This window comes from Megalops cyprinoides, chromosome 8 (assembly GCF_013368585.1).
Source record: "Megalops cyprinoides isolate fMegCyp1 chromosome 8, fMegCyp1.pri, whole genome shotgun sequence".
Taxonomy (NCBI): Eukaryota; Metazoa; Chordata; class Actinopteri; order Elopiformes; family Megalopidae; genus Megalops; species Megalops cyprinoides.
Window position 1 is genome coordinate 9,727,379 of NC_050590.1, and position 143,253 is coordinate 9,870,631.

The 143,253-nt window shown below is 41.5% G+C and overlaps 7 protein-coding genes across 9 annotated transcripts; 4 read left to right on the plus strand and 3 right to left on the minus strand.

Annotated features, from left to right (window-relative positions):
- Positions 1-1,150: 1,150 nt before the first annotated feature.
- Positions 1,151-26,891, plus strand: LOC118782367 (myotubularin-related protein 10-like). Its single transcript, XM_036535688.1, has 16 exons — positions 1,151-1,871; positions 2,452-2,509; positions 12,548-12,684; positions 13,593-13,665; positions 15,467-15,609; positions 20,323-20,416; positions 20,783-20,930; positions 21,294-21,381; positions 21,596-21,684; positions 22,147-22,277; positions 22,564-22,633; positions 22,948-23,018; positions 23,113-23,285; positions 23,395-23,565; positions 23,885-24,067; positions 24,506-26,891. The coding sequence occupies exons 1-16, from the start codon at positions 1,815-1,817 to the stop codon at positions 25,124-25,126; spliced, it is 2,307 nt and encodes a 768-aa protein (XP_036391581.1). The 5' UTR covers positions 1,151-1,814; the 3' UTR covers positions 25,127-26,891.
- Positions 26,892-27,164: 273 nt separating this feature from the next.
- On the minus strand, positions 27,165-34,584 carry fan1 (FANCD2 and FANCI associated nuclease 1). Its single transcript, XM_036535400.1, has 14 exons — positions 34,503-34,584; positions 32,768-34,169; positions 32,256-32,396; positions 31,676-31,877; positions 31,365-31,598; positions 30,864-30,995; positions 29,948-30,056; positions 29,528-29,647; positions 29,143-29,307; positions 28,826-29,000; positions 28,427-28,530; positions 28,144-28,338; positions 27,674-27,802; positions 27,165-27,446 (listed from the first exon to the last, which is right to left on the minus strand). Exons 2-14 carry the CDS (start codon positions 34,059-34,061, stop codon positions 27,309-27,311), a joined length of 3,138 nt encoding a protein of 1,045 aa, XP_036391293.1. The 5' UTR covers positions 34,062-34,169; positions 34,503-34,584; the 3' UTR covers positions 27,165-27,308.
- A 1,127-nt stretch (positions 34,585-35,711) lies between these two features.
- mphosph10 (M-phase phosphoprotein 10 (U3 small nucleolar ribonucleoprotein)) lies at positions 35,712-43,727 on the minus strand. The gene is made up of 12 exons (XM_036535061.1): positions 43,378-43,727; positions 42,024-42,155; positions 40,845-41,508; positions 40,539-40,720; positions 40,220-40,394; positions 39,669-39,810; positions 39,466-39,533; positions 39,059-39,196; positions 38,472-38,582; positions 37,708-37,815; positions 37,063-37,293; positions 35,712-35,961 (listed from the first exon to the last, which is right to left on the minus strand). Exons 2-12 carry the CDS (start codon positions 42,110-42,112, stop codon positions 35,812-35,814), a joined length of 2,058 nt encoding a protein of 685 aa, XP_036390954.1. The 5' UTR covers positions 42,113-42,155; positions 43,378-43,727; the 3' UTR covers positions 35,712-35,811.
- mcee (methylmalonyl CoA epimerase) lies at positions 42,575-44,746 on the plus strand. The gene is made up of 3 exons (XM_036535062.1): positions 42,575-42,602; positions 43,928-44,274; positions 44,593-44,746. Exons 1-3 carry the CDS (start codon positions 42,575-42,577, stop codon positions 44,743-44,745), a joined length of 528 nt encoding a protein of 175 aa, XP_036390955.1. The 3' UTR covers position 44,746.
- Positions 44,747-49,405: 4,659 nt separating this feature from the next.
- Positions 49,406-113,998, plus strand: LOC118782151 (amyloid-beta A4 precursor protein-binding family A member 2-like). 3 transcript variants are annotated; one of them, XM_036535431.1, is made up of 14 exons: positions 49,406-49,530; positions 66,581-66,624; positions 91,103-92,227; positions 95,405-95,485; positions 96,567-96,606; positions 98,184-98,329; positions 102,518-102,550; positions 103,980-104,066; positions 109,056-109,241; positions 110,709-110,888; positions 111,376-111,588; positions 111,883-112,002; positions 112,882-113,022; positions 113,605-113,998. In XM_036535431.1, exons 3-14 carry the CDS (start codon positions 91,124-91,126, stop codon positions 113,674-113,676), a joined length of 2,403 nt encoding a protein of 800 aa, XP_036391324.1. In that variant the 5' UTR covers positions 49,406-49,530; positions 66,581-66,624; positions 91,103-91,123; the 3' UTR covers positions 113,677-113,998. The 3 variants fall into 3 exon arrangements, with proteins under 3 accessions (XP_036391324.1, XP_036391325.1, XP_036391327.1); XM_036535432.1 differs by lacking the exon at positions 102,518-102,550 and having other exon boundaries at positions 113,605-113,997; XM_036535434.1 differs by lacking the exon at positions 102,518-102,550 and having other exon boundaries at positions 98,184-98,314; positions 113,605-113,997.
- A 4,767-nt stretch (positions 113,999-118,765) lies between these two features.
- LOC118782268 (dual oxidase maturation factor 1-like) lies at positions 118,766-121,661 on the minus strand. Its single transcript, XM_036535576.1, has 6 exons — positions 121,515-121,661; positions 121,252-121,309; positions 120,550-120,684; positions 119,862-120,069; positions 119,485-119,699; positions 118,766-118,989 (listed from the first exon to the last, which is right to left on the minus strand). Exons 1-6 carry the CDS (start codon positions 121,659-121,661, stop codon positions 118,766-118,768), a joined length of 987 nt encoding a protein of 328 aa, XP_036391469.1.
- A 1,263-nt stretch (positions 121,662-122,924) lies between these two features.
- Positions 122,925-141,537, plus strand: duox (dual oxidase). The gene is given in 33 exon segments (XM_036535577.1): positions 122,925-122,934; positions 123,189-123,272; positions 123,483-123,647; positions 124,957-125,144; positions 125,543-125,744; positions 126,881-127,047; positions 127,391-127,454; positions 127,720-127,816; positions 129,552-129,642; positions 130,086-130,188; positions 130,483-130,649; positions 130,815-130,990; positions 131,405-131,523; positions 132,106-132,243; positions 132,637-132,750; positions 133,214-133,416; positions 133,776-133,961; positions 134,100-134,325; positions 134,474-134,567; positions 134,756-134,931; positions 135,190-135,282; positions 135,430-135,481; positions 136,884-137,062; positions 137,436-137,666; positions 137,991-138,090; positions 138,283-138,332; positions 138,750-138,877; positions 138,975-139,128; positions 139,653-139,885; positions 140,396-140,554; positions 140,764-140,919; positions 141,121-141,249; positions 141,415-141,537. Coding segments are annotated over 33 exon segments (4,557 nt in total).
- The last annotated feature ends 1,716 nt before the right edge of the window (positions 141,538-143,253 follow it).

Here is a 143,253-nt window from a genome sequence, read left to right on the forward strand (position 1 = left end):
CTATTGGGTCCTTACATATGTCATTTCATTTTTACTATCTAATTCACTCTGTAGGTGGCAGTTTGACAAGCATAAGAGCACATACTGGCTGGTGATACAGGAAGTCAGTATTCAGATGTAGGCAGAGGGTTCTAACACTTTGTATCAGGCAAGAAGGCAGGTAGGCAGGCAGTGTAGTAATTTGAATTTCAATGTAATTTATGCTTGGAGTATATGATGGAATGTAACCTGGCTATTCTTTAAATAAATCCTAAAAAACCAAAGGTGACATACATTACATTCATTTAGTTGACACTGGTATCCAGAGTGACTTCTGGCAAAACTGACAAAACATATTGGATATACTGGACATTAGATTCCATTTCCCTTGCGTACCAACTGCACCAACCTGTGTGCCATTGGCTTTGAACTTCTGAAATTTAAAAGCTGAAAACAGATACTACACTTACAGTTGGCTGCTATGGACAGTTGTTACTATAGGCTGAATAGGATTAAATATAGGCTATCCACACAGGACAGGTTCAATGAGTACTATTAGGGGTACAGAGTAGCAGAATGGACAGATTTACGGTATTGAAATTAAGATGGAAAGGAGAAGAATCAGAGGAAGAGGAAGAGATTGCAAAATGTTCCAAATCTGACAATTTATTCTGTGGCTGTACAAATCTCCATCATAATTCTGCGTTCCGTTGGGGCGGAAAGGAAGAAAATTCATATGATTTCAGACATCAGGGTTAGTGTGGCTACTTCTATAGGATACCATAATTAAATTACATTATATTACATCCATATAGGCAGATGATCCTATGCAGCGCGACTACCACCACAAGATAACAGAATTAAAATAAATAGTAAAAATGTAGTGTCACTTGACACTAGATGGCGCCTGATACCTAGTCCTTTGAGAAATTATTGACAATTATGTACAAGTGTACATAATTATATTTAACAGATTGTCATGTGTATGTACGAGTGTTTATAACTGTAAAGAAGGGAGAAAAAACCCGAAATGATGTCAGTGTTAAATGAAAAATCAACTCAAATACTGCGGAAATCCTGTAATACTGTGCGCAGCCTGGTTAGGAATTGGAATTCTATTTGTCTTCGCTGCGTTTCCGTAGGTCCTCCCATTTAAACATGGCCGCCACGAGTCAAGTGTTTGTGTCGCAGAACTTGATCAAGATTTGAACTCCTCTCTAACCTGGAATGTCAGAAATGGGGGAAAGTGGGACAGGGACGAGTTTTTCCGCACCACCCGGTCTTATCCTTGAAGATGTATAGCTCCGAGTGCTTCGGAGAGGTTGAAGGTCGGAGTCAAACAAGAAGGAAAGGCTGGACTGCACAGTATAGCTCGATTAGCTAAATAAGTTAGTCCACAGACAGTGATCAAGCTAGCTAGAGGTAGCTAGTCAGTGAGGCAAAGTAACGTCAAGCAAGGCTAGCTGCAGTCATCGTCGCTGGTCCGCAGCTGAGAAAAAATTGCAGGCGTCTTTCCCGAGTGGCAAGGAGTAACGTTAGCTACCCACTGCATACAATGGACCAAACTTTAAACTTTATTAGTACTGGGTAGCCTGAAGCAACGCTCAGTCTCTGCTGAGCTAGCTAATTTGTTATTCTCGGGGTTTTATTTTAGTCTCAGCTATAACCGTAGTTACAAGCTAACTAGCTGGTTTGCTGTTTTCAGTCAATATACCTGCTCAACTGTCGTTATCTGTCAGTAGATACTGAGCTAGCTAACGTTAGCTTTGCTGACTTTCGTTTCAACTTGAACAGCAAAATACAGAGCGAACTCGCTAGCTTTCTCGGACTGCAAAATGTTTTCTGTCAAACCTGTGAAACCAACGTTTAAGTCCTACCTTCCTCCTCTACAGGTAACTATTTGAAACATTTCAAATGGTTTACAGCTTGTTAGCTACGTTATGCTGAAATAGTATGGTTTTTTGATTTGCGTTTTAATCGGGTAAATTAAGGTTACGTTACTTAGCTAGATAACCTGTAGATTAATAGTAAACACACAGGAATGCTGTTTAACTTAGTTTTGAAATGCCAACATTAGCCACCGTATTGTAAGTCAATGAATCTGGTTCTTTTATGTTGCCTAGTTAGCGATAGACAGGCTAGACAACTGTAAGTTATGGCATATCAGCGATATGGAGAATACCTTTTGGAAGCATCCCTGAACCACATAAAGTACACTATAAGTTTAAATGTCATTTGCCAAGTAATCTCACGTTCGTAGTTTAACTACCTTGTCAAAATACCTTAATGGTCTGAATTGGGTTGCATATTTTGCGCCATAATAATAATTTAAACTAGTGTTAGGTGGACTAGCTACGCGAGTCACAAATGTGAATGTAACGATCCAGGTAACTAGCTAAATTGTTTAGACTGGTCAAATAGCATGGCTTTGTGCAGCTAGTATGTAGTTAACGTCATGATATTTTATCACAGACTGATTTGAGGAAGAGTCCCCAGCCTATAAAGAAATTAGAAGCGAAGTTACTTCCAGGTAAGATGAACTACTGACGTTTTTAAAATGTGACAATCTGATTGTTGCTGTGTTTCCGCAGGTAGTGAGCCTGTTAAAACCGACTACACTGTACAGCGTACGCTTATTTTGAAAGTTAAACACACTGCCAAACATACATTAGTACCACAGTTCATTGGGTCCTTTTGTAGGTACATTAAAATAGGTGTTGGGCATGTAGTGGTGTAGTGTTCGTAATGGTTATGCTAGAACCCAAAACTTGTAGGGTCAATTCTTGAGTGGAGGAGGGCTTTTGCATGCTTGAATAAGGTGCTTCGGCTAACAGCAGGCTGCATAAATGGGTAAAATGTATGCATTATAAGTTGTTCGACAAGAGGAAATGATACAAATTGGTATTTGTTAATATATGATACAATGGGAGAGTCTGTTAGCCACAACTGTGTGTATATGGTGCATTAGCCATTTTTGTTCTTTGTGGAGTCATCACTGTTTCTGTTGTAGGGTCAGACTGTTCCAGTTCCTTTTCAAATGTGCTGACTTTAGCTTACTTGTGAAAGTGTAAGTCATAACCATTTCAGATGTCAAAAGAGCAATATTTCGTGTGGAAATACAGATCATGTATTGGGTATTGTAAACAGGCTACGGTAATGTGGATCCATTTCTGTACTCCTGCACTGCCAGTCTTTTCCTACTGAATTCTCTCATTGCAGCTTAACCTTGCTGAAAAGCACAGGCCCTCTGTCTGTGAAGCCTTTGAAGGGTCCTGAGTTCCTGTCAGTCACCATGGTTATGCAGTCCTGGGCCCCCTTTTCATCACCATTCCTAACTGTGCATAATAGACTTAACAATGCCTCGTTGCAAGAAAGAAACTTTTTTTTTAGACCCCTTCTGCTTCTTCCTTCCCAAGATCTCATTTGTGTGGGGGGAGAAATGAGGATGTATGATTGATGAGAGGAATATGCCATTTTAGGAAAATAAATGGAAAATGAGATTTTATGCACATGCTTCTTATTAATGAATGGTGGTATGTAGAAGTGTTGTGCTTTTGCACTAAGTCTAATATTGCAGAAAATCTTGTGTTAGACAAATGTTTTTTCTTGGCTTCCCATGCTCTTATGACAAGATAAAATCTGGACTTTCAGAAAGAGATGAGTTGCACATGCTGTTGTGAAACCAGACAGAAGACAAGTGTCAGATCTTGATTTTGGTGAGAGTACATTTGCTTCGTCTGTGACAAATGTCGGAGGTTGGTAGTCCATCTGTATGGATGTATTGGATGAAACAGCAGGTCATCTTCTGGTGTGGACTGAAAACATATGTTCAGACTGCATTGTGTCTAGCGCTGACAGTCTTTATGACTCAAATTATATACTAAATAAATAGCTATAACTAAAGGTAAATGTATCAGTAAGTATATCAGGCCAAAACCGAGGATGCTGCTGTGGTTCTGTTGTCCAACTCCCCCCCCCCCCCCCCCCCCAAAAAAAAAAATAAAAATCTATGTGCACTCTGCTGCTTCCCTTTAGGTCTGCTGATTTGCTTTAAAATACGAGAGAAGGGAGAAGGAAGAAGGAAGATGCATGTGCACATTCTCAAGGGTATAAAAAGTGTCAAGGGTTTTCCTGCACTTTTTGGCCATTAAGCAGTTGTTTCAAGATAACATAACTTTGGACAAGGAAGTTTAATGTCTTGCCAAACCAGTTTTCAATAGCTGTAGAATGGCAGAGAAGTCCCAAACCTACAGAAATTGCGTCACCATTTTAGTCAGTGGGCTGCTGTTTCTGATTGCTAGGGGAAACATTGGCTTTGTCAGAGTGCCTCTCAAAAACAAAGTCTCTGTTGTATCAAGAAAGCTTTTGTTTTCACACAACAGGCTTATGACATAATGAGGAGTCATGATGTACATTACGTACATTAATTTATGGAGAAAATACATTTTAGTCCAGTTTGTTGCAGCAGTGTTAATCCTTTGTAATGTGTAAATGTTGTTACCCAAAGGGGCACTAAAGTTCAGAATTTTCATGTGGTTCCTTACTTTTTGCTTTATATACCATGCTTGTATAAAATGTGCTTTGTTGTGGCTTTGTGGCAGTGCAGATGCTGTGTAAATAGGGGCCAAAGTGTTTCTGTGTGTTTAATTGAATGTCTGAAAGTTCCCACCCATTTATCTAATCTTTTGTACAAAGTATGTATTAATCTTTAAAAACTGATACAGCATTACCTGTGGAGTTTGATCATATGATACAATTATAGAAATGCTGTTAGTGTGTATTTTGTTGTAGTGAAGTGCTTAGTAATTTAACAAATGCAATTGCGTGGAAAAGATTTCACCTCCCTAGCTTTCAAAACAGGGTTGGCACATTGTTGCATTCCAGTTTCCTAAAAATGGCCTTGGATGAGGACAAACGATGGATTCACAGCTTGGGTATAGGGAGCTGTGGAACAGTTCACAATTGTGGTGTTTCAGTTGTTGTAATTTACCAAGCACAAGTTGGTCCTTCTCTGTTTCCAAAACAGAAGTGCCTTGCATAGTTTCACTCAAGCTGCCAAAGCAAAAACAGTTTGCTGAAAACACCTATTTGCTGCTGCTGACTCTGCTGTGATGAACAGTAAAGGACACTGCCTAGAGGTACCTTTAGGCTAGCTTTAGAACAAAGTTGTAGGTTGCAATGATGACTGTCCCTCCAGGATTTTACAGACTGTGGAATTGTTGGCTAGTGATTGGACCCCTTTCATTACAGTCCTGGATGCAGGATGACTGCCAGAGTGTAGTGCCATTTATAAAATCCTGCAAAGAAACATGGGAAAGCTGTGTGTGTTTGAGTGAAAGCAAATGGTGCCCTTGAAAATCTATTCAGGCACTAGTTGTTTGTTGGGGTTGCATTATCCCGTATACAGTGCAAGTGTCAGTGTTGTCCAGGGATCTGTGGGTGTGGTCATAGATGGTGTGGTGTATATGCTAAGGAGAGACACATTTTGCTGTCTTCTGATTTCTGAAATAATGAACACTATATGCATTTTCCCAATACAACTGTAATGGGTCATGGGTATTTCTTTTGGCAAGGTTGGCTGGGTCACTGGTGTTATTATAGATCCTCTGCTCATTAGTGTGATGAGTTTATATGGTTTGATATTGTAATTAAGGTTGTAATTAAGGTCAGCCTGGTGGTTGTGACCGATTGGGTTTGATGTGTATGTTCTAAACAACAATGGCACAACTGTGGGAGTCTGTTTACTCTTTTGCAGTTAAAGAATGTTTTTTCCCTCCCTTAGCTGTTACACTTTTTCCTCAAAACACAAACTGCTACTTAAAATGTTTCTTGGGCAGAGAGAATTACTGGCTAGCTAATAGCTACATAGGATAAGACTATGCTTAGCCTTCTGTGTTCCCTTGCTGATCTCTAAAACCAAGACATGTTGCTCATTTAGGCTAAACGAGTCATTGAGGTGACTGTCTTGTGAAAACATGAACATTACATTTCATCTCACCGAACAATGTTCTTACTCAAGAGACTTCATTGTAAAGCTAGTTATTCCATAGATAATGTTACCTTGCATATTTATTGGATTGTTTTTCCTTTTCATTTAGTGAGTTCACTTTGAATCTGTTGTCAGTAGCTAGCTAACGTTTCCTCTGATTTTAGATATATCAGCTTGCTAGCTAGCTGGGTTGTGAACTGTGTCAATAACTATGCTAACTTGTAACATAGCATCAAATATTTTTTTAGCTGTTTAAATGTCTCTTGCAAATTTCAAGTGCCAATTACTAACTCTTAGGAAGCAAGCTAAGACAGTCACACATGCAAGTGCACATGAATGCATACACCTAGATAAGTTACATGTTTACATTTTCCCTTTGAATAGCACTTGAAGGCTCAGCCCTCCTGAACTGCTGGTCAGCAGCCCACTATTGGAATATAACAGACAACGGAAACTGCAAGCTTCCTGGCATTATATCCACAGATGAGTAGATCATCACATGTGTAGATCAGATGTAGCTCATGTTCAGTGTCCCAAGCACATGAGTTTGCTGGTGACAAGGGAAATCTGCGTTCGGTGTCAGATTGCCATTTGAACTTAGGACTGTAGAAGAAATGTGATCAATAATGCCAGACATAGTTTTCATGCCTAAGGATAGTGTGACTAGTGTCAATCATGCGCACAGCATCCTTTTGTTAAGTCCAGGGGCATGCAGCAGGAAGATGAAGTGGTGCCCTCCACAATAGGCAGTACTGCTGTTTTGGCATACCCGTGCCCTCATGTTTCACATCTTCCTTTTGTTGAGCTCAAGGACAAAGCCTTTACCACCGCAATTGCTATGTAGATTGCCTCAAGTAGTCAAGTGTTTATTGTTGTTGAAATTGTGTTAGACATGCCTCCAGTCAAATAGTGTAAAGATCCACAAGTGTAGCCAGATGGGTGGCATGAACAGGCCTGATTAATATGCTGATTACCCAGTTTATTGGATATATATGTATTGGCTGTCTTTATTGACAGCCTTGCTTGTAATAAATTTGTTAGCAAAATACAGTACTAGACAATGGCCTGTCAGCTGGGGAATATGTAAGCATTTTACACTATCTGTCTGATGTGCTGTGTGTTATATTGCACAGTGCAGGTCTTCATTTCATTGTCTTCCAGTGAATTTCCGCATAAAAATAAACATGTTTTTCCCACCATGAGGAAGTTTCCACTTACAGTAATTTCCCAGCTCCGCTTCCCTGACCCTGCTTTGTTGCACGTCATCAGAAAGCCAGTCATTTTAGCAGAATTTTGATGGGTCGGAGTTTAAAGGTTTAAAAAAGGGGCCAGTGTGCATATGTGTGAGGGGAGAATATTACATTGTTCTCTTCCTATGATGCTTTTGGCTTTTTTTTGTAATGTTTTTATTTTTTTTATTCCAAAAATGCACCTCAAGAAATCCAATTTAAAATCAGATAAACCTCTGTCTCCTGTCTTTACTGACCTGAAGAGACCAGCAGTTTAAAGTGTTTACAGTGTAGTGGAGCTCAGAAGAACATGGTGTCAGCTGATTCCTTGAATGTGGAGGAGTATGACTTGTTCCCCTGGGTCTTCATCCAATTTTGCATCTTGTCAAAGTTGTATCCTTTGTGGTTTCCAGGGCTGGGGTTCAGTGCCCTGTTCGGACCATTCTGGTCAAGTTTAAAATGTTGATACTGTAAAGGGATATCTCTTGCTAAACAATGGCTGAGTATGATGGCAGCTTGAATGGAGTGAATGTCATTTAAATTTTTTGGCTCGTCCTGCTCCGCCCTCGTTGGAATGTGAGTTGAATGTGTTCCATTCAGTGCAGCCTCTCACTAAACAGTCCGCTCTAGCCCACACCACACTGCACAGAGAGTGGACCTCAGTACGGCTCAGGTCGTAGCTATCTGAACCTTCGGATCAGTCGTCCTTCAATCTCAGTCACTCTCCCCGGCCCCTGCCCCTGCCCCTGGCTCTCTCAAGCTCTCAGTGTGCCTCTGTAGTTCCTAGTTTTCACTCTCTATTTCATTGATTCACACGCTCATTTTCTCTGTCCTCCTCTCCTGTCTGCGTTGGTTTCACACAGTGTCCATCTTTTAAGCAACTTAAATGAATGGAAAAGAACTTTGCGCAGGAGACAGCTCAAGGTTTGCCATGTCGTTTATAAATCGCTGTGTTCTGCATTCTGCAATGTACAGTGGAACGAGGAAGCACTGGCAAACATTAATATTATTTTTTTTAAGAAAACATGTACATGCACTCATAGTGTCCGGTATGTGTGTACACGTTTGTTTAAGATCAGCTGGAACTTGCAGCATTCAGCATGCCTTGGTGTGGAAGAAGTTTGCGCATTTTTCCACATATCTGCCATCTGACTACCTTCTCTGAATAAGAATGTGTTCAGCAAAGTCTGATCAGGTTTTTGAGTGTACGGAAAAATACACCCCTGACACACGAGTGACCCAGCTCAGTCTTTCTGTGATGCCCCTCTCTGAGTGTGTTGTGGTGTTGGCTGGTGCAAGCTGAGGCTTATTGCCATTTCACATTGATTCTGAAGATCACAAACCACTCTCTAATTGGCGTTGTGATTGTTGTTGTATCCAATTTATAGGTTATGTGTTATGGTCTGGCAAAAGGTGTGATGGTCTGATTTTAAAGGTGTGATTTGACAGGTCGGAGGTAGGGAGAGTGCCAGGTTGAGTGAGCATGCTTGTAAGTTGTATGCAGTGACACTTATTATAGCTTCAGGCCTCTCATGCAGTTTATTTTTCATGAAACATATGACTGTCAATATCTTTTTGTCCTGTGCCTAGTGGGTAATGATCATGATCAGAGTATTTTCCATCTTGGTGTTACTAAAATGATTGCAATAATGTCTATCCAGCCACTGTTATACTAATATACTTCTGCTGTCAGCTGTGCAGACCGGGCTTAGGGTGCAAGGTACTGTAGGCATTTAGACAGGTTCCCTTTTGAAACAGAAAGAAATATGCAGTGAACATCATCACGTTCTGGCTAGGCAACTTCAGAACAATTGTGCTTCTGTTCCTTCCTGGTTTTTTGCACCATTTTATACTTTGGTAACCCCTCTGCGTAGCGTTGTTTTTCAAGGGAAGTGTGACTACCACTCAAGCATTCCTTTTTTCAAGGAGGTGGAGCTGAGTTTGGAGGTTGTTTTCCAAGCGAATAGAGGCTGTGTTAATGGCCTGGTCCCCACTCCTGCCCTGCCCAGATGGGCTGGCGGTCCCCCCTTCCCTCCCAGTTTTCTCAGATGAAGAGCCCCTCTCTTTAACCACTGGTTCCAGTTCCCACCCCCCAGGATGTTTATTACATAATGTTATGGTAGAAAAAATCCACCCCACGCGCTGCAAAGTAAACTGCAAGAAATTTCATTTAATGCCTTTTTCCAGGTGATGTTGCACTCCATTTAAAAGGGACAGGTCTCTGAAAGCCCCAGCAATATATGTTAAAACTGGCTGGTTTTTGATAATGGGAGTAGGAATGGAGAAGTAGGACTATGCAACACGAGGAACTACAACCTGTGTGTGTGTGTGTGTGTGCACGTGCATACATGTGTACATACATGTGTGCATGCTTGCTGCTGATCAGGCTGGTAAGTGCAGTTTGCCAAAATGGTCAAACACAGTGTTTGAGGTCAGAGACACGATACCTTGTAGGATCAAGTAGCATTTCAGACCATATGAAAATGTATCGTCAGTTCTTTGTACTTTAAATGATCATTTTGCAAATTTGGCAGCCTAACAGTCTTGTAAAAAATTAGTTGGGACTCAATTTTGGCCTCTTTCCCTCACCCACAGAGCAGTCTGTTCCAATTACCATCCCTGCTAATGTTTTCTCATGGGGACAGCTACATTCTGCTCCTCATTTCTGTTTCGTTCGAAAGTAAACTAAGGGGGGGAAAAAAGCCCAAAGCAAATCAGTTTCACTGTTAAAAGAGTTCAGCGTGTTTCTCCAGTCCTGGTAGAACTGCTCAGATGGGCTACAGGTCTGTGTCTGTGTGCTGTGGCTGACGCTCCCGGGGGAATGGAAGGTCAAGCCCATGCTTCCTGCTGGTATTCCCTGGCATAACTGTCTACTTTGGCAGAGTTGTTCATTCATCAGGTGGACTCTCTAATCCTTGTTGTGGAAGGAAAGCAGCAGTGATCAGTCAGTGACTGCCCAGGGGAGCCCAGCCATTAACCCAGTGCATGTTCCGCTCCAGGCTGAGATGTGGGACTAATGAACTTCATATGCAGAGGCAGTAAAGGGAAATGCTTTCTCCCTTTGGGCCGCTCCACTTGGGTTTTACTTCCTCTGATTGGAGGCTTTTCCCTGTTCTGTGTCTGTCAGGTTTCTCTACCAGCACCATCTTAAGCAGCATTAGACAACTGTGGTGTTGAGTATGAGTATGAGTTTTTTTAAACCAACAACTACCCGTACTTCTAGGGTTTTCTTTTTTGTTCATGTATTTTAAAAATGAATTGATGCCCTTATCAGAGGGTTTCAGTGATGTTAAGTTCTTCTGTACATTCACATACACGGGTGGCGCTTATAGCTCACCTATAAGCCTGGAGACACGGTTTAAACCACCTCCCTTGGGCCTCAAGGTCGAATGATTTGTTGTCAAGACATTGTTTCCCAGGAAAAGCTGTCTTTATCCCTGCTGTAAAGCAGTAGCTCACATGGAACATGGTCAGTGCAAGCTGAAGACCTGTGAACTCTGGTTGGAGAAAAGCTGGAGCAGAAACAAGTGACTCATCCGCTCTCCTATTGAAATACCAGTCAATCCTTTGGCAGCAAAGCCACGCTGCTAATTTCAAAATTTTAAACCTACTGTTTGTAGGGGGAGGACAGACCCATAAATGGTTAGGAAACAGTTGTCCAATGTTTGAAAAGAATTCCATTTATATTTCAGATGGTTCCATGTTTGGTATTGAGTCTCCTCTCAGATCAAAGAGGGTGTCACACCTTTCTCAAACCAGGGTTTGCCTGCAACAGTTCATTTATGATAGCCAAGCTTCCCATAGTGGTCAGAAAAGCAGAAATTCTGGCCGTTATCTGTCACAGATTGAAGACCCACCTCTTCAGACTGCATCTTTGCTCGCCTTCCCAAGCCTTATTTGTGTAATCTTACTGTAGCATTTGCTTTACTGCATGTACATGTCTCACTTGTGGATTTATCCAAGCACTCTAGTTATCACAACACTGTATATGGTGCTGACGCATGCTCTGACATGGTCAGTTGTGTCTCGTATGTACTGCCTGGCATTTTGTTCCTCTATTTCTTTGTAAGTTGGTCTGAGTGGAGTGCCTGTTAAGTGAAAGCAAGTTGCACTAAGTTGGGCAAAGGGTAGGTGGTAACAGTGGTAGTGGTATAGAAAACACTATCAAGCATGACTGGACTATTGCATGCTAGTTTGGTAGGAATGTTGATTGAGGGAAAGTAAGAAGAGTGAATAATGTAGGTGTCCTAACTATGAGGCATGTCACAACTTTCAATTGCATACCAGCCTTAGTTCAGTCAGGTACTTCAAGGAAAACCCTTCAAGGAAGGGAGGAATGCATGTATCATGTATTTCAGCTCCCCATCTGGATCAGGGCTGTTAAAAATTGCTGTGTGTTTTTTGTGTGTTTTATTATTTTTTTTTTTTTCCGCCTTTACTCTGGCACTCATTGCACTGTTTTGAAGTTAGATCTTGCTAGTTGCCCATTACCCTGTAGTTGTATAAATTAGCTAGTACTGTGTCCTCAAACAGACTTTCCTCTCAGCTAAGAACTACTGTCTCATTGTGGAACTGTACACATCCTGTCCCCGTACTGGCGCTATACTTGCAGTATGCACTTTTGTAAGTCGCTTTGGATAAAAGCGCCTGCTAAATAAATAAATGTAAATGTGAATGTATGAGTGTCTGTCAGGGGGAAACTGGATGCCTCTGGCTACATGAGGGAGACCTGAGCAAGACTACATTGCCTTACAGATAGTGATATCCCATGAAAGACTAGTTTATAAAAGAAGGTAACTGTTTCTGCTCTTAGTCCCTAAGATATTGCCCTCCAGTGTTAAAGGTTTGTTGTAATTTTTTAATGTCTCCTCTAGCGTGTTATTGGTTATTGCTGAAGTCACTGCTGTGTGCTTTGGAAATGTGGTCACATGGTTTGTGCATCACATCACCTGATAGGTTCACTCTGTTGAAAACAGCTTGACTCAGCTAGGTAGTTTTATGCCTTGCCTGACTTTGTCCTGAACTTCTGAACCTCTGTACTGCTAAGTGTGATGATGTAGCTAAATTTGTTGTTTCAGATGGGGGCGGTTTGTTTTTTTTTGTTAGTCGGCATCATTATCCCGCATCAGATATGACTAAATGGAAAAAAAAATACAGGAATAAACCTAACGCCACATACCGGGGATAACTGTTATTGCGCTAAAAATAGCTATTCGATATATCGTGACGGCTATATCGCTCAGCCCTGCTCTGATTGATAGTCCAATAGTTCTGTTACATCCCTCACCCAGATCTGTCTGTTCTGTTCATGTGATCATACATCATGAGATTCCCCTTTTTGGTTTTGCAGGGGAGATTGTGGTGAACGAGGTGAACTTTGTGAGGAAATGCATCGGTGCAGAGAGCGGCCGGGATGATCTGTGGGGGAAGCTGATCTGCACCAACTTCAAGATCTCCTTCATCACCCACGATACGCTGCCCCTGCAGGTATAAGCAGTGAGGTCTCTGACACACAGAGCTTTACTCATAAAAGAAGAACGTTCAGATTTTGAGTTCAAGCTTTACCTCTCGCATCCTGAAAACATTTGTTATACTTGTCCACAAGTTGAAAAAAATGTATCCTTTCAAAGAAAAAAATGGTCACGTCACTTGTTTTTGATGATTTTTATGGCACTGAGAAGATCCTGCTATACAGTTTGTTGAGGTTAAGAGATGTATGGTGAAAGACATTTGTGATTGGGCTTTTTCAGTGTATTGTATTCATCGCATGTCCAGCAACCTCACTATCTTTTTTTTTTTTTTTTTTGGAAAGGACAATGTTCACTTAGATGACTATCCCTCCCTGATTACTCAGCTCTTCCTCATGTTTGACCTTAGCCAGAATTTTTCAGCTTTGTAGTTGAATGTAGCTGTCCTTTCCTGTTTGAAGCCAACTGAACCTTTTGACTCATTTAAACCTGTGAGCCTGTGTGTATGTAACCATCCTCAGACCTGACTGCTGTATGTGAGGCTTGGATGTTACTCAGCAGGTGGTGGCACTGCCCCTGGAAAACTAGCTCCTGTATTCGTTTCTACTCATGACGGCCAAAACTGTGATTCACGGTTATTCCAGAGAAGCGCTTCCTCTCTGTCATATAGTGCTTCATGTGGATACACTGTTACTGCTCTTTCAAGTCACCTGGAAGGAAAATGACTATTTCAGTACAGATAGAAATGGGAGAAAGACCAACAATGCTTTTATTTTGTGGTTGTGAAAATAATGAGCGCTCTAAACACTCAAATTGGGACTGTAGTTGTGTATATATATGCAAACTGTTGCAGTTGTGGTTTCTTGGTTGCACCTCTGTTCCCACTCTCCTGCCACCATTTAAGTGAGTCTGTTTTATCCTCCTCAGAAGTTCCAGTACAGGAGCCGACTGCTTGGAGAACATGATATTCCCCTGGCTTGTGTGGAGCAGGTGGTCACAGGTAAAAAAGCCCCCGTTTCTGCATGTCGTCATGGTGCCCTGTCCCAACTGAAGAGTGAAGACTCTGGGGGCATGCTGAGCAGTTATGCTTTAGTGCACAAAAGTTATGGTACAGCAACACCTCAGAGCTGAGTGGGTAGGTGAAAGCGGACATGCAGTACAAATGATTAGCTGCTCCAGATCTCCCTGACAGTCCTCTTACTCTCCAGTGACATAGATGTTCTTGTCTAATTGTAGCACATTGTGTGTTCCTGATAGGGTGGAGGGGGATGGATTTCACTGTTTTTAATAGACTGTGCAATGTAGTTAACCTGTCAAATGCACCACTCACCATTTGACTCTGTCAAACTGTGTGGTGTTTAGGCCAGCCGTGTTTGTTGTAAATTTTCCACCCCTGCCAGGGAACCCAACCTGACAGATATCAAGGATGGTTTGTTTCTTCAGAGCCACAATGGTTTTTACACCTCCTCCCTCTATGGGCTTGACTGTGTACATTCCAACATTCCAGCAATGCAAGGGGTAGCTTTTTTCAGTCGGTCTGTTTCAAACCCTGTGGAGGGTGAGGTCATAACACAGACAATTGCCCATGATTGAAAAGCCTGGTTGGGATGAATTTTCTTTATATTAGGTCATTACCTTTCTTTTTTCCCCGATACAGCCCAAGGCAAGGGATGTTGCAGTGGACCAATGGAGTGCAGAGCCAGTTTGTGTATGTCTCTATGGCCTGAACAGAGCTGCTTTGCAGTGGCTTAACAGGGCACAGTGCAGGCAGAACTCATTCTAATTCCGTCTTGGTGCATCCCTGTTCCTCGTTGGGAGAAATGCATCTCTAGATTTGGCAGGTGGAAACAGGGCTTGTACGTACAGCACGTATACTTTGTGTTTCCTGGTTTGTCCCAATGCTGTCCCAGCCCCATGCACTGGAGAGGTGTGTTAGAGCACACGCTCAGTCTAGTGGCCTTTTGGCAGAATTGCAACCCATCGCCCCATGCCTTGCGGAAAAGGCACAATGGCATTTTTCCAAAACACATTTTACTGCGGCTTGTTTGGCTTAAAGTCATTTTGAAATTTAAAGGCAGTCCCCATGAAAACCGAGAAAAATGTGATCAACGGGATGGTTGTGTTTCAGGAATTTATAGTTCCCTAAACGAGAAGGGGATTCCTGTGGGTCCATGTTTACAGCTATGGAATCAAGAATTTTAGAATTGCAGAAGTGCATCATGTGAGGGACGCAATGGTGCATTCCACGATTAGAAAGTAAAACCATGGTGTTACTTCAGTGCATCCAGACCCAAGAGGATGCCCCCCGAGTCTTTCACTTCCATATAGTTGTTATGTTATGTTAGCCACATCTCGGAAAGTACTTATTTTTAGCCCTTGTGGTCCGCATCGTAAACGGCGAGTGACTTGGAGAAAGAGGTTTCTGTTCTCAGTTACAGAAAAATTGTGATTTTTTGAAAGTTCTCCATTCACAGAGAGCGCTGGCCCTTCGGTCTTCCATATAAACATGTATTTATTACCTTAGGAGGGGGTGCGATCCAGGACTACTTTACATACTTCCTGAGTCCCCATGTAAAACAGCTGGGGGTAAAGGATATTACTGAAAAGTTCTGCTTCACCTTGGATTCAGACACTTAGCTCTCAGGTCCAGGGTCCAGTACCATAAGCTTTGCCTCAGACCAGTGATCTCCCCTGCTGTCTGGATCTTATTACTTGCTAGAATGCATTAAGCCTAATTAATTAATCCTGTGACTGATTAGCTTCCTTGCCTGTGCCTGTGTATCGGCATGCCTCTCTTCCAGTGAACGATGCAAAGGGGAAACAGAAGGTGCTGGGATCCAACCAGAAACTCAAGTTCAACCCTACCGAGCTCATTGTCTACTGCAAGGACTTCCGCATTGTCAGGTTCCGCTTTGACGAGGCTGGGCCTGAGAGCGCCAAGAAGGTATGTGATGTCAGGGGCAGGAAGTTGGGCGTAGAAGTTGGACTTCGCTGAGATCTTGGTATATGGCCACCTTGGTATATGGCCACCTTAGTAAAAATTCCAGCTTTATGTGAAGGAAGATTCAGTTAAAAGATTATTCCTATTCAACACTGGACTTTCTCCTGCAATATTGCTTATGCAGTTGTTGCCATACAACGTTTTATTTCAATATAGGTTGTTTTTTAGTACATGTCCATAGAATGATTGAATAAGAAAATTACATTCTTGTTACAAGCAGGCCATCCTGATTCCTCTGAATTTTCAGAGTTAATCATTCCTTAAGATTTCCTCTTACTCTGTTACTCGTTTCTGTTTCATGCTTTGTGGTAGTCATACATTAATCTCCAAACATCATTATGACATGCCTCTCCCTGAGACGTCAAGCATGAATGCCAAACTGCTAGTCTTCCTGATTGTCATAAATGGAGCGTTCAGACATGACACAAATAAAATCTCATAGCCTGTCCTGGACCTTGTGAATATTTTTTCGGGGTGAATTAGGGAATTGAATAGTGGCCATAGCCATAGCCTCCTATGTCCCTATGGGTACTGCAGTGTGTCATGGTTTGCATTCCTCTCCTGCCTCCCTACTGAGTAGCTCTCACATGACAGGATTGGAGTTTATTTGGCTGAGTCTCCCTTTCCATCTGGCAGACAGCGTGTAGAAGATAATGCCAGAATTACCAGTGTGTGTGTGAGGTAGGGCCAAATGAATTCTGCAAAGTGGAGAAAGTGAAGGATTTAACGGGATCAGGGGTTTATCAAGGAATTTTGTAAATCGAGGAATCACTGCGAAAATTCCATCTGGGAAATGCCACAAAACATGTTGTAAATCCCAAATGCACTGACGGAGAATCCCTGCCCACAATTAGAGAAACGAGGTGTGTGTGCATGAGCAAGTGCTCAGTCACTTAGCAGTGGCATTGCATCATGCCATGATGTAGACACATTAAGTTGATGTGTACAGCTAGTGCAGAAGCAGTAAGCTAGCTAGTACATTTACATTTATTCATTTAGCATACGCTGTTATCCAAAGCGACGTACAAAAGTGCATATAGTGGGCAAACGGGCACAAGGGCAAGATGTGTACAGGTCATACAAAGCAGATAGTGCTGAAGCTGAGCACTAAGGTTGGTGTAGCGAGCCAGAGCTAAGGTTACATATATTGAATACAGTCACTGGGACAATAAAATGCCGCTATACTACCTAGGCAAAAACGTGCTACAAATACAAGCTAGTAACTTCAGTCATGTCTAATGGAAGCTCCAGAGAAAGCAGTAAAGAAATTCTGACATATTGCCCTGTCTGCAATATTCCCCCAGTGATTTTTATGAATGGGGGCTTTACTGTTCTGCAAGTTTTGCAAAGAAACATCATTAAATTTTCATCATTAAAAACTGAAGGAATAAAAGTATGCGGTTTGTTACAATACAGAACAATGTTATTTCATTTATAATATCAGTTGTCCTATTCTTAATTTAAACACGTTAATAAAAAAAAATCTAAGTGAAAATGTCGTGTTCTTTCTGCCACTTTTCAAAAAGATGTGTTTCCTGGCGTTTTTACAATGAAAACAGAAAGTGTGATTTAAGACCAAGAAGATGGAAATTAAGAAAACATAAAGTGGGAAATTGAAAATAATAAACTGGGTTTCATTTGGCCCTACTGTGTGTACCTTGGTGAGGTTGAGATCTGTGTACCTGATCCACACTGCAATTTCCTAATAGGTGGCACAACTGGGGATTTCTCTCTCTCCTGCTCTTTGCTGCTATTTCTGTCTCATTTAATAGAGCATGTCACTAATTTAATGTGGCTCCATCAGTGTTTTCTGTTTCATAACTGCACAGTGTTTTCGTCTCATTTAAGTTAAGTGAAAAAATAATGAAACACTTTAGAATGTATGTTTCATAAAAGAATTGAGATCCAAGGTCAATTGGACACATCAAGGCATGCTGTCACTACTCTTCTTGCATCAAATTGAACTCCTAGGAAACCATTTTCCCCGATACTTGTCCTGGAGTGCCCTTGTATGCTGGTTTTGCCAGCTGAGCTCTAAATTTGGTTTGATTGCAAGCAGTGTGGATAACTCTGGAGAGATGTCAAATACAGATCAATATTCAACGGCTCATCAAATCTAATCAATGTGGCGCTCAGCTGGAACAAACATTAGCGTACGGAACACAGGGGAACTCCAGGATAGGGATCGGGAAACTGCTGTGAATTAATTAAGCTTTCCTGGTGTGTTAATATAGGATTCAATGAAAAGGAAACCACAGATACTCCTGAAAGTGGAGACCTGTGAGTTAAGATTAATGGATCACAGCATGGTCATTGCGTTACAGAACAGTTTATAGCTGTCGTTGCTAAGGGATATTGTTGCTTGTGTAAACCTGACATTCCATTTGTTGATCCTAAGTCATATATATATTTTTTGCAATACATCATTTGGTGTCCAAAGGATATTATCCATGAATCACGTTTTATTGAAAAATAAACAAGGAGGTGGGACTTCTTACTTGTAATCTTAATGAATAATGGTAGGCAACAGAAGGATTGTAGCAAAGACCCCATCAAACAGGAACTGTCGAGCTTGTGCTGGAAAATGGGAAATGGTGACCTTGCACCAGACTAGTCAAGTGCCAGAATTAAACCCCAAGTGGATCCTGCCAGATTCTGTGGTCTTGTGGAGCTCAGAAATGGGGAGGTGGGGAGAGGGGAGGTTATAAAAACAGGAGAACAAAACCGTACTCAAACATTACTTCCTGATCCTTCAGTAAACACAGATGAGTTTATACTTGGGGTTCTGTTGTTAACATTACAAAAACCTAGGGTTTGTGTTGCAGCTGAACTGTGTTCTCTGACCAAACTATGAGTGTTCCTATCACAGCATGTGTGTTGACACATTTAGCTGAGGTCCCCAGACAGGTGTGTGGTGCACACCATATGTGTGGAGGAGCTGTGCAGGTCTTGAGTAGCAACCAAACTTTGGCCAGTAGGTCTGTGTCTGTTACGTCTCCCAAGCAACAGCAACCATCTGAACTGGCTCATACCATATTTCAAGCCTGAGATTCAAAGTATGCAGCTTTATTGTTTTATTGTGTTAGTCAAGGAGTGGATTAGGTGCATTTTTATTAGGTCAGTAGCTTTGTAGATGGCCCTTGTCTCCGTGTGTTGTGTGCTGTGGTGTATGGGTGGTGCTGGTAGAAGGGACATGCTCCTTCTCCCTCTGTCTCCTGCTCTCTCTCTCTCTCTCTCTCTCTCTCTCTCTCTCTCTCTCTCTCTCACACACATACTCACACATACTCACACACACTCACACACACACACACACACTCAAATGCTACATGTTGTAAGTAGGGAACTAGGACTCAGGTGTTTTTGTTTTTCTTTGTCACAGATGGAATGAAGCAGGTCTATAATATCTCACTATATAGAAGGAAATTATAGAGCTGGGAGCTGCCATGGTGTGCACACAGGATACCCCTACATCTCTGCGTTCCTCCCATGAATGGACAGCATTGTGCTTTCAAAAAGCTCCTCGTGTCAGGCTCAGAACGCACGTCCCAAGAGCAATATGGATTTTAGCAAGGTTTGGCTTTTTTAGGGGCATGTCAATCATCACTTGCCATACTGAAAGTTTTCCGGCTATAAATATTGCACTGTTCATTTTCATACCTAGTGACTCGGAATGGTCAAACTAGCCTGTATTACCAGGGTGAATTGCCAAAAATTTTGTCAGTTATAATTACCATGATTGTGAATGGTATAGATAGACAAATCGTCTATCCATGCATGGGGATTCAGATGCGTGCCTCCGATGCCAAAAAGGAGTGGAAAAAGGATATATCGCCTCTGAGTGCTCGTGGTAATCCTTTTTGATGGACAAATTCTGCTTTGACAGTTGGAAGACCAATTCACTTTTTACCTGCCTTTGGAGTGTCTACACACGGGGGGAAAACATCTGTGATTTAGCAGCACAGCTGTTCCGCATATCACCACAAAATAAATTCTCTTCCCTAAACGTGGGATTTTGTAGCAAAAGGTTGTGGGCCCCTCCAACCAGAGGCCCAGCTTGAAGTGTTATTGAATGTTTCCAAGGTGGGCCCTTTGCCAAGAACAATTCAGCTGGTCCTAAGAAATAAGCACACGGGCCCAGAAGCAGGTGAGAAGAAAAGGCTGGGCGCTGCAAAGGCAGCAGTTTGCAGGACCCCTGCTTTTAAATCCCATGTAAGGAGTGCATCTCCAGCCCTCTGAATGGAAGGAAAGAAACTGTTACTTTGGTAATCATATTTTTTGTGTATATTGTCTCAGTGCTGTAGCTCATGGTTTTCACTGGCTTTCTCATTAGAACACACCGAACAAGAAGTAACAACAAAAAAAAAAAAATTGGTGTTGGATTGTGTTGATTGAATTTTTTTTTTTGATTTCAACTCCTTGTTACGGTGGTAGTGTTTATTGGTGGTAAGGAACAGGAATTGTAATCGAAAGGTTGCCGGGTTGATTCCCTGCTGGGGCACTGCTACTGTACCCTTGGGCAGGGTAGTTAACCCGCAGTTGCCTCAGTAAATATCCAGCTGTATAAATGGATAAAATTGTAACCTGTGTAAGTTGCTCTGGATAAGATTGTCTGCAAAATGACAATAATATAATGCTGTGTTTCACTCTCCTCTAAAGGTTTGCCTCGCCATCGCTCACTACTGCCAGCCAGCCGATCCTCAGCTGCTCTTCGGGTTTGAGTATGTTGGGAAGCAATACTACGGCTCCTCAGGTACTCTCATAGTGTCAGCATTTGACACACCTTGCTTCAGGTGGCATGAGTAACCAAAGTGTTCATACACTCAGCACTGTCTCTTAGTTGATGGAAGGTGATAGAAGAGTATTTGGCATTACAGTAAAAATGGATGTTAATGCCCTTCCCTTAATCCTGAGTCTAATATTGCTACATGTTATGCTACATGCCATGCTTGGTTGTGCAAAAACTGCAGTAGAATTGAACTAACTTACTTGATGTTAAATGACAAATGCCAGTGCATGTTGTCTGCACTGAGATTCCTCTCACACTGTGGTGATCATACAAGATGCAGGCGGCAGCTGGTCCTGACTGCACTCTCAGATCTCTGCATTGTGCCTCTAGGTGACCGGGTCAATGGCGTGGACCATGGAGGAGGCCTGCAGACCCCCCTGTTTGACCGTCCCTCTGAATGGGACCGGGAGATCAAGCGCACTGGGGCATCGGAGTGGAGGGTTTGCTCTGTCAATGAAGGCTATGCCATCTCCCCAAGGTATGGGTGGTCAGGGAAACGGCATTCCCCCTCGGCACCCCATAAAAATCCACAATCCTTAATCCATAATCAAACACAGTTGCGCTACTTTATGTAATGGGCTTGTGTAACAGCAAGTAGTAGCTGCCACAGCCACAAGATAAACAGCCACTCTGATTGTACCTACAGATCTGTCACATTAATTACAGCAACACCATACATCTGAAGGCACACCCATGTCCAACCCCAGTCAAAATAAATCCTGCTTTACTCACTTATGTAAATGGTGGTAGCAATACTGAGAGCCAGCACGGTCAATTCTGTAGCATGCATTTATGCTATAGTTGACCTTGAGTTGACCATTTGTCCCTTGTTCTTCTGCAGTCTTCCTGAGTACTTTGTGGTCCCAGTGTCCCTGGCAGACCAGGACCTGAAGCAGTACTCTGGTTTCTTCGCCACACAGCGCCTTCCTGTGAGTGTTCTAACGTTGTCCGGCCTCCAGTGCCAGTAAAAACAAAAACATGTTCAGTCAACAGATCTGATATGAATTAAAACAGCTTTCACCACTTTCATCTGTGCGTCCACACATGGCTGTGTTGATGCCGTACTCCCGTACTCCGTGATGTCCTGTGGTTTGAGGCGGTTCCGTGTCACCTAACGTGGATCCGGCTTGTCTTCCCTTACAGCTGTGGTGCTGGAACCACCCCAACGGGAGCGCTCTAGTCCGAATGGCCAGTATCAGAGACCCGGCCCAACAGAGGAAGCTAGACCAGAGGTGAGGAAGGGAATGGAGACTTCAGTTCCTGAAGGAGCCCCATGTTTTAGATGCCAAAGGAAAACATGTACAGCTTATACTGTTTATTATCATTGTTTTTTTTTTTTTCATTTGATTTACTGCTGAATTCTGTTTAGTCAACTTTTCATTTTTTGACCTCAGGTTATTTAATGAGAGACTTAATGTGTTCAAGTCTCTCGTTCATTTGTTTTTAATCTAGGTTTGAAATATGTGATTAGATTGTTTATTAAAGATGATTTGTTTTCTTGGCTTGTCAGATGAGCTGCATTGCCAGCTCTGTTGCACATCACAAGCTCTTCCAGCTAAAGCAAAACCAAGTTACAAAGAACTGGACACAGTTTAAGAAAAATAAATTTGTTCTGGGGTTAGCAATAGCAAAAATACCATATTCCAGTAACAACGACCCTTCTTTCTTTGAATTTTGACTCTCTGTTATGGTAGGATCTGCAATGCCATCACCAAGAGCCACCCAAAGCGCAGTGATGTTACCAAGTCCGACTTGGACAAGACCCTTCCAAATATCCAAGACATCCAGGCTGCCTTCGTCAGACTCCGGCAAATCTGTGTAATAGGTGCGTCTTCAGCCGTGAGGAAATGCCGTGGTGCACACGCCCTGTTATATGTTGCTGTTCCTTTCCATAATTATCTGTTTGCAGACTATTTGCAGACTACAAATGACGTCATTGCAGACATTTCTGTGGTGTCAATAGAAACGTTTAAATTCACTTCTGAAAACGGAGTCTGTTGCTGACTCATTGTTTTGTCTGCATGCATGTTTTGTCTTCATATGATTGTGTTTGGTTTTTCATGCTTTTGCGATTAGAACCACACACTGACCATGTGCTTGTTTGATTGCAGAGCCCTTTGAGGAGTCTGAGGAGAAATGGCTGTCATCCATAGAGAGCTCGCGATGGCTGGAGTATGTCAGGTATGCAAAAATATTTACAAACCCCAGCCCAGGTGGCTGTGCCCTCCTGTTTCTGCTGGCGTGGATCCTGTGGTCTCCTTGAAGGTGAATTTTTCAGAAGTAGCTCTGAGAAAGTGTTTAGTTGGGCAGTTTGTCAGATACCTGGAGTGCAGTCTCAGCCGTGGGCGTCCACATTTTAAGCGGTGAACACGGACAGAGTAGGAGTGATGTTGTCTTTGCACTGTTGAGCACACACAGAGCATGATGAACACTATCCGATTCTAGCGTTGCACCACCGGCACGTGACTCATCTCAGGAAACGTGATCTCTTCCAGGGCCTTCCTGAAGCATTCTGCGGAGACGGTGTACATTCTTGAGGGGAAACGTTCGTCCGTCATCCTGCAAGGTAGGGCTCGCGGTCAGCTCTGTTGTTTTGGGGGGGGGGGGTTGGTGATCGGTCCTGTGCTGCGTGTCTGACCAGCCCTCTGGTTCATGTGCAGAGGAGGAGGACCGGGACCTGAGCTGCGTGGTGTCCTCGCTGGTGCAGCTCATGCTGGACCCCCACTTCCGCAGTCTGCAGGGCTTCCAGAGCCTGGTCCAGAAGGAGTGGGTGATGGCCGGCCATCGCTTCCTCGACCGCTGTAACCACTTGAAGAAAAATGACAAAGAGGAGGTAGGATTTGTCCGGAGGCTGACAGTTTGGTGATGAAGTGTTTGAGTTGATGGTGTTTCTTTAGACTGCGGGTGCCTTTACAGAGCTGGTATTTTATGCCCTCTTGCAGTGTCCCCTCTTCCTGCTGTTCCTGGACTGCGTGTCGCAGCTGATGAACCAGTATCCGGCTGCTTTTGAGTTCACAGAGACCTACCTGACGGTGCTGAGCGACAGCATGTGGGTGCCGGTCTTCAGCACCTTCCTCTTCAACTGTCCCCTGCAGCACGCCGAGCACAGCAAGGTGAGGCTCCTTCCCTTCCTGCCTACCAGTGAGGGACTCCCTGGCTGATTTTCAGACATCACATTACATTATTAGTGCCGTTTTGATTATTGTCATTTTAGCAGATGCTGTTTTCCAGAGCGACTTACTAGAGTTGTAGTTATTTTTATTTATTTATTTATTTTTACACAATACAGCTGGATATTTACTGAGGCAATTGTGGGTTAAGTACCTTGCCCAAGGGTACAACAGCAGTGCCCCAGCAGGGAATCGAACCAGCAACTGCCGGGCTTGTGAGTCTCTCGAGCACACTGTGAGCGACCATGTCTCTCCTCCCCAGGAATTTGCCCAGAGTAAGAACATCCCTCTGGGGGAGGACAAGGCACTGCGTTTCCCCCCAGTGTGGGACTGGTCCCAGCAGTTCACTCTGAAGGACCAGGCCCTGTTCAACAGCCCCCTCTATGTGGGAAAGGGTGCTACGTGTGTGCAGAATGGAGCAGTGAAGTCATTCAGACGCACAAAGGTAGGTCTTTCACTCTCTAAGTATGCGTTCCCTCATGCTTGAACATGGAGTTCAGTGTTTTAGTAGGTTGTACATATTGGTGGTCATTTGGTGGGGGAAAGTGACCCTTGCTTTACTGTAAAGGGCTGTGAGATCCTTGAAAGGAATGAAAGGTACTATATAAATGTAACTCATTGTCACCATAATCATTCTAAAACATGAATGGACAACCCCAATAATGGAGAAATGCTGGGTTTTGTTCCACCCTAGCTCTTAATCTTTTAATTGAATTGGAACTGACTTTGTGCTCTACAGCTAAATCAGTTATTTGAAAGTAAACATGCAGAACGTGGCCAGGAAACACCCATCTTTGGCATGTAACGATCATTTTATTCACTAGATGTGCATTTTTCTGTGAAGTTAAACGCTCCCTCTCTGCTCTTGTCGTGCCCCCTTCAGAAGAGCTACAGCTCCACCCTGCGGGGAATGCCCTCCTTCCAGAACGGAATGGCGGGGGAGCACACCCTCGACTCCCTCCCTCGACGGAACTCCCTGGTTCTCCGGCTCAGGCCCGAGTTCTCCCAGATGCGGGATGCGCCAGAGAACCCTTCGGAGCGCTTCTTCAGGGACTGGTTCTCACGGCCGCCGGACCTGCAGGGCCTGCTCCTGCCCCAGCTGCTGCCCTCGCACCTTAAGCTGTGGCGGCTCTACTTCCTGCGCTGGGTCCCAGAGGCGCAGATCTCGCGGGGCGGCCCCATCACGGCCTTCCACAAGCTGTCGCTGCTGGCGGACGAGATCGAGATTCTGCAGAGCCAGCTGCGGCAGTACAAAGGCAGCACCCCGGCCTCCACCCCTGCCTTTACCCCTGGCACCCCCCAGCCTGAACACCGCAGGATGTACTTCAAGGCCAGCTCTCCCCAGGACGACGCCTCGCCCCCCGAATACCTCAGCTCCTCCTTCCCCTTCTCCCCCGTGGGTAACCTGTGCCGGCGCAACATCCTGGGAACACCCTTCAGCAAGTTCCTCAGCGGGGCCAAGATCTGGCTGTCTACTGAAACCTTAGCCAATGAGACTGTCTGAACCTGCTTGGCTGGAGGCTTCAAAGTCAATCCCAGAATGCAATGGCAATGGGACAGGTCTGACGCCAAGGCCGGGAGCAGGACATGGGGACTGTGAACGACTTATTTAGGGATCTTCATTCCTGCACAATATAAATCTACATGGCTCAAATCGCACATCTTTTAGGGTATGCTGATGTTCTGCTGTGGTTGCTGTGGTTTCATTCTTTATTGGTGGCAAATGTTCTTGCGATCAGTGTCTGAAGAAAAAATATATTTGAGCTGATAAGGGTATATGGAAATTGAATGCATAGATTCTGTGGTAGCCAACACTTTCTGATCTTTTTATTTTAAAATAGAGTAGCTTTATTTTTTGATACCTTCTGGTAAGGTATACCATGTATTGTATTCAGATCTCTACAATCTGAGCATCTTCCAAGGGTATGTTACAGCATATGTAATTTTGATCCTTTTTAATTCCTCCATTAGAGGCTATGAGATGCCAATCAAAAAAAAATAATAATGTACCAATGAAATACCTGGGAGACACATGGCATCCATCATATTGGGATGCAGTCCCTCCTTTTGGTTGCTTAATTAGAGTTCAAATGTGGTATACAAACTTGATGGTTCATAACTATGAAGCAGCATGTGGCTGCATTTATACATTGGTTGCACACCCATTAGAGGTCAGTAGTAAAAGTGTACTGTACTTGATGTGTTTAAGGACCTTGAGGCAGGCTGGTTACCTGCCTGATCAAAAAAAAAACTGCCTGCTTTCTCTGGCTTAGAGTGGCAGAGAAAACGCTGCTAGAAAACCTCAGGGGCCCGCTGCTGGGTGGTCAGGTCTCTGAGGTCCTGTAGCAAATGTTGGGTCTTGTAGCAGTTTTCTGGTTAATGTTGGTGATGTTCAACTGGTGAGGAGGTTCAGAATGATCTGGAAGCACCAGGCATGCTGTGCAGGGAAGGCCACTGTATCTTGTTAGTTACAGCCTTATCGTATTCTTTCCTGGGTCTTCACATGCTTGATCCACACGTGAGTCCAAAAGATAAGACCCAGTTACTAATGAACCAAATCCACACAGTCCGTACTGGTAGCTGTTATGATTAACCCATGATATAAATTTAGCTAACAAAATGTTTCCCAGCTTAACATTTTGAAAATGTTCACATTGTAGTTTGCTCAGAATTTGGTACTTAACATTTTTCAGTGATATTTGAATAACAAGTGATGTACAGTGATTTAGAATGAAATTTGTTAGTTTACCACTAATTCTTACTGATGATGCACTCTGTTGTTAATGTATGAAATTTGTGCCGTTAATTTGGCACAATTTGATGTTGGGCGACAGCACTAATATTTATTTATTCAGTTATGCAATACAGGTAAACCTGGAACATTTTGAACTCCACTGTGCCTTTAAAGGGGAATCTGGGCTTGAGCTATACTGTATATTCAAAGTACCTGTTTTCTTCCCTCTTTATGTGCTTTTCAGGGCATAAGTTTTCAACTGTCACACTGTGGAGTCCACATTGAAAGCTCCACTGATTCCAAAGCTGTACCACCAGAAGCCATATTGGAACTGGTGCTCCATCAGTTCCCCTTTAATGCAAAAATGGAAGAATAATTTCATTACCCATGATCTGTGGCCTCTGTGTAAATGGTGTTGAGGTGTGCCTGTGTTCTGGTGACCTAGAATGCCCCAAGCTAGAAGTGCAGAACCATTTTTTATGGGGCCAAATAGGTAATAGTTCAGAACACAGGCACTTCCAGTACCCTTTGCAAAATTGTCAATACATAATATTACAGATTTAGTACAAATAAAAAATGCTTTTAACAGTTTTGGCATCTGTATGTATTTTATCAAAGTGGTATGTGTACATTAAATGTCAATGGAACTTTAATGGGGATCCCAACAATTTTTGGTTTTGGTTAAATTTTATTTCACAAAAAAAGAGCTTACATTTGATTCTGCAGCTTTCAGATGACAATGACTGAACAAGTAAAGTGCATTATGGTTTTCCTCCAGATGTTTAGTTTAGTAGTGCAACTGCTGTAGTGTTTCATCTTGGTTCAGCTAAGCACACGGTACTTCTCCACTCCACTCCCCGGTACTGGGAGGAACTGGGAGGAGGGAGTTTGTAGTGCATGTTGAGTATGTGGAGGCTCTGTCCAGCGAAGTGATGGCATTGCTGCATCTTAGTCAGTCAGGACGAGCCCCCCGGGCGCCAACGTCAGTCACGTGACACACCTCCACATCCGCGCCCAGCTTCCGCAGCACGTCCAGCCAGATCTGCTGCTTCTGGGAGAGGCGGTCGTTGGGGCCCTTTACTTCCACCAGCTGAAATGGGAGCAGTGCTGGTGAGAACCAGTCTCCAGGAAATAGGAAAGCACAAGTCTCCTTGTCAAACTGGAGCTAAACAAAAAGCAGGGCATCAGACCAGGGGGTGGTAACTGATTTGCTCCACTGGTAAGACTTACTGCTGAGACATTCTCCTCAGAGACAGCTCCCCCACCCCAACAGACTTTTTTTTCCAGTGGAAAGTTTTTCTTAACATGTGACCTGACCTTGTAGGTGTTGTTGCTAGTACTCCACACCACCAGGTCAGGGAGACCTCCACGGCAGTGTCTGTAGTCCTCAGCCATCCGCCTCACCATGCCCCCCAGGAAAGGACCTCCGAGACATGATACCAGGCTCTACACAGAGAAATGAGGAAGACCACAAGCTTTACAGCTAGTAACCATGCATTTATGCATGAACCTCTTCCATCTGACACCATCACATTCACTTCACAAAACTCACCATCCACGCACGCTATACACACACTGAATATACAGAGGCCTGGAGTTCAATATGACCCTGAGCAATAATCTTGGTTCAGTAAACACCTTTCAAAATGTGTGGATTTATGATTTGAAGTGGGTACACTGATACTTGATCAGTTGTTACAGCAGAAACTCCAGAACCACAAGTTCTTGCAAGTTTATTGACTGGATCTGTGTGCATAGTTCCTTCGGGATAGATTTGGGTCAAATACCTGTGCCTGCTGCAGTGAGGAGAATCGTTCCCAGTTGACCAAGACACACACTCTCCCTTCCTGCGAGCTCCAGGTCTCAGCCAACAGGGCGTGCAGTGTCTCCACCGAGGCCTCGCACAGCAACTGCACCCGAGTCTCTATGGCCTCTAGCCGGTTCTCGTAAAAACAGTCGGTGTGCAGGTCCAGTGGGCAGGTCTGCCGATTAACAAAAGGAGCGATTACAAAGTGCTTGCCACACCAGCCTAGCTTCTAAAAGTGCAGTTGTCGTCATAAATATTTGTACCTGGTATGGATTTCGGAAGACATCTGGAATACCATCCATGAAAATAACATCCCATAGGAGGAGCCCAAAGAGTGTTGAAAAGGTGGAGCCTTCACCATGAATTCCTAAGGACAACAGGTTTGTATTTTATTAAATATATATCCTTTATATTCACACATTTTCTCACTGCAACATCAAAAGTGTGCCCCCATGTTTTCTGTACATACATAATAGGGATAAGGGGAGTCTTGTTTGTGATATAACACCACTTTGAACAGGAAGAGCATTCAGTTAATTAAATACCGCCACGTGATCCAGATCGACAAGCCTGTATGCAAACATGACCAGAACAACAGGATATATGCTACATGAGAGCTGCAACTGAAGGCACATCTCTGAAATTATGGCGAGTGATCGCACCCTGGTCAAACCCGAGCCGGCGGTAGTGTGCCAGGGCCAGCTCCTCCACAGAACACAGCACAGTGGCTTGGTTGTCGTCAATGCCAGCAACTCCTCCCTCCTCATCTGCTGCCATCATAAATACCGACTTCCCCATCCCTCCTGCATGTGGGAACAGCTGGCCACGGATGGTCACCTGATCAGGGACAGACACAGAACCACACAGCCTGGCTCACACATCGATGTCAGGCACAATGAACTACAGCCAGTTTGTTTGAACTTTAACCCTTGAGACACACAGATGCTTGCAAATGTAATGCAATCCCCTCCAGACTCACGTGGGTGACATCCTGCACCTCTACAGTGGGCAGGCCCCTCAGGAGCAGTCTGTACTTCTTGCAGCTGGGGGACTCCTTCATTCTGATGGCACGCTGGTATAGAGAAAGACGATGGCCTGTTCTTACAAGGGGATCCGACAGGCCCTCTCGGATGGCAACGATGGCCTTCACAAACAGGTGAGAAGAGAAGAGAGCATTAACTTTCTCAATTTATAAAAGACAGGTAAGGCCTCCACAGTGCTAAGCCACAGCAGAGGGTTACAGTCTTACAGGCTGAGACATCCCAGAATGAGCTCTGGCTGTCTGTCAGTGTTCACTGGCGTAACGTAAACTGCGCTCATTTATTTGTGCGATTTTTAAAATCGGAGTGTACTGCTCCTGCTACCTGCTCAGTGCGTTTGAGGTGTTGGTGCAAGTTGAGTGCCAGCCTGTCCCACCAGCGCCCCCTACTGTCTGGACAGAACACAGACTGGGCAAGTAGCGACTGCAGCTCCTCCACTGCTTCCTGCAAAAGATAACCGCTCCCCTAAGTAATGTGGGATATTTCAATTACAACACCACAGTTAGAGGAAAACGACCACACACATCTCACTCACAGCTACAGTAACCTGAACAGATGTGCTGTGGTTTTCAACCACTCAGTCAAGAGCAATTCTGTGCTATTCAGGCTTCGGAGAAAGGGTACATGCTCTTGGTGTGTGTGTGATCTGGCTGCCCTTACACTGCTGTCGCATGTACATGAGGCCGTATGAGGCCGTCTCTGTATGTTCCCGCACACCCTGGTGGTGAGAATGGGCCAGCCCACCTCATAGCGGCGCAGTCTCTGCAGGATCTCCACCCCCCGGGACAGGATGCGGCTGTACGCCCAGCCCGCCGTGAAACAACGCAGGAACACGGGCAGCTCCTCCTGGTGCCTGTGGAGAACAACACACAATGCTTCAATGGTGCAGAGTCGAATACGACGATGAGAGACACAGACAAAACCTGCCCGATTACCATTTTAAAGGTACACTCGGTCACTGTTTCACAACAATCCAGTTTACAATCTGCAGTTAAACAGCATTAAGAAATATGCTTGCTTTGTCGCACAGTCACCACTGTTTCACAACCCATAATCTTGAAAGAGAGAAAATCTGGGTGCTGCCACAGAGAGCCTGTAAGCAAAGGTGGCAAATTCTAAAAAAAGGTCTGAAAAGGTAAAAGTTTTTTCCCCGTGTGGGTTATCTGTTCTATTATTTTATTTTGATGTTTTCACTCAGTGAACTCCTTAGGAAGAGCCCAAGATGATATATTTTAACTGGTGACGATGATGTAGGGATTATGCTAATAGTCCAGTTAAATGGCTAAACGTTTTGAAATTCTGTTTTGTCTCTACTTCTCCTGCTTTCTCTCCAGTTCTGCTCTCAAATGATGCTACTAATGGTGATAGTAACCAACTGTTTTAAGCATGATTTTAAATTTAAGTGGAAGGTCTGTCAAAAAAAATGAAACAGGACTCATTTGGAATGGGCAGGTTAGATTTATGGCAGAGCACAGATCTGATACACATTATGTCAGATTAAGACACTGAGACCTCCCTCAAAAAAGTCTTCCACCTATTATGGAAATGGAGGGGTGTCACCTGACACCTACATTGTTAATATATACAAGAAGCATGTATCATAAACCATTGGTGCTTCATCATATCACCATATTCTGTATTACACAATCCGCCTCCTCACCTGAGGCTGTAGAGGTGTTTCTGCTCCATCCAGACCGCCTTTGCTGTGGTGTAGAGCTCCAGGGCCTCCTCCCAGTTGCCTGCCTGCATTGCCATGGTCACCTCGTGCAGGGCATGCATGGCAGCCTCATACCTGAGAGGAACACACAGCCAGCACACCTCCAAACTGTTTACATTGCCTATGATTTTAGGAGATGCAGACCTTTGTGGTGGAAAAAAATTGTTTTTTTTCTGCAAAACAAAAAAGAGCTGCATTTAAGTATAACTGAAAAAAAAAGCTTTCAGGTTCCTGTGGCTGCCTATTTTTGCAAGATGAAACTGACAACAGAAAATTATACCAGCAGGGGGCAATGTTGTACAGAAAAATCCAGACATCTGAATTTGACTGTCATGGAAAACCAAGGATGTGTATACGATACAAAAAAAGAGCTGAAATGTCACAGACAAAATGTACGAAAGTGTATGTGCATGTGTTCCCCCATCTTTGGACCTCAGCTCTCACCTAATGAGGTCGTCCCTGTCCTGGAACACCATTGCCCTGCGCAGGACATTGTAGCTGGGAAAAGCCAGGCGGCCAGAGTTGACGAGCAAGATGGTGTAGAGCTGGTTTTGCCCTCCTGCCCCAGCCTCCTCCTCCTCCAGAGTGTCCGTGAGAGAGAAGAGGAGGAGCATGCGGGAGAAGACGGCGCGAGGCCCTCGGCATACTCGCACACACGCCCCTGCCAGCTGCTTGGCCCTGCCAGAACAAGCACAGGGAATTACTGCTAGCACTACATGGCAGTCTGCATCTCTCCGCCTCCTTCTCCTCCGTACCTCTTGAGGATGGCGGCACCAGCACCAGTCTGCCCTGGAATCTGGGTAAAGATGGACCGCTGCCGGCCTAGGCGGAGAAGGCCTGCCACCAGCTGCTGCTTCTGGGCCCCAGGGTTCCCCACATGGAAGGTCTTGGCCAGGCCCCTCAGCTCTGGAGCAGGCAGCAGATCCAGGACCTCCCCCAGGTCCTGCAGGTCACTCTCTGAGTCAGATAAACATAGGAGAAAAGAGTGAGATTAGAATATTTAAGGTTGTACTTAGTGTGTGTGCATGTACGCATGTGTATGTGCGATTCTGTGGTGCTTGTAGTGACAGTCCAGTTTCCACATACACTATGTGGACTTTTATAGTCTTGATCTAATGCTGTATACTACAGTAAGTGAACTCTAGATTTTGCAGTTGTATATGTAGCTTCTTTCCTGTAGACTAGTACCATTTGCTTTTCCTTTACTACGCAAGACCACTAAGTCACTAAAAAATCATTAGTGTAAATATACAAAAAGAGTAATTTAATTTACATAATTCACATAATTTAACACATGTTCTGCTCCTTGTTGAAGTTCTCCTGTTCTCCACTCACCTCTCTGCAACAAGCCACAGCTGGTCAGCTCCTGGACCACCGGGGTGAGGTCCGAGCCAATTTCAGCGTACTCCAGCTTGCTCACTCGAAGCCAGTGCAGCTTCCTCTGGAAAAGCCTTACATACAGCATCTGCCCAGCAGCTGGGAGGACACAACCAAGGAGGCAGGAGCATCACAAGAAATTCACTAAATTGGGTATAGCTATTGTGTCCCATCAATGGCTCACCAATTGAACCAATCAGTGACCGATTAGTTGGTATGAATCAATGACAGTTCAAGTCATTGTGGGGCTAATGAAGCCCATCACTACTATCCAGTCTATTTGAGTTCCAACAAGTTATCAGAACTTTTACTTCAGCTCTCTCTCACACACCTTTATGACTTCACAGTACACCTACTTATGTATTCTGCTGTACACCAGAGCCTAAAACTATGTATCATAACAGCAACTTCCTAGATGGACGTTTCTCGCACAATTGAAAGAGGGGTTGTGCGAGTTTGGAAATGTGTACCTGACAACTGCTGGAATGTGTGGATGGCTGCCAGGTCCTCTTCGTTGAACAGCAGCCTGTCGTCCTGGTTCTCCAGCACTGCCTCCAGCACAGTCAGGAAATTGCGGAGGTAGTAGGGCAGCCGTGGTGGCTCCAGGCTCCTCTCTCTCTCTACGCCCGTATCAGCACCAGCCTCTGTGAACTCAGTACAGTTCACAGCGCCAGCACCTGTCTGTGAGGATGAGCAAGGAGCTACCTCAGCTTCTGAGGCCCTGCTTTGCCAAGAGCCATCACAGGGGTCAGTCTTCAAACTCACCATTGGGGTTTCTTTAGGTAGCTTTGCACCTGAGCTTATCATGCTGTCCTGAGGTACTTGGGGGCATTCAGAGGGTAATGAGACATTATCCAGTGCTGTGTTACTGTCTGAATGTCTCATTCTCTTAGTCTTATTGCTGGCAGTGAGAACTGGAGCGACTGTGTCTGTCCTGGAAGACCCCTGTTTCTTCCTCTTGCTAAGTCTGGATGAAACAGCAGACTGCACTGACACAGGTATCCCTGGAGAAGGCAACTTGGATGCAGGCCCACATTTTTTCTCCTCTGATGACCCTCCGCTCTCCGTTTTATGTCTGTCTGCAGAACAACTTCTATGAGCTGTGGCATTCCCAGCCAAATCAGTGTCAACCGGAGAACACCTGAACCTGTCGTCAGTCAACTTGTCACAGTAATTCTCCTTCTGTGAGCTGCTAAGCTCCCCACTGCCACTCCCACTCCCTGTCTCTGGTGATGGGCTTCTGTTCTGCAGGGGGGCTGTCTCCACACCCCCAGTGAACTTCAGCCGCTTTCTGGATAGCTTTGAGGCCAGGCTCCCAAGATCAATACTCTGCACAACTTTGGCTCCACTGTTTGGCTCAACTTCTTGTGAGTCCTCCTGCAACAACCCTTGTTTTTTGAAATAGGGGCTGGTAGTGGTCGGTTTCTTCTCCTCAGGACTCGATCGTCTCGGCGAAACTGGGATGCTTCTGGAGTTATGAGGCGGTGAAGAGGCGGAAAGATTCTCGTCTTTCCTGCCATCGTTGTGGTTATCGCCAAGAAACGTCTTGCACTGCGAGTCGATGTGCTCGTTAATTCTGAACCGAGACACCATCTGACCGCACAAAGGGCAGGCCAGCTTAGCTGGAGGCGCATTGTTGAAGAACAACGCAATGGAGCCGCTATTTGCTCCAGCATTCGCTCTGCTATCTCCCCTTCTCTTCGTCACTGATAAACTCCGACGCGGTTTCTTCCCATTGCCTGGAGAGGAGCGTTTCTCGGCCATATGACAGACCTTCGTGGCTCAGCGTGTTTTGCAGTCCGTGTAAAATTGCAACCGTTATCCCATACCGCAACCTGGTTGAGTTTGCTAGTTAGGTCTAGGTACAGCCACCTATACGAGAGCAGACATACACAGCAAATAAATATAAAGGTAGCGTCACTATCACACTGACACACATTCGGCTATGTGTCGGGATAAAACACGAATTAATAGATTTTATGTTTAATAAGCAAGTAATGAAGGGCCCAGACAATTTTTGGCAGAGGACTACGATTACAGCTATTTGCTAGTTTGCTAGCAAGTAAGTCCACGTAGCTAGCTAGCTCGCTTACCACCGAAATTCCATGCGATTTATGCAAATTTAATTGAAACGCTACAGATAGCAGGGGTTTCACAACTTTCATTGCCCACAACGAGAAGGACAATGCCATACATTAGTCTTACCCGAGTGACTCCTGAATAGCGTGTATCATTTGATCCCCAGTACTGCGCTTGCACGATTGAGAGCATTTGCCCGCTTGAAAAGACAGCAATAATCAACCTAGGAGACTCTGCTGTCGAGACTAAGGCAATCGATTTCGTAGTTGAACTCTGTTAAGGTCAATCCATCATTGACTATCCACACAAGGCGATTTTCCTCAAATGGAATGTCATCTTCAATACACATGTGTTATCAGTTGTTATGTTAGTCTTACTCTGAACAAGAGATTAAACCTGGACATTATAATAATGTATGCAATCATTAATGGCTCAAGGCATTTTAATTAAAAGGGAGAAATACGACTGGGATATTATAGTATACTAAACACCTTCACCTAAAATACCGTTTGTAAATTGAAAAGAAATGCAATTTATAGAAATTTTGGTAGTCCAGAATGCAACTACCTCAAGCCAGCAAATATATTGTTTCCAATTAAATTAAAATTCTCTTTTCCTCTAAAGGTCATTCAAGGCTTTATTGGCAGTTAAGTGACTGAACTGTGCATTGACTGAATTGATGTTTTATTTTCCAGATAGATTGCTTCAAAGTGTATCTTAACTGTTTTTCATGCATATAGATTGAGTGTACTTTAATAACCAGTCCTGTTGTTTTACATAACTGTTCATCTGCTGGAACAAATATTTTCAGAATAATGGGCAATACTCATTTTTTTCCTCTATCTAACACACAGGTGTTTGTTCACATCTCAGCTTACCTAAACATCAGCCTGGCTAAGAATGACAGGCTCTACATCCCTAAGTCCTCCCCGTTTTAAGACCTCACCCTCAGCCTGGAGGTCACTGGCTATCTTTCAATGCTTTCTCACCCCTAGCACCTGCTACCTGTAGTACTTTTTGCTATTGCCACGAGTTATGGATATTATGTGATCTAGTGACATACGGTAGTGTACGTGCTTAACAAATTCCCAGTTTATAAACTGTCTTGATTTCAGATTAGCACAAGTTGCGGTACTGCTTGAATGGAATTGTGCACATACTTGCTGGTTTGAGAATGCTCTTAACCTGGTCTGTCACCGTTGTTGATATAACTTGGATGGAGACACTTCTGTTCTCTTGTGCTGAAACTCATTCTGGATAAGAGCATCTGCTAAAGGCACGTAATGTAATGTAATGCAATACAACTTATCAAGCAACAATGTGAAAGCATGGTTTTATTGCAAATGACAATGGAATACTGCAACTACAGGTACGCACAGATAAACAGACCATTTTAAAAGGAAGACTGTACAAATACTATAACACCATTGCAATGTTACAATTTCAATTTGCTGCTGGAGATTTCTTTCTGTTTCTTCTTCTTGGCACTCTGGTCCTTGGCTCCTTTGATCTGACTCTTCACTTGGTCCTGCAGCTGGGAAAAGAAGGCCTGGGAGGAGCGAAGGGCCTTGTCCTTCCCCTCATCCTGTTTCAGACGACAGACACAAATGAGCCACATGCCTGGAAGCGCAAACCTCTCCGCTTTTAAACTGAGCCTGTCCCCTGTCAGAACTGTCTTTTACATGGTGCAGAACTGCTCGGGCGGTGAATGTTCAAGGCATTAGCAGTGCTTGCTTAGACTGTGCAAAAACAGAATGGCTATAGTCACAATAACAGACCCAACTGCAACAGGTGGAGCTGGAATATTTGTACCCCCCCCTAGTCATTGTCACCAGGGATAACGCTACTGTTAACAATGACGTCATTTTCTACTTTAGGGGCAAACAAAATAGGAGCAACTAATAAATCTAACAACCTTACACATGGCAACTGAACAGTTTCAAAAGAAAAAGGGGGAAGGGAAAAAGGGAAAAAAAACAAATGGAACATGATGTTGTGACTAATGACAGTCTATACTGGAACTATGCGGGGAGATACTGCATTGTGCAGTGTTATGATTCTTCAGTGCTGCTCAGCAGGGACAGAATGGATGTCCCTCATGGAGAGACACAAAATGCTGGCTGGGCCAACAGAAGTCAATGGGTACATTACTGCCCTGCTAAGTAAAACCTCTGGGATCTCTGCAGTTGATAGAGGAGCCCGTGTGAATCATCACATCTAGACTTTCTGCAGTGTTGTTTCAGCTGTATGATATCGACATCAATTCAATCTCCCTTACTCCAATTCACATTAACAATACAAATTCTCTCAGCAGGATTCAATCTTGAGCCCAGTGGCACAATTCCCAGCTGATGTTAGGATTTATGTGCATCTTTTTATTACACATAAACAAATATGAAGTATGCTACATCTTCCAGCAGTTTCCCTGAAAATATGAGCACCACACTTCGAATTAATTAATTTGCTACTTGAAAGCGGAGGAGGACTGTTTACACTGCATGCTATCTGCAATAAATGGTAGCCATCGAAAATTCCTTATGATACTTAAAACAAATATCTTGCTTTCAAAAACACTTGAAATTCATTTTCTTAAAATAAATTTAACACTTTATATTTTGTCGTCTTGGATACCATGCCTGTTAACTATCCAAACATAAATGAACAACATTGACAGCAAAACACCCACCTTCAGCACCGTGGCTTTTCCCCCTTTGGTGAGTTTCTTCAGGTTTTCTGCCACTTCAGCCTTCGTTGGTTTCTTGCCATCTACTGCTTTGCTCGCCTCTCGCAATTTCTTCCTCTTTTCCTTCTCCTGCAACCTTAGACGCTTCAGTTTCTTCTTCTTGCGCCTGTCACGCTTCTTATCAGTGGCCGTCTTCTCAGAGTCACCTATTACAGCCCCGGCCTTGTTCTTTTCCTGAGAGAGTGGAGGACATGACAGCAACAGCACGTGAGGTGCACATTCTCCTTTAATGTCTCATCACAAAAAACTGATTTCTGATGCTCATGGTGTGCTGGCACCTTACTGATTTCCTGGCTTCAAGTGGTATCTTAGTATCTTAGTCTAAAGAGAAATCCAATCACTTTCTTTACATCATTGTCAGTTATACAGATAGATACTTACTGAAGAAATTGTGAGTTAAGTAGCTATTCCAAGGGAACAACTGCAGTGTCCCAGTGGGGAATCAAACCAGCAACCTTCCAGCTACAAGCCCTGCTCTTTACCGACACGTGGTAACACTTTCACACATTCTCTCAGGTCTGACCCATATGAAAAGTCAAAAGCATTGCTGCTTTAAGAGCCAGAGGCCTCTACTGTGCACTGTCTCACCTTAATCTCCTCTGGAGCCAGCAGAGTGGCATTACTGGCACTGACGGGTGCCACCTCCTCCATGGTGATGGATGGCAGATTGGAGACAACTTTCACTTCAGGTACAGGCTGTACACAGTACAGAATATGAAAAAGAATTAGGTTTGGTCACGAGGACTATGAATCAGCTTCAGACAACTGTTAACAATTTAGTGCTACTCAAAATAAAGTGTAGTGTGAACAGAAAAAATATATATGTAACTGTTGACCTTAAAGAAATGTGCAGCAGGTTTTCCCCTAGTTTATTCTTTATCTGAGTATCAACATAAATGTACGGTATCGAAGTAAATACGGCCTGATATTACTGTTGTAAATGTTGCATATTATTTGTATATTAAAGTCATGGCTGGTTTCATATTCCCTTTGGATAACTTATCATTAAGTCGTTTTACACTTAATGTATTTACATTCTACTACCAAGAGACTGCATTTTCGTGAAAAATTAAAAACAATGTGTTCTCATCCCTCATTATAACATGACTCTTGGCAGACACCCTTATCCAGCCCTCAACCATGTTATGTGTACTTCTATAACTCAATTACACAGCTGAATCTTGGCTTTAGCACCTTGCTCAACTATACAACAGCAGCATCTCCACCTGCAGCTTAAAGCAGGGCACCCACAGGTACAGAGCCCTGTGCTTTAGCCACTGTTTCACACTGCTGCTCACATTATGATCATGTGTTAGCATGGCGAAATTGCCAAAAGAGTCAGAATAACTCACAGGTTTGGGCGTGAAGTGGAAGTTAGAAAGTGCATCTAATTTGAGGAAAAGGGAATCCATGAGCTTCTGGATTTCCACATGGGCTGGGTTTTCTTCTTCTTCTGTCTTTTGCTGAAATACATGAACAGATTTTAGCTGGTACAATAAGAATTAAAGAAAATAGATTAAACAGGGCCTATCCCACTGGTCAGTCTCAGTTAATAGTTACAATGATAGGGTTGTCCAGGCTATAATGTTAAGCCTCACACAAACTTGTATAATTTGGTTGCATGTGACAAATTAAAGGAATACATGTCTCTGCTTCTGATTATGAGCAGTTATTTATCAGCCATACAACTGAGCCAAGATCTACTTTCCAAGGGATCTCTCACAAATTTTGTGGTCACACATGAAATCAGGTGGACCTCATAGTCAACACTAGTTGACACTCTCTTACTTTCTGGTATGTAGTGAGGGGTGAAACTGAAAAACTGACAGCTACCACCAGTACAGGAATTCTGTAAAAATATAACTTTGTTGCACAATCAAATCAAATCAAATGTGTACAAACTTCTGTCTAGTAGGCTGCTAGGTAGTAATGACGGTACCTGTGCCTGTTTAAGGTACTCCTGTTCGTAGACCTCTGCCAGACTCAGCTTGCTCTTCTCGTGATCCAGAGTCAGCCTCTTCTTGTACTCAAATACATCCTCCTTGGGCTTCTCCTTGCGCACCACATCATCCCACGCCTCCCAGAATGACACACATGTACATACTAAGCCTTCACAAGTACCATATGCAGCTGACCGGACAAACAGACTGATTTTATTACCATTATATATTTTGGTAAGGTCACAGAATCTCAGGCTGTTGACACAGAACGTTGAGGAACGTGCCACTCAAGTTAAATAAAAAAATCTGAATGTAGTTAAATGGCTCTGCATTTACACCACCGTGGCTCTACTGGCCTGTAAATGGAATTGCATCATTCATAATATTGAGAAACCACAGCACTGACCTGGTCCTTTATTCTTTGTTTGATAATATCTTCCAGCTGCATTGTTGTCTCCTCTGTTATAGTGGGGGCTGCAGAGGACAATGGAGTAATGATTACCTGATACAGTAATGTATAACAAGAGCAGAGTAGTCTGTATGATCCAATCAGTATTTTTCTTGTTGCAAGCAGCAGCAAAAGCCAACACTTCAGAAGGGCAGACCCACCCATCCTAGCCGCCTGGTCAAAAGCAAGGTCCTCCTCCAGCAGGCTGTTCTCTGGGCGTGTCTGCCCAGTCACCTCCCCAGTCAGCTGCCATGGCTTCTCTGCCAGTGCTGCTTTCTCCAGCTCCTGGATCTTCCCAGCCATCTGTGCATCCCAAACAAGGCAGTCAAGAAAATGTACACTCTCACTGTTAAACAGTGCATTTATCCCGCCAGTCTGTGGCTTTTGTAATATTACAGAAGGTTTGTAAAACCCCTATTCTACACATTTTCCATGGAAGGAATTCTTGTTCCATTTTACAAACAGTTATAATGTAATTAATTGAACTGGAAAGCTCATCTCTAAACACCTAAATATTCAAAGCATAAAGTGTCAGTGATTTGATCCATAAACAGCATAGGCATGTAAACAATTAAGTCTTTTCACAGGTGCCATTTAAGACATGAAATCCCATTTAATAGGGACATTGACATCTGCAATGGAAACCCACATCTCCTATAAGGAAAAACATAAGACATTGTCAAGAGAACCTAGGTGAGCAAGCACCGAATACCTTTTCCTGTCTTTTCTCAAAGGATGACTTGGTCTCTGTTGTCTCTGCACTCTTTCCACCAAAGATGTCCTCCATGTCTTCTCCCTCGCTGTCATCAGACAGGTCAAACCTCACCTTCCTCACGTTTTCTCTAGCTTTTTGGCCGTCCTCATTCTCATCCTCTTCAATGCTATCACTAAAGAGACCAAAAACACAGGATAGCAATCAACAACAACTAAATCTTGCAGGTAAACGCTGAGATTCCTCTTCAAAGCAAACATATAACATCCTTGAGACACAAAGACAAGTAGATATCAAGAAACAAAAGACTATTCCTTACTCCTCATCTTCATCCAGGTCCTCCTCATCCTCTTCATCAGCTCCCTCCTGCATTCCAGCTTCACTGCCATCATCCTCTTCAGACCCCAGATCCTCATCCTCTTCCTGGTCCCTCTCAGCAAACTCTCCTTCCACTGGATCAAAGAAGTCTTTGTACTTCAAGTTTCTTGAACTTTTTGATGGCTGAAATAACAAGCAGATGGACACAGAGGGGTGGTTTTGCAAGATCTTCAAACCTGGAAAATGTTCAGAATTGAGATTTAAAGGATAAGAACGATTTAAATACAAACCATACTTAGGCAATTACCTTTTTCTTTCCTTTTGATATTGTGCCTTCCTCCAGGTCGAGCTCATCCTCTTCCCCTGATGGCAAGTCCTGGAAATAATCAACCTCACTATCGCTCTCATCTTTCTTACCCTCCTTCTTCTCCACATCCTCCAGGAAGGCCTCCATTTCTGAGAGCTTGAAGAACCTGTCATCCACTTCTGAACTAGGTCCTGTCTGCCGCTGGGCTTTCCACTTAGTTTGCTTGACCTTTTTCTCCAGTTTATCCACATCAAAGTCCACATCTGAATCTTCATCTGTGAATTTCTCTTCTCCATTAGCTGAAGAATCTGGGAGGTCTGGTTCCTCCTCCCCCTCCTCTTCCATATCATCCCCGCTCATTTCCTCCTCTAAATCAACATTGTTTTCTTCATCCACCTCACCTTCATCCCTGATCTCATCTTCCTCTTCCACCATCAGATTTATAGTCATATCGCTGACTGCCACATTAACAACAGCATCAAAGTGTTTCACAACTGCAGTATTCTGAAGCTCCAATTCCTGCCAAATCTGCTCCTCATCAAAATTTTCAACAACCAGCTGCTCCAGAGGGCTTCCATTTGTACCCTTAGGTTCGTGTGCCTTGAGCAAATCATACAATGTCTTTGTGAGGGAGGTGAAGTCCGCCGCCAATCCATTCTGGAAACTTACATTTAGAACGTAAAACAACCAGGTTATATACAGGTCATGGTTTACACAGCATGACCACATTTCTTATTAAGTATTCAGTACTGAACGAAACACTTTCATGCCAACTGAGGTACGACTGGTTACCTTACTAGCAAATATGGTTACTGTTACATATGCTTACAAATAAACTGATAGATCAACCAAGCCAAACTACACACGATGAGAAAAAGTCTATCTACAAATTTCCCAAAGTTTACCAGCTATTTAATTATAACCCTCGTAAGCGATTTAGCCAGTTGCTGTACACAGCCTTAACACTCAGCTCTAGTTAACGAACCCGTAAACACCTTCACACAAACAGAATGCTAACTAGCTTTTTTCTTGTCGCATCTTACACATGGAATTGCTTGGTTAGCTGTTGCCTAGCTAACAAGCGAGTGTAACATTCTCACTATATCCTGGAGACTAATGCAGTAACCACTACTTGCCAAAGTTAATTATTATTATTTTTAATGTATACGTTTGTCTTACCTAAGAAATGTCTCTGGATGTACAGTGTTACTGCTTAAAAGTTTTAAACAGCTATCCAGCGTGCCACTCACGTCCCCGTCAGCCATCATTTCTTCCACATGGGAACAGAGGTGTCTCTCGAAAACATGCTCCCTAGGAAACACAAGTTCGCGCCTACAGTAATTCGGTTGGAAACACTTCTCAAAACCAACAGTTCCAGATTGTTTTATTAATACCCCTACACAAATAATTTAGTAAACGTTCTCAGCAGACTGTTTTGTTTAATATTTCACGTGGATTATTTCGTGTTACCGTTTTATTACAAAATAAGACAAAATATGCGTTGGTTATATGGAAATATTACCGCTAAAAGATTGTAAACATTAAATAATTTGACCGTACACTATTTTGCGAAATAAAAATGTTTTAACGTCAGCTAAATTATACCAGATTAGGTATAATTACATGGCTGTTTTCCCCACCGTAGAAACATTTTTTTCGTATTTCACGGGCAAAAGTCTTTATCTTAAAGCAACCCTATAAATAAAGTTTCAAAATTTGTTTTCAAAAAGATGGCGGCCTCCTTGCTGAAGGTTGCAGGTAAAGTAGTGCGAAGACAGTGTCATAACCATATGTAATTATACACGTTCTTTAAAGTGATTAGAATCAGAGTGTGATGGTGTAATTTTCGCGGTGGTTGTCAGTCATTTAGATTTTATGATACATTTTTTGCTGTAGTGCAAGGATACGGCTATCATGCTCGTCAGACAACAGCAACCCACACTATGCTAGCGAGCCGATGTTATGGTGACAGATCAACTGTGCATCAGCTGAAACACCATCACTTTTTCCTCACAGGACGATGTATACCACGGAGGGTGATTTAGTTTCAGAGTGGTAGGCTGATTAACTAACTTTCTTGCTCCTGTCTAAGCACAACTATAGTAAGCCATCTTACTGGTTAGCAATTAGCTAAACTAGCAGTATGCTATAAACGCATCAATATGAGTAGTAGCCTACATACTTCTGCAAATCGTCGATCGATTTTTCCAATTTAAATCATATTTTAATAATTTAATAACCCAGATTTTAATATTGCTCACTTTGTTCAAAATTATTCAGACATTTGTACATTTTATTTACTTCTGCAAAGTGTTTCTTGTCTATATATCCTTCACATACTTGTGGTTTCTGTCTCCTTACGTAGCCTTTATCACAGCGAAAATTGAGTTAAAGCAGATGTTGAACATGTGACGCTATAGTGTTTTAATGTAAATATAAATTATTATGAGATATTTGCTCAGTACATACTTTTAAATGCGTGGTAACCATCTTTACACATGATGTTCATGCTTTATGCAAAGGGACCATTTACCTTCTTGAATTCACTATATATCTTCGGCAGATGCTCTGCTAGCAGCATGTAAGTTCAGTAGAGCAACCTCTGTTCCGCCGGAGACAACAATGACCTTGTACAAGTAGATGTGATTCCACTCGTCCACCATTAACGTATAATGTTCAGTTCTGTAATGTCACCGGTTACTTGCCAGTTGCTTAAAGAGATATTAAGAAAATATTCTTGCTTAACGTATTGCATGTATTGGATCCCACATCCTTGTTATTGTTTCATGACATTTTTCACAGCAAAAATTCTTACTTTTAAATCTGATGTTCTGCAAGACAGGATAATAAATATAAGAAAATCCACTTCTTCATTTGTTTCCATTGGCTACCCCCTCCATATGAAAACTATAGAGCAGCTTATGAAAAAAGTGTTTCGGGACCAAAGTGGGACATTAAAATGTAACTTAAAGATTTTCATGAGGAGGTTGACAAAAAAAAGAAAACAAAACAAAAAAAACTGGGCATAGTTTTGGCCCAATGGTTTGTTAGCAACTGAGCTATGTAACCTCATTTTCTTTTAGTTTCAGGTATTGCAAAGTGTTCACGTCATGTGGTGCCAGCGCCGAGAACTTACTCAACATCAAACCCCCTCTGTCAAGGTGTTCCAGGGTCCGTGTGGAAACTCGGCAGGCTAAATCATGTTGCTATTGCAGTACCGGACCTGGAGAAAGCCACATCCCTGTATCGGGATGTGCTCGGTGCTCAGGTGAGCGCTACTGTGCCCTTGCCAGAACATGGGGTCTATACAGTCTTTGTGGAGTTGGGAAACACCAAGCTGGAGCTTCTGCACCCACTGGGGGAGAAGAGCCCTATTGCAGGTTTCTTGCAAAAGAACAAATCTGGAGGGATGCATCACATATGCATTGAGGTAAGTCTCTCCTAGCCTGATTACATGTAAATTCATTATATCTCAGGCATTTTATTATTTGTGTGAGATGACTATGACTTTGTGTTATTCTCTTTGTCATAGCTAAAATGGTAAAATGGTAAATAACTATGAAGGTACTTGTAGATAGTCCTGGCTTCCTGCAGAAATTAACCTTTGATCATATGAGCCAGAATGCAATATTTCTTATTAGAACATAATGTTTAAGAGGTTTTCCCGTGATGTAAATATCTTTGTCTTTGTCAAAAATATTTTTTACAAGCTGCCCTGAATTGTGAATTGTTTGTCTTATGGGCATAGGTGGATGACATCAATGCGGCAATAGTGGATTTGAAGGCAAAGAAGATTAGAACCCTGTCAGAAGAGCCACGGATAGGGGCCCATGGAAAGCCTGTCATGTTCCTCCACCCAAAAGACTGTGATGGAGTGCTTGTAGAACTTGAACAAGCCTGAACACCCATTTGCCTTATTCACATTGCATTTGTCAAGTCTGGAAAAGGAACCTGAGTAAAATTGACTCATTTTCTCCCTCAGTTCTGCATTCTATGACAGTTGCAACTGAATGATTTTTTGATAAAACCAACACTAAACTAGGTGTGTAATTATTTGTCCAAAAATTATGCTTTGCTGTTTATGTTTTGTGTTTCTCCGGTGTGTTTCAATTAACCATTTCAAATATTCTATTGACGACCTGAATGGGTATTTGATTAAATAAGCCTAAAAACACTTTTTGCCATTGTAGTCTTGTCACTAATTGTAACTTGTTAAAGTTCTTGCCTCATCTGTCCAAGCCAGTGAAGAAAGCCTTGAAACCTCATATTCCATATGAATGTGGCTCATTGTTGCACTTTTTTCTTCATAACTTAGACTTAGTTTAACATTTTGTAAGATTGGCAATGCTCAAATGAAAACATCTGTGGTTTTCAGAAAACTGTCATCTGTTCTCTGTCGATTTGATTTTTACAATATTTTGGTGTAAATATGAAAACAATGTCATTCCTGTGATAATGCCCCCCCCCCCCCCCCAAAAAAAAAGGTTAAGATATACTCTTTGAATTTTGAACCATTTAATGAAAGTAATTAATTTTGACAATAAAACACAGTGCTGAATGAAAATGTTTTATTATGATTCAGTGGGTAGATTGTTGATTGTTTTATGATATACAGACAATTTACGTTTACTTCGCAGTGGATGAATTTGTATTACACTTTGTTGTCATGTTTTGTGATTGGTAATATAGAAACTACAGACTATTGCTGTGTCCGTCTTGTAAAAAAAAAAACTCATTTTGGCAACAGCTTGAACCTTTTCCAATTTCCAGTAGTCATTCCAATGGTAATTAGTTTCCCCCTCCAGGTGGTGGAGTGAACTAGAAGCTTGGGACTAAACACCAGTGTTAACAGAGTGTCTAGTTTCTCTGTCAATGTAATTACATAATTACAATCACCATAGATGCAAGAACGTTATAATATTGTTTTAGTGTCCCAAAGGTTTGTTTTTTCTGCATTGGAAACCAAGCATTCTGTTCAGTATTATCTCCTCATTACTAGCAGGAACTATTGTCTCTGACGACTTCTGGACTGAAGATGATTTTTGCACATCCAACACTTTCAGTTCAGTATGAGCAGAAAGAGGCTGGCACTTTGTTATACATGAATATAAATTAAGTGCCTTCAGCATACTCCTGAGCACATTAGTTATGTTCCTTTTTTTGTAAAACCCTCTGGGCAATGGAGGCAGTTCTGCCTGCTGGTGCAGTTTTAGGAAAATTTATTGTTGTATACTTTATAACATGCAAATTCAGTGGCAATGACACTTTAATTTGTTCTGTCAATTCATGGCGGAGAAGATCCATCTTCATATATGAACTCTTCCTCTGTTAACGCCCAGGTTTTCATCTTATGTGAAGCACTTGGGGCATTCTTATTTTCCCTAGTATTCGCAGCTCTCCTAATTAGCGATTATTTCCTTTTTTTTTAACAGACTTCAGCTTATTCCTTTGCTTCTGGCCAAGCATTATAGAACACCAATTTGTGTACACTGCACAAAAATCAGAGTCGCATATCATTATGATCATGGTACGCAGAATTCATAACTTCTCTGAATATGTGATTTTAACGCCACTGACTTAAAGGTTGCTGCAGTTCTGTTCATTGATAAGCCATCATTTTCTTAAGTTTTTACTTGAGGTAAGATTTCCGTTTTTGATTGATATGATTAAATGTATAATTTTACAGCTGTCAAAGATGTTGCAGAAGGCACACTGCAGATCTGACACTGAATTGCAACTCTGCCGCTTGGACATTAACAGATGGATTGACAGATGAGATCTGTGGGTCGTGTGTAATTAAGAAATGAACCAGGTGCCAATTTCTGGTGACAGGTTCGAAGATGCTCTACTGAATACCACAAGTATAATTTCATTCTGTATATTTCCATACACCCATCTTATTTTAATTATATTTAATTGTATGGTGTTGCTTTTCCTATGCAATAATGAAAATAGCACAAGTTGTGTGTACGTGTATGTATACATGTGGTTCCCACACACCCACTGGTTAGGTAGCGAATACACATTGAATGAATTGGTGTGTACTTGCTTTTCTTTATGGAACAGAGAGGGGTCAGCCTTTCACTTCATGATGCAGTGTCTTGGAAGACACTGAGATATTGCATGGTTTTCTGAAAGGGATCTACATGATGCCAGTATCCACCACTCAAATACTAATTTTGACCATTTTGAATTTGAACAGTCCATGTACACTTGAATTTGGTCAGTAAGGCTGACACACAAAACTTCCCCATTGTGCATCAGGGACTGACATTTCTGTTTTTGCTAACAGAGTCCCAACCACACTGTATTTCTACAGAGCAAAAAATACTTAAACTTAAAAATACTGTGCTCCTTGCTTCCTCTAAGGTGTGTAATCTGTGTGGTGGAGATTATAGACAAGTTTGTTCTGGGTTCCAATAACATTAAGACCACAAGTAAGAGCATCACTACTGTGCACAAGTAAATAATATTCATAATATATTCTAACTATATTTATACAGTGTGTATAAGCACTTTGCACAAATTAATACTGCCAAAATCATATGCTCAGTTCATCAGTAAACAAATATTTGTTTTAGATATAATCAACAATTACCAGGTTGTCATAAAATCATGTTTAAAAACTTTCATTTGTAATTATAAATGCATTTTATTAGGGTGTTTATTCAGCTAAATCATGTGTACCTTTTATTTAATCCATTTACATAATTAAATGGCTTTTTTACATTTAATCTGAGTGTAGCGCTATCCACTTCAAAGTGATTTAGAGTATGAAGGAAGTAAAATACTTCAAAGAGTATTACATCAAAGAGTGACTAAAACAAGAAAGGCAGAAAGATTATATAGTCTGCTTTTGGTTATTTTTTAACAGACATTATCAGTGATATAAATGTTTCAGTCAAATCACTGGATACTGAACATCAATTGAACAACTCCAAAAAATTTAGTACCCATATAAACAAGCCACAGACTAAAATCAAGCCAAGGCAGGGCTGTCGCTATTGCAATGACTCTTGTGCCTGGTTCCAGAAATGCCCCAGGTAAATCGTCTAAACTTCTTGTTCAGGAAAATCCTGCATTCATTCCTGTTTCAAATAATGAAATGAACACCTTTTTACATCACATATAATTACAATCACCAGAGGTTTTATTCTGTTCCATGCCTGCTTAGTGTCGTAATGAGGGTCTTTTAAAGGCATAAATGTAACTGAATTTTTCCCCTCTCTGAGCTACCAGTTTTTGTATTTGTTTCCCGTTCTGTATTTACTATAATTGTGCCTCTTTCCCTCATGTAAAATATTATCATATACAACAATGGCATATCATTGTGGTATATGAGAATATGTTCTCTATTAACTTGCATTATTAAATGTTGCTTATAATTATATTATAAAATCATAAAAATTACAGACATTATCGTAATAATAAAATGTAGAGTCAGCTAACAGAACAGAAAATATACAATGCATGGAGATGGATCTTATCTCTTTCTGGCCTGTGTTTCACATACACGTACTCTAGATAAGGCAGTAGATGAGAATGTTTACATAATTACCTTGTTGCCCTATTACCAGACACCACACGCTAATGCAGACATCAAACGCTTGCCAGAGGACCTGGTCCAAACAAACTCAACTAAATGTGTTCGTTAGCCACATAATGTGATTGGGTTTGTTCTGGCCTCCAGCCCTGTTTCTTCTTAGAACACGACTACCAGACTGTGAGTCCATTGAAGTCAAGAGAAAAAGGTAATTATTGAACTCTGACATCGGTGGATAAGATGGCTTTAAACTGCAATTTGCAGCAAACTGAGGTACCACACTATTTCTGTTCTATTTGTCAGAGAAAGGAAGGTGTAATGGTTTACAAGTATTCAGAAAGGCAGGACAAACCCTGACCTTACTTTTTTCTTGGAAATCGATTCCATTCATGCAAATTTCCGTTAATAAGTGTTATTTCATTCCATTCCATTCTGCAGTATATACTGTCAGCAATGAGGAATGCAGCTACCATTACTTGTTACAATAGGATAATGTGGTACTTTTTTTCTGAGCTGTTCATTGCACAAATTAAGCAAATTCAGTGAACAATGGACAAAGAGATACTGGTGTGAAGAATTACAAGTGTTAATCCTTGTCAAGTTGGGACCCAGGGCTGGCCTACATTTTTTTAAGAGATGACATTCATTTAAATGGTTTGGCCCCAACATTTTGCAGATGGATGTACAGGTCTATGAGATAAGTGTCCACAAATCAAGTGTCCACAAAGAGAACATTATACATTATACATTGCCCAAAGGCACCAAAACCTTTAAGTTAAAATTTGTTATAGTATACCAAAGAGGATTAAAGAAATATAAAATTAACAGGTTATATGAACCTGTTTTAGAATGTAGTCAGTGGTTAGAATGCTTGCGTGCGGTTTCAATTCTCGGGTGGGGTTTGGCGGGGGTCTGTTGATATTCAACAGTAATCTGCCAAGGAGCTGCAATGCTGCGGATATTCTACTAAACACGTTCCAGGGCTGCTCTATACCACAAACGTTTATATCCTCTCCAGATTCCGGGGTGAATTAGCCATCTCGGTGTGATCCTGGACACAATAGCAAGTGTGCAGCATCCACTTTCACTATTGAAGAGGAGATAATTTGTTAGCTCCAAAATAATCAACGTTCGTTGTCGCAGGTAAATCGCAGAGCATCTCTTTTTCTTCTCATACGAATGCTGAATGGTGTATCGAGTTGAGTGATGAAAGGAGAGCCGTATATTTAGCTGTATACATAGGTTGTTTTAAAGCTAGTTGTTCCATACCTCACAGTTCATTTTACTTGTTATGCAGTTATTTATCTACAGGCAATATTTTAATTTCTGTTTCGTAACATAGGGTTGTTGAGCATGTGACATTCGTTTTCATATTCGGTCTCTGACACTTTTGTACAGACTTGATCAGAATACATGCCAGATTTCCTTCAGAACTGAGTAGTCTCTCTTATCTTACATTGCCTTACCTCGCGTGGCGTACGAAAATGCACATTTTTGGAAGTTGCAACCACTTTTTGGCACCGGGTGTAGAGCGTGATGGTGCATTTCGTATGGTAGATGATGGAAGCTCTCTTAATTTCGCTGTTAAAATGGATCCACTTGTTTTAAGGTCGGGTCTCTTTCTGGTTATAGTGGCATTACCCTATGGATGTAAGATCATTCCAAAAGAATACTTCTTTTAGACTTTTTCTTACTACTGAAAAAGGTATCACGCTTTTGCAACGGGGAATCCTTTAAAAACTCGTTTCAGGTGGGAAGGATCAAACATAGTGCAAGAATGATGGCAACAAAACTTGAACAGAATGAGTTAGGCACACTATTACAGGGGTTATATCTTCTGGGCTAAAAAAAAAAACTTATTGCCAAAGTTAAAAGTAAATATGGTCCTGGTCGATAATGTGCTATGGAGTGTTGCCGCCCCCAATGATTGATTGGCAGATTGATTGACAGCACAGTAGATATCAATTCTCCCTGTTGTCGAGACTCCCTCGCCGCTCTCTCTAATCTCAGTTCCTGAATGATTTATATCTCATAACGAGCTCTCGAGGGAAACCCAGGACTTACATTAATGATCCCTGAATTCAGGACTATATTTACATATTTTAGAATGTATTATTGCTTACAAATGTACAAAGTAAACGAGAAATGTCAGTGTACAGTATTGCACTGGGTTCAAGTTTTGTCTGTTGTAATATTAATAACTAATGTATCCAATATACTACACTTCACATGCAATTATTGACAGTTTGCCCATAGGCTGTGCTAAAAACAAAGCCTCTGAATGTGCATAACTCGAATAGTACCACACTGTTGGCTCACAAACACTCTTTATGAAAACCTTTTTGTTCTGCTGCTGTAAGACTCATCCTTCATGCTTGGAATCTCAACTATCTTGTTTGCAGGATAACTCAATATGAAACAAATATTGTGTACCAAACCAAAAATTGCACTGCAAGCTTATGGAATCGTAAGGTCAAATTTTCATGTGTATGTGAATCAGTAATGATGAAACTGTTGCCTGAAAAGTACTAAGAGGACTAAAAGATAATGATTTTGTTAAATAAAGAATAGAAATTAGAAAAGTGTCATGCATGGTATTTGGTTTTTCTGTTGCTAATTAGATTGCAGATTTCATCGTATTCTCATAGTGTAGTGTTTGTTCATGTTAATATTGAAAAATGTTAATAATTTAATAATAATATTTAAATAGTTACTGCACGGTAGTTCCAGTAAGAAAATTAACAATGGAATATTTTCCCTACAATGTGGCTTTATTCTTGTCCCTTTGAGATGTCTGCCCTAGTCATCCAAACCCCAACAGCCTGTTAATTGTCTTTGACAACCTTTGGTTGTAATGCCCAAGGGTTAGATGCGCTTTGTCTTTTACAAAGTTCTGTTGATGACTTCTGTGCATCAAATAATGATACATTGGAGAATAGGGTTTATTTTGGGAATTCACATAGTAAAACTGAGCAGAACTGTACAAAGGCTGGCAGTGCCTCAGAATTTGATGTTAAATTGTATAGTACTGGAAAACTGCCTTTGTACAAACTATGCAAAATCTACATGATTTACTTTCATTTTTTATAGCTGGAAACAAAATTAAGGCGAGTGGTATTATTTTCAAGGGTTCATACAGTAAGGTCAAGATCTGAATGTATTTTAAACCGATAGCTTGAAAAAAAAATCCCTTTCAAACCAGCTATAGGTGAAGTAGTTCTCACTCTGAATGTTTGTTGATTAAGAACTCACTTGCATTCCCTGGACAACTTGTTTTTCCATGTCCTCATGGTAGAAGAGGATTGAGTTCTCAGGTGATCTTAGTGGTTAATGAAGGATAAATAAGTCCTGGTGACTGCTCTGGTAGCAGGATGCCTTAGCAAAGATACCTTAGGGACTGTTGTGGCAGTGTATGGGTATAGGCTGAAATGTCAGTCGATGAAACCCACTCCACAGTCCAGATGCACCGAGGAGAGCAGAGAGGATGCTTGTTAAGGATTTACTTGTGGCGTTTATGTGACATACAATACCAGTCAAAGGTTTGGACATACCTGATTAAGATGCTGGGAAACATGCATTGAAAGACATTTTGATCTAAAGACTTAAATAGTGCTAATAAATAGTGAAGTTGATGCCTATGTATGAATTTCTTTCCAAATTTCTTGAATTAAAAAAAAAAAAAACTTTTTTGGCTATTTTAAAGATCCCGAAGTATGAGATAGAGCTGACCACTTTTTTGGTCACTGCATAATTACATTTGTGTTTTTTAATAGGTTTGATGTCTTTACTATTTGTCTTTACGATTTTTCTGTAATGTGGAAAATAGTAAAAAATAATTAAAAATCCTTCTATGAGTAGGTATGTCCAAACTCTTGACTGGTACTGTAGGTACTGAAGGTTGCTGTGGGTGGAGAACGCTTGAGGGCTATTATTCGTGTGTAGCCAGTGGAGATTACTGCCTTGAGGAGAATAATAAAATTGATTTCTGTGATGGTGTGGATGATGATGATGATGATGATGATGATGATGATGATGATGATGATGAGAAGGAGGAGGAGGAGGAGCAGGATAGTGTGTGATTATCTTAATCTGTTTAAAGAGTATAAATAGCATTTTTCTGTTTGAAAGCACTGCAAAAAATCCAAATCTCACCAAGCATATTTGTCTCTTTTCAAGTCAAAATATCTCTTTACACTTAATATAAGACACAGTCACCAAACAAGCAAAATTTCCTTGAGCTACAAGGACTTGTTTTTAGACGGTGCATCTTGAATATCTGTGTATTTCCACTAGTTCCATTGGCAAATTTTTTCACTTATTGCTAGCAAAAAAACCTTGTATAAATTATTTTATTTCTTATTTTTGAAGGGCTATTTTTTGCAGTGAGGTCTGTGTCTGTTGAAGTTTGGGTAACTGCTTGCAACAGCAATGAATTGTGTGAAAACATGATGTCTTTATAGCATAATGAGTTTTTGTCAGTCTGCTGTCATCAAGGGGATGTCACCCCTTGCATTACCATGTGCCCATATTTGGTCCACATGTCCCCTTTGTTCTTCCTTAAGCACTTTGTTGCATAACCCCATGTGTGAGGTGGCTACCTGTGACTTCCACCTATGGCTGAACTACACCTGATGGGACTCAAGGTCTTTGTAACTGAGACCTGCTCAGTTGTTATTAATTTAATAATCCAAAAATAATTCATCATAATTAATCACTAGAATTCTATGCATACGTTCCAGAAAACAAGGTTTGCATTGTTTGAGACTCAGAAAGAGGGGAGGTGTACTGGGTCTCGCTAGGCTGACATTTGAGCAGCTGGTAATATTCTTTTAGTGCAAGATGTTAAATCCGTAGGAGAGCTGCCAGCTGTACTGTGTGCTCTGAGTGTATCACTGGAGAGATGTGGTGCTGATGATCTAATCATTTCTTAGCCCTACTGACTCTCCTCTCTTCATCATTGCTGTACACCAGTTTTCTCATTTAATTCCCACCAATACTTTGGCTTTTAGGCCCAAAGTCATTTTTGTCAGTCATTTTTGTTTTTGATTTAATATCAGGCCAATGTGACATTCACAATATAATAATAATGCGTTTTCCAGGCAATATTATATTGTGGATTGTCTGCAGTGAACGGCCACTTGAATTTTGAGAGAGGAATCTCATTTCATAATGTTACACTGTGTTCGGAAATACACTATGTTGAACACAGAAATAAAAGAACAGATTTCATATGCATGCAGTCAAGCTTAAACACTGGAACAGAATGTTGTCTCCTTAAATCGCAGCACAATAGAAAAGATTCAAGCTACGATCAAAGTCATAGTTTGTCTAAATTTGTCACCTTCTGGAAAACGCGGTTCGACTTCCATTTTCCATTTTTTCTTTTGTTCTTCAGACTATGCAGTTAACATCTGTTCATGTTCTGTTCCCTTAGAAGCAGCCTGGAAAGGGTGAGAAATAACATTGTGAAAAGTGAAAGAAAAACTTAAAACACACCCTTGAAAAGCACTGGACAATATTGTCAGTGAATCTGCCAACCTACCTACTTTGTATGTTGTGCAAGGGCTGTGTTTGTGAGTTTTCACTTGAGTATTGTCAGCATCAATTGACTGTTCAATTGCCACTTCCCATTCCAATGATGGATTATTGAAGGGTAGATCAACCTTGAGATATACATTACTCAGTCAGTCATCATGTAGAAGAGAACTGTCATGTGTCTTTCTTCTTGTGCTGCATTTTATAGATTTTATATTTCTGCATACCCTAGCCAAATATACACGAACCACTGAGCATACAGCATTAATTGTATTAATGGCAAATCACAAGACAGAAGAAGGATTGAAATATGAAATGTTATGTGAATAAGATTTAGAAATAATGCAACAAATAGGAACAAATAAGATCTGATATATTATGGTGGAGTTGTAATGTTACAGCAAACATGACACCTGAAACAGTCTCCTCAGACTTCACATTTAATAGTGCACCATTGCCACTTATCTATCTTGTAGTGTATAAATATAGTAAATGTCAGTTATTTGATGGAAAACTTATGAATGTATGTTTTTTTTTTAAATGTATTTGATTATAAATACATTTTATTATAAATAAATGGATTTATTAAGTTATGAATTACGTCTGTCTTCTTGTCCTTTTACCTTTATTCATCTTGTTTGTATTTCATACTTTTAAACATTGTGGTTCTGGACTTGAACTATAAGGTACATTTTAGATGTGCTTGCCTATACTTACACTATTTATACTATAAATACTATAAGTCCTTTGGTTGGATAAATGGTGTATTATTTCAAATCAGAGCTTTCTTTTACCTGTTCCTTTTATTCTGGCACCTTTAAAAAGTATTGATTGTTTGTGGGGCGTAGAGATGGTGACAACACTGAGATTCACTGTCTCGTGGATGGGTGGAAGGGTGTAACATCTTCTCTTCTGGACAGTCTCCAGACTCAAGGAAAACAGAGACCCTCGATTGTGACTTGTGCCTCTTGTAGTACAATCCTCACCATTCTCACCATACCCGCCATTTTTTCCTGTGCAGCTGTCACTGACAGCATCTCCCTGGTCTATACAGTAATGTCAAATAGATAAAAACAATCAGGCATTATTTCTGCTAACTGAAACAATTTAATTATATCTGTCATGTGAGGCAACAGGAGAGAATTTTCTGTCAGTAGGACAAACATTGGAATGGCTACTGAGGCTAGACACATATCTTCACTCCTCAAACATGCACCCTTTTCCAGGGCGCCTGGAGAGATATTTTCTCACGTGGTCTTTTAAATTGTGTTACATTACATTGAACTTTGCATGCACATACAGTTAAAGATGCTTTTTAAAGATAACACCCTCCCTGTCCACTCCTAACTCAAGACCATCTCAGCCTATCTGCAGACCATTTTCCATAATTTTCTTGCTGAAGTCCCTGTTATCCTTTAATATGCTTGCGTAATTTAGTCTGAACGAATGCTGTTATTGAATTTTCAGGCCATAAGCAAACCTAAATTCAGATCTCTCAGCAGTTTCCATGGGGCTGTGCCTCTTACAGAGCCCATGAAGTGATAGTCACACATTATTTTGATCCCACTGCATTAGCATTTAAATGAAGCAGCTCTGTTTCAGGGAATTTGAGTGCTTTTGAATACTGCTGAATGGGTCTGAACTCTGGAACAAATACATAAAATCAGAGTCCTGCAGAGGTGAAAAACCATTTCATTCATTCCTAGACAAATGATGAGTTGAAAAAAGTAAAATAGAATGAGTCTTCTCTCAAAATCTGATGATTTGTTTGTCATATTTTTTGGAGATATTTATGTTCACATCTGTCAAGCAGTTGAAAATAACTAATCCAAGTGAAAAACTGTATTTATCTTCTGTGATGTTTTGTGGTTTATAGAAAGCCATTTCTTGCATGTAATGTGATGTGGTGGTGTAGGAAGTATGTAGCTGGTGTGGTATTTTTTGTAGAGCGGTTGTTTAAAGTGTTATGTTGTTTAAAGTGAATTGGAACATGGTGGCAGATTCCAGAATGCTGATCGTTCAGAAGGGTTTTGCTAGTTGTGTTGTTGCGCAATAGCCAGCATACTGAAAAGAAAATACTCTCTTGGAGACTTTTTTGCATTAAAAAAGCTTATCATATCAAATGCAATTAGGTATGGAGGTGCTGCCATCCTGTTTTCATGCATTTTAGAACTTCATTTGCATTAGTTTCCACTGATGGTTTGACTGGGTTTGAAGGAAACACATCACGGTGAATCTGAAAGTATGTCTTTCCTCTTTGCATTGGACAAGGTAGAAGTAAAACATACACTTAACTGCATATTTTGTGTGTGTGTGTGTGTGTGTGTGTGTCTTTATGTGCTTTTGTGAGTTTGTGCACATGCGCTTGTTGCTTTGATATATACTCTGTAACTCTGGTCTTATACTGCTGCAGCACATTGCATAGAGATTACACCTTTCTCATTGTGTGCCTCTGTTGTGCCAGTATTAGTGCTAATGTGTTCAAGCTGTAAACTTGCTGGTCATTTTTATAATTCCCTCTGTTTTTTTTTACGTGAAATTCTGTCATTAGACTTTTGAGGGCTATAAGTGAGTGTGTGTCATGCATGACTTTTTATTTTTGATTGTGTTCCTAATTTGCATGTGTACTAGTGTCACTCACCTACAGCTAAACTTCTGTAGGGTGTGGAGCATTTTGTGGGGTGGGTTGTTGTTTCAGGATGAATGTAAGATTTCTGTCTTGATTATGACATATTCAGTGTCTCAGAGCTTTGCACTCTGCTCATGTTCCAAAGATTTTGAACCCTCTTCATGTCGAATTTAGGTCATGGTGGAATTTGGCCTCACTATAAAAAGGTTATCGTTAATAATCCCCCCATATAATATTTTTGTCTGCGGCGTTATCCCATGAATTCTTGCTTATAACGGCCGTTTTGGATTTGACATTTTCGGGCTTCTGACTTTTCAGCTCAGTGACGAAGTGGGGAGTCAAAGGAAGTCACAGACACACGGTCACATCATTTTCTCCAGTTCATACTGCACCTTATATCTATTTCAAGTGTAGCCTAATATTTTTACACTTTTACTGGACTGTTCCTTATGGTTGTGGTTATGGACAGCAGTAATCAGTGTTCCAGTGCTTCACTCCACACATCATTGCTATCTGTTTTTTTTATCTTTTTCTGTTCTGTTTGTCCAAAATGTGAGTGTCATTGTCCATCACAAAAAGTCAAAAACACTAGATGGTTCTTAATTTATGGATTTGTTGGTAATTGCCCAGATGTGTTTCTTTTCCAGTTTGGGTCATATCAGATTAGGGTGAATCACCGTTTTAGAGAAACAAATGATTGAATCAGAAGGGCCAGCTGGGGCTTTGATCTGTAGTGTACAAGCAAAAGAGAGAAAGATGTAGAGAGAAAGAGAGAGGGAGAGAGCTCTGCATTTCAATTCCTGTTTATCCCTGTTTCCCCTTCAAACAAATGGTACCCTCTCAGAATCTTAATCCCAAGGGTTAGCTGAATCACTGCTGCCTGTAGACCATTTTTAAAGAGGAATTTGATTGTGGATATTGATTGTCTGTGGTTGAAACAGAGGGGAAAATAGCTACCCAGTGCTGGCTTCCAATTGATCCTGATATTCTTTGTCATCTTTAAAACCTTCTCAGATCAAACTTTCTCAAGTATTACTTAAAGTAGCTATTTCTCTTAACCTCTGACCTCATGTTGGTTGTCAGTTTTTTTTTTTAGCTTGGGTTACTTGATGTAAAAAACCACACATTTTTCTTACAGAGTATGTCAGTGCCAGATATCTCAGTGAAAACAGCAGCCCAAGTCACTGCATGGCATATTTTTTGTGCTTTGTAGGGGTGTATTCTCAAAATGTGATTGGTCATAGACTACCTATGTGTTCTGTTGAAGACACTTTGTTCTGCACCATGGTGAGTTCATTTTAGGACTCCCGAGTGCAGCCAACACATGAAGCCTGTGAGTGGATTTGCATTCAAGGGAAGAAATGTCTCATGATGTAGTACATTGTGGCCATTAACAGCAACTGACAATTTCAAAATTCTGCAGGTAATTCTAGATAGCACAACACCCAGGGCTATTATGGCCTCAGAGAAGCAAGATTAATTTTAAGACAGACTTTTTCCTTGTATCGTGGCCCACAGAGCAAGTTTTCCAGCAGAAACAAACCCAATCTCTGACACACATTTCCTTTTTGTGTGTTTCCTTTGTGTTATTTTAATGGTTTTAAAGCCAATTACATTTCAGTCAGTCATTATGAGCCTTCCAATGGTCAGGTGTCTGCTTTGAAGTGAGGAACAGATGGTTGTTATCCAAATTGTTCCCTCCTCTATTTTCTCATACGTGTGTACCTGTCATTTTGTGTCTTGTGTGTCTTCCAGTAGCAGTGTTTCAAGAATATGAAATTAGAGCTAATAGCTTGTTTCAAGTGTTGGAAACAGTGAATGAGTGGGAAGGGTGATGGAGCAAGATGACGGTGGTGCTAACATGGTGACGGAGAGGCGGCGATTTAAAATAGGATGATGGGGGTGATGTTGGTGGTGGTAATTTTATGGAGAGTGGTGGTGTTTAGCAGGGCATTGTGGGTAATTTTGCTTTAAACGAGGGTGATGGAGATGATGGGAATGATGTTGGTTTTAAGGAGGACGGTGGTGGTGTTGATTTAAAGGAGGATGATGGTAATTTAAAGAGGGCAGCAGTGTGGTATAGGGGTAAGGAGCAGGGCTGAATGGTTGCAGGTTCAATTCCAATCTCGGGCGCTGCTGCCGTACCGCTGGGCAAGGTACTTAACCCAGAATTGTCTCTCGTAAATATCCAGCTGCATAAATGAAGAACATGTAAAAACTTTAACCTATGTAAGTTTCTCTGGATAAGAGCGTCTGCTAAAAATGATAGTAGTAAAATAATAAAGCAATGTGATGTGGATGATGCTGGCTTGAATGAGGGTGTTGGGGTTGTGGTGATTTGAAGGAGGACGGTGGTTATTTAAAGCTTACGTGGGTGATGGTGATATCAAGGTGGGAGATGTTAATGAGTGTGATGGTGGTGGGGGTGGGGGTGACTTAAGGAAGGATGATGGTTGTGAGAGACCATTTTATACCTCTGTGGTTTGAACCCCCAGTCTATGGTAGCACTGGGATCCAGAGAATTGTGCTGATCTTGAACAGATCCTCAGTAGACACCCTTCTTTCACCTTGAGTTTGTATTAATGTCCCGGATGGTATTAGATATTCCTCACACCCCAGGGGTAATTTCTGCTGATAAGATACCCGCTGAGATAGTTTCTGCCGGTAAGTGTTTTGTGGCACAGAGCGCTGCAGAGTTACGTCTGAAAAGGGAACGTGTAAATTCAGAAGATGAGTGTGAGGAATTTGTGATTGAGTGTGTAGCAGTAGGATGTTCTGAGTGTTGGGTGAGATGCAGTTCACAATGGGGACGACATAACTAAGGGAATGACAAAGTGTTAACCTTATAATAATTATATTATTTATGCCCTGGATAGTCACGCACAAAATAAATGCACACATATTATTTCAGATGCCTTAGCAAATATATCTGATACCTGAAATAGTTTTATATTATAGTTTTATATATTTTATCCAGATGTTTAAATGTGTTTTTCCTGTAATGGAACAGAATATTAGTTGCGTGTGTGTGTGTTTGTGTGTCTGTGTATGTTTCATCTTCCTGAGAATGAATTGATTAAAGGCCAAAGTGAGCTGAGACGTATCTTTTTTTTTTTTCTGATACTCTGTTGAAGTAATTGTTATGTGATGTGGGGGAGAGCATTAAAGACACCTGAGAACTCTGTCTGGGTTTTGTCTATCAAGTGTTTTTTGAAAACAATAGCTTCCCATAGAGGATTAAAGCTATTAAAGGATGGCAAAAATGAGATGAAAACAACTCAAAAGAAGGTACATCAAAGATTACCGTGATTTTTGAAGCATGTGCGTTGGCACCTGACATGTATATCAAAGTCCACTTTGGAAGTTGGAAGAGAGGAGCAGACAAGCCACGCGAGTGAGACTCACAGCTAACGTAGTCTGAAGTCTGGAGAGGGAGAAACAAGCCAACCAAATAGAAAATTACAGTGATGCATCTGTGCAACATATTTTTTCCACCTGGATGGCTGGCAGAAACAAACAAACTCCTTTGCAACACACTACTACTTTGTGGACCAAGAGCATCTAGAACATCCATGGTTTGTTTTTTGCCAGTGAGAAGCACGCTTGTGCATTCTAATGAGGGAGTTAAAAATGAAGAAATTTGAGTTAGGGTGTAATGACTGTTAAATAATGGAAGAGCTTATGTCAGCACTGCTGAAGAGGGGGCACCGCATTTGTCACCCTTGGGTTAGTCGAGATGGGATCATGGGCGAGATTTAAATGGGCCAGGCTGTTACCCTTGTAATGGATGTTTATGACAGATCTTGGTGAAGGGAATGTTTCTTCCCTGCAGCTTGTGTCCCTTATTGAAGGTCATTAAAGGTTATTGAGGGAGGAGAGTATGCATGGGGCAAATGATGCGATGTGTGACTTAGGAAGTCCTTCCATTTATCATACTCTAGCTGTATGGATGGAACTCCTGAGTTGTGAAGTGAAGTGAAGTGCAGACTCTGTAGGCCACTCCAGTATCCTGCACTCGACTGCAGCGGAGATGTTGTCCAAGGTCTGTTGGCACCTTGGTGACGCGCTGTGTGTGCTTATTATTGCTTTTGTGTGTTATTTTCTGTATATTTCTCACTCATTGCTACCCAGCGGATCTGTATGCAATGTGGTGTGATGCTGTTTTTTTTGGACTGCAGCTTTCTTTGCGGAATGTTGAGGGTTTGTGACATGTTCACAATAAAGTAATGCAAGCCCTTTGAGATGAAAAGGCTGTTGGGAACAAACCTGGGGGAGAATGGATCAATGTGAATAGCTCAGCAGGTCACTCTTGTCGTTGCAGCTAAGCACCGTAAAGCAGCGCAGGAAGGACAGAAATGTTTTTCTGCCGTACTCGTTCAAGCTAAAATCATTCCTGTGGATTCTGTATTTGAGTGTGCCTTTGCTGAATTTTAGACTCCCATAGGTTATGTGTTAGAGGGGGTGTGTTTACAGAGAAAGGAGTTATTACTGATGTTGTGTTTTGCAAGTGTGCTTTTATTATGTGGTGAATAAAAAAACAACTGAACACAAACTTTTGACCGACTCAGATTTTATCAGATATGTAATGATCCCCACACATGAGGCTATATACTGTCACGAACTCTCAGGTATTCCCTCATATGCATCATAATTGTGAATGCTGCTTGTGAATGCTGCTTTTTAATTCCTTAAGTTTAAAGAGTCGTTTTTAGCTCTTAAAGGGGAGTATCACATGAAACATCGCTCTCCTTACTACTCTGTCTATATTGTAAGCAGTGTAGTCATAACACCACTCTGAAATACTCTAAAGCATTTTTGATCCAATTCCCAGCATAGCCTCTTTGTTGCACTTGTTGCTTTAATATCTTTTAGAACTGCAGATTTTGCCAGTGCCCACCGCCTCATGTTTTAGTGCTTTGAAAGGTGTAGTAGGTTTTTTCCTCTGCCTTTTAAGGTGCTTGAAGGTAAAATCACAAGTGCAAACAAACTCCACGGTGCACCCAATACGTATTTGATGTTAATGGATACGCTTTACCATTGGATGTATTTGCAAGTGTAACGGGTGGTCTCTTGCGTTGTGTTTTAATGTGATGTTACGTGGGTCGGCGAGCGAGCGAGTTTCGAACTGAGATTCTTACTGCTCGCTGCCAACCCCTTAAAGCCAGCGTCGTTGCCCGTTGAGCTAAAGGCAAATTGCCGTTAGCCTGTCGGCGACAACGCTACTTAACCAGGTCTCAGGGGGAGTGACGTAGCCGCTGCAACCACTCGGCTACCTGCTACCCGCTACCTAAGGCTTTACGCAGGACTCACACGAGCTAATCACTTCAGCTCTGCTACACAAGCTGTGAACAGGACAGCTGCCTGCCCCAGTCCGGGCCCAGAGTGCACAGTGAGCTCAATAGGGCCCTATTCAGTAGTGCAGGTTTTATGCTACATCGTGTCACATCATGTTTATCGTAATGAACATGTTGTTTCTCTGTGGTTAGTGGAAGGATACACCACACTAATTCCAAATATGAGGAATATCATTAAATTGACCTTTGTCTCCTAATGTGGTGCAGTGACATTTAGAGCGTGTTGAAAGTGTCATTACTGCGGTGTCAGCTCTTGCCCCGGTAACCCTGCACATGTTATTATTAAGTGTTATGAAAGCTGTGCTGTATCACTTCTTTTGCACTTCTGATTTGTGTTAAATAGTAGTTTAATTTATAATTTGAGTTAGGTAATTTGTTTTAAAAGACTTAAAAATGCTGTGATTCCCGCTCCCAAGTCTGATTATACTAGAATCCCCAAAGGAAACGACACATCTCAGGAGCTAAACGCCCTGATCTGAGTTGATGTGGTGCTCTGTGGTTGCAGGCATATTCTGTATCAGCAGATCACAGATGATATACCAGAGGTCTGTGGTGGCTGGTACAGACTTCTGGGAATGTAGAGGCAGGAGGTGAAATGGTATGGTATATGAGGAACAGATGATGTTGCAAGGGCTGAACAGAGGGAGAGGGTGCAAGGAGCATTGGGTGGCATCCCTGGCACAGGGTAGGGGTGAGGAACCTGCTGCAGGGCATTGCAGAATCTGGCTGGTGCTTGTGTATATGGAAATGCCCCTCAATTAAGAAAAAAAGCACAGCAGTCCCGAAGCAAAAGACAGCAGAGGAGCCTGTGGTAGGTGTTTCCAAACCTGCTCTGCGTTCTCTGTGCCTGTGAGCAGGACTGCTTGTTTCTCATTCTCTGCAAACGCCTCTTCCCTCCCCGGGGGAGACTGACTCACACGGCATTTACTGCAAGCTCAAAGAGAGATTTTACTCCGCAAGATGTAACCAGTGGGCACTGTTTGGAAAGGCATTGTCTGAGTGTTTGCGCATTTAGCAGTTCTGTCTCCCAGCACAGACAACAAAGGATTGTAGTAACTGTGTTCCTTTCTCATGGTATATCACAGCACACATATGGAACGTAAAGCACTTTTCTCTCCAGACTGGATTTCATTAGCAGGTGATCCATTTCGTAACTCCACATTAGCCCTGGGTTATTGATACAGCACGTAACCCCTGGATTTGGCATTATTGAAATAAACTGCATACTGTATGATCATAGCAGAATACCAGAATTCCACACCACGTGGATAATATTGTAAGACCCACACTTACCACTGAGACCCACTGCTTTGAGCGTTGTGGATGCCAGTGTGTGAGCCAATCATCTTTTGCAGTGACGCTGTCCAGGTGTAATTTCTGGATTGTCCAGTGATGGCTCCTGTCAGAGAGTGTCAGTACACCACAATCATGGCCTGTCTCATGTTCCAACCACCTGGGTCCATACACTGTTCCTGTCCACTTTTCCCTGTTCTATGAGGCCTGATTATGTTAATCTACCAGGAAAGCATATTTACAAATGATATGTGGAAATGTGAAATGCAAGTGGCACCAGCCATTTCTCAGGATGTGGTGGTCTAGTCAAGTCTTTGCTCTGGGTTGCCAGCAAGACAGGTTATGCTAACCTTTTCCAGTATCCTGTGCTAAATGCACAGAGAAAAAAAGCAGTTGGGTAGACTGAAGAAACCTCCTCCACTCTTTGCCTCGTATAGCTCCGCTCTTGTTCCAAAATAACAAGAAAAGTGGTCTAACCTCTGACAGACCCCTGCAGTTCCAACACCGTTGAACCTATTCAGCGGATTCTTCTTTTAATCGTTTTTCCATAGTCCTGTTCCTCTTGGCCCACTTAGCCCACTCTCTACAGAAAGGGCACTAACAACTCTCCCACAGAGTACTGGCTGCCGCGGTATTGGTCGATGTCAGGGTAGCAGCCCACACATTGGTCGATTGCTGTGTTTCATTTTTCACGCAGTGTTGTGGTTCTGCGGACCTGTCCTTCATTCTGTTTTGGAACATAGCTGTTCCAAAAAGCCTGTTTTTTTCAGTGACATGAAGTGATAAAGACACCTGATGCTGCATTTATCTATGCTGGAAGAAGGAAAGGAAGAGACAGCTGTGAGGACATCAGCTTTATAATAAAACCTGGGTTCATTTGTCTCTCGTGCATTTTGTCAATCAAGGATGACTTGTTTTGCAAAAAGTGGACTTGTTTATGTTTGTCTTTCTCTGGTCAATGTCTTCATGCATGTAACCGTGTGCACTAGGGGTGAAACGAATAATCGACATAGTCGACTACAGTCGATGACCAAATTAAATTTAATTGTCGATTAGTTGGTGACGTCATCGCGTGTGTTTTCCGTGCTGACTCGGAATGCTCAGACATGTAGCCTAAACTTCATTGCTTTACTGGAGTGAATTATAGAGATGGCAACAGCTTCACGACCAAAGACCTCAAAAGTGTGGCAGCATTTCACTCTTAACCCTTTCACACATAACTTATGTTTTATGCTATGTAGTGTAAGGCTGTGCGATATGAAGATATATATATATCATGTGACGATAGTAAAACTTTCTATTGTTTCATATTACGCTTTATTGTTTATTTTGTTGTGTCGCAAATCACACACTTTACGGCAATATTTTTCGTCATTTAGACAACGCTTTACGTTCTTCCACACGGCACGGATGCAGGCAGGAAATCTGCACGAAGGCAACACAAACAAACATGGAGGAAAGTGAACGTGACACAGAACTATAGTTGAAAAGTGTTTTCTATTTACTTTTTTATATTTTATACATTAATATTTTATATTTTGTTACATGCTTAACCCTTTCGCACCTAATTTATTTTTATGCTATGTGTTACGTTACATGGTTTGTTATGTTTTTATTAGCATTTCCTCAAAGCTGAAATTAGCTAGAATTTTTCCAATCTCATGTTCTAATCGCACCGGTTTTAGCATACGCACTAAACAAATGTAGTAAGAAATAATCCTTTCCATGTGGTCATTTTATATAAACTATTTATTCGTTGAATTTACAGAAAATGTGCTATATCGTGATATATATCGTTATCGAGATATAAAATGACCTGTATCGGGATATGAGATTTTGGTCATATCGCACACAGCCCTAATGTAGCGTGCGTGTTACATTACATGGTTCATTATGTTTTCATTAGCGTTATTAAGCTTCTCATAGTTTTCAGTTAGCATTTGCTATATTTTTAATGTTAAATTGCTGTTCCCTCAAAGCTAAAATTAGCTAGAATTTTTCCAATCTAGTTTTCTGATCTGTTTGAAGTTTGAAGGTGTATCTTATTAGTTGCCCTATACCCTGTAGTTGTACAAATTGGATAGTACTGTGTCCTCAAACAGACTTTCCTCTCAGCTAAGAACTACTGTCTCATTGTGGAACTGTACACATCCTGTCCCCATACTGTCGCTATACTTACTGTATGCACTTTTGTACGTCGCTTTGGATTAAAGTGTCTGCTAAATAAATAAATGTAAATGTAAGAAGTGGCACATTGGCTCTCCGGATGATGAAGACTCATTTCGTTAAGTTAGTTAGCTAGCTAGCATAGCTAATATTAATGTTAAAAGCCGTGTTACTTCATGTTATGACTGGAACATTTTCTATTTTGAAATACATTCTCTCTTGATGAATAAATTCTTAATGACGTTGAACATACAGCGTAGCAAATAATAACCTATTATTCACAATGATCCTGTTCACATTCCAAATGTGCCCTAAACCAGAACCCATCTGCTATTTAGAAATTCTCTGCTAAATGTAGCATCGTTGTCTTGGTGACGTTTATGGCTGGAGATGTTTCTGCCGAGTGCACAAGTTTAGAGAACACCGGAGAATTTGATACCTTCTAAATCGCGAAAGATTTCTACAATTTGTGTCTATGCATGCATGCCCACTGTGGGTTGCATTTGAATTAATTCTAGCAAGTTATGGGTTTGATGGATCTCGTAATGCTACCATGGAGGGCTTTCTTCAAAGGAAGCAGACTTGTACTCCCCAGCAAGCAACTGTTTCTCATCTTTATTCTTTATTGTTAGTTAGCATATGCCTAATACACCTTCAAGCTAAATTTAAAAGCCGATAGATAAATGAGAGCCATTGAGTAATTGTGCGATTCATAATCTGAATAGTCGATTATTCATTTCAATAATCGATAGATTACTCGACTATCAAAATAGTCGTTAGTTGCAGCCCTAGTGTGCACAAGAGTCCTGCTTAGACTGTATGTGTTGTGTGTGTGTGTGTGTGTGTGCATGTGTGTGTGTTTTCTTGAGACTGACGAGAATAAGGGGGAGAAGACACTAGCAGTTGTCATCACGTCTTGTTAATTTTACACTTCACCTGCACCTCTTGTCTCTAGAAAGAAAGATTTGCGATTGCTATGTGTCTTTCCCAGTTTACAGTAGGATTGTAAGATTCATGCATCACAGTTAATGCATCATATATTGCGGACATATAATATGCAGTAGTAATACTGTGCCTTATTGAAAATGCTGAAAGGGTGGTGGATAGATTGGAGGTAGTATACACTGCTCTAAACTGTTCCCTGTTCAGTTGCTTCTCCAGGGCTAAATGAGCTGAGCTGATTTGTGCTGATCTCTCTCCTAACATTTCTTTTCAGGTGCACACCTGTAAAAGACTGGATCCTGCACCCTACAGCAACCGGTGAGCAATCTGCCTACATAGTTTTGGTTCATGAATATATGGATGATATACCAATGCCGGCTGTTTACAGGCTACATACAGGCTGTATTTCCTAAAATCTACACACCTGAGGTTCTTCACTGAAGTGCTGCTCTGTGTCGGCTGTAGTGATGCTTTCATCAATATGGAATTAAGCCTGTGCTCTGAAAAGGCAGCAATTCTGATTATTCCATGTTTAATAGAACACGTTACCTGTGTGCAATGTCATGGTAATGCCTCTCATTTTGATTACACGGTTACTCGTTTTCTACTCTGATGCAGGTCTCATTGTGCAGTAAGTCATGCTAATATTACAGTGGCGTGATGGTTGGTGCGTGGGTGTGGGTGTGTGTGTTTGTGTCATGGGGGGGTGAGCACAAAATAAATAAAGCAGGCATAGTACTGACATCCATAATCTTTAAGCAAAAGAAGAAGAAGCAGAAGACAGTTGGTTGGGCAGAAAGGGTTGGAATGAGAAGGAAATAGGGCATTGTTGGAAGGATCTTTGAAGAAGCAAAGGAACCAAAGAGAAAGGAAAAAAAAAACTGAGCAGCCCCAGACACTGGAAACCTCAAAAGTGCTGGCTTTTCTCATTACTTATTTATTTATTTTTTTGCTGGAATATTCATACAGCACCATCCTTTCAGACAGAGCAGCACAACCACTTTCAGCATGGGAGACCCTGGCTTCTGCTATACAGGGACACTGTTTACTTGAACTGACACAGACATCATGAAACTGACACTGGAAATTTGTGCGTTCACTCCAGGGCCTGGGGACCAGGGCATGGACTGCCGTCATTATATTGCACTCCTTTAGCACCCGTGGTGAAGGGTTTTCCAACTGCACTGAGGAATATGTAGAACAGCATAGTGTAGCATTTCGGAATCTGCGGCATTTGTGAATAGATTAAAATTGTAAATGGTGTGTAACTCAGCCCTTGTGAGGAAGATGGAGGCTAGGGAAAACCCAGTCCTCCCGGCTATCCATTTTCATATGGTGGCTCCACCCATTAAAAGGTTCATGATAATTCATTTTCCCATCACTAGCAGTTTCTATCTCAGACTCTATCGGCAGTCAAGGACTAATCCACATAACAGTTATTTTATGGTAATGTGTGCTGGGACATATTTTTAGAGTCTTTGACATTCAGGGCACTTACATGTAACATTTTCCAGTGCAAAACATAGTGTTCTGAAACACAGCCATGAGTGACATTATCTATCAGTTTTGATAAGAATAAGCATTTGTAGGTTTTGACAGTGCAGTGTGCCCTTATGCATTCTCCTGGCTTTTGCAGCCTCTTATTGTACTGCAGTAGAATTTCTATTCCAAATGTAATCTGTGATTTTTAACTGATTTATATTAGAAGAGTGTTTTTGTTAGAAATGTGCTTTTTATTTGTGTGTCTGTACAGCAGCAAGTGTTTGGTAAGACGTTGAAGGTGGGTTAAGAACACCTCCCACCGTGATGGAGTGCAAGTGAAATCTCCAGAGAGCAATAGTAAACCCACCGGTCTGCCAACTTTGAAGTGTAAATGGACATGTCTGTAGTTTGTAACTTCAGTTGTCTGTCCATGATTCTTTGGGTGGGGGATAATCTTCTTTTTTTCCTTCTGGTTACCTTGTATTTACATATTTCTTCTGGCAATATGAAAAAACAGGATTGATTTGATGCTGAAGAGGATTTTGAATTTGAAAGGGAAAGCATATTTGTATACCAGTCTCAGTACAAGTTGCCTGTGGTGGATTGCTGTCCCCCAGAAGGCTGTGAAAGAGGCTGATAGCATTGTCTCTGACACAGAGACCCAACACACACACCACCAATTTATAGACCCCTGTTATCTGCCCCCCTGGAAAAGGCCCCAGTCATCTGCATGCCACTGATAGAGTGGAAGAGTGCCATGCTTGTCATGGCCCATACAACCAGATTTGAGACACTTATTGCTTAAATGAGGGGTGGCTTGGTGTCCTGGTTCAGGGTGTTTCCTCTTGTTACTGTTAAAGCGGATGAAGAATCCGTTCCTTTTCCTTCCAAGGAAAAGACTTGCCACAGCTCTGTCATGCAAAAATTGCGTGAGGTTGTGCAAGTGTGTGTGTGTGTGTGTGTCTGTCTGTGTGAATGTTCTTTTTTGTCTGATGCATGCATTCCCTTGGTGCATGCATTTTCAATTCCTTAATGCAATTAAGGCAGCTTTTGCTTTCTCAGGACCTGAGAGTTACACTGAATGAGTCTCCAAAGAAAAAGTGACTAGCATAAAAGAAAATCATGATTTTAATATTTTTTAACAAGTGGAAAAATTCTTACTTGAAGCTGAGTAAATGGCAGTGTGATATCCTGAATATGGACCCAAATAGGTTTGAGTTGCTGGGTAAACTGAGAGGTAGAGGCTGTTTTCAGTTTGAGGCTGCTAATGCAGCTCCCTGTATAAATGACTGCCAATTATACTTCATGCACTCACTCTAAAAGCCCAGTGCTCCCACCTCACCTACTGCACAGCAGGCGATAACAAACAATCATGTTTATAAGTGTAAATATAAGAGGAAAAACATATTAGCCGCATAATTAGCTCCTGTAAAAGTATCCTGCTGTTGGAGGTCCATGGAGGGTATTGGTGGAACATGGGAGGCCTAGACCAGTTCATTAGCTGGCTTTTAAGGGAAATTCTGCTCTCATTACTGTACATGGAGCTTATATGAGACTAAAGGCAATAAAAGAGACAAATATCATAATTTTTTCCCGCAATATCTGTGTACTTTTTTCTGCATATGACCAAAGCTCATTACCACAGCACCGGAATGCTTATTAGACTAGCATAAAGATTAGAATGTTTCATCAAGTTTTTAAAAATCCCTCTTATCATTTTATGAGCAAGCCGGCAAACATTATTGTCCTCATGAAGCCTTTCTATATTCATGGGTCTTACGGTAAATCCAAATTGAAAATGGGTTTGTTGCCTTGTAAAACCGTCTGAGTGCATCTCACCTGCTCCGGCTTCCCTTTTTTCCCACTGCAGCTTACAGGATAAGTGAGGCAGGGGCCAAGTACACACTACTTGCTAAACCATCCTCTTAAAATAGCTTTAATCATACATTATTTATGCAGGGACTTTTCAGTGCTGTCAGAGGTTGTTATTTCAGTGGTTGTTGTCTTCCCTGTTTTTTATTAAGCCCATGCTAAGGGGTCTATAAAATTATCCCCATTTCCTCCTGTATTATGATGTGGTTACTCAGAGAGGCCAAATAGTCTCCCTATTGGAAATGGAAAAGTATTAAGGAAAGCAGTGTTTTCACACACCTATTATCCAGCCTGAATAATTGTCTTAAAATCACATTAGCAAAAAATCCAGTGTTACCCAGTAAAGAAAGAATCTTTTCACATTGAAAAATACTGTATTAGAAAATGTAACACATATTGCAACTTCCACACATGTAATTTAGTTATACGTTGTAGAGTTTATCAAAAAATTACACGCAAAGTACTTTTTGCAAGATATGAATAAAATTACACATCTTGAAAATTATTGTATGATTGCATGAAAGCTGCAATAATTGATGGATTTGCTTTAAGTATGCCACGTATTTTACAAGCATTGAAATGCACATTATTTATATTTTTAATTTCATGTTGTGCTGCATAATGACTGTAGAGAAGCTGGCTGATACTTCTCTCATTAACGAGTCAGAAGAACAAAAAGTTAAAAGAAAGCAATCATTTATTTTTAAAATCCAAACAACAAAACAAAGGAAACCAGCCTATGCACAGCACCAGCAGGGACAAAATGAGCCTCTCTCCTGCTCTGCAGCCACACCTGTATTTAGTCAGGCCTCAATCAGTAAGGGGTGGCTTGTTATCCAGTGGGCTGGTACCCCACACAAACTACACACAAAGTGCACACAATTAACAAGTCATTGGCACAATTAACAATGATTGATATCAATTAACAATTTACATTTGGCATTTAGTCCACTGAAGAGGTGATGAAGGCTCTCCTTCACAGTGACACATACTACATTTCCGTAAGGCAGTGGGATGCAGAGTTTATTCTCACCTGGTCATGTTGTGAAAGCAGAGAGGGTGGTGTCACCCTGGTGATGTTTCCCCTGAGATGCAGTGTGTGTGGAAGCAGCCTCAGCCCTGCCTCTCTGGGTCACGCTCCAGGCCTCCTGGGGACACTTGAGCATCAAACATCACCAGCAGGTCCTCCAAAATATACCACACTTTGAAGAACTCTCTTTTAACGTTACGTGGTCAACAAACAATCCAGACTGCAATCTCCACCCTCCCCCCCCTTTCTCTCTCTCTCTCTCTCTCTCTCATGCACACATGCACACATGGACACACACACACACATGTACACACTTATATTGACTCACATTCTGTCAGGTACACACGCATACATACACTCAATCAGCATATTCACTTGCTTGTCGTTACTCTTTTTTCCTCTTATTTTCATCTAACTGTCTTGTCTGTCTTCTCCCACTCTTCTGCAAAATGAAAAGGAAGGAAAAAACTGGTGGGAAAATGCTGTAGCTGCAGCCGTTTGAATGTTCTTGGGGTAATATCCTTGAAACCCACTGTACTCATCACATGCAACAGTGCTGCTCAGTAGCCTTCATGTGAGACACAGGAAACCATGAGCAGTCTGTAAATGTGTGTGGGTATGTGTGTGTATGTGTGTATGTGTGTGTGTATGTGTGTGTGTGATGTGAAAGATGATGAATGATTCATCTTTTCCTTTTCCTTAGGGATGCTGTCAGTGACCAGAGGCGCAAGTTGTTTGATACATGGTGGCTGCTGTTGCTTCTTTAGTGGGCACAGTCATGATTGCTGGTGTTTTCATTAAAAACAAAATGGTTTATACCCTATGTCCCTTCAAGCAAGGTCAGAAAATATTATTAATATGAAATTTTAAGTATAATATATATTGATTCCAGAGTGAGATTGAATGTTCTCGCATGAGAAAAAATGATGCATTTATAAACAAGCATGAATCTTATGAGAATTTTACATCACTTGAAATTTCCCCCACATATCTTGCAAGTCCAAGCTAGGTTCCAAAAGGTATGTACAGTGTGTTGGTGGAGGAACACCAGAGAATATGGCCACTTCTCTGTGGGTTTCATAAGCACAGACAGAATTCTGTGCTGTAGAGAGTGAGAGCTTACAGAGGGGCACTATTACAGAGAGTAGGCTGTCATTATTCAGGTGGCAGTGAAGTCTCAGAAGCCACACAACGGCCACTGCCCCCCCCCAAAGTGATCGTCTCCACTCGGACCACAAAGTCATTCAGGGCTGAGCTGAACTAAGATGAAGGTGATTACCGTGCTGTGCCATTCTGACTTGTTCACCTCTTTCCTGATTCTCAGCCCATAGCAACACCAGAAATATGCAGTGAAGCTTTTCACAAACCCACTATCTACCAGATGTGAATTGGCAAAAAATCTTTAAGGCAGAAATTTTTACCATTTTCTTACTAAAATGGGGTCTGGCATCTTTTTGTAGATATGACCAATTACAGACTCATTTCATATGTCATGATCAAGTTCCAGTCTCAACCTTAAATAAGCCTAAATTTTGTTCCCCTCTTAGAGGCAGCACAGAACATCAGCTTGTCCAGGAAGGAGCGTAATTGAAGCTAATGACACATCTTCCCCTGATCCAATTTTCTTGTTCTTCTTCATAAATAAATGTCTCCGTAGTTTCATATTTATTTGCCTGTCTGTCTGTTTCTGTCTCCTCTCCTTGGCTCCTGTCCCGTCCCCTTTCCCATCCTCTATCCTGAGAGCACAGCTTCTAAGCACCATGTCCGGTAGCTTATGGAGAATGCGAAGCTGACGTCACGGCGTGTTGAATTTTGTTTACGCGCCATCTTTTGAGGATCCTGCTGCCTTTCTGTTCATGAGTTGGAGGCTGTGTTTTGATTTTCTGTCGTGATTCTGAAACACGTGGCCATGGTAGGTCAGTGCTGCTGCATCAAGAACTGCCATAGCAGGTCACACCATCGTTCAGGGAGAAAACTGGACAATGGAATACGTTTTTTCGCCTCTCCTATGTGGAAAAAACACAAAGGGAAGCAGGTTGAGGAGGTGATGAGAAGACGCTGGATGGCGTGGGTAGCTGCAGTAAGAAGGAGGTCCAAGATTATAGCAAATCTTTTTTATTAATAATGTGACTGATCGGTTTGATGCCTATGACTCAATAAAACAATCACATCGCTGAATGCTTTTGGAAGTTTTGTATTTTGTTTGGTTTAATAATTGGGCCAAAAACAGGAGTGCCACCTTACCTTTGCGAGTATGACTGTGCTCTTGCAGCTTGCTGGCTTGTGAATTAGCAGATCTTGCACCCAGCCACTGTTAAACTTCATGAGCTTCTAGGGATTTATAACTTTAAAACTCACGCAAAGTGTAATGCACTCAGTCCAAAAACAAGATAATTTATAATGTCCAGGTATGTGAGTGGAGGTAGTGCATCAGGGCCTGTAATCCAGTCTTGGGCTGCCCAGTCATATGGATCTATGTTATTTATTTTAATTAGTTTGTCCAAATACCGTTGCTTGGCATTGCGATTTAATTTCTCCAGGTAGGGTCCCTTTTCTTTCTCTTTCCCCTTCTCCGTCTCTCCTCTTCTCCGTCAGATTTGAACGATTTAAACAACTTTTTAGCCATGGTTTTAAAATGTGTCTTGGGCGATCGGATCACAAGTGGACAGCACTAAATGCAAGTGTAAATGACCACCAAGACGCATTGTGATCCAATCACTCAAACCACTGATCTTATCTCATATTTTTAGTAGTGTAAATGCTAATGCATCCTGATGCGTCCTCGACAAGGACATAACAGGAAAATACGTCATCAGTGCAGGACATGGTGGTTGTTTTGGTGACAGTGAGCCATCGCTTGAAAAAATGCTTTTCTAACATTCTTCCTTTTTCGTCTTGTCCTGTGCTCTTTTGCAAGTCGCAAATGACTTTGTCCTGCCAATCTCAACAGTTGGAATATCCCGTACATGTATATTAGGTCTTCAAACATTTTTGTTTTCTTAGCTAGCCCGTGCTAAACAAATCTGGTACTTGTCTGGTGACAGAGACTGATGTAATAACTGTAGGTGGGGTGACATAGGCAGTAATGAACATCTGAACACAAGTGATCAGCTGGACACCTTGGAGACGCATGTTAGACAGGTGTAAACGCCGATGTGTCTCGGCTGTCCACTTGTGATCCAATTGCCCAAGACACATTTTAAAACCAAAAGTAAACAGGGCCTATGAGGCTGCTTGCACATGTAGGTGTGTGTGAGAGAGAGACTGGGCTGCTCTGATTCCCTTAAGCTCTCCCCACAGTCCTCCCAGTGCCATCTGTTGTGTGTGTGTGTGTGTGTGTGTGTGTGAGTGTGTGTATGTGAGTGAATGTGTGCCTTTGTATGCAAACATGCAAACTTGTGTGTAAATATGCATGTGCATGTGATTGAACAGGTGAAATAAGCACAGCATGGAGTGAGATAATAGCATCAACAATCTTAATGATAATATTAATCATAAATGCATCATGAATATGTTCATGAATATCTCCATACAGGGATTTTGAGCCTGCAGTGATTAAAATGTGCAATGATTAAAAACCATGGTCTAAACAGCTATAATGTTAGTTTCAGAATCCTCCTGTGTAGGAATATAGGACTTTATATAGACTTAAAAAATGACTAAATGTAAATGTTGAATCTCTCTCCAAAGAGCTCACAGAGATCCACCAAAATTAGGAATGATGAGCTTGCTCTGCGGTTCATAAGTGCCCTTTTCACCATTTTGTAGCCATCGTACATGGGCATCATCAGACTGTCCTTATCTTTTTTTGAAACCCTCATCTGCACCCCCTAAGGCACATTTTATTACAGCTGGATGTCTTTCATTTGGCCTTAATAAGTATTCATATCACATGCTTGTTCTCCATGAGATTAGCAGGTGTTCCAGTAGTTGCCTTTCAAATGTTGAAAGGGAAAAAAAAACTTGATTTTCCCAAGTCCTCATCTGTGTGAATCTGGAACGTAAGTTCAGGCTGTAGCCAGCGTCTTGTAGAGTGGCATTTAATTAGTATGTTTCCTTCCGGGTATTCATTACAACTGTCTTTCAACAGAACTTTTTTTTTCACAGAAATGTCTTTCAAACATTCCATTAGTGGTTTCACTTAAGTGAACATAAAGGCAGCTGTATTTTAGTGGTCCAGTTGAGACAGGAAATAATGCCCTTTGCCATCTGTGAGGGTGTGTTTTGACATGGAGAATTAATATTATTCATTGAGCCCAGTGGTGGACCATCCCCTATTGAGTTAGGCAGGTGTGAATCTCTGGTGTAAATGTGCTTTAGTTGAAAGCCGTTAAGCCCTGTGCATTCTTAAGTGTTGCCGAGCAACTCTCAGTGTGAATGAGGCCCATAAGGTCAGGCAGACATCTGGCAACACTAAAATATAGAATTTTTAATATCTTTGTATCAGGTGTGCAATTTCAAAAGCACATTTCCCTGCCTTGCCACTTGTTTTAATTGCCTTCAAAATGGTTAAATATTTTAACCAGTTAAAAAAGGGATCGACTGATTCCTGAGTGGCTCCATCATTAAATCTGATTGATATTTGAACACAAAGCTGAGCCCTGGGGTTCAAGCCCTGATGTGTCATTAGCTGACAAAAATCAGGGTAATAGGCAAAAAGACAGAATGACATTTTGCTAGTTACTTATTAGCTTTGTTCTCTGTCTTCCGCCATTTTAAATGACATTTTCAAGGGAGGTCTCTTCTTTATAACTTGGAGCTCCAAATGAAGATTCGGTAGCACAATTGTCAAACAATCTCCCCGGAGACAGTCTGTACTTAGACAAACTGTGTCCCATCTATGAGTTTTAAAATCGCTCTTACCACGTCCTTTCTGTGAAAGCTGTTCTTTGAATCCCACCTCCACCTCGTCTCCTCACTTCTGTTTCCCTGTATAAAATGTCCAAAAAGGGGGGCCAGCAACCACTGTCTCATGGCCAGGTGTGATCTCCTCATCAGAGTAGTTTTGTGTATGCTCTTTTATAATTTGAGGTTGAGATTGAAAAGGTTATGGAATTTGATAAATACTGTATAGTATTTGACATGCTTTTAAAACACTTCGCTATAGTGCTTTAAAAGCATGGTGATGATAACCTGTTAGTGTAATAACTGTAGTAGTAATAGGGTGAGACTCACCTTTTACTTACGTTTAGCATATGGAACACACGGGTATAGTAGCTGCAATTTAAATCAATAATTGTCACCCCCTTCCTTCTGTCTTCCGGGCTGCTCCAGTCAATCCCCATACATCCAACATGAAGGAAACATCAATCAATAAAATTGAACAGTCCTGAACATAAAGTAAACACAGCGAATATTGTCATGTCATATGTATTAATTTACTTTCTTACAGTAGTTAAGCACACTGTGTGATTACTGAAAATGCTGGTATTAAGCAATATATTTCCATAATATCTTGTGCTGTTATTGCTATAAGGCATTACAATGTACAAAAAGTAGTTTAATTGTTTATTTTTTTATCTGTGCAAGGCATGAATGAGCTTGGTTAAAATATCATTGTTTGCACTTTTATGTAGTTCCCCATTGGATCTTAATTATAATATTAGATCCCTGTTAAAATCACACTTTATTTTAATATCACATAATTTTCTGCATGATGGAGGTGATATTAGTTTGGTTAAAATGTTTTTCTTCTGTAGATGAGTAGTTCGTAATAATAATAAAAAAACAGTCATTGAAAGTAGCATAATCTGCCATTCAAAACAAAGCCACAGTAGGTGGAAGTCCTCTTTAAGTCCCTAATAAAAAACACCATTATAATGATTGAACAGTGTAAACCAGTATTTCAGCATGCCTGGCCGTAATGGAAGTAACATTGCTTTTGAACAATGTAAATTGAGATAATAATTATATTATTATTAATATAATTAATATACTAATACTAATTAATAAACTAATAAAGGGAAATGCCAGGAAGATGGAAGGGAAGGGATACTGGCTGTGAAACAACAGGGTGGAGATTCTTTCATCAGGGATGTAGGAAGGAGCCAGGCATATTTTATAACCTTCCCCTTCTACTGTGAGTCAGAGAGTTCATTCTGAAGGTTCACAGTCAGTATATCTCTAACTGTGCTGGATGCAGTATCAGGTGGTTGCTGAAGATGTGACACTCATTTATTTACCTGGCCATGATAAACTGAGGCTCTCATAAAAATATATAGGTTCCTGCTCACTCTCTCTCATATCAGCTACATGCAGTATCTCCCCTCCTCCCCCTATTGTGAACAGGAGGTAATATCCAATCACGTCCCTAGGTGGTCTGTGACCCCGTCCAAATGGACAGGTGTAACACCCTCCATGGACTCCGGGCCAAAGATGATGAATTTCCAGTTTTCCATGTATTCATTGCTCTATTCAATCCATTCCAGCCAATGCCACAACCACTGTGTCAATGATGGAAATTAAGTCATATTCAAGTGGAGTCATTTTAATGGAGCTACCTGTCTGTTACGGAATGTATTATAAATGACAAGTTCTGTGAAACAAACACAGAGGAAATACTAGTAATGGTTTTATTGTACACAGACACAAATGGGAGTGGATATGTTTTCTAATGCCAGGCATGCTGAATTTTGAAAATCTCCGGATTACCACGATTCCCTTTTCCATCACAACCATTTAGAGAGCTATAACATTTTCTGTATAGCAACTGTGTATAAATAGTGTAAAATTTAATTTCATCTCTTCATCATACCTTTGGTTTTGGTCAAATGTCAAAAGCCAGAGCTCTCAGAAACTATTTTTTTATGAAGTACACTGCTGTCAAGATGACCAATAAACTGTCATTTCTTTTTATGGTTATTTTTTTTCTTCTTAACTGCTGGTCAATTGCTGGTCAATAAGCCTGTGATCTAAAAATAATGGATGACATTTTGGTCATCAAGACCTTTTTCGTCTTTTTTGATTAAGGGTGACAACAAAGCCATTGATGGAGAGAAGTCACGCCAAGTGAAAGAGATTGAAATAGTGGAAGTGGAGCAGCCCGCACTGTTAAAAGCTGTACAGGGACACTATAACAGAGACTGTGGCGAAGTACTGTCTTCAGCTCCTGTAGACTTCATTTCAAAACGCAATTTTCAGGCACAGGCTAACAGCAGGGTGCCAAGCCATCTCTTGGAAAGGAAAACAATTTTTCTTTTTTTCCATTTCTCATCCCTCACAGATGGAGATGAGAGGTCCTCTATGCCTCGGTCATAAAAGGATTTTTGTTTCCTCATAAAAAAATGAAATTCATTGACAACCAGACCTCAACCAAACGGAGGAGTGGGAATTGCCGATAAAAAATGATATTTTGGGGACTTCTTGTGTGGAATGCAAAATGCATGAAAGGGCCTTAAAACATTTTATCTATCATGCATAGTGCACCTACAGAGTGTGGAGTTCACAGACTGTTGGCTCTGGGAATTTTGAGGCATCCTGAAAAAATGCTGTATTAACTGGTCCTGTACTTTTCCATTTTTTAGTTGACTGCATTACACGACTTTAATCACAGCCTAATGATTCTGTCTTGGCCAATGACACTTGTTGTAAGGCAGCAACTCACTCATGTTAAGTGGAGGGGGGTGGTGCTCTGGCTTTCTGTGCTGGGAGACCAGAATTATTACATAAAAAGGAGTATCTCCTTTTGCTGTATGTATGATATCTCCCATCACTAGGTATATTTTTTTGATAGGTGGTGGTTAATTGTTCACATGAGAAGGTAAATTGGAGGGGGATGGAGTTGAATTTCACAGTGAAATTCAATGCATTTTAAGGTAACATTGTTCAGCAAGATGCACACCATGAAGCTTAAATAAAGACTCAATTTCCAGCTGTGTCTTTCCTTGCTCCCTGGCCAACCTGTGAACCAGTACCTACTGATTACTGCTTTTATACCAATGAGTAGAAAGAGTCCAGCCAAACTAATTCTAACCAGTAATTCACACCAAGTCCCAATCTGCTGAAGCAAAGATGAATACTGTGATTGATTAAAAGCCATCAGTGCTGTTCTCCTGTATCTGTTCTCTTGACCTTACATATTGCTGTTATAGGTGTAGATTCAGAAACCTGCCTGTGCAGTCGAGAAATGTCCAGGCTGTTGTGGTCCCCCCTCAAGTTTGTTACAAGAACTGGTTTGAGAAATGAGTTTTTCAGTGGCTGAACTGTTAGGACAACTAAAGGCCAAGAAACAGCTAGCCTCAACTGGGGGGAGTTGTAGCATCCTTTGTGTATAGCCTTTTGGTTACATTCACTTAAAAAACACTTGTAAAAGTTCAGCCTGTTGTATATTTCTATCTGTAAAGAATCATGTATTGAAAGTAAAAAAGGGACCAAAGTATACAGAAACACTGCTTATACAAAACAATACCAACCTGTTCCGAAAATGATGTCCTTTGGGGTGTCAATATGACATTTCACAGACAAGAGCAAATAATTAATGTTTTTTTTTTTAAGTTCTACTTTTAAAAAGAAGGACAGGTACAAAATCAAAGGCACTGTAACAATCAACATGAAGTATGTACTACCTATGCATGGTGTCCTTTTCTTTGACAATTAGCAAGTTAAAAACAGAAGGAACTCTGTGCAGAGAATAAAAGAACAGAGAATATTCTTGGTTAAGCCTCCTGTTTGCCTTTCGAGGGGAAGCAGAATAAGTAATTATCCTCACTTACAGCAAAGAGACATCCATTAGTGTCTCCACTGCTGTTTGCTTATTCTCCAATCAAACAGATGGCTGTGACTGTGCTGTGTTTAAGTCTCCATGAGGCCAGTCCTGAGCCATGTTTAGGGGATGGAAAGACAGCGATTTGTCCCCCCCCCCACCCCCTCATTGTAAATCACAAGAACTTATAAGAGGGGCATTTGTCAACCCTACAACAAGAGGCTTGCAGACTAATTTGTAGCTCCATCTTGTACCTAATATAAATAAGTCTCATTTACAAGACAGTACTCTACTCCAGCTGTGCTTGAAATGACTCCAAATCAGATACTCTGATCTGATCTGCTCAAGCTGGAGCTCTGGGTGCTGTGGGAAAAGAATTATGTGTAGGGAATGCACCAAGATTCACCAGCTATTTGTTCATTCTGCCCATTGTACACTGTGTGTTTTGGACCAATTTCAAAACAATTTCGGTGTCCTCCTCCAGCAAGTGGTTATATGGAATCTGTTGCGTCGGAGTGGGCAGCCGGACGATACAGTCATTGAACTGAGAGCCGGACCCTAATGGAACCAGTGGGGAGAGGTTAGTCAAATGGTGCTGGAGTGGTAATGGTGAAATGTGTCCTTCTCTCACAGTAATAAAAGTGCCAATCAGCTATGAAGAACAAAAATGACGTTTTACTTGTGTTGTCAACAAAGATGAAAAGAAATGAAAGAAATAATAGTACACTCTGCATAATAGAAGAATTTTATTCAAGGAAAATACTATCGTCTTCTCTCAAGTTCATGATTGTACCCTAGTTTTACCCCAGGTCAAGAGGAATAATTGTAAAATTGGTAAGATTTTATCACTAATCAGGTGATCAGTTTTACAAATGGAAATGGTCATGAAGCACTGAACATAAGTGATGTCTGATGATGATGATTCTGTTAATGATGCTACATCTACTCCCTCTTTAATACCTCTCTCCTCTTCCCTAGTATTAAAACGATTATTTTGGATGTACAGCGTAAATTCATTCCGCAAGTGAGAAAAGGAAAACTGAAAAAGAAGCATCCACAGTGGATGAATAAGTCACTGCGGAACAGTTTAACACAAAAAAGGAAATTATTTAGAAAATATAAGTTGGAGAGCTCAGATAGAAATAAGATTGAATACAGTAATATGCGAGCTCAAGTTAAGAAAAAAATAAGGGAAGCCAAAAGATGTTATGAAAGACAAATTGCACTAGATGCAAAGAGCAACTCTAAACGTTTTTTTCAATATTATGGTCAAAAAAGGATAGTTAAGGATGAAATAAGAGGTATAAAAAATAAGGATGGGGTTATGGTTTACGATAACAAAGCTATTGCTGATACACTAAACAGTTACTTTGTGGAGAGTTTCACTAGTGAAGTGTTTTTGCATATGCCTTCAGGTGCAGTCAGTTCTCAGAGACTTATAGAGGAAATTGATTTAAATGATGCAGAAGTACTAGATAAACTTCAAAAACTTAAAACAAATAAGGCAGCAGGCCCTGATGGAATATATCCAAGAGTTCTCAGAGAACTAGCAGAGGTGGTTTACAAGCCTCTGACAGTTATTTTTAAGCAATCCCTTAAAACTGGAGAAATACCAGATGACTGGAAACATGGCAGTGTAGTACCTATCTACAAGAAAGGAGACCGGACTGAACCAGGAAATTATAGGCCTGTCAGCTTAACTTGTATCGCATGCAAAATACTGGAATCCATCATTAGGGATAATTTGCAATTATCCCTGGAACGAAATGGTGTTCTAAATGATAGCCAACATGGTTTTCGCAGAGGGAGGTCATGCTTAACAAACCTCCTGGACTTCTTTGAGGAAGCTACAGGATGTCTGGACTCAAACCAGGCTTATGATATTATCTATTTGGACTTTCAAAAGGCATTTGACAAAGTTCCGCACGAGAGACTCATATTGAAAATGACATCTGCGGGAATTACAGGAGCCATCACCGAGTGGGTTCGAAGTTGGCTGTCTAATAGAAAGCAGACTGTAACTGTGGGAGGAATTGTATCGGAGCAGGGTCCTGTACGAAGTGGAGTCCCGCAGGGATCGGTGTTGGGGCCTTTGCTATTTCTTATATACATAAATGATCTTGATGCAAAGGTTAGAAGTAAAATAGTAAAATTTGCAGATGACACAAAACTAGGGGGTCTAGCCAACAGTATAGAATCAACTAAAATAATACAGGAAGACCTAAACAGCATCCAAAAGTGGGCAGATACCTGGCAGATGACTTTCAATTTAGATAAATGTAAAATCTTGCATGTAGGAAATTAGAACCTTAAACAAGACTACTTCATGGGTGGAAAAAAACTAGAATGTGCTCATTTTGAAAAGGACTTGGGAGTAATGGTTGACCCAAGCTTAACAGGATCTAGGCAGTGTGCTGTAGCAGTAAAAAAGGCCAACAGGATGCTGGGATATATAGCCAAAACTATTGAGTATAAATCTAAAGAGGTTATATTAAAATTATACAATGCCTTAGTCAGACCGCACCTGGAATACTGTGTGCAGTTCTGGGCACCGCACTATAAAAAAGATACTGAAGCTTTAGAAAAGGTTCAAAGAAGGGCAACTAAATTAGTTCCTGGCATGAAATATAAATGCTATGAGGAAAGACTCAAGTCACTTAACCTGTTTAGATTAAGCGAGAGGAGGCTTAGGGGTGATTTAATTGAGGTATTTAAATTTATAAAAGGAATCAATAAGGTTAACTATAATAGATTCTTTAGGGTGAGTTCAGTCTGTAAAACAAGAGGACATAAATGGAAACTAGTTAAGAGTAAGTTCCGCACTGATGTAAGGAAATATTATTTTACACAAAGAGTTATCAATACATGGAATAAGTTGCCAGGTCATGTAGTTGAGGCAGAGACCCTTGCTGTGTTCAAGTCCAGACTTGATGCAGTTTTGGATACTCTTTAATTAAGAAATGGCGAGCTTAGTTGGGCCGAATGGCCTGTTCTCGTCATCATATGTTCTTATGTTCATGCACTTGTCTAAAAAAAAAACACCCTACTGTTGACCCCACTGTTGTTCAGAATTGTCACCTTGTCTCTGTTCTCCCACTGAGGTTGAATGTTCTATATTCAAACACACCCTGTTTTCCTATTGAGAACAACATCCTTGGCCCTAACCATTTTCAATTCTTTATCACATCTGCTCACCCTATTCCAACACTGACTGAAAACAAACCTGCTCGGACTTTAATTTGTTCCCAGAATTTGGACTTCTCCAATTTATAACATCCAAATTCTGATCCTTAGGTGACTTCTTATATGATGTAGCATAGCACAGCAAGTCTTAATTCTTAGTCACTAAGGAAAAGTACTATGTTACAAATTAATGTTCCTCCTAATAATCGTTATTTGGCGCTAAGATTTAATGTTGCTTGCTATATTGAGGTAATGTTGCTTTGATAGATCAGTTTTGGCTCTACATTCAATATAATACAATGCAAGTATTTTTCTCTGAAGGATGATAGCTAAGCACTGTTTTTGTTTCTGGTGTGGGTTTTCCCCTCATTGCTTGTTTACTGTAACATGTTGTCATTGTTCTTGTTTCAGCTCTGATGCCTTTGATGTATTTTGCAGTGGTAGCCTTCTCAGTCACTCTGTATAAGAGTGTCAGTCAAATAAAGATGATGCGGAAGGATCAGATGAAAGGGGGAGATGGGATTTGCTCAGTGCATCAGTAGGCTAAGATTTCCATAGAAATTAACAACAGTCTGTGGTCTAATGGATCCTTAGTATTTACCCCTTTGAAACCAGCTAATTTGGTCAAAATGGGATTTAAACCTTGGTGTTGCACCACACCAGCTCTTTGTCTGCCTTGAACCTGCTTTGCAGATGTTTACCCTCCTGCATTGATGCTATAGCTGGGTGGTGATGCTTGTACTGGGCAGTCAAAAGTTTTCTAAGCTATCAGGGAAAGTTATGAAGAAAATTTGTTTGACCTGGCAATGGTGATCTTATTTGTAGGGCACTCCAGGCTGCTATGAAGGGCAGAATAAAAATGAACGGATGTTAACTTACAGTGGAAGACATCTGTGAACAATCATTCTATAAGCACAGTTATAAAATATGTTTCTACACTGTTCTGTGGACTGAAAAAAATTTGAGGTAACCATTCTCGAATATAGGGTGCCCATTAGGATTCTCTTTTTACAGTGCACTGTTAAATGGAAATAATTCAATAGACCGCTTTAGTGTTCTGAAATGCCAAAACAGAGGTGAGCTACATGTACACTACTGGTCAAAAGTTTTAGAACAACTCCATTTTTCCAATTTATTGAAATTTAAGCGGTTCAAATCCAGTGAATGACCTGAAATAGAACAAAAGGAAGCGGTAAACTGCCAGAGGTTAAAAAAAGTTTAGATTTCAGAGTTACAAAAAAAATCCTTTTTCAAAATCCTTTTTCAGGGAACAAGTAATGGATTAACAGCTTTTCTGCAGCAATGGAAGTAAATTAAGCCTTGAAAGTTGATGCAAACAATTCCTACAGGTGTCCCGACTTTTGTTGATCACTTACAAACCCTCTGTCTGTATAAAAGCAGTGTTAGAACAGACTGTGTTACTACATCCTCTGAAGCATTATTTGGACAGTATTGCACTGCAGGAGGTAGTATATTGCTTATCATAATGGCGAGAAAAAGGCAATTAACGAAGGAAGACAGACAGAACATTATAACCCGTAAAAGCGTAGGTCTTTCCTTCATAGAAATTGGGGGTGTTCTAAAACTTTTGACCGGTAGTGTGTGTCTCAAACCATAGTTTTAGGCAGTGAGCTTATAGGCTATCTGTGAAACATAAGTCTGAGGAGTGCGTAAAGGGTTTGCTGCTTGAAAATTTTCAATTTCAATTTTCATTTTAAAATGTGCATATATCCCAGCATGAACTGGCATTGAAAGACTGCCCTTTTGAAAGACAAAAAGATGAATGGATATATAGTGTATGTAGGTCAGTATTCATATGTAAAATCCTTTTCAACTGAAAGAAAATGTTGTCTTTTTTTTTTATGAATCTTAACCTACAGTATGTATACCATATATCAATGTAAAATTTTCTTTGTAAAGGTCCTAAATAGTTTTTCAAAATGTTTTAAAGGTCATTATTGCATTTTGCATATGGATATGCATATTGCTAATGGAAGTAATCAGTAGGAATTACAATTAATACGTCTGAAGTGATGTGATATATTTGTTATGTATGCATTACATTGTGTGTCATATTAACAATAGGAGGGAAATTTTGCATTACAATTTTGGCAATGCAACTACCCCCAGCTGTACATCTCTGATGTTATTCTTCAGTCTGAATAGAAATGAGAACATTTGGTCACCTGACACAGGGATATTTTTCTGCTCTGTTATGCTTCACTTATTTTGTTTGAAACGAGAAATGAATGTGAGAAATTAAACTGCACTGTTTTTATGCTCAAGAAAAAAATTTACATCAGAGCTCAGTCCACCCCACAATGTTCAGATAATATTAGATGGAGCTATTTTATTGCAGTTGAAGGTATTTGAGATAATATGCTCAAGACCAGCTCTGCTGAAGGCACAGCTCTTCCTTGCTCACCTTATCCCCTGAAACACTACCACCTAAAACAATTTCTTATGTTTTAAAATTCATTTTCCTTTAAAAAAAATTCAAATCTAATGGTTTAATGCACTCGTATCTCTCCAGTTAGATTGTGCCTTGTCTGGCCAACTATTGAAACTTGGTCATGCTGTGCTTCTAATATTGTTGACTTCTTTTATTATACACCATAGACCATATTGTGTTAAATATTTGCTCTGGTTTAATATGGTGTTGTACATCGTCAGACCATATACCACTGCACAAGCTCTCTGCTTGGCACCCTCTAGTCATCTGCTCGTTTTTACCCCACTGTACCAACACTAACCCCCATTGGTGGAAAGAGCTACTCGTAACCTGTTACTGACTGGAAATTCACGTATACAGACTTCAGGTTGGTGACTAGAACCTGGATGTGACCTGTGCCTAGTTCCATGGTTCGTTAGCCCTACTTGCTAGTTTGTACCTTGCCTGGCCAACTTTGGAACCTTGTCAAGCAGTACTTATTGACTGTGTGGTTTTTTGCTTGTGTTGTACTGCACCTCACTTGTAAGTCATTTTGGATAAAAGCGTCTGCCAAATGAATAAATGTAAATGTACACTCAAGAGTGCACTCTATTAGTTACACCTGTACACTTGCTCGTTGATGCAAATATCTCACCAGCTAATCATCTGGCAGCAGCTCAATGCATAAAATCATAAAGAAATGGTCAAGAGGTTCAGTTGCTGTTCAGACCAAACATCAGAATGGGTAGGAAATCTGATTTAAGTGACTTCGACCGTGGGATGATTGTTGGTGCCAGACAGGGTGGTTTGAGTATCTCAGAAACGGCTGATCTCCTGGGATTTTCATGAACAACAGTCTCTAGAGTGCATAGAGAATGGTGCGAAAAACAAAAAACATCAAGCGAGCGGCAGTTCTGTGGGCGAAAACGCCTTATTAATGACAGAGGTCAGAGAGAATGGCCAGACTGGTCCAAGCTGGGGTCCAAGGGGCGTCCTACCCAGTATTAAAGAGGTGTACCTAATAAAGTGGTCACTGAGTGTAAATGTAAATGATTCCATGTGAATACTAAGATAGAAAGTAAAGTACTGAGTTTATTCTTTGTAGTTTGGTTATGTAGTTGTGTCAACATATTTTAGGTATGTGTCTGAGGTAGTTTGGATACTTAGGGACTGTTTAATGCATACTCTAAAACGGTGACTTCTGCATTTCTCTTGTAGCAGTGCTTTTTAGCTTAAGGCTTATTCACTTTTACTGCCTAATATGGAACCATCCTGCTGTTGCTCCTGTGATATGCACTGAATATTGATCATAATAATGTCATGTAATAATAATATATTATAATAATACAATATCAAGCATTGAGGCTTAGTAAAGTTACTCTGGATATAAGTAAGTCAATCTGTCAAATAAGTAAGTAAAGAAACAGGTCAATAAATAAATGAAACCATACCTCAAACACCACAGCTCATGTTTCAGGTAAAAGCAGGTATCGATTTTGTTCCATCCAGTTCAATTTGGACAATTAATTAAACATAACGAATCTGATTAGCTCTAAGTCTCCCACTTTACATTTATCATTAATGAGATTAACAATACATGAAATCTCTGGGTATGGTGGAGGGCTCAGTTGTGTATTCATGTTGTGAGGGAGTATGCGTCTTTTGTCACAATGTCTTTCATCCACGGGAAAGGAAACGCACATTCATTTTTCATTCCACCGATGCATGAAAGCACGGTAAATCTGCTGTGAATTTTATTGGTTCTCCAGCTTTTGAATTGAAATTGTGTATCGTGCCTCTGCAGTGAATTATGTGTGACTACTGCTTGTTTCCAGGGCCTGCTGAGTACCTCTTTGTGCTGCGGGAGAGGCATCGGAGATCAGGAGTTGCATCTCACAATTTCACAGTGTGCAAAATGCCTGCTTTTCTGCTGCATTGGTTTTTAAAACTTAATTGTTGTATTTTATTGAATGACTTCACAGTATGTATAGAGCCCACAACTAGATGAATCATCAAGGCCAGATGTAATTTCTGTTCCTTATGTATATTTCTAAGTATTTACCTCCTGTCTGGTCCTAGATGATGAATGATGTTTGTGGAAGACTGTGATGATGGTGATAAAAGGGAAGAAAATGATTTAGGAGACAACCAACTATTATCTGTATTTTTCCATAATTAAGTCAAATGCTTATCCCTGCTGCTCGATTCAGTGAGTGTTACTAAGCGTGAGTTTTAGTGAGTTTTACTAAAAATGCTGTCCCTGATGTGCCTTGATGCCCCTTAACTATCACCTGTGAGCAGTATTTCCCACTTAAGATACAATTTTCCTTTGTCACTTTTGTAGTGTAATGGGAAATACATTTGGTAAAAATGTGTTATGTATGAGTTAGAGGGAGCAAGGCTTTATTTTTTTCTGTTTCCAAGGTTTAAGGGTAGCTTTTATTGGGAAATAATAACAATAATTATTATAATTATAATGATAATAGTAGTAATAAAGAAGAAGAATTATTATGAAGAGTGTTAGCAGCTTCAGTTCTTCGGTGGCAGTTGTTTTAAGTCTGGCCTCACTGGTGACAGAGCTTTCTTTCTTTTTCCAGAGTTTAAGGGTAACTTGTATTGGGAGATAATGATAATAACAACTATAGTAAAATAATAATTATAATAAAGAATTGTTATGAGGAATGTTAGCAGCTCCAGTGCTCCAGTGGCAGCTGGGTAAAGTCTGACCTCACTGGTGACAGAGCTGGATCTCCCCTGAGAACAGCTTGGTTGGCTGACCCCAGCTTGGAGAAGAGGGAGCCTGCATCACAGTGTGACCTTCAGCCTCCTCTCCCCCTTGCTGCAGAACTACAGAGCCGCACCACTACACACATCACACAACCGCAGGGCACGGGTGGCTTGCCTTTGTCCTCCGGGTGACAAAGCATTTACATTACAACTTGTCCTCACTATTCCTTTGTTTTTATAACGGGGAATAGGTCATGTTTCGCAGTTTATTAATTAATATTTTCCGTTGCTTTGACTTATATTGTCAATATGTTACAGGTCGATTCATTCAGCAGACCATGATGATAATTTATGATCAATTTGTGCTGTAATTTTTATTTGTTCTTCATTTCTCTGAAGGAGAATCGTGCATCATCCCCTTCATGGGCTTTGTGAGACAGCCTGTGGAAGGCGCTGGATTTAGTTTCATAACCACAGTATTTTTGGGGGCTGTGCTTTTTTTGCTGTACAAATTGCTGCTCTGGTCTCCAGCTGGCCGCGGCGGGCTCGTCTGACTGTCCCCTCACAGTCGTTAGGTTGTAAATCGTGAAACAGAAAATGGACATGGCGAGAATGCCTGGCTGCATTTCTGATTGCTTGTGTAGGGCTCCACAGCCAGAGCTGTGCTTCCTCACACGGTGTATGATTTCACATTACGCAATAGCCGTTTGATGGGCAGTATTGTTTGGCGTGCGAATTATACCAATTAAGGCTTGACACCCCATGATATTTCATATTGATTTAACCGGATACAGCTTGACTTCATTGAATTTGAATAGAACAGGAGAGGATGGAGTCCTTCTGTATTTGTTGTGATGAGATCATCATTTACATGATAATTTATTCAAATTCAATAAAAAGAAGAGCTGTGAGTGGGGAACTCGTGATGCAAATGCTTGGTGCTGTCACCAGGGCAAACAGAGGAAAAGAATGGCACTGCTCTTGCTGGGATTCTGTGATTGGGAAGCATCTGGTAGATTGAAAGAAGATGTGGTCCATCCAGAGGGGGACTCAGGAATGTAGCAGAGGTGTATTAATGGAGCAGGAGGTTAAATGCTAGAGGTACCCAAGGGAGGCAGTTACCCTTGGTTACCAGTAATTTCCTGTCGGACCTGGGCATGATTGCTTAGTGGCGCAGGAAAAGGCATACATTTAGGGTTTTAGTGCAGGCTGAAGAGGTTGGGGATAGGCTGTGAAACATTCCTGTTAGAAGCCTGAGTTTGTCCGGGATGAAGGTAGGCAGTGGAGCACCTTTCGTAAACATATCTAAGGCGTAGTGAACATGGCATTGCTTTGAGGAAGGCTGGCTGTGCACAGGGCAGTTATACCACATCACTTGCGGGAGCAAAACCTGTCTAACAAATCTGGAGTTTGTCTGAGTGAAAGCCAGGGCTCTGGCAGTGCCAAACGTGCCTCATTAGTAGCTAAAATGTGTGTCTCAGCTTATCGTAATGTGGCCTGCGCCCTGAAAAAAAAAGAGGTTAGTGGAATTCACCTCGCGCCCCCCCCCCCCTATGGTGGCACCATAAAGCAGTCACCCCGCTGCCCAGCAGCAGTTTATTCACAGTCATCAACGCCCTTTAATTGGGCTGGAGGCTGGGTCTGTGCCTCTGCATGCCGGCGCCCCTGTACAGAGGACACTTCGTGCTGCTGCAGGTTCCGGAGTACTTAGCCGTGGAAATTGCTGCTGATGGAAATTATACATAAAGGGAAAAAAAGAATTGGGGGGGGTGGTAAAAGCAACAACAAAACCCTGGCAGTGCAGGCTGTGTCTGGGAGGGGCAGCTGGAGAAGGCTCAGGGGTATAGTGAGGGAGGACGTGGGATGTGTGCCACCAATGCTTAGATTTCCATTTCTCACTGCTTCCCCTGCCGTGATGTGTATTTTCTGCACCATTGTGTCCATCGGGTATGATTTTCGATGGCTTACCCCAGTGGAATCCTCTCATTATCCGGTCCCCGTTGAACACACACACTTTTTTTTCTTTTATTCCTCAGCTACCTGATTGCTTTCCATTGAGAGCTGAGTTTTCTTTTCTTTCCCCCCCCCAGATCTGAGGGACGTGACAACTGAAATGTGTCCTTTGAGCCTCTTCTTTGAATTTGCCATCATTGACACTTCACAGTCGCAGTTACAGTTCTGAACAGAAGACGGGGCTGACACGCACACTTTCTTCTCTGTTTCTCTAAGATTGAGGTTGGCGGGCCACCAAAGAATCTGCTGTTGTACTTGTGTCTGAGTACTTGCTGTCAGTGGGAAATCTCTATTTGTGCATTGATTGTTTCACTTTTTAATACTGAGATGAAGCCCTATTAAGTGAATATGAGAAGATTTTTCTGTGATTTCAGGTTAGTTCTCTACAGTCTGCAGACAAGACCACTCTCTATAACACAGTGTAATTACCCAGAGTGAAAACATCAGAGTTGAAGAGTAGTTTAAGGGTGAGAATGAGGATTCTGAAGTAAATAAAGCATGTCTCTGTAATCACATCGGAGCAGGGGTATGTGCAAATAAAATTAAATGCATCGCAGTCTGTCTTGATCCCAGAAAGCAATTAGAAGTTCAGTGGTGCTGTGATCCCACATCTGAAGCTCTGAAGCTGTCACACAGGCAAAGAGAGAACAATGCTGTTGGAAAGAAAAAAAAAAATTCATTGACCTATCCAAAGTGATCTGTATAGCACTAGCTGCAGTATCTCAACGAGTCAACACGAGGGGTGTTATAACAAAGCATAAAAACCTGATCTTTTCTAGCTAAACAAATCTGCACTTTCACAGTGTCATTATGTGTGTAATTATCACCCTTGCTTGTCACCTGTATCATGTCTACTCCCAGTTGCACAGCCACATTGTAAAATCAAAGAAACCCGTGCCCAGTCTTTACCTAAATTAGCTTAAACCGCATTTTTAGCCAGTGCTGGTCTCAAGGAGGAAGCCCCACGGGAGTGTTAGAGAAAAGCCATTTGTGGGCAGCTGTGAATCATTGGTGCCAAAGTATTTCTTGAGTTGTTGGATGTGTCAAAATGAAAGCTTTATTAGACCTCAGACAAGTAAGCATACGTTCAGCAGCTCCGTGGGGTTATTCGCAAGTTTGATATGCTTTCTCAAGGTTTATTTTTTTTTTTTTTGAGTGAAATACCAGTGATCACTTAATTGTCTTTTCAGGTTCTCGCAGATAGCTGCGATGCCTCACGCTGTGTCTAAATAACTCCAAAACGACGAAAGCGTCTTTCTGCTTGTTTGCCAAGTGCTGTTGTCTTAACTTGCGCGTGTTTATTGTCATGGTGGTCATAATTGCTTCAGCAGTAATAGGATTCCTGTTTGTCTTCCAGGATTGAGAGAGGCAGAGATGTATGGTGTGTGAGAAGCCAGTGATGGCTCACAGAAAGAGGCCTGGGACGAACAGCAGCATGTCGGAGCCCCTCTCTCGGCCCTGTCCTGCACGACTCCCCACAGAGGAGCATGACGAGGCATCCCAGAGTGAGGAGGAGGCACCCCAGCACACCTACTGCGACTCCCAGGGGCTTAACCTGAAAGACAGCCGCCCGGGCACACCCACTACTCCAGACCATGCCCAAGCAGACTGCCATGCGCACCCTGACAGCATGGATGGAGACTCCAGCTCCGACTACGTCAACAACACGTCAGATGAGGAGGAGGACTACGACGAGGGGCTGGCGGAGGAGGATGAGGGCGTGACCTACTACATCCGCTACTGCCCCGAGGACGACAGCTACCTGGAGGGGGTAGAGTGTGAGGAGAGGGATTACGCCTCCGTCTGTCCCCAGCTGACGGTGCCTGCCGATGCCCACGAGTCACAGGAGGCGGTGGAGGAATGGGCGGAGCCTGAGGGGCAGCGCGAGGTCCTCGAGCAGGATGTGGATGCATCGGGTTACAACAGCACCCCAGAGCCTACCGTGGACCAGTGCCCCGCCCCTCTCCATGTCCCTGTGCCCGGGAATGAAGAAGAGGAGGAGGAAGGAGAAGAAGAGAGCAGGGGTTACGGCCCCAATGAGGAGGAAGAAGGGGAGGAGCAAGACGGAGGTGACTTCACAGGGGACTATTACGTCCCAGAGGACAATGGGAACCCTGTGCATGTGTCCTCTTACCGTGAGGACATGGAGGGTGGGAGTGGGGGTAGGGGTGAGGGTGGGGAGGACCCAGAGGAGGACATTGACCAGATCGTGGCGGAGATCAAAATGAGCATGAGTATGGGCAGCCTGAGCAGCGGCACTGACCAGAGCCCAGAGGAGCTGCCGCCTGACGGTACACCCAAGGACTTCGCAGAGTCCCCCTCCAAGCCGGAGCAAGCCCCCTATACCCCGCCCCACCACCGGGAGAGCCGACCCAAGTCTCTCAATATCCCCCCTGCCCGGCGCAGCAACCCAGAGCTGCAGAGGGGACCAAAGGTGCGAGCATGCACCCCTGAGGAAAGGACGCAGTGGGCACAGGAACAGGTGAGGGGTCCTGCTCAAATCCTCTCTGGCTGTGTTGCTTGTGTGACCTGAAAACTGACTAGGAAAAATGTAACAATATCAGACTGTACAGAGTAAAATAATAACTGTAGCAGCGTTGTGTCAAACATGATCCTTGTTTTGTGAGAAAATCTTGGTGGTGGTGTAGCATAGTGGTAAGGAGCAGGAATCATAACCAAAAGTTTGCCTGTTTAATTTCCTGCTGGGTCACTGCTGCTGTACCCTTGAGCAAGGTACTTAACCCACAATTACCTCAGTAAATATCCGGCTGTATAAATGGGTACAAATTGTTACCTATTTAATTTGCTCTAGATAAGAGTGTCTGCTAAATGGCAATAATGTAATGAGGAAATTTTTACTGCAGATCACGATGACATACCAGCCCACATGTCCCATTAAGAGGCAAGCCTCCTTTGATAAACACATATATGAGAGCGTATTATGTATATGCGCGTGTACTGGTGCAGCTTGGACAAAGGCCGTGCAACCAGGGTCGTTTCAAATTCTGCAACAGTCCTCTGCCATTGAAAATGATTAATACCAGCTTCATGATGGGGAAGATATTTACGGGTCTGGCGACAGATTGGTTATTGCATTCTACCTGCCCACCCCAGAACAACCCTTCCTTCCCCCCCCCCCCCCCCCCCCCCCCCACCCTCCTCCAGATCTAATCAGCACAGACCCTTGTTATGTATTCTGAGTGCATCAGCTGCCCGCTCATCCCTGTCCCCCATTCACTGCAGCAGTGCTCAGTCTTGGCCCATGCAGATGGTTTTGTGTGTGTATGCCGCGTTTGGCTGCTGCTTGTTAGGCCAGTGTACTGGGCTACACCTTTCCTGCAGTGTGTGTGTGTGTGTGTGTGTGTGAGCTCAGGAAGCCTTCCAAAGTGCAACTCAAACCACTAATGAATGTTATTCTGTAACTACAGGCTAATTGGCGAGGTGGACTAGAACCTGGAACTGAGGCCGGATATTATAAGTTAGAATGAGTGCAGGTGGCGAATCTATTGTGCTGTGAATGCAAAAAAAATTATGTCAGTGAAAGAGCACATGTGCACATTATCAAACGGAGTGATTTCATGTTTAACGTAAAAGACTGTGTGCAATCAACAGCGCAGTGGTGTGTAAGTGCACACTCAATCATGCGGACGTGTAGGAAGCTTAATAGTGAATGAAGAGCCTCTATGAATAACACATGAGAATAAAGATCTGTAAGACGGCTTTGCTGCCTGCAGTCTCACCTCAGGCTCTGAGGGTCATACCCTAGATATTAGTATTCAGCTGATTCGACACAGAACGCTATTGACTGTTTCTCTCTCTCTAACCACAATCTCTGAAGACGCAAGCAGAATCTGCTTTTGGCCTCAAATTGTTTGTTATAGATTTAAATTTAGTTTAAAAGGAGAACATTCACAGGGCACCTGCCATAGACCGTTGCATCCTGGACTCGCTGTTGACTACTAAAAGCCTACTAAAAGTGAGTCTGGCAGTGTCTTGAGAAGGCTTCTGGTTGGTTCAGTATAAACTCTAATGTGAGTCTTTGGAAGCCTTAGCAAATTATCACGGCTGAGAACCTGTTACACTGAACAAGGAATAGGAAATGACCCTGAAGCTATAGTCAATGCTTTGCCTCCCTCCTCTGACAAATAATCAATGTTATATACGGAGTTTGTCACAAAAATATGGTAGGTACCTAACTATGGTTTCTGCATGACAAAGTATTACCAACTGAATTTATATTTACAGAAAGTCCTCAGGTATATTTAGCTTGTGCGTGTTTGGGTACACTGTGAATAAAGACTTCCTTTTACTCAAATCTGACCCATTTCTGCTGGAAAGCTAGACTCTCGCCTTGGCTTGAATCAAATCTGAAGAGTTTTATGACTTTGGTGCCAAGGCAGCTTTTCATTTGAAATAAAAAAAAAAACAACCAGGAAGACAGGCTTTCAGTCAAATTGTTGGGCTTCATCAATACCATTAGTCAGCCTCTTTCATTAAGCATGGCTTGTGAAGTGGTCATGAAAGCCTTATGCATTGTATGTTTTTATCTATTTCAGTGCTAAAAGCTCTGTTGTTCTGAGATGCCTGTCTCCACTGGAAAAAACAGTTGCCTTCCACATCAATGTGTGATTTTTTTGGAGGTTTTAGAAAATAAGATTGTGTCTTCTACACAGCACGCAAGGTTAACATGGAGCTGCTTACCTTCTGCGCAGTCACAAAATGCAGCACAGTTTCTGTCCTGCTAATTTATACCCTGGACTATAGCGAAGTGAGGGGGGGGGGGGTGTGGGGGGCAGAGGGTGCAGCTGCCCCGGGCCCACGGTGTCTTCCAGTTACAAAGGGGCCCACCTTGGGCCAAATCTGCCTGACTGAACATGCATTTTTGTTGTTTAGTTGGATATTTTGAATAAAGTTTGTTTGTGTGTCTTGATTGCGGCAAAAAAATAAAAAGTCAGACTGAGGGCGTAACGTTTTTTGACCGACCCATAGCTAAGTTTCTCGCCGCAATATTTATTTTGAATGAGCAGAGGCACAACAGAGTTACAGTTAACCTTATTTGCTGTCAAGTATCCTTGTGTAAGTGTACAAACAGAAAAATTACGCCCTCTGTTCGAGTCCCAAAGTAGGAACTAGGCCATCGCTGGCTGTCTTGTTTTATTTCCCATCACTGTCACTGCTGATGGTTATTTCCCATCACCGTCACTGCTGACGGAGCCGCAGTATGTAAAAATGGTCTCGCGCAATGAAATAGCACACCTCATTGTAATCCGCACTTCTTTCCGTTCCGCCCTTCCGTCTCTGTAAGTTGGATCTGTCTTGCATCTCCATACAGCCTATAATAGGCTGTATAAGGGCCCACTACAGGTCCTCGCCCCCTCTGCAATGAGCCCTCAGCTCCACCCCTGACCCTTGAATATACCCTTTTGCTTTGTAGACCAACCAGGGATGCTGCCCCAAAGTCAGAAGAGCTATGCGATTCTGGCGCAAAACCCAATGCAACCGTTGCAGCTATCACAAGTTGTCAGTCATGGCAAACAGGCAAACGTGGATTTTGCTCTGTAGATCAAGTTGTTGCCCCTGTCTGTTCCACCTCGTTCCTGAAAGCCATTTCTGCCTCTTCTCACGGGTCTTGCGTTCGTCGCCGTTTACTCTCAACCAGGTCTCTCACAGCGTGGAGCAGCCCAGGAAACAGCAGAGATCAGATCTCAACGGACCAGTGGAGAATAACAACGCCCCTGAGGTGAGTTATTCAGGGGGAGATGCCTCTGCTGCACATGCCCTGTGTTCCTGGAGCTCTAATCCTCAAGGGACGATGTGGCTGCTTAGGGGCTTGTTTTTTCCATGCAATACAAACCAGCTTTTTGCCCACTCATGCACTTTCACTCTCACGTTGAAATAAATGTTTGAGCCCAGAAACCTACAGTGTATGATTGGCCGGTTTACAGTGCAACTATTCTAAACTGCTCTCTCCTCTAGGATGTATTTGCCAGGGAGTGTATGCTACAGCAGACCCCCCCCCCCCCCCACTCCCCCCCAGGCAAAAGTTTTGTACAGACACATTAAGGCCACGCCCCTGCATGACAGTACTGGATGGCCTGCTGTAAGAACCGAACAGTCCTATGTTTACAACTAGGCAGATGTCAGTACTCAGCCCTTAGATAACTGGCTGTACCTATGTACAGGGCGTTGCTTTACCCCAAATGAGACATGTCAGCTTCTCCAAATTCAGTTTACAGATTTTTTGTTTATTTTGATCTTGGAACTCATTTTTTTTGGATTTGCCCACATTCCAATGCTGTTTTAATCACACCCTGATATTGAACTAATGACCAAGATAGGCAAACACAACCAGGCAGACGTTAATTGGCCTGCATACACTGTGTCTTCTCTGCTGAAGGTCAAGAGAAGACAATCTGTGTACAGTGTGAGGGTAGGTCAGCTTAAATGTAATTAAAGGGACAGAAGGAGCAAAAATTCATGCGATAATTGCTAGGCACAGATATATTCTCAATGTGGCCTGCTTTGGATGGCTTTAGTTTTAGGTAGTGGCCGTTATTCATAGAGGGACTTACCTATTGTCTCTTGGGTGGAGACTGTTATGTTAGTGTATACAATCCTTATAACATTATGTAACATTAATACATTTTGGGTGAATAATGTTCTGTTTCGATAGCAAGGAAGGAGATTATTAAGTGTCTTTAATGAAGAGCAGTATTTGCCAATGCAGTTTTTCTAAAAATGTGAAAACTGGCCTCATGGGTCATGGTTTCATTAGTCATCTCCGGAGCACTGAGGGCTCAACTAATTCTTGTGTTTTGCAGCAAACCAAGAAGACTGCCACTTTCCCCAGCTTTGTAGATGGTGAGTCACTACTTTTTACACATTTACATTCATAATATTTAAGACATTAAACGCTTTCAAGAAAATCTGAGCAGGTGGGTGGAAGAAAATGTTTTTTTAATGGTAAAACAAGATTGTGGTCGTGTTCATGTGCTGAAGGAACAAGACGTGTGTCCTCTACGTCTTGGATTTGAAATCCTGAATTCAGAGTGACAGTGGGGAGAGTAGACATTAATGGGAAAAATGTCTGAAGATGCTGTGTAGTGTTGCAGTTGTCCAGATTGTATCTTTTGAAGGGAAATCTATTACCAGGATGTCAATCTGCTTCCTAGCCTAGCGTGTATAGCTGTTCATCAGTGAACAAGAAAGAGATAGCGTGTAGAACTTGAAGCTGTTTGAACACACAGCTGAATACCATCTTAGGTGTTTTCCCTGTTTTATCCTTATGTAGTTCAAAGTTAAGATCTGCATTACAGAACCAGGCAGATGGATATTGCTAGGCCTAAAATTCCTCTGTTTGTTGTTCAGCAGTTTTCATCATTTTGATGTTTGTTACGCATCTTACTGCGTAAGGAAGTATTGTGCAGTTGTCTGTGTAGGCTGATTCATTACAGCTTGCTGTGTCCCTCAGTGGGTGTCATGAAGTACACATCTACATTTCAGACGTGCAGACTAATTCCCCTGTTCCTTCACCCACCCAGGGCCATTGCGCTGCTCAGCTTTCATCCACTTCTCTGCATTTAACACTCTAAGCCACTGAGAGCAAACATGATTCAAAAGTCCCAGTACTGCAGCACTGTGAGAGGCTGGAGACTCACTCTAATTGATGTCCATAATTTGAGAACTGCATGAGACTTCTTGTAGTTTTTTCTCCCTGTCTGAAGGAACGTACAGTGTAGCAGTGTGAAGGCTTTCTGTTAATTGCTTCATCTTATTTGTGCTTTTAATGTCAGAATCAGAATCAGAATCAGATTTATTGGCCAAGTATGTTAGCACACACAAGGAATTTGGTTCTGGCCGTTGGTGTCTCTCAGCACTACAGACAGTATACAGAATATACAGAGACAATACACAGGGACAATGTACATCTTATTTACAGACAAAAAGCACAATATACAAGAAATATATACAGATAATATAAATTATCTGTATATATTATCATGTGGATTTTTTAGCGGTACATAAGTTTCATGGCCAATTGTATGGGTTGGCGCTTAGTTTTGAAAGATCTCTTAAAACCAGCTGGATTCTGTTGATGTGAAAAGTGACCCATGGATAGTTTCCAGGGACTACTATGATCTAAATGGAGTCTGACTCACCCTAACAAGCTAAGATTTATAAATGGTATCCACATGTTTAGCCTTAAACATATTTTGCTGAATAAATGAAAAAACATGTTTGAACGGGTTAAAAAATCCAAACAAATCAAATTTTCATTGTATGGGTGGTGTAGGCAAAAGTCAAAGTAAGTTACATTATCCCTCTTTCTCTCCATCTCTTTCTTTATCCACCATTCTCTCTTTGTCTTTGTCTCCCCTGTGTCCTTCCTCCCTCTCTCTCTGTCTCCCTCCACGTCTCCCTCTCCCTCTCTCGCTCAGTCCCTGGACCCTGTGAGCCTGAGGATCTTATTGATGGCATTATCTTTGCCGCCAACTACTTGGGCTCCACACACCTGCTGTCCGAAAGAAACCCGTCCAAGAACGTCCGCATGATGCAGGCCCAGGAGGCGGTGAGCCGGGTCAAGGTACACAAGCACAGGGCCCAAGGGCCCAGCCCTCACACATGACTGATAAACGTTATCTCTCATATTTTGTGTGGAGTTGTTGCCTGATATCATTTTCTGTTTATACGCCAGGGACTGCAGTACCCAGTCAGTATTTGCAGGGTTCTTCCGTGGGGTAAAAATACAATCATGTTAATCCTACAGTTCTACCTGCCCAGACAGCAAAAAAAAGCAAGTAATTGTGTTTTACCCTGTTACAATGTAAACATCCCCCATGGTGAAAACAAGCCCTGCAGGTTTTCAAGAGAGAAATGTGAAGCTAAATCTATTAACATGTTAATGCCCACACACACACGCACGCACACGCATTCACGCACATACAAGCATGCACACACACACCCACGAACACCCCCCCCACCCCCCACAAATACACACACACACACAAACCAGTATGAAAAAAAGGAACTGTGAAATTGAGCCTTAACACAGATACAAATGACAGGTTTATGTGTGTATATTTATTTGTGTGAACCACATGGGTTCCCCATTTCCTATCTAATTCTCTTTATTGCGATGATTGCTTGCGGGGCTTATACTGCCAAGTATTCTTAATGTAGGAGATCTGTCTATGGAGGGGGAGAGGATTGTCTATTAAGATTCAGTTGAAATAATCCCTTGGATACCGCAAAGAAGCAGTAACATAAAGAACCGACAGACTGTCAGTGTAAAAAAAAAATGGCTGAAACCAGACAGAATGGCATTGCCGTCCTATCGCCGCTGTCTGAGAGGGAATACATGCTACATTTTATAATTACAGCGCTGGTTCAGCTGACTTCAGCTCAGAGTGTGTGATCCTGGTATCTCAATTAAATAGGAGTCCAGGTTTTCCCTGTAAATCAACATGGACATTCATGCCGCTGGTCTCCTCAGCTCAGTTTGAGCTTATACCTAAATGACCCTTTGGTTAGGAGCAATAGAAATAAAAGTTATATGTCACATGGAGAGGTAATCAGATTGCTGGAGCAGCAGAACATTGAATTCTCCATTTTCCTGTAACTGGTGCAGATTTATATGTGCTATTTGCAGACTGACAAATAGCCCAAGCCATACGGAAGAATTATAGTGAAAATGCATTTCAGTCACTTCAGAATTGGCTGAATTTTAATACATGCCACGTGCAGTATGTTAAAGATTTAAATGAAGACATTTTGTTTTGTAGATTCATTATAAACTAGATGAAATGTATGGTGGGTCAAATCATACATCTAATATTGACCGGGTAAAATATTTGAGCCCATATGTTCATGAACGTTACTTGTGGATGTTCTGTATGCTAAAGGTATATTTCTTCAATCACGTTCAGATGATGTGCCATCTGCATGCTTTACGCTTTATTGCCTTCTGAAACTCCATACTTAGTATCTGAAATATGAAGGTGCAGGGCCTGGAGACTGTGCTTATTTAATGCTGCTGTCAGAGATATCTCACCCGCTGATGTCAGTTTGATCCCATACATCATGCCAGAGCTGTCACTTACAAAGCACTGTTATTTTGATGGTGCATTCAATGTGTGAAAATTTCAGAACACAGCAGCCAGCCTCAACAGAGGGGGCTGCAGTGTAGCAATGTGGTTAAGGAGCAAGACTTGTAACCGAAAGGTTGCCGGTTCCATCCCCGCTGGGACACCACTGCTGTATCATTGGGCAAGGTACTTGATCCACAGTTGCCTCAGTAAATATCCAGCTGTATAAATGGGTAACATCGTAAAGAACTGTAACCTAAGTCACTCTGGGTAAGAGTGTCTCCTAAATAATGTAACGTAACAGTGATTACAAAAAGTGATGGTACTTTTACTTTCGGAATGGCTCAGCTACCATATATCAGATGTTTTTTTTTTTTATTATTCTCAATCATTAAAATGAAACCCCCAACTACAGCTTGGTATTTTCACGAAACGGCACATGGTGGGGTGCGGCTGGGGTCTGCTGTAGGAAGCGAACACTTGTGGTGAGAAACATGAGTGGCGGAATGTGAATTTGTGTCAGCTCGGTGGCATTGGCCTGGTTCTCCGCCATGGCTTCACTGGCTGGGGAAAAGGAGGGGTACGTGACACTGTGACCCACTGTGGATGCAGCAGCCTACTTTTGTGGAGAGCTCTAAACCTGCCACTTCCTGGATGACTCTCATATCTCAGTGGTCTTTTTTTTCTTGTCGCTATTTTAATCCCGTGAGTATTGTACTTACACCCCTATGCCACTTCCCAACATGTGACTGGCTCCATATAGTACATCCTGCTGAAAAGCAATCTGTCCTTTTTCTTGCCACCATCACAAGCTTCCAGGCTGTAACCATGGTGATAATTAACTGCCGCTCTTATTCTTTTGTGCTGCTCTTTCCCTCACTTTTCTGCTGTCAAGAGTACCTCTGTTCGGACAGGGAACTTAATACGTCTCTCTCAGGCTGAACGGATCACGCACTGCTGTAGAGACAGACGAATACAGTAGTTTTATATCCTGCCAGCTCTGAGCACACCATCTCTCCAGCATGACACAGGGATTGGCACATCCTCCCATATTAATTACTGTGTACCACACCCTCTGCAGTAGTTGACCGGGGGAAAACTTAAAGGTGTATACTAACATAATTGTTTATTTATATCGTTTTTTGGCTGGCTCCCCTGACCTGATGCAGTATCAGTGTCATTTTTACCACCCACTCCTTCCTCTGTGGTGTTCAACTTGTCTCTGTGCTTATTGCCAGAGGATGCAGATGTCCACCTTGTTTTATCTGCTCAGACCATCATGTACCCCCTGGGCTGCTCTTTGCTCCTATATGCAGTACATCAGACCAGGCTGTTTCAGCATGTAAACCGAGGTACTATTCAGTTCATGGCCAGTTAAATCTGCACAGAAACAGACAAAGAGAGACAGGTCAGGGCCCTCTGATTCACTGGAAATGGTTGCGTGAGTCTCAGACTGTGTTGTGTCTGTATCTTAAGGCTAATTTTACAGAGCTATGTTCCATTAAGTCCTGCTTCAGCTTAAGAAGACTGTCTGCTCAACAGATGTGTCTGTGGCCAGGGGAACCACACTCGACCACTGTGTCACAAAGACGAGCTCTGAGCATTAATACTTTCAGCCCGATCTTAGCCCTGCTGTTTCAAAGCAGCATTGGCTCTTACATGGTGACTTGAAAAATCTCAACCCCTTTTCCTGGGGCACAGAGACGCAATATTCCCTTGTTTAATTTTTAAGAGCAGCACAATGCTCAAGCTCCGTGAAAAGGCACACACGGAGCCTTCTCCCGCGAGTCGGCCTCCTTTGCGGATTTGATGGTGGCTGCCGTGACAAATTGAAAACCTTTCAACCCTTAACCTGTCAATTCAGATCTCATCTCTAAGGGGAAGGGAGGAGGGAAGGGATCGGTTGGCACTGGTGCTTAATGCTGGAGGAACTCCAGTCTCTATGTGGCTTCGGGTGAGCAGAGGGTTCCAACTAAAGCTTTTCATGTGTGGATCACAGCCCAGGTTTCTCCCACCAGTGCTCAGTAGAAGCAACTTCAGTTTACAATTTAAGACTGGGCATCTCTGTGGAGCACCTGATAACTCAGATCAGATGCCCAGCTACATTTAGCAGAATTATTTCTTGTGTCAAATGTAGGATTTAAGACATAGCTATATGTACGCAGGACTTATTATTTAAATATGCTTTCAGAAATGCTCCAGGATAAAGACAGTCTTAAATAGTAAGTCCCGTTCCTCTCTCTGTCTGCATTGTCGGTACCCTCCAAATGTAGAGCAACCTGTATTGATTGTAGGATAGTTGTGCTATGGCTGTTTTGTTGTGCTGCATTGTAACAAGTTTGCGGCCTAATTCTGGTAGAGGGGTGGATATGAAGAGACAGAATTACCTTGTTCATGCATCATAGTCCCTGAAGCCCTTTTAATGTTTTGAAAACATAAAATACACTCAGTCCCCTTTTTATTTTGTCTAGAGGTATCAACCCGTTTTGCATGCCTTCTTAAAGAGCAATTATTACTCACTAATTGCTGTTTGATTGTGCAGAACACAGCTGTGCCATCATTCCTTTATCGGCAGTGATGGCAGAACTTGTGTCTGGCTCTTTTTGTGTTTTTCTGTCCTGATTCCTTCCATTGCTTTGGTCACTCCTGAGTCTGATGACTTTGTTTCTGTCCACAATGCTTCCCAGAGGGTTCAGAAGGCTGCCAAAATCAAGAAAAAGGTGGTGTGTAAGAAAAAAAAAAAGACAAGACAAGAACAGCTTAACTCCACCCTCACACCTCTCTGCCCCACCATCTCTCACGCCCTTGTTTTCATGACCTTTTCAGCGATTGAGTCGAAGCTCACCTAATGTAGTGAGGGAAGCCTTCCCCGTCATCTTCCCCCCAGCATTATCTGTGAGGGTTGAAAGCACACTCACAGAGGGTGCCCTTTGTTTAAGCACCAAAATGGTTTTTCCAACAAAGCACAGAGAAGGCAGTGTTTGATGTGTCAACACACAGTCAAAGTCGTTTGGTGGTAAAAAGGACGCCAGTACCTTTTTTCTTACCTTGCCATGCCATGTAGAGGATTTGGCTGATACTGTAAATTTAATACCACAAAATGTGTTTAATTTCATGCATGGCACTTTATCTTTTATACACAGAAATATATAAAAGGAAGGACTTGCCAGCTTGCATATGTAATGGCTGTATCATATATGTTCTGTGTTGGCTAAATTATTTAACATCGCCTGAACAAAGATTAATAAACCCAAAATTATATTTATTTGAAGTATGCCCAGATATTACACAGTTGATAATTCAAGTTCAGTTCAAGACTGAACCCCATTGATCACCACTTCCCATCTCTGCCAGTCAATGATCGCAATGCCAAGTTACATGTCTGGACACCAGTGCATTGTGGTTTTCTTGGTCATTCTTCATTGTCTTCATCTACATGCTCCATACGTCTCGAAGTGTCTTTCAGTGATTTTTTTTTCTGTACTCTTTTTTAAATCATCTGTACATGTTAGGAACATACAGGAAAAATATTACTGAAGGAGAGGCCCTTTCAAGCCACAGGTTTAAAACATGCATATAAAAATTAAATGCTCTCCCACAGTAAGAACAATTTTGTTCTGTATCTACTGTAGTCATTTAACTTACATTTATCTGAGCTGATGAGTACATTTATGCCATGGCAATTATTTCTCTATGGAGGAACTGTATGCAAATAATATATACCCCATGCAATGGTACACCATGTATATATATATATATATATATGATGTATTATATATGTACATATTTTTATGCGCATATGCATACATATTTTATACATATGTATATGTATGTTTGTGTAATAAAATATATTATCTGCATAGGGTGTATAGTATTAACATATTAACAACATGCCATGGCTAGCACAATTACCTGCTTCCCCATGGATTAGCAATATATATAACATATATAATATACTTTAAGAACATTCGCGTGTGGCAGAACCAGTATCACTAAATGATTCATGAACAAGCATTTAAACAGGTTTCTGTATGAGCTTAACTGTAGGGCTACCTTTGAACCACAGCAGGCCTGGTGGGTTTTCTTGTGGATTGTGCTGGCATTGTGCGCTCTCTCATGCCTCCTGCTCTTTTTTCGGTCTCTTCCCAGGGCCCAGAGGGGGAGGCTCAGACACTGACAGAGGTGGACCTCTTCATCTCCACACAGAGGATCAAAGTTCTCAATGCCGACACACAGGTAAGATGGCATACATTTACATTTATTCATTTGGCAGACACTTTTATCCAAAGCGACTTACAAGTGTTATTAGTATTAGAAGCACTGCATGACCAGGTTTCAATGGTTGGCCAGGGGAGGTACAAACTAGCAGGTAAAGCTAATGAGCTAACAGAGTAAACACACATGGAAACCACTTCTTCCATGTGGTTTCTTTCAGTTGATTTGCAAAGCAGATCATTATTCATCTTTTCCCTTCTTTAAATTATTTTGTTTCCTGGTGTAAGGGGAAAAGCCCTTTTTTACCCAGAAACCCTTCTGGGTAAAAAAAAAATTTAAGGCATTAATATTCTGAAAGCTGCCTGTTGAATTTATAAAAAGCTGAATCGTTGATTGCACAGTGCAACCCAGGTCTTTTTAACACAAGGTTAACATTGCACTTGTGTCTGGCCATGTTTTTCTTGTGTGTGTGTGCGCACGTGTGAGTGTGTGTGTGTGTGTGTGTGTGTGTGTGCGCACGTGTGAGTGTGTGTGTGTGTGTGTGTGTGTGAGTGTGTGTGCGCGCGTGTGCATGAGCATGTCCAAGTGAGTGCATGCAAAGGTGCAAAGGACTCCTTCATTATTGATTATGGAGCTGATTATGTGTTCCATAAGCCCGCAGAACAAAGTAGGGAAATACAGACCAGTTTCTGTAGCTGGCTGCCAGTAGTGAAGCTGAGGCTGAGCTGCTACCTCCTCCTGGGACTTTTTTATATCCAGTTGTCAGGAGCATACAGGCTGTTTCCATTGACCCACAAGATACACGTGTATCTAAAATCTGACCTTAAAGCTTAGTCTTCTTTACATTATTCTGAGGTGCAGACAGCAACAGAAAGACATCAGCATTATTTGTGTGTTTGCGTTTACACAAGCATCAGTGAAAGCACTTTTCTTCAGATTCATTCAGGTCAATTAGCTCAATGTGAACGGTGACAGTTACTTTAGCACCTACTTTTCCCTAATCCCAATTAACTCATTAATATCTCAACAAAGAAAAAATACTAAATATTAAATGGTACTCAGGATTAGGAAACAGTGGCCTTATGAATATGCTCCAGTTATGCAGAACTGCATTCCCTTTTTTTTACTGTACATTGCCTGAAAGTGGGGTTTGTGTCCTCTCTCTGGGTACCGCGGCTCGCAGCCAAGATCCAGCCTCTCTCCTTATTTCAGTCTCACCCGCTACAGCTGCACCTCACGCTCTTGAGCTATTAGCAGGGAGGGCAGAAAAGATATGTCCAGTTTTATGACATGCTGCAGTTTGTGTCTTCCATTATCAGTCGCTCACCGGGACGCTTTCTTCCTTTGAGCATTTTATTGCCATTATTTAGCTGCTATTTTTTTTTTTTTATTTATTTTTTTATTTATTTTTTATTTATTTTTTTTATTTTTATTTATTTTTCTGCAGCTTAGGAAAAAGCTTAGGAAATACAGTGAGACAAAAAAATGCTGAGTGCGGTAGACTGGGATTTAGAAGATGTAAGCTGAACAGTGCTTTCCCCTCTGCCTTTGGGGGTTCTCTTTGGAAACGAGAGCAAGAGAAGTGGCAGGACCCACATCTGTGCAATCTGCTGCTGTTAGTGCTGACTGTAAGCACCTGTTCCAACAGCCGGCCGCCTCTGCAGAGCCCGCTGCAGGCACCTGTGCAATCCCATGTGCCGTAAGCTCTGGCAGTACATTTAACGAGAACACAAAAAGGGGCGATGTAGCTAAATCAGTTTTAGTTTTACTTGGTTAATTATCTTGCTTTACGTTTTGTTTACAGTTGACTTTGAGTCAGTGTTTTACCTTTTAAGTTGTTGTTTTGATAGCATGGTTGCGTGATAGCTATCTATTTAGTCTGGAAGTTTTACCAGAGAAAGCTTCTAAATTAATTAGATTAAAACTAATCTTGTTGCAGTTTTTGAGCACATGAAATTGATTGACATTACGTTGCCTAAGTACACAGATTGGAGGTAGCTGCATCATGTTTTTAAAAGAAATAAATACTCACTTGTCATATGCTTCTATTAGTATCAGAACCCAATATCATAAATTAACAGCACTAATTGCAGTTTGCATCTAAGAGCCACCTTAACAACCAGGCACTTAAAACATATCCATCAGACTTGTTCTTTCAGTGAATTGCCTCTCCCAGAACAGGAAGCACAAGAAACACAACTGCCTAGTATGTGCAAGCGGGTGCTTCTGAGCTGTCCAGAATTTCAGTGGCAGACTGGCCGGGTAAGGTAGCAACAGCACAGCAAGTGAAATGGTCTGGGCTCAGACAGTTTGCAAAATTGCTCTGTGTCTATACTGGAGACTAACACAACAGCAGTGTGTGGGCAGGCTGGCGCAATCGAGTGTGCTGCAGTGCAGTGCTGCTGTAGTCCTTCACTCTTTGCCTGGATGTTTTTTTTTTTTTTTTTCTTTTTAACGGGTGATTTGTGGGCCTTGGTGACTGGTGGAGAGGCAGGAGAGGGTGGACCCGACACACAGGGGGGCTCTGGTGGGAGAGGGCGCGGGAGACGGATACCTGCTGAGTTTTACCCACCTTTACTTCGGCCAATGCAATACCTTTGCGGGCTTGTGTAGTTTTCCCCTCGCAATGTGTCGTGTTCTTTTTTTTCTTTCTATCTCGGAGGCAAGAGACGCTTTGCACCAAAATGTATTTATTCATGTCACTGATTGAGTGGAAACAACAAAGTTGACAGAGTATTGTGTGTATCTAATTTTAATAGTATTGTAGTGAACAAGCTAATATTGTTAGCAGACGTTATTGCAGAAAACGTGAGGGCCCTAGTTAATCAGGGGTATGGATAAATACTGAGGGCACTGTGTATGTCCATTGTAGTTTTACCCTATATTGAAATATTTTTACAATGACGCACCATTTAGCATTGCCCTGCTCTATTATTGGGTGTAAATGAGCCAAAGTTTGTCTACATGCTTTTCTTAATTTCTAAAATTTCTCTTTTGGCATTCATTGAAGGCATTGTGAAAATCAGGTTAATTAGAAATGATTTTTCCTGGTGTGGACAGTTACCGAGCACGTGCTGTGAATTGAAATGCAGGGACTCCCACACTGTGCTCTGTGATAAAGGTTAAAGGCTCTGAGCACCAGAACAACAAATTGGATAATTAATTCTCTTGATTGGGGAATTATTTATCTTTTAAAATCTGGTAAGACCTAGCCGAGTATTCCTGCTCTCGTGTTATTTCCACACTCTTGTACACTGCTACATTTAGAGAGAAAAATGCTTGTGAACAACATCTCCAATGCTCTGAACTGCCAAGATAGGTCTCTGAAGAAATTAATTAAATTGTAGTAGATAAATGATGATGGTAATGACACACAAGTATTTTTACATGAGGCACGAGCAATCACCATGCTTTGTAACAATTTCAGTTCAGATGAATGGACAAGTGCCCATAACAGACAGGCATTTGGCATCTGGCTTTTTCATGAATCACTCTATATTCAAGTTATTTTTCTCGCCATCACAGAGCCCACCTCAAACTTGTATTAAGTGCCAGAAGCCAAGTTTTTGCTGCGTAGTTAACTTAATTTCCTCAGGATAAGATGAAGTCATTTCAGTTTCCTCAAACCATATTCAGGAAACTTGTTTTTAACAAGCTATGTAACAGGCTAACATCAGCTGTTTCTGGTGCCATTTCATCCCATTTCATTTTAACTGCATTTAACAGCTAATTCACTTTCATTGTATTTAATGAAAAAATCCATTCTGTGAAATTTTTCATTATTACATCAGAAAAATGTAATCTCGGTAGAAGGTATGCAAGATGGAAATACTTTTTTGGTCTGAAAGAAGCCTCAGACACTCTTAGTGTTCCTGAAAAGAAACGCACATCACAGACTTGGCGTGGTGCTCTGAGACAGACCGTCTTCTTTTATTGAACACGATGTTTGCCAGCTGGATGTACAGGATGTGATGGAAATGGAGTAGGAGTCCACTCAGTCTGTACTTGCTCTCTGTAGGGGGTGTCCATCTGCTGCAACACCTCCAGGCTTCACCTGTGGCTATTTGTACTGGACACAGCTGGAAATATCATACATGCATTCTACACCTTCTTTTTCCATAGACCTCAGCCCCATGGCATACCAAGATGAAATTAAATTTTAAATGTATGAGATATTTATGCAGTCTCCAGGAAGATATTGACTGTAGAAGGCTGAGCTGAACTGTGTGTGATTACCTTGTCAATCTTTAACAGTGTATTCTTGTTTTAGGCGAGTGGAGCCTAGCCTAAAACTGCCAAGCCTTTGCTTGTTTGACAGTGGTTATGAATAAGCCATCAATAAGGCATTTGTTTGGGTTGAAAATTTTAATAGTATAGCGGAAGTGTTATCTTCTTTTCAATATGCTGCATAGGAGTGGAGCTCGGTAATTTAGGCTTAGCATCCTTCTGCGTTAAGAATGGACTCCTTTTCCAATATGTTGATCACACGCTGAAGTCATTTGTAAGAGTAATCAGTGGACATAATGTGTCACCCTTTTCAAAAATGATGTCACTGCTTGCTGGCAGTATGTTTTATGGCAATTTTGTATGAATTACTGCAACACAGAAATTATTCACATGACTGGACCAGTGTGCATGTGTCTGCCATGTGTTTCTGACATGCTGAGATCTGACAAGCTGAGGTTTCAAGAGTTTTTTTTTTCGTAAACTCTGAGGGTTTTAAGAGAGGTCTCTTTCAACACTTTTGCATGTTTTATTATCCTCTGGGATTTCATATATGGATTTTGGAGCTTAAGGAAGGCAGAATGGTTGCTCTATAAAGCTAAACCAAATCTCGAACTATTTATGAGTGTCCTCATATATTGTAAAAAATGTTTTAAGATGTGTGCTTATTTATGCTTCTCTTCTGCCCAAGAGATGTAATTAGATCATCTCTGTTGACCAGAACATGTCAATAATTACCTCTTTCTAGGGAAGTATCGCTAAATTAGCTGTGTGTTCCACATCCAGGAGGCAATGATGGACAATGCCCTGCGCACCATCTCGTACATCGCGGACATCGGTAGCATCGTGGTGCTGATGGCTCGTCGTCGCATGCCCCGCACCGCTGCACAGGACTGCATCGAGACCACGCCCGGCGCCACTGAGTGCAAGAAGCAGTACAAGATGATCTGCCATGTCTTTGAGTCGGAGGACGTGAGTACTCTCCACTCTCCAAAGAGTACAGCAGGAGTGCACCAGCAGGGAATCGATGATGGTTTCTTTTTATACCGAGGTAGAAAATCTTCCTTGGAGACTAGAGGTACCCATGAATCCAAGTACCCATGAATGTAGAAAGGTTTGAACCTGAAATTACGAGAGCGAAAGCAAATGTAAAGGGAAATGCAGTGTTTTGATTGGCTGAGCACTCAACCCAGGGCCTGTTACTTCCTTTGCATTACTGTTGTGCAGTGCTTTTTTAACATATTGCTAATGTAATCAGATGCAGTGATGCAGCAGAGACAGGATGATGAGTCTGTGTTTCTGAGTTATCTGAAGTCAAAGCTACTACTCATTTGTGAGCATTTTGTAAGTATAAATTGATTTAATGTGGCAGTGCTTGAAATAAATATAAATAAAACAGCCATTAACTATACATGAGTCATTGAACCACGTTTCTGCGCAACATTAGAAATATTGCACAGAATTATCCATTTAATAATTCATTTATCTCAATGCTGCCTTGTTTTTCAGCGACGAACATGAAAGCTTTTGGGTGTTGCTGTAACAGGCAGTTACTTCTGGTCACTGTTGGGATTGGCTGCGGGACAGGATTTGTGTATCCAGGGGGAACTCCTCATTGCAGATACAGAGTTCCGGAATTCAGTTGTTCAGAGCACCTTGTGCAGTTGCCGTTGTGACAGCTTGTCTAATGTGCTGTATGCTCAGTGTCGTAGCTCATATTACATGCTTTCCTTCCCCTCACAGTTCAGGAACAAGACTCCTTTTATTCAGTTATCACGGTCCAATCAATGTGTTGTCGGCGCTTTAACACGGTTGCCTCAAACCTGCGTGCTGTCTTTGGGTCTTGCAGATTCCATTAGCATTGCCCGAGGGTGACTCATTGCGTGAGAACAATGTGGCTCATTTCGTAAAAATATCTTCCAATATCAAATGACGTGAAACTCAGCATCTTCCAGCTTTACTGGCTTATTAGCTAAAATGCTCAGATGCTTTGTACAAGTTTGTTAGAATTTAATGCAAATCACTGCGTCTGTGCCCCCGGGTACAGGATTGAGACAACAGAGACAAAGCAAAGGGATTTAGATTCATCACAAAGTTTGGTTGTATCACCCTGGGGTTTTCACTTGCTGTCCATAGTGCCAATGCAGCCGACTGAGCAAATTCATTTTTCACATTGAAAATCAATTTTTGCTTACCTCTGTGATCTGATAAAGAACTATGCACACAAGCAAAAGTGGCTCCCGGTAAAATGCACGGAGGAACTAATCCGTGAAAATGTTAGTCAATTATGCCTCCAGGGTGTTTTAATGTGGGAAGGACATCATTGCATCATTTTGCTTTGCTTGCAGTGTATTACTTTAATCTCTGTTTTCTGCCAATGGCTGTCGCTTTACGCACGTGTGTTTAAGATGCTTGTTGTGTTTTCCTGTGTCATGGCAGGCACAGCTCATCGCGCAGTCCATCGGGCAGGCATTTAGTGTGGCCTACCAAGAGTTCCTGAGAGCCAATGGGATCAACCCAGAGGACCTGAGTCAGAAAGAATACAGCGACATCATCAACACAGAGGAGATGTACAACGATGACCTCATTCACTTCTCCAACTCGGAGAACTGTAAAGAGGTAGGGGCTGATTTGAGATTGTCTCATTGGTTGTTTTGGCTGGTGACAGTGCAGAGCAGTGTTGCAGTGCTGCCGTGTGATGCTGCAGCTGATTCCTTCTGCCAGCCCTGGCTTACGATTACCTCTGTGCGTACAGAGGGCCTTGTTGTTGTTTCCCTGCTGTGCGGAGAGAAGCATCGGTGTAGTCGAGCATGAGGAAAAGGAGACGGGGCAGGGCGAATCACAGGCAGATGTAGGAATAATAGGTGTGAGGGAAAACTCTTTGGAGCAGTAGCAGATATTTTTAGGTCTGCTCATTGCTCCCTTGTCTCCGCTTCCCATGTATGATGACTCTTCCCTCTTCACCATGTCTCTCCTTCTCCCTCTCTACCTCTCACACGATGCAGCACTTGACATGGTGCTCATTCTTCTCCTTTCTGCCTTTATCTTTTCGGCGCCTCTCACCCTCATTCCTGTTCACCTCTCTCTCTCTGCGGTCTCCCCACAGCTGCAGCTGGAGAAGCAGAAGGGGGAGATCCTGGGCGTGGTCATCGTGGAGTCGGGGTGGGGCTCCATCCTGCCCACCGTCATCCTGGCCAACATGATGAACGGAGGCCCCGCCGCCCGCTCTGGCAAGCTGAGCATCGGGGACCAGATCATGTCCATCAACAACACCAGCCTGGTGGGGCTGCCCCTCGCCACCTGCCAGGGCATCATCAAGGTACAGCCCCGGGCTTGGTTGATGTCAGGAGACCCTGAGTAAAAATGTGTTCTGCAGTGTCAGGAGCACTCACTCTTTTTATGAGGAAGTGAGCCTTGATAGCAGCAAGTACTCACTGAATTATTACTCACTGTGAAGTGTGAATTGAGTTCACTCTCCTGATGTAATGAATACAACGAGGTGATAATAAACTTTATATGGTAAGCAGGAACACACACCAGAGGGAACGCATTGGAAACCTGCTTTAGCAGGAAGCTGCAGCACCTCAGTGACCCCTGTCTGTGTTTGTGTCAGGGTTTGAAGAACCAGGTTCAGGTAAAGCTGAACATCGTGAGCTGTCCCCCCGTCACCACTGTCCTCATCAAGAGGCCGGACCTCAAGTACCAGCTGGGCTTCAGCGTGCAGAATGGCATTGTGAGTCGTAAGGCATTGTGTGGCTATCGGTGTCATGGTCATCTTTGTCCAAACTCCACATCTCATCCTAACATATTGACAATGAAATTCGTTCATTTGGAAAGAGGTCATAAAATCTTGCAAGGTGCCAGAGTTGCACTTCTTCACACAGCTTGGTGTCCATCTTGATCAGTGGTTTTTCCATGTGATGTGAGTAAAAATCATTTTTTTGACAGCGCAGAATAATGTTATATTTTACGTTCATTAATGTTGCTAATTTGCTGTTGTTTCTGCAGTAAATCTATCAGTTTTGACCTGAACTTTTTTGATGCACCTCTAATGCATGTTATGAGAATAGCTGGGTTATCATAGACATCACATACCTTAAACAATAGTTTAAACAATTTGACAATCCTCCTGCTAAAATCATATTAACTTGTATTGCTGCATAATTGGTTTTGGTGTTCAAATGCAATTACTGTCATTTCCCCTTGAGCGCTCCACAGTATTAACCGCAGGTTGGATATGCTTCATTGCACTCATTTTTCAGCTCAATTACGCCAAAGTAACTCCACTTTCATGTTTTTTTTTCCTGCCAAAAATAGACAAGAGCTGACCACATGATATCTGAATCACTAATGGCTAACATGGGAAAGTCTGCCGTTTTGAAAGACATATAATAAAATGACCAATGTGGGTTTGCACAAAAGTACAGCATTAGTCAGCCTAGGTATTGTATAGGTCATTACCACTTACAGTCCAGGCTCTCTCAGTTTATAAAAGCTGTATGCATTAGTTGCCATTCAGTGACAGTGGGGTATGGGGTGGAGGGGGGTCTTTCCTCTCAGGAAGGAAGTATGCTGCTGATGAAGGCAACTCTTTTTTTCTGCCCCATCGTAGATCTGCAGTCTGATGCGCGGTGGCATTGCTGAGCGTGGAGGGGTCCGCGTCGGCCACCGCATCATCGAGATCAACGGCCAGAGTGTGGTGGCCACGGCACACGAGAAGATTGTCCAGGCCCTGTCTAACTCTGTGGGAGAGGTGAGCTGTGGACAGAGCTGTGGGATAGTCAGGAATGTATATGGATTTTATATTAATTCAAAATTTGTTCTGGAGAGAAAAGAGCAGTACCAGACTGTCTGCAGCAGATGCCCCAACACAGAGATAGGATGTTCAGGAAAAATAGCTGACGGTGCTGTTTTTAGCAAACCTTGAGGACTAAAACAGAATGTTTGCATGACAGTAACACCTTGCCCCTGTTTGCTACCGTGGATCAGAGAGTATTTCTCTGAAAAAAAAAATCACTGTAAAATAGGGAACTGCAGCATAATTGGACTCAGATAAAGCAATAGTGGACTCACTTTTGCACTGTCTTGAAATACACTGGCTCTCTTTCAAAGTGTGCTTGTGGCGCCCCCACATGGTGTCAACCTCAAAAACTACCATAATGTATGCTATCATAATATAGCAGCATCTTTATGGACATGACATAGTATCCATGTGTCTGGGATACTTTGTGAACGGGGGTGCTTTTGCCGAAGTTGTCACAAGCACCAGTGTATTTGAAGTCCTTAATGTGTGCTCTTACACTGATTTTTTTTTTTCTTCTTTCCTCGGTGCCAGATCCATATGAAGACAATGCCAGCAGCCATGTTCAGACTGTTAACGGGGCAGGAGACTCCCATGTACATCTAGAGCTGGCATGGCCTTTCTTTCACAAGGAAAGCCATAAGCAGACACTGTTTACACACACCCAGGGTCTACTGGACAATGGACCCCTGGGAAGAGTTGAGAGTTTGGAAGCCTCCTTTTGCAGCTATTTTCTTTTTTCAGCTTCTTACTCTGCCCAAAATTGATCACTCCTTGGCTTTTTTGAATATCTGTAATACCTTTCAAACACTCACAATATTTTAAAGACCTTGAACCAGACATAAAAAAACAACTCTCATCAGTGCTGGTGTCATGGATGTTATTTATTTGTTCTGTCTGTGTGTGTGTGTGTGTCATGTTGGAGAGTTTGGAAAGTATGAGTGTATGCATCATGGTTTATTTTTATATGCATATCCATATTGACATGGTATATTTCTGTTTCAATTTTTTGTTTTTGTATTTTTGTAGTGTAAATACTGTTTTGCTCTTTTTTATTGCTTAAGGTGTTTGTTGAAAAAAAAAACACAGTGTTGTGCTTTATATATGTACGTACTCTCCCAAATGTTGGAGCATTTGGCGCTTGTACAGCTAGCCCTGCCCAAAATGTGAATATGTTAGACACATGCAGGTAGAATCCTAAACTAGTTCCAGATATAAAAATAATCTCAGCAGTGAATAGATTAGAATCTATAGATGTGTAAAAGCATACAATGCGAAAGAATTTTCAGAAAGATTCTTCTGTTATTACCTAATGTGGCATTTTGGACATAAGGGCAGCACCGATCAAATGATGAGATGACTTGTGCCTTCACTGTATTTCAGATTGATACTAGGCATTTAGATGGAAACTAATTTAAGGACCAGTGGTTTTAGTATCAGTATTTTTCTCTGCTGTTGCAATTTTTTGACCAATGATAGTTGTAGGGAAGTATTAGCAAGTCATATATCTGACTGAAACCATTTTGTGAATTTTGTGGTCAAAAAAATCCAAAGATGACAATATTTGCCAATATGTAAGGGATTTTAGGGACAAGCCTTTTTTGTTAAAGTATGAATTACACATGCAAATGTTTTTCAAATCACTGTATGTAAATTCTTAGTCCCCACAGGTTGATATAATAATAACTGAATCCTCTAAACCTATATCTGACATTGTCCGTTGTTCTGGATTCCAAACACAAAACAGGTTATAACATGAAACTATATTTTAATTTTGTGAGCTCTGTTAATTTCTTTTGTTTCCTGATGAAATGATGTCTGAGTGGATTGTAAATGTAATGTAACCGAGTAGTATTCATGATCATCTACAGTATTAGAATGTGTGTACATAATGCAAACCTTGTCTAGTAGTGTGCCCATCAGTGAATTAATGTGATTGAAAGCATTTTCCCCATCAGAACTGGCCTCAGCCTTGTAAGAATGGTGATAATAAAATAAAGATCACTGTGACGGAGGATGCTTTTCCATTGAGTAATGCTTTGAAATGTGTTGTTCAGTAATGAAATCTGAAAAGGAACAATACATTAAAATGGTTATGTATGCATGCAGCAAAGGAAAGAAGTGATTCTGGAAAAAGAATAAAAAAATAAACCACCAAAAGGTTTTTTTTTTTTACATTTGACTTTTACCTGAAAATCTAAGTTTGGAAACCAATAAATTGGAAGGAATATTTGCAAGTGGACCAGCTAAACTTCCTGATGTGTGTGAAATGTGTGAAGATTACTGGAAAATCACGTCAGTGTTAACAGATAATAGGTTTTGGGAATTGTTTTGTGTCTTTCCTAATGGGTGACTCCATCTGCCCTTTTTGCACGACACAAAGCAGTTAAAAATATGAAACCTGTTCTGGGAGTTGCCTGTGTACAGTTTTTTTCATTTGGTGATAATTCACATTTTAACACCTATGGGTAGGCTCAAAATCTGGCCTTTTGTGGTAGCATTGCATTATTTTGAAATGGTATGTGACTTTGGAATGGAATGAGGTTTTTGATGTCCGAACAGACTGAACTTCTTGGCCTGTTGGCTACGACTGGGGTGTACTGCATTATACGGGGATATGACTAATTTGCCTGTTTGGTAGATTCTCATGACTGAGCAGAATCAGAACCTGTGGTGAGGAAGCCCATGAGAGTAAGACTGGCATATTAAATGGTATTTTTAAACTACAGCACACATCCAATTCACCTGTTCAAGTTTTTACAAATAAAATTAAGATGTGCCATTTTTAAGAATGATAATTGATCATGTTTACTAGAAGGTATACCGTTTTCCATGTATGTCAATTGTATGACAGTTTTTCTTGACACTATCACCACACAGAAATTACAGAGAATGGCATTTTATTTCAGACACTGATTCATTATAGAAGATAACTACAGAAATTACATTGTAATACAAATCAATATATCTTAAAAATTTAAACATTGTGACATGCCAACAAAACGATAAACGACTCTATGATATCATTCACAATATTGAAAATGAACCACTCAGACTGCATTTCTTTCCTCCAATTCCTCCGAAAAGCATTTTCACCCTGATAAGCAGTTTTTAGGAGGAGATTTGGGTGATTTGCCCTTTGTGTAACCAGAATTGCAGTTTCATCCACAGAAACTACTTTGGAAAGTGATCTGCTCTGCAATAACCACACTTTTGAAATACATTCCTACAGCTTGAAACCAAAGAAATAATCCTTAAATGTTCAATCTTTGTGTTTATTGTAGCCTATCAATAAAAAATACATTCTTACATGCATATATACTGAACTTGCATGTATTTAGCAAATGAATCCTGCTTTAACTCATCAGATTTTAAACAAATTGCTTTTTGATCCCTCCACAAGGGCGTCATAGGCATAACCTTCTAATAGCTGGGAAGCTATTAGCAGTGTGGCATAGCGGTAAGCAGCCGGGCTTGTAACCAAAGGGTTGCTGGTTTAATTCTTAGCTGGGGAAGTGCACTTGTACCCTTGGGCAAAGTATGAAACCCACAGTTACCTCAGTAAATATCCAACTGTATGAATGGATAAAATTGTAATCTATGTAAATTGCTCTGGATTAAGAGCATCTGTTAAATGACAATGATGTAATATAATTATTCTGCAATATGTTTACAGTTCAGTTAAGTTGTGTTTTTTAGGGAGAAAATGTAAGGCTGCTGACACGTATAAGTAAAACAGTTCAAACATACAGTATCTTCTGGTAAATACGAGTTATTACCAGGCTCAAAATGAGCTACACTAATTGCCAAAATAAAGGTTAGAAAGATCCCTACAAATATATTAGACTGACATGCATCATCTGTGTCATTTACAAATTTTCTAAATGATGTGTGAAAAAATTCTAAGGCCATTGATTGAATTAAGCATAAATTCTGTGATTGCTTTTCTTCAAACTGCTGGGGCCCTGTTGCTGTACCCTTGGGCAAGGTACTTAATCCACAATTGCCTCAGTAAATATCAAGCTGTATAAGTGAATCACATATAAAAATTGTATCCTCTGTAAGTCATGCTGGATAACAGCACCTGCTAAATGCCTGTAATATAATGCAATGACTTGAAGAGATGGACTATAAAATTGGATTATAAAAGCTTATAGCTCTTGTTATATGAACTGGATTCTGGATTGTGGTAGTTTTTGAATATTTATGTTGTACAAATATACAGCAATTATGTGTAGTAAAAGGGTTTTTTTCTTGGTGAAAAGTGTTGTTCTCCATAAAATCTGTTATGTCTGATGTCTTGACAATGTAAAATTATACAGTCTACATTTGTCACAAATTAACTGTAGAAAATATCATTCTTAAATACTGTTTTGTGCACAAAGTTGTGGTACCCCCTGCATGTATGGCAAATTGGCTAAATCTCCTGATATAAATAGCTTATTATACAAAAAGCTAAAACTTTTCATTTTAAATAATATGAATAGGTGCATACATATTTAGGTAAAAGGAGCAAATGTTACTGCATAGTTACTGCAGCATTTCCTTATGGACATCTCAAAAATAAAGTTACAAATCGTCAAAGTGCTTATCTGATGTCAATTGTTGGTGTCATAATTCCACAGTTCCACTAGTATCAGGTGTCAAAATATGTAGGTAGGACTCTCTGTTTGGTGATTCATTTAAGATTATATGCCAGGAGTTGCTTGTTTAGTGGCAGTTTGGAGAAAGTCTGTTTTAAAAGCATGTGATTTCATTAGCCATTCAGAGTCTTAAATGAAGTGTAAATGTATAAGCAATGTTGAGTTCCCTCCTGTGGATGATTTTTTGTGCTTTCATGAGATGCTGGAGGAAAGTGATCCAGTCTGAGCGGTTACTTTTCAATCTGTTTGCAAACACTACTCGAGTGCTGTTTTCATCAGAATATTTCAAAATAATGACACGTGTTTTAACATCGTTATAAAAGTGCACTTTATTATTTGTATTTCAGAAAATATATACAGTATGTACACTCATCTTACAATGAGAGCAAAGGAGGCATATCGTAGTTCCTGTCTCCTTTCAAGTTATGGTGGTACGGCCAAGGCTGAACATGTCACATGTTTCCATCTGAACTGTAAAAAAAAAATACAAATTAGTTGAAAAGTCATTCTCCTTAATAATGTAGACATGTTACTGAAGAATACAATAACACATCAAACTGATTACTCCAGTACTTACATTTGACAAGATTTTAAATGGACACTTTGACTATTTCCACTGCTTTTCCATCCCCCTGTTGAAATATTAACTTGCATGAGTTTGTATTTTTTGATCATGAGGACAATTTCTCTTTTTTTGCAATTGTTTTTTTTTCTCGCATTTCTGGCACTAATGAGCATTCAATACAAAATTGAAATAGACATCAGAAACACCTACAATTTCATCATGTATGGTGTGAAGAGTTTGCCTAAAAAGGTGCAAGGAACCCTACATGGATCTAATGTTTAGTCAATCTGGCAGGCACTCCAAAGTCCTTGGCACTCAAAAGCAGAGATATCAACATGTTGAATTACTTTGTTACATGAGCAAGAGCATCCTAAAAACTGCAAATTAGTCTTGTGGTTGGCATGCATATTCAATGTAATCATTTATAAGTGTTATCTCAAACAATATTGCTATATGTGACATGATCTTGTTTAACAAAATTAGTGGTTTAATTGTGTCTGACATGATTGAGACTTACAACAAAAGAGACATTCACTGGTGCTAGGCTAGTCACGCCTTCAAGAAAGTTGGTATTTAGGTATCCTTTCCCCAAACAGGTTTCTTCATCATCATCATCATCATCTACTCCTACACTGAACACTTCTTTCATCTTCTTGGGGAACAAACAGTCCAATATCACCACCAATATGCCAATGAGGCCACATAGAAAACCTGCCAAAAAGCACATGCATACAGAATGTCAGCCATACACTTATTACCAAATCAATATGCTAATCATTAATATCAACAATTTATAATAGAATTTCTATTTAGATATCATTTAGCACATCTTAGCCCCATATATTATTATAAACAGTAATGGGTGGAACTGTAACAAAAAATCAGAGGGCTGGAATGGTTCCAGTTTGTGTCTCCATTGTAGTTCTTTCTACAAAGCCCCTCCCACCCACTGGTGACAATCGAGAGAACGTAAGAGACATTTCTCTCTAAGGATGGTTGAAAATTCAATGACCAGAAAAGTAAATAGTTATTCCTGGAAAGTTCTTCTAATCTGAGGTTTTAACTGTAGAATGTATTTACCTTGAAAGCGCACCCAGAACTAAAATCAGAACCTCACGGTCGCAACTGGGTTAGGTTCTGAAAAAGTGGTTATTTTTTTCATTCACAAGTACTAGCCGAGGGTGTGGAAAAGAGCTGTCTTTTTACCTGTGGCTAGTACTAGCCAGAACGAACCACTGTAGCCAATCTGAAAGGAGGCTGTCCCAAGGGTGAAAATACAGGAAGGCAGGTTGTATATGGTGGAGAAGGAGGCAAGGGATAAGAACATGAAGGCTCCGGTGACCAGCATCATGTAACCAGCGTAGAGGATGACAGGCATACAGAAGAGGATGTTGGCAACCAGCCAGCAGCAGAATGCTGTCCTGTGAAAGTAAGGGCACAATCATGCTATTTTGTTCATTTGACATACTGAGCAGTCTTAAAAGCAAAATGATAAAAATTGTCCTCGGCTGAATGACTGCTGTCAGCTGTCATCCAGAGGTGAATCAGTGATGGTTATTACGGAGCCTCTGCAATTATCTTACCACATGGTGGCGGAGGCGTATCGTCCAGAGTATCTGTACTGGTAGTAGAGGCCGCAGGGGCTGTTCATGGTAAACTTCTCTGCGACATACAGGATGGGGCTGGGAAGGCCCCTCTCCAGTGCCTCTGCGTAGTCCTCGTCTAAACTGTCTGTCCACTTGAACATCTCGTTGTAGTCTATGGTCTCGTTCAGCTGCCTCACTGGGTTTCCTACAGTAACGCAATAGCCATACAACAGCAGACTCCAGTAAGTCACACACCTGTTAAATGACTGGCAGGCTTGTTTCAGATGAACACCAGAGTAACATGAAACACATCAATGCCAGGCAATAATAATCAACAGTCTAGTGACCAACCATGAATAGTAGGGAGGAGAGCTAAGAGGAGAAATAACAGACAATGGTGGATCAGGAAAATTGTTTTAAATATATCTGCCTTCACATTTGACACAAAGCAAATGGCTATAGCACAGTTCATTGGGATGACCCCATCATAAAAAGTGTTGCCAAAAACAGAACTAAATAGCAGACCTCATTCTATCACCTCTGAAATGACAGACTGTTATCAGGGACTGAGCCCTCTGGCCACTGCCAGAAAATAAATTAGACAATAAAATTTATGCTAACTGAAAAATTGACACCTTGACAAACATACAGACAGATTACAGGATATCGGACAGAAGTAACCCACCCTTAAGTGTGACGTTGATTCCAGAAAGTCCCACGTGCAGGCCAACCTCAGCGCTCACAAAAGCATTGCTGAAGGACTTATAGGTGGTGTTCGCCTTCACGCTGGCGGCAGCCCAGTCTCCAGAGAAGTTGACAGCTGAAAGAGGGAAGGCAGATCAGTGATTACAGGCGCACACTAGAAAAAAATAGGCCTATATATACAACTTGAGGGTATGAGCATGAACTGAAAACTGGACAATGTCACACCCACATGGAACACAGAACTCATACAGCATGCTATCAATTGTAATGTGTAGCTGCTTGTAAAATGCCTCATCAACAGGATCAGATCTGGTACCTTGGCAGGATACCAGACCTCCTCTGTCAGCTTTACACAATTATGATGGAATATTTCACTGCATAGGAAAAAAAATCCTTTACAAAACGATTTGCATGACCACACACAGTCAGTGGATGAGATCCTGACATTATCGGTACACCAGCTGAAATGTATGACATAATCATTCAGCAATTTTCTCTTGATGACTTAGCAGAGTAGCTGTAATTACATTAGCGTTAGCGCACTCCCCTGAGATTTACTATGTATAGCTTTTACAGTTTGCTCCCAGCACTTTACTTGTAGTGTACCTTAATTTATATTATACTCCAATAAAACTGTTTTTGTAAGTTTTTTTTAATTTTGTAAAATTTCAATGCTACTTACCCACTATGACCGCGCCAATGAATAAACTGATAATTACTCTGAACATCCAGAACAGCCGCTGAAATGAGAATAAAGTGCGTGAAGAAGGGTCATTCTTTACACATGGCAGGTATCCCACACTACTGTACACATTTTTTTTCATGAAGGTGGCATTTTCAATTCTAAACCTCTGAGTTACATTGTTGTTGGTTGTGATTCAACCAATTTGCTGTTTTAAATAAAGCGTTAGTAACCGTTATTCCTTTTCTTTGTAATCTACTCACCGACTTGCCACGTATTCCTGGAAGAATAAGAAGAAAAATTCCAGCGAATACTAAGAAGACCAAGATGACAGTGAGCAGTTCGAGGTCGAAGATGAAGGGGGTTCGTTGTTGGGGATAGAATGGGAAAATTTTGTTGTAGAACGTCATCTTTCCCCGTATCGCAGATTGTACCTAGAAGATGCTGCGGGAACAGTGTGAAGAGTACAGGCGTTGGTTAACGGCTCTCTAACCTGCCTGCTAATCTCATTCCCTCTGTTTGATTTGCTTGAACGCGAACACTCAGTTCACTGACTTAATGAGCTGACATGACCCTCTGCGTGGAAATAAGAACGCAGCCTGATAATGTACAGCTTTAACATTATTAAAGTGCTGATGTGGGCTAAAGTACCTCATAATGTATAAATCAGCAGTCTCGAAAGTGACAATCTTTCACTGAACACTGAAGCAGACCTAATGACAGAGGCTGCATTGCAGTCATTAATATCCACACAATTAGTACAGAGTGCAAAGCGGCTTTCAAATGTAGTGCTCACCTGAAAACCCTGGGAATGTGGAAAGCTGATTGAAAAGTAGAGAGGAGAGTAAGTATGAATGGAGCAGGCCGTGGGACACATCTCTTATATACCATTCCAATTGGATTTTTTTTTTTTTTTTTTTTTTTTGTTAAGGTCAAAGTGGGAAATGTATAAACGGGCAATGACAACCCGATTTCAAGAAACCCGCCTCTCACATCCTCCTAGCACTTGTGACGACATCTTCTGCAAACACTCTGAATTCGTCTGTGACAGTTCAGGCGACTGCTCTTTCCTTTCTCCGCTTTCTCCGTTTCGCAGCAGATAACTTTCAGCACCTGTATCTCTACATACGAACAACGCAAATTCACTATTATTTTTATTTTTGCATGATTTGCTTCCCTGCGATTAATTCGTCGGATGCAGGTGAGTTGCAGCTGAACACACACATTTCGGAAAACATTTATCAATACATTAATCTTCTTGATTAATCATCTCCTCTCCTTCTCCTTTAAAAGTATATTTTAAAAAATAATCTTAAAAATCAACCAACCTCTGATATGTTTTCAACAACTTACCTTTTCGCTCACCTGTTGCCAGACAGCCAATCATCCGTTAACTCAGAACCTCGGAGGCTCTGAAGAGTTATTCATATTCTGTTTATACTTAGACTGTTATTACTTATATTCGCCGCTTGGTTAGTTTCCGTAGCTGTCGGTCTCCAGAAGATGAGACCTGGACCACAGCTAGGAAAGTTCTGAATACCTGACGTTCTGCTTTCGGTAAATAGCTTTGTGTTGCTGCAGCGCCAGTCACAGGAACAAGCGCAGAAGTGGTCTGAGTGATTCTTCTGTTTGCTCAGAAAAGGGGTTCTGCTTGACCAAGTCTCTCTGCAAGAATGGATTTACGTACGAAACTGGCATTACACCTCCCAGCTATACTACTGGGAATATTCATTCTTAGTGCCACGAGTAAGTATCAACTAGAATGACTTTTGACGTGCAGTTACAATGAGGAGCTACAAGTTGTCAGCCCAGAAAGAAAGCTTTGGTATTGTTGTTTGAATACAGTAACAACTTAGCGTTATAATATACTCACTCCATTATATATATATATTGCGTAAACGTGTTGTAGATATGACTGCTTTAGTTTGCATTCACAGTTTGTCTGTCCAGCATCACTTGGGAAGTTCAGCGCTTCGATGGTTGGTACAACAATTTAGCCTTTCACAGTCGAGGGACTGCAGGTAATACGCTATTCTTGATAAATCGACTTTTACGTGGTGATAACATTTTGACAAGTTTCGACAAGTTAAATTCATGCACCTGTTTCAGTTGATTTTTGCTGACAATTAAGCATTCGTTAGCATGCTGGCTTTGGTTATTCACATAGAGACAAAAAGATAGGCAGATGTCTGTACGGACTGATAAATTATTTGACTGACACTTCCGTGCAGGGTCGCCGCTAATGCGCCTCCTGCCAGCGCGGTATTCTGATGGGGTGTATCAGCCACTTGGGGAGCCTCTGCTGCCTAACCCGCGCGAACTCAGCAATACTGCGATGCGTGGTTCGTCCGGTTTTCCCTCCTCCCGGAACCAGACAGTCCTTTCTGTCTTCTTTGGTAAGGACCTTTGCTTTTCAAAGTCTCTCGGTTCAAACGGTTCTAATGGAAATTTCAGCTTGTAACAAAAAATCCGCACGGACAAACTATAAACTTTGAAAATCACAGATCTTAACTTGACTTTTCTTGGCAATTTGCCACCTGTCTCATATCTTGAAGTACAGTGTGTCTGTAATGTCAAAATATTAAGTCATCAAGGCTCATACTTTTTATAACACATTGCGTAATTTCCGCATGAAATAACTTACTACGTTTTCTTTTGTTTTTGCATAATGTAAAAATCAATTCAAGAATACACAAATGAAACTTTTTCAAAAATCATGTGAAATATTTTTCGCTTACTAAGAATTTACTGTTCACTTTGTGTATATTATATAACTAAAAATGTAAGCTTTAGCTGCACTAGCACATCATGGTCAACCTGTCAGAACTTCATAACAGTCTAGAAATCTTGTTTTGTATATTGTGTATAAATCCACCAAATGTGTCTCCCATCTTAAATTGTTACATTACATAATTGGCATTTAGGAGATGCTCTTGTCCAGAGCGACTTACATCAGTCAGGTTATTTTTTGCAGTGTTATCCATTTATACAGCTGGATATTTTTATTGAGACAATTGTGCGTTAAATACCTTGCCAAGGGTACAGCAGCAGTGCCCCAGCGGGGAATTGAACAGGCAACCTGCTCCTTACCCACTATGCTACACTACTTCCCATTATCTATGCATAATCATAACCTGATGCACATTATTAAATCAGCATAGCCTTACACTGTCAATACATCTGTTGTGTGCCACTCCAAAACATTGTGACTTCCTAAAACCTTTAATTGAAAATGTAACCTACAATTCTCTATTGTTGTAGTAGGACATACTAATAAATTTTCAGTTGTTTACTTGTTAGCAATAATTTGATTATTACTGACTCACCAGTTTGAGCATTTCTGCATAATTGATAAGAATGTATTATTAATTTACTGCTGTCACTATATTAAGGTTCTCCTTTGTGGATTTTTTTAGGTTTCTGCATGTGCAGCATGGCTCAGGGCAGTGCACTGATATAAACTGACGCTTGTCTACAGCTCTCATTAATTCAGAGCTAATCATTAAGAGTGATGCTAAATTATTTGTGTTGATATATGCCAATGTAGTTTGACAAAAGTTGTTTAATTTAATCAGTACCCTCACTCAATGAGCAGTGTAGAAGACTGCAGATGCAGTTTGGTATAATTATCATCTGTTCTTAATATTAATCTGTTTACTGTGACTACATACAAACCTTGTTGTGTCTGTTGCAATGAATGCACAGGTTACCACGTTGTGTTTGAGATTGTGGATTCAAGACGTCCTGGCTGTCCGCCAGAATTCATGCACATTCCAGTCCCAAAGGGCGATCCTGTTTTTGACCCCAACAAAACAGGCAAAATCCTGCTCCCATTTCAGCGTAGTCAGTGGGACAAGGATACCAGCCAGAGTACCAACAACCCCCGTACACAGGTACTAGGAAATGTGGACTATCATAAGCTGGAGCCTGCCTGTGCAGAGTAGCTGTGACAAGCAATAGAAATTTTTTTAGACAAAACTGCCGAATCTTAAGAAAATTTCTATGATATGTCAACGCGTGTATGTAATAAAGTTACATAGTTTTTGCTAAAATATATGTCTCAAGTCAAAGAGTCTTCTAGGTCTGCTGACCTGAAACAGCTTCAATGTTATTTGCTCAACTTAACACGCAGTTTATTACAAGTCTTTTCAGATCTGAATATGCAGTTCATTGTTACAGAGTAGTAATTACTCAATTTATTAGCTATCTCTTGCCCTGAGGTTTGCTATTAGCTGTCCTGCTGGGTTTTTTTGGTTGCTGTAGTCCTGAATTCTCACACCCACTCTTGCAGGTGAACCATGTGACTGCCTGGATAGATGGGAGCTCCATCTATGGTTCCTCCAGCTCATGGTGCGATGCCCTGCGGAGCTTCTCTGGGGGCCGCCTGGCCACAGGGCCAGACCAGGACTTCCCTAGGAAGAGTGACAGCCTCTACTTCATGTGGAACTCTGTCAACCCTTCAACGGGAGAGTACGGGCGCGGTGGACTCTATGGTAAGAACCACTTACCATCTTTGTGGGTTACATACCAAAAATTAAAATACATAAAGGCACATGTCTAAATTTGTCTTTTTACATTACATTATTGACATTTAGCAGATGCTCTTATCCAGAGTGACATACATCAATTACAGGTTTTTTTGTTCATTTTTTTTTTTACAATGTTATCCATTTATACAGGTGGATATTTTTAATGAGGAAATTGTGGGTTAAGTACCTTGTCCAAGCGTACAGCAGCAGTGCCCCCGTGGTGAATCAAACCAGCAACCTTTCGATTATGAGTCCTGTTCCTTAATCGCTATACTACACTGCCACCCCGAGAACCAATTTTTGAGAATCAATAGTGTTAACACTCAGTTAGCAGAGGGTTCAAAGACTGATATGTGAGTTGTGACTTTGACAGTGTCCTGTGTGCTGTTTCTGCACAGATAGAAATGTGGTATTGGATGACATCTTAGGGGTCTGATGAAACATATGGAATCGGTAATTTTTAAATTATCATACTATTATGTTGCATAGATACAGGGATGCTTTGAATACTGACGCAAGCGATGTGACTCAGACAAAGGGGTTATTCTTCAACCCTTTTTTGTAGTTGCTGTTAGAGCATTTATCCATTTATAACATTTATCCATTTTTTATTTCCTCTTTTTGTTTACCACAGCATATCCCACGCATTGTTGTATTTTGAATGACAGACAATTTCATTTTGTTCATTTGTGTTTTCATAATTCTGACGTCCCATTGATCCACTTGTCAAAGATCTGGTGTTATTGTATGTTTTTACATGAAAGAGATTTTTTTCAAATATCAGTTACACTAGATTAAATTTACACACATACACAATCATTCCTTTTAGACCATTGACAATTTTGACAAATTAGTTAAGTGTATAAAGTCTCCTTGAGGACTGTGCAAAATATTGTACAGCTAGGATCATTTACATCCTACAAATAATTTTGATATACAAATTTAAAAAAGGCAAGCAAAGCATGAGGAAAGTTGGGTATTAATTTTGATGATACTAACTGGAGTCACCTTTCATATTTATAGATAGTAAAATTCAGTGAGCTTAATATGACAAAATTTGCTTTATAGCAGTCTGTGTGTTTGTGTTTTCATTTTTCCAGAATTTGGGCATGCCTGGGGCAATGAGAACGTGTTCACAGTGGCAGAGGGGATTATATGGTTCAGGTACCACAATCACCTCGCCTCCCAGCTGGAAAAGCAACACCCATCGTGGTCAGATGAAGAACTGTTTCAGAATGCCAGGAAAAGGGTCATTGCCACGTTCCAGGTACAGAGGAAACTCTGCATTTTTTAACAGTTGACCATATAATTAGGGAGTTCACTTGAAAGGCAACTGCTGCCTCCACAGAAACAAACACAAGTCGTATTTATTTGAGTCAAAGACAAGTGTGTCACCTCACCTCCATGTTGAGATTCCACCCTGTTGAGTCTAGCTATGCCTGTGATGTAATAGATGCCCTGCCATTAACAAGGCCGAGTCTATGCAACAAGTGTTGTTGTAGCTTCCCAGACCAAATCATGATACATTTTTCAGTGCTTGGGAAAAGGACTGACCCTTCAATTAACCTGATGTTAGAGATGTTTAAGATTGTCTTTTTTTATCCTTGCAGAATATTGTGTTCTATGAATGGCTTCCGGGGTACCTTGGAATTAAGACCGTGCCTTCCTACCCAGGTGAGAGCACCTCTACAGAAAAAAGTATTTTTCAGTGTTCCTGGCAGTTGACCACAATTAGGATGCATACATGTATATGTGTGTGTGTGTGTGTGTTATTTTCTTGTTCCTTAATGGTAGTGATTTTTATGGAGTGACATGTTTCGCACTATTTCTCATTTTTAATTACTGACAGAATGCAGAACAGTACTGATGGAGCACACCCCATGGTGTATGTATAGGCATTGCCTCTAATTTTCAGATTTGCTCTCTCCTCTTCTTACAGGCTACCAGAAGCATGTGGATCCTGGTATCTCTCCTGAATTTCAGTCTGCTGCCATACGTTTCAGTACTACCATGGTTCCCCCTGGCGTTTACATGAGGTTCAGTAATCTGACATTTTCCTGACTATTGATGAAGCTGGTTTTTCACAACTACTATTCTGCACAGTGTATTCGTTCCTCCTGTGCAGGAAAACGTCATTGCCGTCACTATCCCAACAAATGTGTGTAGGTCTGCCCTTGAGGCAAATTAAAAGGCTACCCACACGAAAACAAACCAAAATAATACTGTAATAATAGACATGGTAGTATTTGTAGTAACTGCTAATACTGAGCAGATATTTTCTGGTATTTTCAATAAACCAAATTTTCACATGATGAAAAAAAAGTTCATTCATAAACAAAAATAGTGAATATCAACAACGAATGCTTGGGTCATTTGATCATCTCAATTAGTAAATTAATTACCACAGTCTACACTCATATTCATTCCTGCTACTGAACGGCGTCTGGTGGTCCTATTGCATCGTGGCGTAAAATCACTATCCAGGACCTTCTCCACCATTGTCCCCCAATGGTGGAATTAACTTCCACACTTCATCCATTCTGCCATTCCAGTCCCTCTCTGTCTTCTGAAGTCACAGCTCTTCTGCTCTAACCTGAGCACCTGAAACACTACCCCCCTTCTCATGTCTCAAACTGTCTCCTACTAAACTATAAGATATTTTTATATAAAAAAGCAATCTAATGGTTTAACACACTCATTATCTATCTATCTGCTAGTTTGTACCTTGCCTGGCCAACCATTGAAACCCGGTCATGCAGTGCTTCTAATATTGTTGTCTCTGTATGGTTTTTCGCTTGTGTTGTATTGTACCTCACTTGTAAGTCACTTTGGATAAAAGCGTCTGCCAAATGAATACATGTAAATGTAATGTAAATCTCATCTTCTAATACTGCTAGTAGAAGGCGATTTTGTACACTCTTTATTAAATTTCTTTTTTTCCAAGCATCAAGCCATATTCCACACAGGTCTTTTTTGGGTATAAATGTTAAGATCCACCCTTCGTGTACTTTAATTAAAAAAAAAATCCACTACTGAAATAAATTTGTAATCTCCAAAGGAGGATAATTCATGACATCACATTGAGGCAACAAACACCATAGTGCATTGTTTTATTCACCGATGAAAGGTACGATTTCTGCTTGATTGAGGAAAGTTGTTTTTATTTGCTAACAGAATGCTCCAGGTTACTGGCACAGTTTAAGGTTTTAACTGAACTGAACTGAACATTGAGTTTGGGAGAAGGATTTGGAGTGAAGTGCAGAAAGAAAAAGCAAAAGCGTTGTACGTTTAATTATTATTTCATTTTTGTTTTGCAAAAATGAATATTCTCGGGAGCAGGAAAGCAGAACAGGAGCAGCAGGATATCAGTGACTGTATTGCAGTGATTTAATTTATGGTTGTTTCTCAGTTAAAACCTATGGGTTTAAGCCTTTTTGGGATGCTGTGACTTTACTCTTGAGTAAGGTACTTTTTCACATGTAACACAGCTGTGTTAATGTGTAAGGCGTGTATTGTCTACTAAGGGTGTTTGCTCTGCAAATACATGACTTATGTAATGTACAGTACTCGGAAGTTCAAACACTGATTCAAATACTGTACTGGGACTTCGGATGTATCTGGTGAACAAAACGGATCTATGCGAGTCTGTCGTTCTTGTTGCTTACGGCTGAAATTTTCAAAGAAAAAAAGATAAGCTGATGTCACTCTTGATTTTGAGCCTTGCAACGCTCCCAATATTAAATAAGAGATTAATATTTGTTTTGGCCACAGAAACAGCACCTGCCACTATCGGAACATTATCAACATCCACGGGAGCACATCCCCAGCGATGCGTGTGTGCAACAGCTTCTGGAACAGACAGGTACAGTAGGTCTGACTGGAGGAGTTCCAGGTCCACAAACCCAACAAGAGATAAAGCTGGCACATCAAAGCAGAGTGAAAAAAAAAACTCACAATGCTGCAGTCCTCCAGTGCCACACAGTTTGTTTAACCCTTTCGCACGTACGGTCACACCGGTGTAATTGGCCCTTTGGCGTGTACAGTCAAATGTGTGATCAGAACACTGGACTGGAAAAAAAATTCTAGCTAACGTTAGTTTTGAGGAAACAATGAGTTAACGTTACAAAGCATAGTAAATGCGGTGGTGAAAACTATGAGAAGCTCAATAAAGCTAAAACATAACAAACCATGTAACGTAACACGCGCACTACGTAGCATGAAATAGGTCACGTACGAAAGGGTTAATGTAACAAAATGGCTCCAGTAGTTGGGTCTCCCCTGCCTTCAGATGCCCTTCTGTTGTAGAACCCAAACCTGCGGATGGGCCAGGATGTTGATGACCTCATTATGGGCATGGCTTCGCAGATTGCAGAGAGAGAAGACAACATCATTGTGGAGGATTTAATGGGTAATTTGGTTGTTTTTTTCGTCATGTATTTGCATGAGATTTTGTTTATTTATTCATTTTATGTGCTTCATATGTGCTTCAGTGTGCTTCAGATGTGATCGGTTGGTGTCTTTTTTGCAAGGTACATTCACTGTAGATATTACAACAGAAGCGATAATGTTCAATCAAATTATGCATAATTGTGAAACCATTTTTATCAGGCACTTAATTCTCACTACTGATAAAACACCTTAACACCTTACTGTTCAAACAAAGGAATTGTTTCCTTACTGTTTTCCTATCTCCAATGGTCAGATTATATGTACGGGCCCTTAAGGTTTTCCCGCTCAGACCTGGTGGCTCTGACCATCCAGAGGGGCAGGGACACTGGCCTGCCCAGCTACAACCAGGCAAGGGCAGCCTTCAACCTTGAGCCAGTTAGCAGCTGGGATGAGATCAATCCTGAGTTGAACAGTCCACAGGTAAGTCAAACCTGGAAATGCTGAAACCAATACCCGGACCAAAACAATACCCTCTGAAAGGTAGAAACTTTGGAAAGAATTGACTTTAATTTATTTGAAAATTTATTTGAAGTTCAGGATGCTTGTGAATTAATCAAGTATATTCATGAGCATGTCATTTTGCAGTTATTCCAAGACCTGGCAGCACTCTATGGCAATGACATCTCCAAACTGGAGTTGTTCCCAGGAGGACTTCTGGAATCTTGGGGAAGCCCAGGGCCAGTTTTCTCCGCCATCATCCTTGACCAGTTTGAGCGCATTCGAAATGGAGACCGCTTCTGGTTCGAAAACAGACAGAATGGGTATTACATTTTTTTCCCGGTCAGGGGTTATATGTTCACTCAGTTACACAGTTCCTGTAAATATAGGGCGGCAGTGTGGCATAGTGTTAAGGAGCAGGTCTACCGGATGGTTGCAGGTTCGATTCCCCGCTGGGGCACAGCTGCTGTATCCTTGGGCAAGATAGGTAACCCATAATTGCCTCAGCAAATATTCAGCTGTGTCAGTGGGTAACATGTAAAGTTGTAGCATATATAAGTCAGTCTGCTTAAGAAGTTCTGCTAAATTACATTAATGTAATGTAATGTAAATATTACTTAGACCATTGTGTCTTGGCAGGCAGCTCCAGCTTGTTCGGTGTGAGAATTTTCAGGCTTTGTGTTTGTGCTCACTTTGGAGATCTGACAGTGGCTGTCTTATTATTTTTATTCCTTCAGTTTGTTCACTGTCGAGGAGATTGAAACCATTCGCAACACTACCTTCCATGATGTAATAATAGCTGTCACAAGTGCAGAACCCGGGGACATCCAGAAGAATGTGTTTTTCTGGAAAGATGGTGAAGACCTATTGACCTACATGTTGCTTGTTGCATACAGGAATTCAATTAATACGTACAGGAGGCCGACAAAATAATTGAAACACCAAACAAGATATGAATATGTATTTCTGTGTCAGCATTTGTTTCACCTGGGAGATGACACATAAATAAATAAATAAATAAAATAAATAAATAAATAAAATAAATAAAGTGAGCCAATTAGTCAACTCTCCTAATTTTACCCGCAGTATATCATGTACAGAATACTGTTTGTACTGCCATACTTGTGTGAACGTGTGGTGGAACCTCCATCTAAAAGAGTTTTCCATGTCATTATTTTACCCTCTTTGTAGTAATAAACAAGGCGGCACACATAGTCATACAGGAATCACTACCCACCTAGGACTTACCTACTTGCCTACCACATTTTAAAATTCTTCATATGGTGTGTCTGATGGAACTTCAATCCAAAACACTTCATTTTTTAATTTTTTTATTTAAAATTGTACTTGAGCCATAGCTTGCCCAGTACTTGGAACTCTTTACTGTTGGCACTCCTTGGTGGCCCATCTTTCAGTGACGTGTCTTCCTGTCACACAGGTGACCCCTGTCCCCAGCCACAGCAGATAGATGCTGGGGCACTCTGTTCCTGCACCAACGCCACCACCCTCAACTACTTTGATGGCAGCCAAGCTGGATTTGGTATCACTGTAGTCGCCTTGTTCATGCTCCCTCCAGGTCTGTCTTCGCACCGTTCATACACATAAAAACCTTTGTGTATTAAGTGTGTTTGTACAGTGTTTAATCAGACATGGGTTTACATACATTGATAGCCATAAATGTTTGTTTTAATGATTTGAAGAACTGTGTGCTGAGGAGTTTCAGTTCCACTGGGGTAGTTTTGGCATTTATTTGTGGTTTATAACAGTATGACTGTTAAAAAGGACCCTGGCCTTGTTTGTGTTGTTTGGCGAGAAACATGAAAGTGAAAAAGAGAAAGTGATAAGGATTTGACTTAAAGAGAGGTTTCCACATCTGTGATGAGCAATAGACACTTATTTTCGGTTTCAAAGGGCTTTTCTCTTTTAGAGTTGCAGGGTGTAATTTCACCCCTTTCTCTTCCCTTAAAAGTGAGCTGTCTCCTGGCTTACCTGGTGGCCTATTTCCGCAAGTCCAAGTTTAAGAGGTTTCAGAAGAAGCGGCGTGCTGTGGACAGCACAGAGGAGCCGGCCGTGGGAATCACAGGTGGGGCCATTGACTGCAGAGAAAGGCACTGTACTGATGTCCCCTAAAAAAGGGTTCTCATTACCCAGGATGCCTGTCTGATCTAACACAGTGTCACTGAACAGGGGGCGCTATTCATGGCCATGCTTGCTCAGGTTGTGGCGGTTTTTCACCTTATTCTTACAGGCTGAAATTGTTCAGTGAAGCTCAAAATGTGTATGAAGTAGTGACAGGTCAATCACAATCACAATCACAAGTCTAACAGTGATTCACTGTCTGCAGATTTTGTCTCCATAGACTGTCACGGTGTTTGCCTAATGACCTTGCGTCGACTTGGCATTACCATGGGTGCAATTCCATTTACGAGATGCATGAAAAAGTATTTAAAATGATAACCTGGCTGATAACCTCATAGCATGTGTAACAGTGTCCAGGTGTATCTCTCTCCACTAATGTTCTTAACTCCCTGCCTCTCCCCTCCAAGCCGATGAGTGGCAGGGCCCTGACAAGACACTATGTCCAGTGAGGCTGGATCTGGACTCAGAGAAGAGGCTGGTGATACTGGACAGCAGTGGCACCAAGCTCCGATCCCTCAACCTGATCGGCCAGAGCCACCTGCACATCTTCGTGTCCAACAATAAACAAAGCCGTGTCCTGCTGCTCAAAGTCCCTAAAGAGTATGACCTGGTCAGTTCAGGGTGGGAAGTGGTCAGTTATCCTGCACGAGCCCTTAGTCTGTCACCCAGCCTAGAGACTGGAGACTACAGTACAGTGGGTGCCAACCACTGTTTTATACCAATGCAATCAGTCTAATGCAAACATTTTTCTAACCTTCCCTTGGCTGATGCTTCATTTGTAAAGTGATTGCACTAGCATCATCATGCAGTTTTACTTGTTGTTTCAATGTTTGACTTTCAGTGTTTATACCTGCTCTTGCGTTTCTTTGTTAGGGATCATTGGGGCCACATGTTGTTTTTGCTTCTTTTTGTTCTGGCTCTTTTTACTTCGTTTTGTTTCTGCCTCAGCTTGTCTTTGTCTGATTTCAGGTGCTGTTTTTTGAGGATGAGAGCAAGCGCTCCGAATTTTTGGGTCACCTGCACTCTGAGGTGACCTGCAAGGTCCCGGACGTGATCATGAGGGAGCTGAGGGAGCAGGAGCTGCTGAAGGAGGCCGTGACCAAAGAGCAGAGGGGACAGATTGTAGAGACCTTCTTCAGACTTGCCTTTGCTCGGGTCAGTACCCTCTGAGGGCGAACCTGTTCAAACGGAGCCTCAACAGACGCTAATGTTTGTGATGTGGTGCTGCTTGCTCCCTGGCCTGTTCAGCGGCGGGTCTGTACAACACACCACCATGTCTCTATTGGTTCTTAGATCCTGGAGATTGAGAGGTGTGATGCGGGAGACTTGAGCGGCGTGTCCTCCAGGAAGACCAGGGAGACGCTGCAGTGCGAGCTCAGCAGAGCGGAGCTGGCTGAGGCCCTGGGACTCAAACCTGACTCACTTTTTGTGGACTCCATGTTCACTCTGGCTGACAAAGACGGCAATGGCTACCTCTCCTTCCAGGAGTTCCTGGATGTTATTGTAATCTTCATGAAAGGTGAGGCCAGGTTCTTCATGGGAGCTGCCTTAGACAATTAGTCACATAGTAACTGCTCTACAAGTTTAAAGTATTGTGTGTGTGTTTGTATTTTTGAGACCTCCTTTTTCCTAAGGTTTATTTGTGCTTTTTGGGGGGATTGGAACAGGTTCTCCAGAGGAGAAGTCAAAACTTCTGTTTTCCATGCATGATATAAGTGGTGATGGGTTCCTGTCAAAAGAGGAGTTTTCAAGGTTACTGAGGTGAGTCTGTCTTTTTTGTTGCATTTCAGCATGCTTTGTGAATTGCACTGACTGCCTGAAAGTTCAGATCAGACATCATGAGTCCTGCTCTCTGCACAGCTTGGATGAAACTGACAAAATAATCTGAATTTTTCACAAATATGATCCATGCTTTAACTGTCCCCTCCCCCCCTGCCCAATTGCTGTAGGTCCTTCATCGAAATCTCCAGCAGCTGCCTCTCAAAGAGCCAGGCTGAGAAGGCCATCGAGGCCATGCTAGAAGCAGCAGGGTTCAATGACAAGGAGCACATCACCTGGGAGGACTTCCACCTCCTCCTGCGTGACCATGAGAATGAGCTGCAGTTCGCACAGCTCAACGTTAAAGGTTAGGGGTTTGAGCTTTCGCACTCTGTCTCTGTCCTACCCTGTCATGTATCGGCTAACTAATGTGTTCACACTTCGTGTTAATAAGAGGGCGTGTGTCTGTTTTAGGTAAGTTAGCTTTTGCTCCTTGCTCAGCTGACTGAAATGGTTGTTGTTCTCTCATAGTGTTATGTAAATTCTAGTCAAAGTCTAGCATTATGTTACATAGGCCACTCACTTCTCTGGCATGGCTACAGCTGACCCCTTCCTCTCTGTACAGGCATGGAGATGCAGGGTAGGCGCAGACTGGACCGGAGCCAGCGCGTGTCCTTCATCACTATAGAAAAGTGAGTCCTACCAAAGATACCAAATAGCAGGGTCGTGAAAGGACAGGAGATGGACTTAGGGCATTACCACTTATTTTATCAGGCAGTGGCATAGAGAACTGGGTGCCAGGGATGGAGCTGTTTCACGATCTGTTCTTTTGCGCTTGTCTCTCTCAGTTTGCGGCCCGAAGGAGAGAATGATTTGAACGACAGTGGACAGGATCTGCGCAGAAGACTGGGAAAAAAGTGAGACTGTGTTTCTTCTTCCACCTTAATACCTTAATGATAAAGAGGGTGGTATTCACATTTGAAGTGCTGGCTGGGCTGCAGACTTGGATTCCTGGTCTCATGTTTGGTATGGATGAACATGTTACATTTGTAGAAGCTATTTTTCCTCAAATCTCAAATCATGATCACTTTAATGCTTTGGGCCACCTGTGATAGAATGGAATCATACCAAGAAACAGGATCACATTTTAGGCAGAGCACCATGCTACATGTATATCTCTACGGTCATGCAGGCTTCAGTGTTTGCATGATCATAAACCAGTAAATTAACATCCGACATGGAGCTTTGACTCTATATGTCGTGCAGCCTCTTTCTAATTGCGTGCAATGTGGTCTAAGTTGGTAAGCCTTGGTATGCTTTGTGGTCAGCAAGATGAAGTCACCCATTGCCGTTACACAGTTTGGAATCAGTGACTTCATGGTCTTTGGGTGCTGACGTCTTGTGTTTTTCTAATCACTTTTTTACTTATTCTCACATGTTGAACGTGAGTGTTTAAGGAGCAATATACATAGACAAAAGGGCAAAAAAATCTGTGGGTCTAAATCTAAGATTTAAAAAATAGCAATTGTCTGTAAAACTATTTGTTGTGCAGAATATGGCAGGGAAATTCTCTGTAGCAGTCTGTGCTCTTTTAGACTCAGTTCACTGCATGTCGATTTGTAGTTTTGCTTCTGATGTAAATTGCCCTGTGAGGAAACGCGGAGCCGGTTATTGGGGCAAAATGTCTCCATGTCTGTGGCCATACTGTTATTCCATGCCGGCAGGAAGACAGTTCTCGCAGCCGGGTCAGGTAGTGATTATGACCATTCATGAGTGAGAATGAGATTAAACATGGCTTTCCCTTTGGTGACATGAGAACATGCACGTCCACCTGTGGGTAGAACTGCAGATAATAACAGGGAGTGAGGTTTTCACTGCAGCTGTTGCGTTTATGTAGAAAGCTTAACTCGCAGTTAACCCCTAATTGTGTGCAGAGGCACCTGTGCTAGTGTGAGTGACGTCGTGGTCTCTGTGAGTGACATCATGTCTGGTAATTCGCACTTCGTCCAATGATATCATCTTGCTTGGTCCCTGCACAGGATGGGATTGACATCTTGTTCCGCATAGTTTCATTCACAGTCTTTCCTTGCAACAAAAAAAAACTAAATACATTGGAGTAATTCCTCCTACTGCTGCAGTTTTGCAAGTTACTGATCTATGTTCGAGTTAATTTAAGATCACCGCAACTTTATCTGACATGTCAAATGTGTCTCACACAATAACCAAATGGCTTGCCTCCGTTTGCCCAACAACCTCATAAACCTTATAGCATTGTTACCTGTACATGTAAAAACAAGGTCTCCCAAATGGTTCTTTTAGGCCAGGGCTCTGCAATTCTCGCGTTTACGTCAAGGCGAGGAGGGAGAGATACGACAGGAATCCAATCCAGCAGAGGATCCAGCAGTTCAAGCGCTTTGTGGAGAACTATCGCCGCCACATCGTGTGTGCCGCCATCATCTGCGGCATTTCTGCAGGAGTGGCTTTGGAGAGATGCTATTGTAAGTTCCCCTCTTAGAGTCTTCTCAAGTCACTCAGTTGATTTTTCTGAATTGCACTTAATTATTGCTCAACTATCCTCTGCCGACAGTGCTGTTTAGTCACAGATTTTGTTCCATTGTTGTTATTATGCTTTATTATTTTTACTGTTCAAATGTACATTTTTATCATAATTTTAATTTATTTTGATTTCATTTTAATTATAAATCTGTCTCAAATTTGCATACAGCTTTTATGGAAGCTTCTTTTCTCAAATTTTGCTGCAACAATCGATTGACAGAAACTCGCTTGACTTGAATGAATGAAGTTGATTTCATGCTTTCACCAATCACATTCCCTGCACTAACAGACACAAACCACCAGCCCATTTTTTAGACTACGGTTTGCAGGCGGAGTCCAGCGGCATCCCTGAAACCACGTCGGTGGGCATCATGGTGTCGCGGGGCTCAGCTGCCGCCATCTCCTTCCTGTTCCCCTACATGCTGCTCACCGTCTGCCGCAACCTCATCACCCTGGGTCGAGAGACCTTCCTCAACCGCTACATCCCCTTTGATGCCGCCATCGACTTCCACCGATGGATGGCCATGGCCGCCATCATCCTCACAGGTCTTACCACTCGTTGTAGTATCACATGAGTAGTGAGTGGTTACCTGATTGGATTGACACTGACATGACTGAAACTGTTGCTCATTCAACTTGAATGGATACACTCATGTTCTATTGTGCTGGACGTTGCTCTGGATAAGAGCTTCTGCTAAATGAATAGTAATGTAATGTAATGGATGAACTGCTTTTTATGGTTAGACATAAGCCAGTTGCAGTGCTCAGGTTTTGGCATGTTACGGTCTGTATGTCTGAAATGTCAGTATAGTGTTTAAACTGATTACTTTCCTGAAAGTTTGGTAGCAATTTCACCCCCTTGTCTTACAGTCATCCACTGTTTGGGTCATGCGGTCAATGTCTACATCTTCTCTGTCAGCGACCTCAGCATCCTTGCCTGTTTGTTCCCCAAAGTCTTTTTCAATGATGGGTAAGTCTTTCTATTCTATTTCAAGAACTGTTTTTCAAGATGAGAGAAGTTGTGGAATTGATCTACTTCTTCAAGTAACCTGATAAGTTTATTATTTTCAGCACTGAACAACCAATTTTCAACTGTCATCAGTACCTGCGTAGAATGTGTAGCTTGAAATGTGTCACGTTTGTCTTTAAATTTGATTTTTAGGTATGAACTTCCCCAGAAGTGGTCCTGGTGGTTTTTTGAGACAGTTCCAGGTAGAAAAGCATCGGAACCTGCTGAATTTTCTGTAATAGACCAAAGAATGCTGACCCATTTTGAGCCATTTCCTGGGTTACTGGAAATACTTTAAAGTTCACCCTAAAATGGGGGTCTAATTGCTCTGGCTAAGGGTTAACCATTGCGGTTGCATGTGTGGGTGTACATATATGTTTATACATGTGGTTGTGTCCACATGGATATATGTGCATGTTTGTGTGTATGTGTGTGTGTGTGTATGTGTTTGTCTCTGGGTGTGTGCATGTGCATGTGTGTGCATATATACACACATTTTTATATATGTATATATATGTATGTATACATGTATGTATACATGTATGTGCACATGTGTGCGTGTGTGTACATGCCTGTGTGTGCTTGCATGTGTGTTGGTGTGCGTTTTATTTCACCCACAGGCATGACCGGGGTTCTCCTGCTCCTCGTCCTGGCCACCATGTATGTCTTTGCCTCGCATTACTTCCGCCGCATCAGTTTCCGTGGTTTCTGGGTCACACATTACCTCTACGTCCTGGTCTACACTCTGGTGAGTCTTTACCTGTTCACTATGAACATTAATAATATGAATATGGTATGACTGCCGTTAAAGGTACATTCTGATGTTATCCCCTGCTCTTTGGCAGACTGTGATCCACGGCAGCTTCGCACTGCTCCAGGAGCCCCGATTCTACATATACCTGATTCCCCCTGCCATTCTCTTCCTGTTCGACAAGCTTATTAGCCTCAGCAGGAAGAAGGTGGAGATCCCAGTGGTGAAAGCTGAACTTCTGCCCTCAGGTACCCACTAACTACATTATGTTACGTTGCCATTTAGCAGTTGCTCTTGTCCAAAAGTTTTTACTTGTTATCCATGTATACAGCTGGATATTTACTGATGCAATTGTAAGTACTTTGCCCAATGGCACAGCAGCAGTGCCCCAGCAGGGAATTGAACCAGCAACCAGTCACAAGGCCTGCTCCTTACCACTATGCTATACTGCTAACTAAAAACCACAACCACACCTGCAGGAAATCACCATGAGCTGAACCTGAGTTTAAGGCCATCTCCATATCCATCTCCAGAATAGACCCTTTTAAAAGCTTGCTTATATTGCAGTAGTACATCCACAGTGCTTGGATTAGGTCCGCTTGGAGATGACTTAAGAACTCTATGACAGACCTATGCATGCCTAGCTGCTAGAATTTTTTTTGATTTATTGATAGAGCATTTTTCTTTACTTGCCTCCATATACAGAATGGATTTTTTTAAGACTGTGCAGTTTTACGAGTTGTATTTAGCACCATGGCTGTTCCCCTTGCAGGTGTGACCTACCTGCAGTTTAAGCGTCCTCAGGGCTTTGTGTACCGGTCGGGGCAGTGGGTGCGCGTGGCATGCCTGGCTCTCGGCACTGATGAGTACCACTCCTTCACGCTGACCTCCGCTCCCCACGAGAAGACGCTAAGCCTGCACATTCGGGCGGTGGGGCCCTGGACCAGCCAGCTGCGGGAGTGCTATAAGCCTGAGGCCTTGAGAGAGCAGGGGGCATACCCAAAGGCAAGAAAATGCTAGTGCAAAGGAAAGATGCACTAAGGGAGTGCTCTCAAAAAACAACCCATTTCTGTAGACCTAGGTTCAAACTCACTGCAGTGGTTCAAAATACATGTTTTTCTGCCACTCTTGTGTCACTCAGTAGTGCAGTATGACCCTGCACAGGACATTGAGTTGAACAATTATGGACATATTTCCCCTTAAGTACAGTACATTTTTATTGCATTGTTGATAACAGAGCTCCTTCTTTGGAGAGGTCAATATAGCATTTCTGTTGCATGACTGTGCAAGGTGGCCAAGGCAACCATGAGTTCTGCTTAGGAGCCAAAAGTATGACCAGAATTCCAAAATGCAACTCTGCTTCCGTCACACTCATATTGCAGAAAACACAACTCAATGGTAGAGCAGTAGTATTTTGAGATTTTGGTGGCTATGTGAGCTTTGAGGTCTAACCCATCTCTCTCTTGATTTTGGTCTCTTATCTCGTTTCTCCTCTGTGATTGTCCGGTTCTACAGCTGTATCTGGACGGGCCTTTTGGGGAGGGGCACCAGGAGTGGAAGAACTTTGAAGTGTCTGTTCTGGTGGGTGGTGGGATAGGGGTCACTCCGTTTGCCTCCATCCTGAAGGACCTGGTGTTCAAGTCCTCAGTCAACTTCAGGATTCAGTGCAAGAAAGTGAGTGAAGTGAAAGAAATGTCCCGGGGGTCTTGGTTCTGCTGTTTTGTTGTTGGTAAGTAATGGATGAGAAAGCATCTCAATACAAGCTCTGTTTGTGTGTGTGTGTGTGTGTGTGTGTGTGTGTGTGTGTGTGTGTGTGTGTGTGTATGTGTGTGTGTGTGTGTGTGTGTGCGTGCGTGTGTGTGCGTGTGCTCGTGTTCCTTAAGGTGTACTTCATCTGGGTGACTCGGACACAGAAGCAGTTTGAGTGGGTTTCTGACATCATCAGGGAAGTGGAAGAGATGGACGCCCAGGAGCTGGTCTCTGTCCACATCTACATCACTCAGCTGGCTGAAAAGTTTGACCTGCGGACCACAATGCTGGTAAGGGAGTCTCTTAAATCTAACAAATATGCCGACATCATAAATAAAAGCCGGAACGATAATGATGGTGACGGTGAGGGTGATTGAAACCATGGTTGGTGATGCTGAGGATGAGGACAGGTGATGATGATGATGGTGAGGATGATGGCAATGATGATGCTGGTCATGGTGCAGATGAAAAGACCCTTCTTCCTCCTGCAGTATGTGTGTGAGCGGCACTTTCAGAAGGTGTGGAACCGGAGCCTGTTCACCGGCCTGCGCTCCATCACCCACTTTGGCCGCCCCCCTTTTCCATCCTTCCTCAACTCCCTGCAGGGTGTACACCCTGAGGTGAGACCAAGTCTATGCAGCTCTTTGTTTTTCGTTTAATGTTGTTCCTCTCTGTTAAAGTGCAGTGCCTGACTTTATACAGATGTAAACACATGTTCAGCTCCATGTAATCATTGGGTTCTCCATAATCCATCAGAAACATGTCCTCTTCTTCTCCCCTCCAAGGTGAGCAAAATTGGGGTGTTCAGCTGCGGTCCCCCTGGCCTTACCAAAAATGTGGAGAAAGCCTGTCAGCAGATGAATAGGTGTGACCAGACCCGTTTCATCCACCACTATGAGAATTTCTAATCCACGAGTGTTTTTGCTGGACATGGAAAGTATGAAGGACCCTACTCCAATGAGGAAAGCTGATGCTAAATATCACATTAAAATGTGAAGCTGTGCTTTAATCTCATAGGCTGTTTCAAAATGCGAAAGTATGGTCCGCACAAAATAATTGTAATGCATTCTGAAATTCACTGTTTGCAATTGATGATTTTCTGTAGTTAACCCCTGGAGATGTCAGCAATGTAGTAAAGGTAAATATGTGATAAGTAATATTGTATTTTTTATGCTCTGCTTATACGGATTGCACAGTATCTGTAGAAAAGCAATAATCTACCTATTAATAACATCTATTTCAAATCTTGGATGCATTGGTGGTTTACAATAATTGTTTAATACCAATATCTGTGACATCGTTAATCAATGTAGTTGCAATTTAAACAGTCTTGTTTGCACTATGTTTGACTATTAATAGAATGCACTGTGTTCAAGCCTCTTCTAAACACGGCACAGTAATTGTTATGGTATGATTGTGAAAAATAAAATAAAATATTATTGCAAATCTCCCTTGTCTTCGTTCTTTGTTAAAGGGGCATTACTTTCACTTTCCCAAAGACAGATACACAGTTGTTACTGCTGTGTGGTATGTGTGTGGAGACAATTGCAGATTATTAGAAATACATTTTAAAGTCCTGGCGAAAAGAATGCTTCTCTTTATGTAATTAAAACAGCCCTGTGTAAATCCTGTATATTCATTTGATGTGAATTATAAATCCCTTTAATTATAAAAATATTTCACATGACACTTTGTCATCAAGTGTATCAATGACTACAACACTTTTTATACTCTCACACACAAATCTGACAAATCATTTATATATATTAATTTATATTAATTTTCCATGATTTCATATGTATTCTATATTCAGATCAGCAAAATATCAACAGAAATGGTTGGAACTAATACAAATAAATATGTTCAAAACAATCTATTTGGAATTTAAAAAAAAGTGAATTTATGTTAACTTATGTTGCCTGTTCGATAAAAGGCAGATAGTCTTGATAACTATGCTGTTGACATTCTGCAACTCTGAGTATATGTCCTATAGGCTGTTGTTAGTTACTGTAACTACTGTAACTGATTTGCTTGCACCACCAATATCCATGAAGATTACCCTAGTTCATTAGCGCTACCTAACAGCATCTGCCAAATGAATAAATGTAAATTCAAATGTAGGATTTGGGTCCCAGGGGTATTTTGCCCCATTTTTGCTACTTTTACTTGTGTGCCTGTACAACCCTATCTGTCCAACTCATACACTAATATTGCATATCATTGTTTTCAGGAGACCCAGGGCTACACAATGAGCCCTCTTGTTCAACTCTAAGAAAGACTACCAGCCTAGGACAAGGCCTCAAACAGTAAAAAATTAGTCACGCCGATTGAAAAAAGAGGACATTATCTGGAATAAAAAGTTACTGAGTCATGGATCTTTGAAAAAAACTTCATAAATTCAAAGTTCAATATCTCTTGAATGTTTATGCAAAGTCGTAAATCTCACTTACCACTGCAGTACACTGCTGGATTATACATATTGTATGCCAGATGCATTTGGTGATTTTTTTTTTTTGGGGGGGGGGGGGGGGGGGGCGCAACACTAAGCGCATTTACTCAGGATTGGTTGGGACTAGCGAGGAACCACAGATATCGTAGATCCAATCTTCAATCAAGCAGACAGC

Excerpts from the sequence above, each read along its gene's own strand:
- LOC118782367 (XM_036535688.1), top strand. The coding sequence starts at position 1,815 with ATGTTTTCTGTCAAACCTGTGAAACCAACGTTTAAGTCCTACCTTCCT. Across the intron at positions 12,685-13,592 it reads ACGATACGCTGCCCCTGCAG|AAGTTCCAGTACAGGAGCCG; the intron begins GTATAAGCAGTG and ends TATCCTCCTCAG. Across the intron at positions 20,417-20,782 it reads GCAATACTACGGCTCCTCAG|GTGACCGGGTCAATGGCGTG; the intron begins GTACTCTCATAG and ends TTGTGCCTCTAG.
- fan1 (XM_036535400.1), bottom strand. The coding sequence starts at position 34,061 with ATGGCCGAGAAACGCTCCTCTCCAGGCAATGGGAAGAAACCGCGTCGG. Across the intron at positions 28,339-28,426 it reads TCTTCCGAAATCCATACCAG|ACCTGCCCACTGGACCTGCA; the intron begins GTACAAATATTT and ends GTTAATCGGCAG. Across the intron at positions 27,803-28,143 it reads CCTCACTGCAGCAGGCACAG|AGCCTGGTATCATGTCTCGG; the intron begins GTATTTGACCCA and ends TTCTCTGTGTAG.
- mphosph10 (XM_036535061.1), bottom strand. The coding sequence starts at position 42,112 with ATGATGGCTGACGGGGACGTGAGTGGCACGCTGGATAGCTGTTTAAAA. Across the intron at positions 39,811-40,219 it reads TTGAGAAAAGACAGGAAAAG|ATGGCTGGGAAGATCCAGGA; the intron begins GTATTCGGTGCT and ends TGGGATGCACAG. Across the intron at positions 39,197-39,465 it reads AACAAAGAATAAAGGACCAG|GCGTGGGATGATGTGGTGCG; the intron begins GTCAGTGCTGTG and ends TCATTCTGGGAG.
- mcee (XM_036535062.1), top strand. The coding sequence starts at position 42,575 with ATGGCGGCCTCCTTGCTGAAGGTTGCAG. Across the intron at positions 42,603-43,927 it reads CTCCTTGCTGAAGGTTGCAG|TTTCAGGTATTGCAAAGTGT; the intron begins GTAAAGTAGTGC and ends ATTTTCTTTTAG. Across the intron at positions 44,275-44,592 it reads TGCATCACATATGCATTGAG|GTGGATGACATCAATGCGGC; the intron begins GTAAGTCTCTCC and ends TTATGGGCATAG.
- LOC118782151 (XM_036535431.1), top strand. The coding sequence starts at position 91,124 with ATGGTGTGTGAGAAGCCAGTGATGGCTCACAGAAAGAGGCCTGGGACG. Across the intron at positions 102,551-103,979 it reads CTGCCAAAATCAAGAAAAAG|GGCCCAGAGGGGGAGGCTCA; the intron begins GTGGTGTGTAAG and ends GTCTCTTCCCAG. Across the intron at positions 111,589-111,882 it reads CCTGCCAGGGCATCATCAAG|GGTTTGAAGAACCAGGTTCA; the intron begins GTACAGCCCCGG and ends TGTTTGTGTCAG.
- LOC118782268 (XM_036535576.1), bottom strand. The coding sequence starts at position 121,661 with ATGACGTTCTACAACAAAATTTTCCCATTCTATCCCCAACAACGAACC. Across the intron at positions 121,310-121,514 it reads CAGGAATACGTGGCAAGTCG|CGGCTGTTCTGGATGTTCAG; the intron begins GTGAGTAGATTA and ends TTCTCATTTCAG. Across the intron at positions 120,685-121,251 it reads CATTGGCGCGGTCATAGTGG|CTGTCAACTTCTCTGGAGAC; the intron begins GTAAGTAGCATT and ends TCCCTCTTTCAG.